We start from the raw sequence: 144,179 nt of genomic DNA, 5'->3' as shown, positions 1-144,179 counted from the left end.
CCATAAATTCGGGTATAATATGTGCTTTCTTATTTTTATTCTTTATTAACTTTATTAGCCTTAAGGCTCACCAGTATAAACAAGTACATTTTGTACATGTACAGTGTATACATATGGCATAAATATTGCAAACAATATGCATAGTAAACAATCGGTGACGTCAGAAGTTTCATCAATACAATAAACTGTTGCTTAATATAAAGAGAAATGTATAATATTTCCTAAGTTACATAACTGTTTTGTGTTTTCACCTGGCAATAATTCTATTAATTTCAATTAGATCAAGTATTAAAAATTTTCAAACAAATAATGACAATCAACCACTTTTAACTTTATTTATATCATTATTAAGACAATGAAATTTTAATACCCAAGCCCACCCATTGTTTGTTTTAAAAAATGGAAGTAGTGATTAACGCCTGTAAAAACATTAATGGATGTGTCAATTATGTCCCAACAGACAATAAAACTTAATTTTTCCTTATTGTCAGTTTTTTTTGTTAATTAGGTAGTTGGTTACAATTTGTAGTTAAAAATAAAGTTACATCTTTTACATAGAGAAAGGACACTTGTCTATAGCTATATTATCAAATTACACATGTTACACTGTAACTGTAACTGTCTTGTCTATAAATTCTTTTAAAAGATGAATAAATTAAGGCTTTTAAAAAATGTCACCAAAATAAGCGGATAAAAAGTTATAAAAAAACTTTGATATAGCAATATACAATGTAATCATTAGTAATCTAAAGTAATCATGATTACAATAAAGAAAAGTAATCTAATGTAATCGATTACATATGAAATAGGGTGTAATTGTAATGTAATCGATTACATTTTATTAGCAAAGTAATTGTAATTTAATCAATTACATTTTAAAGTAATCAACCCCATCCCTGATCAGTAGACCAGTCAGCGGACTCTAAAATACTCTTCATACTAGCCCCATTAAATAAGGCCCATGAAGGTCCAATTGCTCTCGTACTGTGAGCTTTAACTTTAAAATCTGTATTTTCATATGCCATTTTGATGGTATTCACTAACCATCTAGAAATTGTTTGTGATGTAACCGGTTTGAATGGTTTAACCGTTGACAAGAAAAGTTTTCCTTCATCTTTCCTTGTTTCTTCTGTACGTTTCAAATAAATCGCAATGGCTCTTTTAGGATCCAATTTTTTATTGTGTTCAAAGTAAGGCACAAAAATTTTAGTTCCATAATGATTTGGTCTATCTTGTTTTGATAAACCTGGTCTCAAGAAAACAAGTCCTTTCTTCTGAACATTCACAAACCCCTCTCCTATCCTCAATGCTTGTAAGTCTGAGCACCTCCTGTACGTTGTGATTGCTGTAAGAAAAACCACTTTATAAGTTAAGCATTTAATATCAGCTTTCAATAAAGGTTCAAAAGGAGACTTTTGCAACATGTCCAACACTTTTTGTAAATCCCATTCTGGGACTAAATTTACTTTAGGCGGTCTAGAATTGAAAACCCCTCTAAGTAGTCTAATAATATAGGGATGTTGCCCAATTGGAACATTATCTATTGGAGATAGCAATGACGATAACATTGACCTATAACCTGCTATAGTACGGTATTGTAAACCTGAAGTGTACAAATGAGATAAAAAATCTGCACATTCTACTAAAGTAGCTGCATAGGGATCTTTTTCCCGTTCACTACACCAACTATGAAATCTTTTGAATTTACAAGCATAGTCTTGCTGTGTGCCAGATCTCCATGATGCTCTGAGAAGCTTTCTAGTTTCTCTTGAAAATCCCTTATTTCTGAAATTTTTGTGGAGAGCAGCCAGGCTGTTAGCGTGAACACTTCGGGATTTGGATGGTAAATGTTTGTTTTTGGTTGATAAAGAAGATTTTGCCTTATTGGTAGTTTTATTGGACTTGCTACTGATTTTTGAAGAAGCTCTGTGTACCAATGTCTTCTTGGCCACATTGGAGCTATCAGAATTAGTCGACAATTGAATTGACTCATGTGTTTTAGTACTTTTGGAATTAGACATATTGGTGGAAATGCATATGCCCACATTTTTTCCCATGATATCGACAGAGCGTCTACTGCTAGAGCACTGGGATGAGGTATCCAAGCACAAAACACTGGTCTCTTGTGATTGTGTACTGAGGCAAACAAATCTATTGTTGGTTCTCCCCACATTGCAAACACTGATTGAACTATCTGATTGTTCAGTGTCCACTCTGTGGGTTGTATTTTGTTTCGAGACAGATGATCTGCAAGAACGTTTAATTTCCCCGCTATGTGAGCTGCTCTGAATGTCAGATTGTTCTGAATAGCCATTCTCATTAGACACCATGTCTTGTAACAAAGGTGTATGGACTTGGTGCCCCCCTGTTTGTTTACATATTGAACGACTGTTGTGTTGTCGCATTTGAGTAGCACATTTTGATTTTGTAATTGTGGTAGGAAATGTTGTACTGTTCGAATTACAGCTTCCAATTCCAAGAGATTTATGTGTTGTTTCTGTTCTTGAACCGACCAAAAACCTTGAAAAATCTGATTGTTCATGTGACCCCCAAACCCTGTCTTTGAAGCATCTGTTGTTATTGTGAGGGTTGCCGACCACTGGTGTAATGATTTGCCCTTGGTAGTGTTTGCTCTGTCCAACCACCAATTCAAATGATCTTTTAGGTGTTGAGTAAATGGAATTTGATAAGTAAGATCTCTGGTGGATGGTTTCCAGAAATGAAGTAGATGTAATTGGATAGGCCTCATATAAAGGCGTGCATTGGGGATCAATTCTATGCAAGACGCTATCAAACCCAACAACATTAGATAATCTCTTGCTGTATTGTGTCCCTTCATTATGCTTATCACTAACATTTCTAACTTTAAAATTCTTTCCATAGTTGGAGAAACTATCTCCTTCTTGAAATTGAATAATGCCCCTATGTAAGTGATCTCTTGTGATGGGATAAGAGAAGATTTTTGAAGATTTACTATAAATCCCAAATTTATCAGAAGATTGAGTGTTTTCTCTCTGTCTGAAATTAGCATTTTCTCTTGAGCATTCACTAGCAACCAATCGTCCAAATAAGTTGCTAGGCGTATGTTTTGGATTCTCAGATGAGCTGCTACTACAGTAACTATTTTTGTGAACACTCGAGGTGCTTGAGAAGGACCGAAACACAGAGCTACAAATTGGTAACATTTGCCTTGTATGCAAAAACGTAGAAATTTTCTGTGTGTTTTGTGAACTGGAATATGGAGATATGCATCTTTCAGATCGAGAGACAACGCCCAGTCTTGGGGCTTTACTAGATTCAAGACTTTTGTTAAAGTGTCCATTTTGAAATGTTGCTTCCTCAGATACTGGTTGAGAGGTTTCAAGTTTATCACAGGTCTTAAATCGCCTGTTTTCTTGGGAACCAGAAAAAGTGTACTGTAAAAACCTTGATGTATCTCTGCTTGAGGTACAATCTCTATCGCATTTTTTTCTATTAAATCTTCTACCTCTGCTAAAATAATAGGTAGATTCCTCGCATTGACAGAAGTGTGTTTTATACCTGTCAAGTGAGGAGTTTCTTGAAATTCTAATTTCAAACCCTCTTGTAAAGTTTTCAGTACCCATTGATCGTCTGTTATTGATTCCCATTCCTGAATAAAATGTTTTAACCTCCCTCCCACTGGTATCTGAGGCAACAACATTAGATTTTTGGCGTCAGGAACTATACTTTTTCTTCACATTAGAGAAAGAACTTACCCATGGTTTGGTAGCTTGTGTCTGTTTACCAGATGACTTGAACTCCCCAAAGTTCTTCTTTGGTATCTTAAAGTTACTGTCAAATTTAGGCTTTTTTACAAATGTTGACTCTGAAGTAACTGTAGCCGTTGGTTTTCTTTTACCCAACTGTGAACCAAGTGTAACTCTTCTATTATCAGGTAAAACTTCAGCTAATTGTTTATTTCTGTCAGTTTTCTCTTTCATCTTGGTATCAAACTGTGAACCAAATATACCATCTGCTGTTAATGGTAAAGTCACAATTGTATTAGCATAGTCTCTAAGTTCATTTAGACCTGTATCATACATGGTAGCACGACGACGTATCATGTGGTGAAAAGCTCCAGTTCTCGCTGTCTGATCTAAACTTTTGGTTGACAAAGCAAAAATGTCTCTTACATTCTGAATTGCACTATCTAAATTTGGCGAATCAGATGTTAAATTATCCAATAAATTTCCACTTGCTTGTTGCAAATAACAAGTCGTGATCAATCCCATGCGGGCCGCAACTTGACCCTGATAAGCTAACCTTTCAAGTGACTTTAAGTTCTTAGTAAATAAACTTGGGACTCTGCCAAAAGCAGCCTTTGGCCCATATCTTTTCATCAGTAAACTTTCTACTGTATTGTCCATTGTCGGTACATTAAAGTATTCTTGACAACTTGTATCTATTGGGAAACTTAGTCTATAATTTTCCTTATAACTAGTGATTTTGTGAGGAGTCTCTGATCTCCAAGAACCACGTAAAACATCAATTTGGTTTTGTTCTAACACTAAACCCGTTTTCTCAGTCTTTAACGAAGTATAAGCATCTAGACCAAACTTGTCACCTAGTGTATGACTCACAGAATTATCTTGCTTCTCTGTTTCACAAGATTTCTCATTTCTGTTACCTAAATATTTCTGGAACCTGTCATGTTCACCAGATTTAACTAACACTGATCTACTGTCACAAGTATTGACATCTTCATGATCAGAATTTCTAGAATTCTCAGAGCCCTCTGCACTGAATAAAAAACCACTATTTTGACGTTCCGAATCCGAAATTCGAACAGATAGTGTGTCAATATCATCACCGCTATTTTGGTGCTCATTAATAGCACTATTCAACGGGATAAGAGGTCTGCGAGCAGCACTAAATGCCTCGACTGTGACCGTATTTTGATACTCATGTTCTGACCTTGGAACTTCATTTCCGGTGTCAGTACGCTTGTCTTGAAGTAAATCTAATAATTTACCCATTTTATCATTCATAGAATTGACTTGCTTGTCCTGTTGTTCAATTCTTGCTATCATACGACTTTCCAAGTCTGATAAATTGTCTTTCTTGCTACGAGAAGAAGTACGTTTCTTACCTTTCTTCCCGGGAGCGGAAGTGACTTTGTCGGAGGCCATTGAATTATCCTCTAACACAGAAGAAGTGTCTTCCTCGACATAGGCATCCGAGCCTTCACTTCTCATTGTCTTAAACTTATAAAATTAAATAACTTTGAAAATATTTTTTAACGTCTGAACTCTTCGGCGCAAAAAATAAAACTGGGGTACAGGTAGAGTAAAGCATGTAGGTGACGTAGTTCCGGTTGGAAGTATCTCCGTCATCTAGATGTTTTATTTTAATTGCGAAGTCTGGACTGGTAAGGAAAGTAATATCCGTATGTATATTTCTCAGGTGGTAAGTAGAAAATGAATGAAATGAAATTGGTGGCTCTCTGTATTTACAGGATTCCATCGCCATGATAAAGTTTGGCGTGCTGAAAGAGGCTTCGACAACAGCAACCAATCTGAATACAAATGAAATTAAAGGCATGAAGAAATATTTCACATGAAAGTAGATTAGTCTTAAGCTTTTTGGTGCACATGCTTAAATAGTAAACATTAGAAAAAGCTAGGCTTTCATCGGAATTTAAAAACAAAATTAATGTTCTTCCAAAAGTTATATGATAAATTTAAGTAATTATGCAGGTTTCATCGTCTTATAAAATGTGGGATAACTTATACTTCAGTCAAATAAAAAAAAGCATGAATTTGAGGAATTATTTTAAATGTTTAGTAATTTTGAAATTATCTACATGTATTACTTGATATGTTCAGTATTTGTGGGGACAAATGATACTGATAAAAAATAACTTTGTGGGATGTTTAAAACACTTTTAAGAGATTTTTCAGGTTAGTATTAATGTGATATAGACAGGTATTAATCAAAGAAATGATTAGAATTCATTAAATAATGGGATTGGAAGGAGCTTTTTTAATGACCATCACATATACTATTACATTTAACTTTTCATACATAACCATACAATTTGAACTTTGTGACCTGCCCCCACCCATACAAAAATAATTCAAGTTCCATCCAACATCAACCCACTGTTCCCATATATTTTTTTTCTAGAATAGCCTTAAGCAAACAATTATTTCTGAGTTTAAAGTTATTTGAAATTTAAGGGAAAAGGTAATCTCTAGGTCAAAATTTTCTCTAAAATCAAATATACTTTAAACCAACATAACTTTCAGCTATAATTGTCAAATGTATTTTAAGCATTACATAAATAGACCAAATAATCTTGTTTGTAACTATACTCATACACTTTAGTCAATGAAATCTTTTCTAGTCCTTCTCATACATCATTGGTTTACAATTGTAGCTTCGTAATGCCATTCAAGGCAGGATTGATGCAGAAGAAGCCATAAAACAGAGAGAGGAGGAATCTGAAGATAAAGAATTTGACCCTCAGGAATTAGAGGTCGAAATTGCACCTCGACCAAGTGACTATATGTTAAGTCATTCAAATGATGCAGACTTTGAATATCCAGTTGTACAGATCTCACCGCCAGATGAAGACAGTAATGTGTGATCAGATATGTACACATCTCAGCGATAGACAAACACTGCTATGTGTGATAAGATATAATTACTAAGCAATGGGCATTTGTTATGAAATGAAAACTTTTAGGAGTATTGCAATCATAGGAAAGTAACAAGATTAATTGGAAGTGAACTTAGTATTAATAATTCCCTTTAGATTACTTTTTTAGGTAAACAATTTTTGGCAGTTGTAAATATAGGTATTAGTCAGTCATTCTTGTTTATTGTGATTTGATTGGCTAATAATTAGAACCGTTACTGAGTACAATAGTTTGTTATCTTTTCTTCATTGCTTTTTGTACAAGTTGAATACACTGCAAAACTTTTGTCACAACTCTGCCCATTCCACACCTCCATTTATTATACACTGTATGTTGTAGATATAAAATATAAAGACAGGTAGTAGGTGAGTTATCGGGACCAAGAATTTTATCATATAACATTTCAAATTTACTTTTTTCAACACAAATTAGAAATTGTTTTTGACATTCCCAAGATTTTGTATTATACACTTGATCCATTTCATATTAGAAGATAAGCTATATCTCTTATACATTCAGTTAAATAATTGTTTTATTCTTACGAATAACAAAAACAGTATTCTTATTAGTATTAAAAGATCAAAGTAAACAACGATTTCCTTGCAATACTTTTTTTTTCGTGGATCATAATAATACCCCCAGCTCCAAAGGGGTTGGGGAGGAATATTCTGGTTTTCATCTTTCCATCTGTCTGAGTGTTTGTCAAAGTATTTCAGTAAAAGTTTTCCCACAGCAACAAGTATCTTCTTGAAATGATATTGTCTGAATTAAAGTATTCTAATTTTTTACATATCAGATTTAAAAAAAATCTAAATGAGGGTAAGTATTATAACTTTTTTTTTATGAACAATACCATCAATGAGATAAGGGGCCCCACAAAGGACAATTGACGATAAGTACAACAATTTATTCTCATTTTGACAAATTTCTCCTAGTTATTTGTCATTGTCATGTAATACTAGTAGTCATATTTGATCATTCTTTAAATAGGTTTATATTTCTTAAAATGGAATTTCATTTCCTTAAAATTACTGTAATGATGTAATAATTTCATTTTTATTTGGTGATATTATGAAAATTAAAAAGAAATTATCAAAAAGACAAGTTTTAAGATTGTTTTGACTGAAGTATGTTTCATTGAATGAACAAACTACCTGTATAAAAGTGTTAGTATTTTGCCTAAATTTTTCAAAATTTCCACAATTGGACAATTTTGTCTGTTTAATTAAATCAGCAATCCAATCAATTTTCTTATTAGAAATAGACATTGTATATTTTTTTAATGTTGATAGTTAACAGCATGAATGCTAAAAAAAAAATTGGGTTGAATGCGGCCAACAGCTGGAAATATCATCCAGTGTCCTATCAGTACTCTCTCTACGTAACATACAACAGGGACTTGATGGGGGTGTTTACTGAATATAGAATAATAGGGGGAAAATGCAGAATAAAGGGCTTGAAAATAAAGAATAGAGAAAAATAGACCAAAAAGTAAAGATAAGCAGGGGCGGATCCAGCCATTTTAAAAAGGGGGGTTCCCAACCCAGAGTAAAGGGGGGGTTCCAACTACATGCTCCAATTCAAATGCATTGATCGACCAAAAAAAGGGGGGTTCCAACCCCGGGAACCCCCCTCCTGGATCCGCCACTGATAAGAGAATAATGTGGTGTTTAAATATAAAGAAAAGACCCCTCAACCAGACCCTAATACATGTTCAAGTGGTTTTTCTAACTAAACATCATAAGTTCATAATCCATGTAATAGATATTTGTTTTGTTTAGCCTTGAACACAGATCTTTAAATTTTGCATTCAATAAGTTGAGCAATTTAAAAAAATTAGTAGAAATTTTATAAACAGGAATAAGAAGGTCCTTTTACAATAAAGAAATTTTAAATGAAATTAAATTTATAGGTAGTCTATGAAATGAAATTTACCTGTCATAATATTATGTAAGAATTTACTATGAAGTATCTTATCTTTAAATTTGTTGTACATGCTTTTCTTAAGTCAGAGAATTAAGGGGAAATCTGTACTTTAACATTGTAATGATTATTAAAAGCTATGAGATAAATTGATGCTTTGCCTCAAGAAGATAAAATTTTTATATCTAAATCATCCATAATCATTATAAAAGAAATAAAACTCCAGAAGGCAGTGTTGAAGGTCTGAATGCTATGCAATATAAATGTGATATATGTTGTAATTTTATGACATTTTTTATGTTTTTGTGGCTGTTTATGAATATTTGTGTAAATAATGTCTGTTACATTGTTTTATTTAGAATGTAAATATGTACATATGAAAAATGGCAATAAAGTCATTATACGTCTACATTAGTAAAGTGCTAACTCATATCTTATGACCTTTAAAAGGTCAAGTGCCACTTTTCTTTATTTTTTTATCTATATATATGCTTTTTCTTTTAATGAATATATAAGTGCAAGGGACCATCTTATAATACATATTTTTTTCACATTACTTTATACTTGCTATTTTGTTAGGAGATAAAGCAAATAATAATAATACCTGATTTAAAATAAAAATTCTTCTAGCTTAAAATTTTCACTATTTTATTTGAACGAGGTCAGTCTGTGGTAGCTTGTACATTAAAGACTAATTCATTTAATAATATTTTTTTTTTGTATTTTGAAATGTTCCCTAAGACCTATTTTGTTTAGCGTACATTTGTATGTATTATTTCATGTTTCATCAGTTGTATGGTGTGTGTTCATGTCTAAAGTTATGTTTCGTTGAGTTATATCATCACATCTACAAAATTTGTGTTAAGGGAATTGGTATTCACAGGGTTTCTGTTTTTCAGCAAACTGAGAAAAATTGCATATGTGATGGTAAAGGAGGTAAAAAAGTGAAAAATGGGGAAAATTTATATAAAAAAAGCAGGATTAAGGAAATGAACACCTCATGTCACCACCTTATTATACATGTATATTAGCTTATGATCAACAAGCATTGCATATACTCACCAGTGGGGGATCCAGGTGCCAATCAATGCATTTGAATGGGAACATATAGTTGGAACCCCCCTTTATCCTGGGTTGGGAACATGGCTGGTTCCGCCCCTGCTCACACTATAAAAGTATCATTTATTTTACTATTTAGCAATATACCGTACTGCCCTCCATGAATATACATAGTATTAAATTTGTTTGCATTCATATGTGGATTACATTTCATCTTTATCATAATTAAGGTAAGGGCTATATCATTAAAATGGGTCTGGGAGGGTATGTAGGCATTAGTAAATAACCAACATACCCTCTGTGTAATATAGCTTACATGAAAAGGACAACCAATCATAAATGAAACTACCATTCCATGCGTTTGGATATCCCTCTATTATCTTTGGCCTCTCTTTTTCCTACCCTCAACATTCATTTTAATGGAATAGTCACTTCAAAGTCAAATTAATTCACTGCCACTTTTTAATCAATTTTTTATTGGACCTTTCTGTTTTCATTTCATTGGCAAGGAGTTCTGAAAGATAGTTATTAAAATAGACGATGCTGAGTAAATCATTTTATTAAGACAGAAATTCAAGTCATCTTTTTTACTAGACTATTATCCGTAACATTTGCACATTATTCTGCTCATTAAAGTGACATTTGGAATAATTATTGAATCAGGATTAAAAAAAACTACATTCCGTTAGCTTATAGAGTGTAAAACTAATAGATGTTAATAATAGGTAGGTAGTTTTTTTTATAAGAAACACAAAATTTAGGGTGAATTGTGAGGTTTATAAAGTTGATAAAATATATGTGTTATGAATATGCATTGAATGTGCTATGCCTTCTATGATCTGTATTGTTGAGATATTGTACAGTATATTTGTATCATTCTCCCACTCGAGGGGTGGGGCTATATTACATTCACCATGTCTGTACGTCTGTCCTTCCATCCATTTAACAAATACTTCCATCACATTTTTATAAGTACTAATGAACAGAATGACTAGATATTTGATCAGCTGCTTGACTTATTGTAACTTGTACTTGATTTTCAGATCTGTCATACACCTATTTCTTGTTAACGCTCCCTTAAATGTTTCAATGTGTTTATTGAATTTAAAACTGTATGTGTCACACGATTCTTCAGTAAAACTTATAAGAATGATTTTCATATTTCATCAGCATCTTTACAGCAATGTGTGCAAGCTTTACAGATCTGGAAAACATCAACATATTATTTTATCATACTTTGAATTACGAGTGAGATATATAAAAAAGAAGATGTGGTATGATTGCCAATGAGACAATGAGAGTGGGAGTATGGTTAGCACGACAACGATTCTTGTTTTGTGATAATGGTATAATGTTACATTTGTCTTTCACTAATGTTTTAATGTCTACTTGTATATAATATTGATATAATAAACAGATGTCGGCCATTATTGTGTAGAATTAGATGGATGGGTAGTAAATACACAGAATGATATTAATCTCAACGTAGACGTTTGAAAAATGCATAAATTGTTTTGTTTATTTCAGATTTCTACAAAAATTGTATTACAATATTATTGTTTTAATATTTGTGGCACAAAAAAACTGTTTAAATGTATCAATCTACAAAATTTGTATTTGGGTTACTTCCCTTGACCAATAAACCTGTAAAAAGGTATCAATTTTGAATTTGGGTTACTTCCCTTGACCAATAAACCTGTAGAAAGGTATCACATCTACAAAATTTGAATCTGGGTTATTTCCCTTGATGAACATGGTTAGCTAAAAAATGTCTTCTCTTAAAGCTTAAAACAGTCATGAGTATATCCAAAGGAAAAAATCTATCTCAGTTTATGTAATAATAACACAATACTTTTCAGAACATAATTATGTTTTAAGAAATACAATAAAAATTCAATAATACAATTTAAAAATAGATTACTCACTAGACATTGGAAATAAAGGATATTTAATATTCATACTATATTCACTTCTATAGTGCAGGCTATAATACTGTGGCAGAATATTATCCAATATCAATACAAGCAATGGGGCATTTTTTTTTAAGAAAAAAAATAAGTATAAATATTCCTTTCATTATGACAAAGGGAGATAAATTGCAATTGTTTTGTATATATGTGAAAATTGAAGGATTTTTTACATGTGAATGGCATTATTATTGTTGAATGATTTGTGAACAAAGTTATGACATTTTATGAAAATATTATTTATTGATTTTATCAATAAACTCTTCAACATACTAAAATGTAGTTCTTCATGATTAGCATTATCTTGAAGTATAGTTTACTTTAATATACCTTTTGCTACAAAGTGTTTACCTTGTGAACTAGTCCGAGATTACTCTGACATACAACGGCTGTTTTGCTAGACAAGCTGGGGCCCTGCAGCCCCAGCTTGTCTGGCAAAACAGCCGTTGGACGTCAGAGTAATCTCAGACTACTTGTGAACTAAGTCCCTGTAACAGTGCCTTAAAAAGTAGATAACAAATTTTGTGCAGATAAAAGAAATCAGCTGACAATGTATGAATTAGACAAATCCAAAATAATGAGAGAGAGAAAGATATATAGACCAAAAAATAAACAATTGTCACAAGAAAACAACCTAGAGGTTTGACAGGTTCCACATGCAGAGAAGGACTACTTATCAGGAGCACCCTTCAAAGTAAACCCAATTTCTTGGATGTTTTATCAGGGATTTCCCATTCTAATAAATGCTCTCTTTGGAAGATAATGTTTGATAACCTTTTTCAAGCATTATTCAACATTTGTTTTTGTAAAGCAAAAAATTGTTAATAAATAAACTCATCATAGATACCAGGACTAAAGTCAAAATGTTAAAATTAAAATCGCATGGACATCAAACAAATTTAAAAAAAAATAATGTCATATTCTGAACTTCTTACAGATATTTTCCTATGTAAAAAGCAGTGGATTTAACTTGGTTTTAGAGCTAGCTAAACATCTCACTTGTGTTACAGTTGCTCGAAATTCCATTATATTAACAACAATGTGAGCAAAACAAACAAACATAATATGGCAAACATGTCAAAATTGGGATACAACAGTCAATATTGCATTATAATCTTTATCACTGTAAAAAGAATAACTATTTCTACAAAGAGAAAAACCAAAAAAGCCTCAAGACACTGTATAGACAAACTACATAATTAAAAATGAAAGCAAATAGAAAAAAGTCCATAGCACAAAAACACAATGGTAGGATGTTAAAATACTTGAAACTTTTTAAAGGATTCTAGGTATTCCATCTGGAAAAGATGTATTCCGATCTAGTTTTAATTTTTTTATTCCTTTTTTTCTTCAAATATTTGGAATAGGGTGATCAACCGTCTGAATTAAACATTAACAAACATGTCTAATGGTTTATGCGACTTTTGTTATTTAGATTAATGAGTCCAACCTATGATTGTGTTGTTGAAGAGATAAAACACAACAGTAAAAAATTCACTTTCTGCTGATGAATGAAGGCAACAGTAGTATATCGCTGTTGAAAACTCATAAATCCATGGACAAAAAACAAAATCGGGGTAACAAACTAAAACCGAGGGAAACGCATTAAATATAAGAGGAGAACAACGACGCAACACTAAAATGTAACACACACAGAAACGGACCAAGCATCAGACAAAATCCCACGAGAATAACAAATATAACATCAAAACAAAATACATGAATTTGGGATAGACAAGTACCAACGTCTAATCGCAATGTGAATTTACAATAAAAAATAAGAGAAAACAAACGACACAACGTAAAAATGTAACACACACAGAAAAACGAACAATAATATAACAATGGCCATATTCCTGACTTGGTACAGGACATTTTTAAAGGAAAAAATGGTGGGTTGAACCTGGTTTTGTGGCATGCCAAACCTCACACTTTAATGGCAATGTTAAATATAACCTTGAGAATAAAAATGAGGAATGTGTCCCAAGAGACCACAACCTGGCCAAATAGCAGAAAGTAGTCCAAGGCCACCAATGGGTCTTCAACACAGTGAGAAAATTCCACACCTGGTGCTGGCTTCAGCAGGTCCTTCACAAATATTGTATACTAGTTCAGCGAAAAAGGACATCAAACTAAACTACTTAACATATAAATGAACCAAAATTTGAAAATAAAACATAAATGAACCAAAATTTAAAAAAAAACATAAAAGACTGACCTAGGTCAGAGGTTCCTGATGGGACAGGCACAACCAGGTGGAAGGATTATACATGTTTTGTGAGAACTCAACCCTTTCCCTATACCTCTATCCAATGTAAAATGATAAGTGGATATACATGTATCTATGGTAGATACTAGCATTAATGATTGTTTGGCCTAGGCTATTTTTTTCATACACATCAAGGATTTGTGGATTTGTATAACATTCTAGCACAGTGCAATTCCAAAAAACAAACAAAAAACTACATTTTAGTCCAATCTTTCATGAGGCACCAACCTCATCAACCAGGTTGTAGCCATTTTATCTACTAAATCTTTACACCCTGAAATGAAATTACCCATAATTTTCATGTATGCACAAATGAACTTTTAGGTTGTTGGCATGACACGGGTTATGTTCTTCTCATATATTTTATGATAGTATGATACTAAACCCCTAACGGGAGGGATTGTACCTGATATTCATATGATGAAGACATAATCTTTCAATCAGTTTAATTGAGGTCTGGAGCTGGCATGTCAGTTAACTGCTAGTAGTCTGTTGTTATTTATGTATTATTGTCATTTTATTTATTTTCTTTTGTTACATCTTTTGACATCAGACTCGGACTTCTCTTGGACTGAATTTTAATGTGTGTATTGTTATTCTTTTACTTTTCTACATTGGCTAGAGGTATAGGGGGAGGGTTGAGATCTCATAAACATGTTTAACCCCGCCGCAATTTTGCGCCTGTCCCAAGTCAGGAGCCTCTGGCCTTTGTTAGTCTTGTATGATTTTAAATTTTAGTTTCTTGTGTATAATTCGGAGTTTAGTATGACGTCAATTATCACTGTACTATGCATATTTTAGGGGCCAGCTGAAGGACACCTACGGGTGCGGGAATTCTCGCTACATTGAAGACCCATTGGTTGCCTTCGGCTGTTGTTTGCTCTATGGTCGGGTGGTTGTCGCTTTGACATATTCACCATTTCCTTTCTCAATTTTATTTTAGGTTATATTTTTATTAAAGCAGTTCATTCAAGCATATTTCATCAATGGTTTAGTCAATTTGCTGGTTAACAGTTATTAGGAAAGAGTGTGAGAAAGGATCAAGAAGACTTTTTTTTTTAAAACAGACAAACAATAAAACACATACAAATAAAGATCTACAAGTACTATCATGTATTCTTTCTATACAAATTATTTTTAAACATTTCAAATTTTAACCTGAACAAACCGGTTAATAGTGTGTGTTTATTCCACGTTATAATAGATTTTTAAAAAAAGAAGGTTATGCATACTTTTTGCAAGGAAAAATGAACCAAATTATAATCAAATTAGTTACTTATTCTTTAATGTTAAAAATTTACATTTTCAATGCCTTTATGTGGAAAATATAAAATAAAAAATTTAAGAAAAATACATAAGATGATGTTCTTTGAAAATCATTTTCATATCAACAGCAGTTCTCATTCTGATTTTGAAATAGAATATGTGTAAACAACGAAAATTCTCCTTCGTTGAACAACAGAATAAAAAACGTCAGAAAGATTATGGAAATGAATATTACCCTAAGTCACCTTACAACTATTTATCTTATAAGTGTCATATCCCTTACATGTTAATTATGGCAGAGACTGTCATAATAACAATACATAAATTACAGCCTACATGAAACTAAACATTATTTGATTAAAATATGAAATTTCAATTTAAACCTAGGACATGATATATTGACTTAGTTTAAATCCTATTAGAGTAAGTATATATATTATTCCTAGTTTAAATGAAGTTGTTATGTAAATTAGGGGATAGCATTACTGTTAAACACTTGACCCATTTCATCCACTGAAATAATGCTTATTTTTCTATTTTGTCCACTCTTGGGTAAAATTCTCTGAAATAATGCTTATTTTTCTATTTTGTCCACTTTTGGGTAAAATTCTCTGAAATTATGCTTATTTTTCTGTCTTGGGTAAAATTCTCTGCTGAAATAAACGAAAAGAAGGAAACAAATAAATGAAAATCCCCTTCCATCCAAGGTACATTGCACTTCTCTCAAGGCATTCAGATTGAGGAACGTAGTCTGTAGCTTGTGATTTAGATTTGTGGCAAACAGATCTTTCTGAGGGCAATCCAACTTCAAAGAAAGAAGCTAGGTGCCTCAATTCTTATTTACTATAGAGTGCAACAACAAGGCAATGCAGATCTGCTATATCAGGTGTGTGTTCCCTGGAAATGGCATATATGTCTCGGCCTAAGTTTTTCAAGTGACGCTGTAAAGTTTCTAATTAATCTATTATTAGCAGTCGACAAAAGAAACCTTTTGCAGAATGACTTTACCAATAGCTCTTTTCTTTTTTTTTAAATATAGTAAAATCGGCCAAAGGTGTCCACATGTTACAAGACGGACTTCAACTCATTGAAATTGTCTCCTTTGTTTTCGAGCAGGGCATCACAGCTGCTACAATTTAAAAAATATTGGTGCGCAAACATATATATAAACAGTGAAACCTGGCTAAAAAGAATCCTGCATAAACCGAAAACCTGTATAAACCAAACATGCTCTTAAGCACCGTCATATCAAATTGTATGCGTTGTGAACCTGATAAAACCGAATATTGGCCAAAACCGATCAAAATCGTAAGTCCCGAAGAGGTTCGGTTTTAACAGGTTTCACAGTAATACGTAAGTCTAAGATTAAACTCAGACGAACAAACTCAACTGTTATACTTGTAATTAACTCCTAGAGACAACGTACCTCACCTGGTACCTGAAATTTTTCTATCTGCAATATTGTAAGCAAGAGAAGATATAAATTAAATTGGCTCGGAAAGGATTTGTAGCACTTGTGATAACCCTTAACTAAACCTATAACATAAGTAAGTCATGAAGCACGGTCATATTGAGAACAAATATGTCAGTTGTAAAAATTGATGCTAGCACTGATGCATGATCCTTTCTATCATTAATTTACAGATGGAAAGTTTTTAATTTCTATTTTTCGGGAAACGACATTCAAAATCCAAAGTTAAGTGACATCTTAACCTTGAGAATTCACTGATTTTGTCGGTGAAATCAAGAACTTGCAAATCAGATGGATGTGCACTGGAGTGCGTATTTCCGTTAGGGACAGTGAGGAATATTCAGGACAGAATGTCCAGATAAAAATGTATCATGAAAATGAGTGTACTGACTTAGAAGGGGTCGCTGGTATTATCAGATAAAACGTTGAATTTTTGAAATACTACTAGGCTTTTCTAACTCAGGAATAAATTACCTTAGCTGTATTTGTCAGAACTTTTACGAATTTTGGTCATCAATGCTCTTCAACTTAATTCGTACTTTATTTGGCATTTTTACCTTTTTGGGATTCAAGCGTCACTGGTGAGCCTTTTGTAGACAAAACGCCCGTCAGGCGTAAATACAAAATGTATATATGATAAGTTTATTTACATTGCTTAAGTAAAACAATTAGTTATCAAAGGTACCAGGCTTACAATTCAATACGCCAGACGCGTTTCGTTTTCATAAGACTCATCAGTGACGCTCAGATCAAAATAGTTATAAAGCCAAACAAGTACAAATTGGAGAGCATTGAGGTCCCAAAAATCAAAAAAAGTTGAGCCAAATACGGCTAAGGCAATACATGCCTGGGATAAGAAAATCCATAGTATTTTGACAAAACTATAAGACCAAGCCTCCCAAGCTATTTTCCGGAATTTTCGGAAAGTAAGGATTGTCCACATTCCTGCGTGAAAGACCAATCTATGTTTGTTTCATTGTCGTTTGTTTTTTGTTGCACTTCGGTGATTCTATTGCTTCGTTGTATTCCTCTTATTGTTGATTTTTATGCCCCACCTACGATAGTATAGGGGCATTATGTTTTCGGGTCTGTGCGTTCGCTCGTTCGTCCTTCCGTCCGTCTGTCCTTCTGTCCGTTCGTCCCGCTTCAGATTACATTTTTTGGTCACGGTAGTTTTTGATGAACAAATGGTGAAGTTGAAGTCCAATCAACTTGAAACTCAGTTCATATGTGCCCTATGATATGATCTTTCTAATTTTAATGCTAAATTAGTGTTTGAACCCAGTTTCACGATTCACTGAACATAGAAAATGATAGTTCAAATTTCAGGTTAAATATTTTGGTCCGAAGGTAGTTTTTGATGAAGTTGAAGTCCAATCAACTTGAAACTTAGTATACATGTTCCCTGTGATATGATCTTTCTAATTTAAATGCCAAATTAGAGATTTACTCCAATTTCACGGTCCACCAAATACAGTAAATGGTAGTGCGAGTGGGGCATCCGTGTACTATGGACACATTCTTGTTTTCCGTCGGTTTTAGTTTGTAACCCGGATATGTTTTTCTCTCATTCGATTTATGACTTTCGAACAGCGGTATACTACTGTTGCCTTTATTAGACATAGTAGACATTAGACCGGGAGTGTGAGGTGGTCATCTTCTTCGCCCTCGCATCATCATTACCCTGATGGGCGTCAAGTTGGTTACCTATTCCCTATTCCCTATTCGTTACCTATTCCCTATTCCCTATTCGTTGCCTATTCGTTACCTATTCCCTATTCCCTATTCGTTACCTATTCGTTACCTATTCCCTATTCCCTATTCGTTACCTATTCGTTACCTATTCCCTATTCCCTATTCGTTGCCTATTCGTTACCTATTCCCGGGGCGTATTCCCTATTCGTTACCTATTCGTTACCTATTCCCTATTCCCTATTCGTTACCTATTCGTTACTTATTTGATTTTTAATATCCTTCCCCCTTTTTAATTATGACATGGAATAGTTTAATATGGCTGCCGTTACCATGGAAACGGCACAATTGTGAAAAAAATGAGCTTTTGGTTTTTGGTGAACTGTTTGGATATGCTTCAACTCAGAATCATCATATTTTAAAACAATGTAGGTGCCCACTATATACAGGTGTTGGATGATTTTGACGATCATTGGAACTACTATGTTGCCATGGAAACTACACCAAAATTTTCAAAATTCTCAAAATGCTCAAAACTTCATGAAACTTCACAGTAATGATGAGCAACATTGGAGTTGGAATTTCCAAAATAGGTCTTGTTACCATGGAAACAATGCAAAAAGGTCAAAAATTTCAAAAATAAGAATTTTCCGCAAACTGGATGAAACTTTACAGGAATGGTAACTGGCATAGGCAGAGTTGGATTTTGAAGTTAGAATTTTCAAAATGGCCGCCGTAACCATGGAAACAGCAAAAATATCAAAAATTCAAAATGTTCAAACTTAATGAAACTTTGCAAAAATGTTACTAGACATCTGTAGATGCTCTCTTTGACTTTGGAATTGTCAAAATGGCTGTCGCTCACCTGGTAATAGGGGGAAGGGGTGCCTTCCGTTATTGCTAGCAATTACAAATCTAGTTGTTAATAGTCTTACATATGGTAATAGTTCTGAATTGGTTGAGGTAAAATGATCTTTTTATGACCTATTTATATGTGTTTGTGCTCAACCGATCCTTTTATTTCATGTTCGATACGCATTTGTTCCTTACTTGTTTTTTATACGTTCTACCTTTTAACTGCTTTATGTCCGTATGTTTGAAGATGGATCTTGGTTCGACGGGATGAAATCACCGTGTTAGCGCTTGCGTAAAAACGAAGATGTGGTATGATTACCAATGAGACAACACTCCACATTAGACCAAAATGACACAGAAATTATCAACTATAGTTCACTGTACGGCCTTCAACAATGAGCATAGCCCAAACCGTGTAGTCACCTATAAAAGGCCGAGACATGACAACCTCATGCAATTCAAACAACAAAACTGACGGCCGTATTTCATATACAAAAAAATAAACGGAAATATGTAACACAAAAACAAACGATAACTACTTAATTTCAGGCTCTTGTCTAGGGACAGGCACATACTTACATAATGTGGTAGAGTTAAACATGTAAGCAGGGTGTACATCGTTTCGGAGCATGCTATTACCTTGTTTAATTCGTTCCATCACTCGCTTATAATTCGCTTATAATACGTGTATCTTACGTTGCACCTTTTAAAACATGATTTTCAATTGTTTTGTTGTCTCTGGTGGAAGATTTGGGCTCTTAGAGGTGATATAACTCTATAAGTGCATTTGTATCCGTTCCAGCGGTCGGATAATACCCTGTTAAATATTCGTTACTAATTCGCTTTTAAAAAGTTTGTTGTACGTTGCACCTTTTAGAAAAGGATTTCCAATTGTGTTCATATCTCTGGTGGTAATAATGTGTTCTTATAGATGAAATACCCCTATAAGCGCATATGTACTCGTTCCAGCGATCGGTTAATACCCTGTTACCTATTCGTTACCTATTCGTTACCTATTCACTTATAGTACGTTTGTTGTACGTTGCACCTTTTAGAAAAGGATTTTCAATTAAATTCATATCTCTGATGGTAACAATGTGTTCTTAGAGATGAAATGACCCCATTAGAGCGCATGTACCCGTTCCAGCGCTCGGTAAATAACCTGTTACCTATTCGTTACTTATTCGCTTTTAATGCGCGGGGTATACGGTGCACCTTGAAATAAATCGTTTTTTAATTGTGTTCAGGCCTCTGGTGGTAAGAATGTGTTCTAAGAGATGAAATTACCCTATTAGCGCGCATGTACCCGTTCCAGCGCTCGGTTAATACCCTGTTACCTATTCGTTACCTATTCGCTTATAATACATTTTTTATACGTTTCACCTGTTAGAAAAGGATTTTCAATTATGTCCAGGTCTTAGACGGTAACAATGTGTTCTTAGAGATGAAATGACCCCATTAGAGCGCATGTACCCGTTCCAGCGCTCGGTAAATAACCTGTTACCTATTCGTTACCTATTCGCTTTTAATGCGCGGGATATACGGTGCACCTTGAAATAAATCGTTTTTTAATTGTGTTCAGGTCTCTGGTGGTAAGAATTTGTTCTTAGAGATGAAATTACCCCATTAGCGCGCATGTACCCGTTCCAGCGCTCGGTTAATACCCTGTTACCTATTCGTTACCTATTCGCTTATAATACATTTTTTTATACGTTTCACCTGTTAGAAAAGGATTTTCAATTATGTCCATGTCTCAGGTGGTAACAATGTGTTCTTAGAGATGAAATGACCCCATTAGAGCGCATGTACCCGTTCCAGCGCTCGGTAAATAACCTGTTACCTATTCGTTACCTATTCGCTTTTAATGCGCGGGGTATACGCTGCACCTTGAAATAAATCGTGTTTTAATTGTGTTCATGTCTGGTGGTAACAATGTGTTCTTAGAGATGAAATGACCCCATTAGAGCGCATGTACCCGTTCCAGCGCTCGGTAAATAACCTGTTACCTATTCGTTACCTATTCGCTTTTAATGCGCGGGGTATACGCTGCACCTTGAAATAAATCGTGTTTTAATTGTGTTCATGTCTGGTGGTAACAATGTGTTCTTAGAGATGAAATGACCCCATTAGAGCGCATGTACCCGTTCCAGCGCTCGGTAAATAACCTGTTACCTATTCGTTACTTATTCGCTTTTAATGCGCGGGGTATACGGTGCACCTTGAAATAAATCGGTTTTTAATTGTGTTCAGGTCTCTGGTGGTAAGAATGTGTTCTTAGAGATGAAATTACCCTATTAGCGCGCATGTATCCGTTCCAGCGCTCGGTTAATACCCTGTTACCTATTCGTTACCTATTCACTTATAATACGTTTGTTGTACGTTGCACCTTTTAGAAAAGGATTTTTAATTCAGTTCATATCTCTGGTGGTAATAATGTGTTCTTTTAGATGAAATACCACTATTAGCGCGTATGTACTCGTTCCAGCGCTCAGTTAATACCCTGCTACTTATTCGTTCCTTATTTGCTTTTAATGCTCGAGGTATACGTTGCACCTTGAAATAAATCGTTTTTTTAATTGTGTTCATGTCCCTGGTGGTAACAATGTGTTCTTAGAGATGAAATGACCCTATTAGAGCGCATGAACCCGTTCTAGCGCTCGCTTAATACCCTGTTACCTATTCGTTACCTATTCACTTATAATACGTTTGTTGTATGTTGCACCTTTTAGAAAAGGATTTTTAATTGTCTCCATGTCTTTTGTGGTAACAATGTGTTCTTAGAGATGAAATTACCCTATTAGCGCGCATGTACCCGTTCAAGCGCTCGGTTAATACCCTGTTACCTATTCGTTACCTATTCACTTATAATACGTTTGTTGTACGTTGCACCTTTCAAAAAAGGATTTTCTATGGTGTCCGTGTCTCTGGTGGTAACAATGTGTTCTTAGAGATGAAATGACCCTATAAGCGCATGTACCCGTTCCAGCGCTCGATAAATACCCTGTTACCTATTCGTTACCTATTCACTTATAATACGTTTGTTATACGTTGCACCTTTTAGAAAAGGATTTTTAATTCAGTTCATATCTCTGGTGGTAATAATGTGTTCTTTTAGATGAAATACCCCTATTAGCGCGTATGTACTCGTTCCAGCGCTCAGTTAATACCCTGCTACTTATTCGTTCCTTATTTGCTTTTAATGCACGAGGTATACGTTGCACCTTGAAATAAATCGTTTTTTTAATTGTGTTCAGGTTTCTGGTGGTAACAATGTGTTCTTAGAGATGAAATGACCCTATTAGAGCGCATGAACCCGTTCCAGCGCTCGTTTAATACCCTGTTACCTATTCGTTACCTATTCACTTATGATACGTTTGTTGTATGTTGCACCTTTTAGAAAAGGATTTTTAATTGTCTCCATGTCTTTTGTGGTAACAATGTGTTCTAAGAGATGAAATTACCCTATTAGCGCGCATGTAACGGTTCCAGCGCTCGGTAAATACCCTGTTACCTATTCGTTACCTATTCACTTATAATACGTTTGTTGTACGTTGCACCTTTCAGAAAAGGATTTTCAATGGTGTCCGTGTCTCTGGTGGTAACAATGTGTTCTTAGAGATGAAATGACGCTATTAGCGCGCATGTACCCGTTCCAGCGCTCGATAAATACCATGTTACCTATTCGTTACCTATTCACTTATAATACGTTTGTTGTACGTTGCACCTTTTAGAAAAGGATTTTTAATTCAGTTCATATCTCTGGTGGTATTAATGTGTTCTTTTAGATGAAATACCCCTATAAGCGCGTATGTACCCGTTCCACCGCTCAGTTAATACCCTGCTTCTTATTCGTTCCTTATTTGCTTTTAATGCACGAGGTATACGTTGCACCTTGAAATAAATCGTTTTTTAATTGTGTTCATGTCTCTGGTGGAACGGGTAAATGAGCTCTAATAGGGTAATTTCATCTCTAAGAACACATTGTTACCACCTGAGACATGGACATAATTGAAAATCCTTTTCTAACAGGTGAAACGTATAAAAAAATGTATTATATGCGAATAGGTAACGAATAGGTAACAGGTTATTTACCGAGCACTGGAACGGGTACATGCGCTCTAATGGGGTCATTTCATCTCTAAGAACACATTGTTACCACCTGAGACATGGACATAATTGAAAATCCTTTTCTAACAGGTGAAACGTATAAAAAAATGTATTATAAGCGAATAGGTAACGAATAGGTAACGAATAGGTAACAGGGTATTAACCGAGCGCTGGAACGGGTACATGCGCGCTAATAGGGTCATTTCATCTCTAAGAACACATTGTTACCACCAGACATGAACACAATTAAAAAACAATTTATTTCAAGGTGCACCGTATACCCCGCGCATTAAATGCGAATAGGTAACGAATAGGTAACAGGTTATTTACCGAGCGCTGGAACGGGTACATGCGCTCTAATGGGGTCATTTCATCTCTAAGAACACATTGTTACCACCTGAGACATGAACACAATTAAAACACGATTTATTTCAAGTTGCAGCGTATACCCTGCGCATTAAAAGCGAATAGGTAACGAATAGGTAACGAATGGGTAACAGGGTATTAACCGAGCGCTGGAACGGGTACATGCGCGCTAATAGGGTCATTTCATCTCTAAGAACACATTCTTACCACCAGAGACCTGAACACAATTAAAAAACGATTTATTTCAAGGTGCACCGTATACCCCGCTCATTAAAAGCGAATAGGTAACGAATAGGTTATTTACCGAGCGCTGGAACCGGTACATGCGCTCTAATGGGGTCATTTCATCTCTAAGAACACATTGTTACCACCAGACATGAACACAATTAAAACATGATTTATTTCAAGTTGCAGCGTATACCCCGCGCATTAAAAGCGAATAGGTAACGAATAGGTAACAGGTTATTTACCGAGCGCAGGAACGGGTACATGCGCTCTAATGGGGTCATTTCATCTCTAAGAACACATTGTTACCGTCTGAGACCTAGACATAATTGAAAATCCTTTTCTAACAGGTGAAACGTATAAAAAAATGTATTATAAGCGAATAGGTAACGAATAGGTAACGAATAGGTAACAGGGTATTAACCGAGCGCTGGAACGGGTACATGCGCGCTAATAGGGTAATTTCATCTCTAAGAACACATTCTTACCACCAGAGACCTAAACACAATTAAAAAACGATTTATTTCAAGGTGCACCGTATACCCCGCGCATTAAAAGCGAATAAGTAACAAATAGGTAACAGGTTATTTACCGAGCGCTGGAACGGGTACATGCGCTCTAATGGGGTCATTTCATCTCTAAGAACACATTGTTACCACCAGACATGAACACAATTAAAACACGATTTATTTCAAGGTGCAGCGTATACCCCGCGCATTAAAAGCGAATAGGTAACAGGTTATTTACCGAGCGCTGGAACGAGTACATGCGCTCTAATGGGGTCATTTCATCTCTAAGAACACATTGTTACCACCTGAGACATGGACATAATTGAAAATCCTTTTCTAACAGGTGAAACGTATAAAAAATGTATTATAAGCGAATAGGTAACGAATAGGTAACGAATAGGTAACAGGGTATTAACCGAGCGCTGGAACGGGTACATGCGCGCTTATAGGGTCATTTCATCTCTAAGAACACATTCTTACCACCAGAGACCTGAACACAATTAAAAAACGATTTATTTCAAGGTGCACCGTATACCCCGCGCATTAAATGCGAATAGGTAACGAATAGGTAACAGGTTATTTACCGAGCGCTGGAACGGGTACATGCGCTCTAATGGGGTCATTTCATCTCTAAGAACACATTGTTACCACCTGAGACATGAACACAATTAAAACACGATTTATTTCAAGTTGCAGCGTATACCCTGCGCATTAAAAGCGAATAGGTAACGAATAGGTAACAAGATTATTTACCGAGCACTGGAACGGGTACATGAGCGCTAATAGGGTAATTTCATCTCTAAGAACACATTGTTACCACCTGAGACATGAACACAATTAAAACACGATTTATTTCAAGTTGCAGCGTATACCCCGCGCATTAAAAGCGAATAGGTAACGAATAGGTAACGAATGGGTAACAGGGTATTAACCGAGCGCTGGAACGGGTACATGCGCGCTAATAGGGTCATTTCATCTCTAAGAACACATTCTTACCACCAGAGACCTGAACACAATTAAAAAACGATTTATTTCAAGGTGCATCGTATACCCCGCTCATTAAAAGCGAATAGGTAACGAATAGGGAACAGGTTATTTACCGAGCGCTGGAACGGGTACATGCGCTCTAATGGGGTCATTTCATCTCTAAGAACACATTGTTACCGTCTGAGACCTGGACATAATTGAAAATCCTTTTCTAACAGGTGAAACGTATAAAAAAATGTATTATAAGCGAATAGGTAACGAATAGGTAACGAATAGGTAACAGGGTATTAACCGAGCGCTGGAACGGGTACATGCGCGCTAATAGGGTAATTCCATCTCTAAGAACACATTCTTACCACCAGAGACCTGAACACAATTAAAAAACGATTTATTTCAAGGTGCACCGTATACCCCGCGCATTAAAAGCGAATAAGTAACGAATAGGTAACAGGTTATTTACCGAGCGCTGGAACGGGTACATGCGCTCTAATGGGGTTATTTCATCTCTAAGAACACATTGTTACCATCAGAGATATGAATTTAATTGAAAATCCTTTTCTAAAAGGTGCAACGTACAACAAACGTACTATAAGTGAATAGGTAACGAATAGGTAACGAATAGGTAACAGGGTATTAACCGATCGCTGGAACGAGTACATATGCGCTTATAGGGGTATTTCATCTATAAGAACACATTATTACCACCAGAGATATGAACACAATTGGAAATCCTTTTCTAAAAGGTGCAACGTACAACAAACTTTTTAAAAGCGAATTAGTAACGAATATTTAACAGGGTATTATCCGACCGCTGGAACGGATACAAATGCACTTATAGAGTTATATCACCTCTAAGAGCCCAAATCTTCCACCAGAGACAACAAAACAATTGAAAATCATGTTTTAAAAGGTGCAACGTTAAGATACACGTATTATAAGCGAATTATAAGCGAGTGATGGAACGAATTAAACAAGGTAATAGCATGCTCCGAAACGATGTACACCCTGCTTTCATGTTTAACTCTACCACATTATGTAAGTATGTGCCTGTCCCTAGACAAGAGCCTGAAATTAAGTAGTTATCGTTTGTTTTTGTGTTACATATTTCCGTTTATTTTTTTGTATATGAAATACGGCCGTCAGTTTTGTTGTTTGAATTGTATGAGGTTGTCATGTCTCGGCCTTTTATAGGTGACTACACGGTTTGGGCTATGCTCATTGTTGAAGGCCGTACAGTGAACTATAGTTGATAATTTCTGTGTCATTTTGGTCTAATGTGGAGTGTTGTCTCATTGGTAATCATACCACATCTTCGTTTTTACGCAAGCGCTAACACGGTGATTTCATCCCGTCGAACCAAGATCCATCTTCAAACATACGGACATAAAGCAGTTAAAAGGTAGAACGTATAAAAAACAAGTAAGGAACAAATGCGTATCGAACATGAAGTAAAAGGATCGGTTGAGCACAAACACATATAAATAGGTCATAAAAAGATCATTTTACCTCAACCAATTCAGAACTATTACCATATGTAAGACTATTAACAACTAGATTTGTAATTGCTAGCAATAACGGAAGGCACCCCTTCCCCCTATTACCAGGTGAGCGACAGCCATTTTGACAATTCCAAAGTCAAAGAGAGCATCTACAGATGTCTAGTAACATTTTTGCAAAGTTTCATTAAGTTTGAACATTTTGAATTTTTGATATTTTTGCTGTTTCCATGGTTACGGCGGCCATTTTGAAAATTCTAACTTCAAAATCCAACTCTGCCTATGCCAGTTACCATTCCTGTAAAGTTTCATCCAGTTTGCGGAAAATTCTTATTTTTGAAATTTTTGACCTTTTTGCATTGTTTCCATGGTAACAAGACCTATTTTGGAAATTCCAACTCCAATGTTGCTCATCATTACTGTGAAGTTTCATGAAGTTTTGAGCATTTTGAGAATTTTGAAAATTTTGGTGTAGTTTCCATGGCAACATAGTAGTTCCAATGATCGCCAAAATCATCCAACACCTGTATATAGTGGGCACCTACATTGTTTTAAAATATGATGATTCTGAGTTGAAGCATATCCAAACAGTTCACCAAAAACCAAAAGCTCATTTTTTTCACAATTGTGCCGTTTCCATGGTAACGGCAGCCATATTAAACTTTTCCATGCCATAATTAAAAGGGGGGAAGGATATTAAAAATCAAATAAGTAACGAATAGGTAACGAATAGGGAATAGGGAATAGGTAACGAATAGGTAACGAATAGGGAATAGGGAATAGGTAACGAATAGGCAACGAATAGGGAATAGGGAATAGGTAACGAATAGGGAATAGGGAATAGGTAACCAACTTGACGCCCATGGCCTTTACTCTGGGCTGAGACTACTATAGTAGTGTGTTGTAGTAGTTTCAGCTCTGCTTCCCCCTTTTTAAAATGGCTGGATCCGCCACTGCTTCACATTGTATTCAAAATGAATTATTGCCGTTCATTATAAATAGATTTCTAATTAACTGGGCATTTAAAAAGTCGGAATGCGAGTACATATGTTCAAACTCTTTTAGATCATTTTTTAGTAGCAATAAACAAAAGAACTATGTCAATTGGACATGCTTTGATACTATTTATGCACTTGAATTTTTACTTGATAACATTTTTGTTCGCTTTGGAGATTCTGTATATCGTCAAGTTATTGGAATTCCAATGGGGACTAACTGTGCACCACTTATTGCGGACCTGTTTTTGTATTGTTATGAGTTACAATTTATGACTAAAATTAGCAAAGACCCATCAAAACAACATTTGATACAAAAATTTAACAATACTTTTAGATATTTGGATGATATATTGGCTCTAAATAATGACGACTTCAGTATGTATACTAAAGAAATTTATCCTGTAGAACTTACTTTAAATAAAGCTAATGATAACAATGACCACTGCCCTTTCCTCGATCTTGATATCTATATCATAAACGGGAAGCTTAATACAAAAATTTATGATAAAAGAGATGATTTTTCATTTCCTATTGTTAATTATCCATTTTTAGATGGTGACGTTCCCTTGTCACCATCTTATGGTGTTTATATATCTCAACTTGTACGATTCGCTCGTGTATGTAACAATGTATTAGATTTTAGCGAGAGAAATTTATGTATTACTGAAAAATTATTACACCAGGGTTTTCGATATCACAAACTGGTCAAAACATTTACTAAATTTTATCACCGGTATAAGGAAATAATTCGTAAATATAACTCAACATGCAGACATCTTATACGTTCAGGTATTTCACATCCAAAATTTTATGGAAATATTCTTTATAAAGCACAAAAATGTCAGTATTCTCCTCAGAAACTAACAAAACCTTTAAATAGACTTTTTAAAAGGGGATATAGTTACGATACTGTTGTCAGGTCATTAAAGATTGCATATTTTGGCTTTAACATTGATTCACTGATAGGGTCTTTGCATCGGAACTAAACACATTTATTTCTAAAAAAAAACAGTTGTTGGCATGACACGGGTTATGTTCTTCTCATATATTTTATGATAGTATGATACTAAACCCCTAACGGGAGGGATTGTACCTGATATTCATATGATGAAGACATAATCTTTCAATCAGTTTAATTGAGGTCTGGAGCTGGCATGTCAGTTAACTGCTAGTAGTCTGTTGTTATTTATGTATTATTGTCATTTTATTTATTTTCTTTTGTTACATCTTTTGACATCAGACTCGGACTTCTCTTGAACTGAATTTTAATGTGCGTATTGTTATTCTTTTACTTTTCTACATTGGCTAGAGGTATAGGGGGAGGGTTGAGATCTCATAAACATGTTTAACCCCGCCGCAATTTTGCGCCTGTCCCAAGTCAGGAGCCTCTGGCCTTTGTTAGTCTTGTATGATTTTAAATTTTAGTTTCTTGTGTATAATTCGGAGTTTAGTATGACGTCCATTATCACTGTACATACTATTATGCATATTTTAGGGGCCAGCTGAAGGACACCTACGGGTGCGGGAATTCTCGCTACATTGAAGACCCATTGGTTGCCTTCGTCTGTTGTTTGCTCTATGGTCGGGTGGTTGTCGCTTTGACATATTCACCATTTCCTTTCTCAATTTTATTCTATCAAAAATAAGGCTCAAACAACTTTTTATATTATTTATATTAACAATAACAACGTACACACATGTTGGCGTATGAACATACAACGTCAGAGTGGGCATGCGCCATAAAAATTGACAACATTGGAAGTAAAAGGAATATTTATAACCAATCAGAAGACAGTAAATACACCAAATTTATTTATTAGAAGCAGAGACGTCTCTGTTAGAAAATAAAACCTATATCAGTTATTAATATTAAAAAGTGACCATTTTTTAATAATTAAAAATATTTATTAATATTAAATATTCGATTTATTATAACATCAAAAAATAATATTTAATATTAGAACATAATTTTAGAAAATAATATTTAATATTAGAACATAATTTTAGAAAATAATATTTAATATTAGAACATAATTTTAGAAAATAATATTTAATATTAATAAATGATTTATGAGTATTAATAAATAGGGAATAAATTCCACAATGACTTGCCATAAAATATCTAACAATGAAATATTTTCCTATGAAAAAAAATCTTACAATTTCGTCTCGAACATTTTTTGGGACGGATGATATTTTATCCGATTAGAATTTTGCTTTACTAATCCGCCTGTAATGATTTACAAAATATTCTGTCAGTCACTTATATCACTTATTAGTCTGAGATTAGTATAATTTTTTTTTCTCCAATTGAATCTTTGAACAGTGACTTGAATATTGTACCAGGGTACAGGATCATATATAACTCGTTGCTTGCTGAAGTCTCAGGCTGAGCTAGTCGAAGTAAGGCATCAAAGAAAAAAAATTATAATAGCCTTTTAAGACGTCATAATTATTTGGACTAAGGCTGAGCCAGAAGACAGTGAAGTAAACTATATTGGAAAAATATTGTATTAAAACTCAAACTTAAAGACGTCTTGCACTGTCGGCCCGGGGTGGGTGTTTTCTTTGTGATGTGATCAGTGGCGGATCCAGATTTTTTCCTAAAAAAAGGGGGGGCGCTGACTGACATAAGGGGGGCCCCGCTTCAGTCATGCTTCCATGATTCCCTATATAAATAATCAATCAAACTTTGTCCGGCCAAGAAAGGGGGTCGGTCCCCCAAGGCCCCCCTGGATCCGCCTATGGTGATAATGTTGTGCTACGTTTCATTATTAAAATCAACAACATAGAAAGTCAGAATACCAACAATCTCGGTGATTTTAATTTTATATAAGACCGTTAACTTTCGCTTTTACGATTTTAGACCGCTTGCATCAATGAACTTTAGTCAAGGGAGAAAACTGTGTGAACTAACGTGGAACGCATGCGTAGCAGGGCCTTTTAATATTTCACCGGAACACAGGCAACACGTGAGTTCGGATGTTTCAGCAAAAGAATATAATTCAACCCTTAAAAAAGTCTATAAAAACAAACACACATGAATATTAAACAAGCTCACAAATCAAATATCTTGAAAAAAAATTGAAAAGTGTAAATTGTACGGTCGAAGTCATTAAATGTGACATGCGGCTGTCGGACCGAGTTTGTCATCCATCTTTGTTTTGTGGAAACCTCGAAACAACACATTAGAAGTATCCAGTTGTGCAATACTTGTATTTTTAACTATCTCTTAATTTGTTCTGGTATTTGAATGTGCAAATTTTCTCTTAAAATTACTTAAAAGAATATGCTCGGTGCCCCAAAGTTAGTCATTTTAAAAGTAGTTCAACTACTCAAAACGTTCCCCCTTTTTTTTTTACTTATAAAATAATAATTACTACCTTAGGAAATGTCTCAATCCCGACTCAAAATGTTATAGAGTTGGTTGTCAACTTCAGTGTTCCAATATTTGGTTATACAATGTAGTTTTGTGTAACCATGATGCTAAAACGTTGAGATGCTCTTTCACATTTGGCCCCGTTCTCTCCGAGTACTTCAGCTTCCTCCACCATAATAACAGACTTCCCGGTGTCATACACGCTCCCTTGGGCGGTGTTGGGTGGGGATTGTTCTGGTGGTGGGATAATATTGTAAAGGACACATCTCCATTAATCCTTAGGGAGTGTACATGGATCCGCTGTACCCTTGCAGTCAATCAAGGGGTGCGTCTTAATTGGCGGAATCTCAGTACATACATACATACATGGCACTAATCCAAATAATTATGACGTCTGGCAAATCTATTTTAATTTTTTTCTGGGACACCTTCCTATGATGTCAGAAGGCTGAGGCCAATTATTACGTCTGGAGTTTGAGAGCAAGTTTTGAAGGCAACTTTGAGACCTAATTTTGAATTGAATTTTTTATCGCCAGTGAGAAATTTTTACGTAGTTTCAAGTCCTACCTTTTTTGTGCTTATTGTAAAATATTTCCAGAATATCCAAAACGAGATAAAATATGATAAGATTCCATTATATTATTTTCTTTCAAAATAATTTCCCTTAAATATCAAAGAAACATTGGTGAATATAAAATATTAAAACTGGTAAAATTTTACAAACCTGAATTTCCCGATAATGCAGAAATTCTGGTCCATTAAATTTTACCGATTTTAATATATTAATGACATTACTAGGCATCAGAAATTATTCTGAAACTTTTGAAATTATATAACACATAATAAGTGAAGAAAATGTATATAAAAAGATGTGTTTTTGTTTCAGGTTCACAATGGCAGATGCAGATGTAGATGATGATTTTACCACAGGTGATGCTGGGTCTTCTGAAACATACCCACAACAGTGTTCTGCTCTAAGGAAAAATGGACATGTTTGTATTAAAAACCGTCCATGCAAAATTGTGGAAATGTCAACTTCCAAGACAGGAAAACACGGTCATGCTAAGGTACATATCTCGCATGTGCAAATGTATATAATTTAAAAAATTGGCTGATACTTTTATCATGTTTACATTAATGACTTCATAAGACATTCTGTTATACTTATCTTTTACTTTGCCATCACTTTATAAACTGCTTCAGGACACTTAACTTTTACAGTTGTACATTTGCATGTATTTGTGTAAACGCATGTTATAAACAATTGTAAAGTCTACCTACTTACAAGTTGTTGTTAGATCTTGATGGTAATAGACTAACAATGACATTTTTTGCAGAGAAAATTATATTAATTTGGTTAATTGTTTTCAGGTTCATATGGTTGGAATAGATATTTTCACTGGTAAAAAATATGAAGATATATGTCCATCTACACACAACATGAATGTTCCTAATGTTATCAGAAAAGATTTTACGGTAATATATTTCTTAAAGATGGTTGCAACTTAAAATTTTTCGGATTGCAGACCATTTTAATCTAGCTTAGAAGTTATAACCATATACATGCAGCAATTTAAACAAAATTTGATATCTCGAGTCAGTTGTGGGTATTACCAATGTTATTTCAACTGATTGGGCGGAGCGTATGTTTTAATTTGCATTAGGACAGTCTATTTGAAGATGTGTGTGATAAGGATGATTGCCGTTATTATTGTTGATTTCTAATCATCCTTTTGACGTAACTCTGTGCTTATGCATCCCATCATACTTTGAACGACAAAATGATTTTATGATGTGACTCTGTACCTATGTATCTTGTCATACTTTGAATGACAAAATTATTTTATGATGTGAATCTGTACCTATGTATCTTGTCATACTTTGAATGACAAAATTTTTTTATTCATTAATATTACTTTTACTGTTAACCAACTTTTTTTGTGATATACATTTTACGTGACTCTGTACTTATGTATCACGTCATACTTTAAACCACACTATTATTTTATATTTATTATTATTACTTTAACTGCTAAGTCAGTGTTTGTTATATCTATTTTGCGTGACTGTATTTATGCATCCCGTCATACTTTAAACGACAAAATTATTTCATGTCTACCTGTGCGAATTTCAAACGCGCAATTTTACACCAGTACCCATACCCTCCTTCCTTGATGGGTGCATTTTACATAGACAAATATAATGGTATAATATAATCAAAATGAGGATGTTAATTTGATGTATGCCTTTTTGTGCTTCTTCGTTACATTTGTTGTTTTTATAGTGATTAAGATGATAACACAATGTTGACTGCTGTACCCCTATTTTTGACATTTTTACCTATTATGTCTGTTTGTTTTGTTCACGCATCGGTGACTATATAATGGAATTTGATGCGACTGTCATACAAGTTTGAGGTTTAGCTAGCTATAAAACCAGGTTCAATCCACCATTTTCTACATTTGAAAATGCCTGTACCAAGTCAGGAATATGACAGTTCTTGTCCATTCATTTTTGATGCGTTTTGTTATTTGATTTTGCCATGTGATTATGGACTTTCCGAATTGATTTTCCTCTGAGTTCAGTATTTTTGTGATTTTACTTTTCACCTATCAGTGTCATCAAAGGAATTTACAAAAGAATGACTGGACACTTCATTGATGAGTTTATATTCTAAAACGCCCATCTATAGATGGACTGGTTTATTATGAGCGAACCGGTTAAACCCCGCCCAGTCAAGTGAAATAAATTGAGTAATAATACTATTGGATACAAGTTTATGTACTGGTACATTCGGTACATTTAAATAATAATGGGGGTACAGTTGTCTCCCGATGTCCAGATAGTTTTAACTTTAGAAAATAAAAGAAAATCTTGAGGGTAGCAACTATAAATTAGGGTATGTAACAAGTATTTTAATTCAGCCTTATTTGCTGTCATCTGTGGCAATCCTTACTCTCTAATTGAATTGTATCTTACAGACAGAGCAAGTTTTACCACTTCTGTGGATTCATTATTATACACATGGGATATAGTTCAAATTTCATTTTGAAAAATACAAATTTTCTTTAGACATGTGTGGAGACTTCCTTCAAAACCACAAAATGAAATATTCACGAAAAAAACAAATTTTCTCAGTTGAATCATTTGTAGCAAAAAACAAAAATGAAAGAAGCCTTATTATCGGCAATTGATGTTGAAATTTTAATTCCATATGACTTGGTCTGTATACGTAGTGCACTTCATTATTTTAAAATATCTAAGTAAATGAATTTTCTTTTATTTTAGCTACTTGACATTAACGATGGTTTTCTATCTCTTATGGATGACAATGGTGAAACCCGTGAGGATGTAAAAGTACCAGAAAATGATTTAGGAAAAGAAATTAAAGATAGATTTGAAAAGGATGAGCAACTTCTAGTAAGTGAAAAATATTTTAAATAAGTTTATAAATTTGTCTTTTTAGTGACAATGTATATTCAATATACTATATTGATCAATCAAATGGTCTTATCACATAGGTGATTATCCAAGAGTCATTTCTCTCTAGTAAACCAGGTTTCCACTGGCATCACTATTTCCCACACTGCTACTATCATTTCAAATTGTTTGCCAGGACCTATTTTGTACAAATTCATGTCTAAATAAGTGGATGTATGCAATATAAGGTCACTGTCAACTATCAACATTGAGAAAACCATATTGCTGTCAACCATAGATAGTGTTTTATCTAGAGCTTAATATGGGCATCATATTTTTTGTTAACAAAGAAATAACAAAAGGACACTTTGTGCATCGACAATACCAAATAAGGCTCATAAATATTAAGTTTTACTCATTGAAAAAGATAATGATACATAAATTTTACAAGTTAAGCTGGTTCATAATATTATGATATGAGTATGATATTCCCAGAGTTGAGCAACTTTGATAAATAAATTAAAACAATGCATCTACATGGAATTATACACATTAATCAAGTTGATCTAACCGAAAGTATGTTAGTGCGTGTTGAATGCAAACTTTTTCAATATTCTTCCGTCAGCTGTGTCATTTGTGCATCTGTAGTCATTAATCATAATGTAAGAACTGAGATATGGAGATTTCATTTCTCCATGCAAAATTGCTTAAGATAAAAACGCTTATTAAAGGCATGGTTTGACAAAGTGTGAAGCAATTCAAACTTGAATACCGAAGACCTTATGTATGCTCAAAGCAAAAATGATAGAAAACAACCAACATGTACCGCTGAATTTCTGACTTCAGAAAGCTCACAAAGAATGCTGTGGGATTAAACATAGTTGTGAGAGCTTGACCCTTTAATGGGTTTTACTGTTAATGCAGTGAACATGTAGAATGGAACACAATATTAACACTGTATTTATAGAACAATACAGTGTACATGTAGAATGGAACACAATATTAACACTGTATTTATAGAACAATACAATCTAAACATTATTTGATAACCCTGCATACCATCTGGTATCCACTTAAGGGAAACAATACCACCACAAAACAGGTGTTGGTTCAGCAGTTCTTTATTTGTATTATAGAAACACAATCTTAACAAATATTTTCATTTTGTTCTTTATTTTTCAGATTACAGTTATTAAAGCTATGGGAGAAGAACTAGCTATTGCTATTAAAACTCAGACAAAGTAGTGCACAGATAACCTTAAGACATATAAAGGCTTGATATTTTGATGTGACAACAAACATTATTTAAACCTTATGACATATGTCCTGATTTGTTACCCAGATTCCTGAAATATCAAGCCTTTAAACATTTATAGTGCTATTAAAAATGCAAAAAACAACTTTTATTTGAATTCTACTGCTTTGCTCAAAAGCAATGTACTTCTATTTCACATAATTTGCTGAAGAGCATTTTCCTTCACTTTTTTGTACAAACAATTTCAAGGGGGAAATGAACTTGTGATCTTTTGACTTATATTTTATGAATATTAATTTATCCATATAGATAACTGTCAGAACAAATTGTGTGAAGTATTTGAAGAACTTGTTTTATATTGACAGCATGGAAAAATTTGGTGCAGGGACTGGATGGGTGGGTGCTGATATTAAAAAAAAAAGAAGGAAGAAAAACTATTTAAAGAAATATTTAGATTGATTTATAGACCTAAATTTCCATTTTTATTATTAATTTAGCTGGTGTGTATTACTGGCAATATAATCCTAATTTTTTCTGAAATTATGTGATGAAGAAATCTGTAATTTCATTCAATTAATTTGAATGATAGACCTGCTAGATCATGTACCAGACATTTATGATCAATGACATTATAATGATTAAAGCAAAGCTTAAAAACTAGTGCATGTATATTTGCAATGTTTTAAGCGAAAGACAAGTTGTGAAAATCTACAACAATCTGCATTAAACAACTTTAACAAGATTTAAAGATAGGTAGAGAGAGAAGCATCTGAAAATATGCCTGTGTCAGCATTCTGACCAATTCAGAATGAGAACGGGTATTTTAACAAGAAGTGCGTTAACAGATCTATAGGGAGAGGAATATGTGGCAGGGATATGTATCTAATAAAATTGTAGAATTTCAGCACTAAATTTTATTTAATAAAAGTTTCTATGGTTGTTGATTAATCTTGATCTTTAAAAAAAAGTAAAGCTGTTCAAACTTTTAATCTGGCTTTCATTGTTATTATTTAATTTGTTATACCCCACGCAACGAAGTTGCGGAGGGTATAATGTTTTTGACCCGTCCGTCCGTCAGTCCGTCCGTCCGTCAGTCCGTCCGTCCGTCCGTCAGTCCGTCAGTCCTGTTTCTTGTCATCGCAACTCCTCTCAAACCACACAACAGAATTTCACGAAACCTTTTCAGATAATAAGGACATACTATGTAGTTGTGCATATCGACGGGAAATTGCGATTCAATTTTTTTTCTAGGAGTTACGCCCCTTTGAACTTATTTACTTTAATGTACTACTGCAACAGTTTGTCATCGCAACTCCTTTCAAACCACACAACAGAATTTCACGAAACCTTTTCAGATAATAAGGACATACTATGTAGTTGTGCATATCGACGGGAAATTGCAATTCAATTTTTTTTCTAGGAGTTACGCCCCTTTGAACTTATTTACTTTAATGTACTACTGCAACAGTTTGTCATCGCAACTCCTCTCAAACCACACAACAGAATTTCACAAAACCTTTTCAGGTAATAAGGACATACTATGTAGTTGTGCATATCGACGGGAAATTGCGATTCAATTTTTTTTCTAGGAGTTACGCCCCTTTGAACTTATTTACTTAATGTACTACTGCAACAGTTTGTCATCGCAACTCCTCTCAAACCACACAACAGAATTTCACGAAATCTTTTTATATGAAAAGGACATATTATGTAGTTGTGCATATCGACGGGAAATTACGATTCAATTTTATTTCTAGGAGTTACGCCCCTTTGAACTTATTTGCTTCAATGTATTACTGCAACAGTTTGTCATCGCAACTCCTCTGAAACTACACAACAGAATTTCATGAAACCTTTTCAGATAATAAGGACATACTATGTAGTTGTGCATATCGACGGGAAATTACGATTCAATTTTATTTCTAGGAGTTACGCCCCTTTGAACTTATTTGCTTCAATGTACTTCTGCAACAGTTTGTCATCTCAACTCCTCTGAAAACACACAACAGAATTTCATGAAATTTTGTAGATAATAAGGACATACTATGTAGATGTGTATATTGACAGGAAATTATTATTCAATATTTTTTCTTATACTTATTTAATTTCTCCAATGACAATGTGGGGACGTGGGGTATGTGAGCGTGCTCACTAAGGTTCTTTAATTGAACCTTTTTTTATGAGATAAATTGTTGGATTGAATCTATGAATGCTACTGAGGAAAAAGATGAAAAATTGCTAGTTTACAAAATTTGATATGAAGGATTTCTGGATTGTTTGATATTCTGGTAACCAAAAAAGTACCAATTAATATGAGAAATTAGTTTGAAATGTTGAAGGGCTGTTCAAACACTGATTTTGGTAAGGGAGATAGGAAGCACTCAAATTGAGTTGGTATTTGAAATAATGCAGAGTTGTAAATAACAAAATAAATAGTTTGGGTCAGAAAAAATGCTGCTCACATGTTTAATTAAGACGGAAAAAAACAACACAAATATTACAGTATTGTGTAACCATTAATTTTCTTCAAATACAAAATAGGATTGTTCATTAATACTTGAAAGAAAAGACATGGGACTGTTCCAAAATGAAACCGATAACTAGTTTTAGATTATCCCATAAAAATACATATGACTTATTATCACAAAGATCAAAGGAAAATAAAGACCATCCATATTTAAGTAATTTCATTGCCTACAAAATTATCACCTAAATAATAATCAATAGTATGTGCAGACTGTATTTAAAGCTATGGGTTGCAATTTAAGATAAATAGTCTAAACCTTCCTATAAGCATGGTGAATTTACAAAAAAAACAAAAACAAGTTGTCCAATCCATTCTTGATCTACTTGGAACATGAAAACAGAAATTAGTTGACCTCAGTCCTGCGAGATGAGCATCTATACTATTAAACGAGAAGACCTCATTTTGGGTGTCGCTTCTCTTCCTTCCACAATAAATCAATCATCATGCCTCTGTGTCTTATAGGTAACATGCATAGTCGCATTTGTCATCCATTCTTATGATTATTCAGATTGAGTTATTTTGGGAGAAAAACGACAAAAAAGGAGTTCGGATATGATTCCGTCATCGGACTGACTTTTAGTCATAGATAAGACTTCCGGTTTTAAAGATGCACAAATACAACCAATCGTATGAAAGATGACAAAAATGAAGAATAAATAAGCCAATCAGAGCGTTCTCCATATCATGGTGTTTAGATCGCAAGAACCACAACTATTATACCTCCTTATAGAGGACAATTATTTTTCGCGTTTATCTACATGTAAACTACGATGAAACTATTATACCTCCTTATAGAGGACAATTATTTTTCGCGTTTATCTACATGTAAACTACGATGAAACTACTTTAATATATAGAGACAAGCTGTATATGCCCGCGATTTCGCGGGTGTGTTCTAGTGGTAATTAAAATAGCATACATTGGTTTGCAAAGTAGTGATCACACTTGGTCTTTTGCGTCACATTAATTAAAGTTCTGCAAGTGAAAGTGAAGAAATTTCGAATGTATTGTATAAATGAACAATCATGAAGTTTTGCACTTGCTGAAATTTGGTCTGAAGGATTTTACGGATTCCTATGCAAAAACATAGCCTTGTTCTGCTTCAGTATTTAATCTGATGGTTAATACACAACTACTTGGAAACAGCTCCACACCATTCAACCTAATTGGTACAGGATGTAAATTTATTCCGTATATTTTTTTAGATCTTGTTACCAAATGATACATAAAAAAAATTTGTAACTGATACACTAAAACACCAGGCAGCAATACACAGCATTCTCTCTTAAAACAATTAAACTGCATGAACATACCAGGTAGTTAGACGTAGAATTGTCTATAAGAAATACACCACAAAATAATTGTACTCTGACCATATGTATGCAGGTAACTTGCGTTGCAAAGTTTTTGTCAATCGTGTCCTTCGTCTTGGACTTCATTTTCATGGAATCAGTGATCAAGGTTAAAGTTGAACGATTAGGTCCGATAGAAAGGATGTTTGAACCAGCCAGGAAAATAATCAATAACATTTCTACTAGACGTGACACGAGACCACTATGCATGGCAGTTTTTACAATAGAAAATGCAGACAAAATGTACATATTAAATGTAACTTCTATATATTGTGGTATGCAGATGATGATTTAATCTGCATTTAAAAGCTATCCTGTCAATTGCTTATTGAATAAAAAGAACGTCATACAGAGACATAACCTCAACAATTGTGTTGTGTAAAATTTATTGATCCACCTGTACCCTTTGTGGCATAACAGCAGTGACAACATAGTTGTACTAAATGTAAATATGTCCATGTGTCCTGAAAAGGAGAGCACTGTATGGGCAAGTAAACGTTTTCAAATATGGGTATAGTTCCCAATTTTGGTGATCTCTCCAAAGATCAAGTCATGTATTCTTTGCCTTGTTATAAAGAGTTCAAGGAACTTTTTTGAAGGCTTCCAGTGCGAATCTTTTGTCTGTTAATCTAAATGGAAGTGCAAATTACAATATATTTGATTTTGACCTATGTTCCCTGCTCATTTCAGTTTTATTGTCTTACATGTCCCTTCTAGCCTTCACTGTTTCATCTTTTTCATTTAATTTTTCCAAACTCTCAGTCATCTCGTCGAGTCATGTAGGCGTTGTCAACACCGTTCCGGTCTAACAAATTTGCAGACTCCAAAATAGTGATTTTTGCTGCTCATCTCATAAGCACGTGTTCTCTAGTCTCAGGAGCTGAGACTACTACTACAAAGGTTGGGGTTGAATTTGGGGATAATTGCTCTAAGGGGGATTCAAAATGTTTGGGGAGGGGTAGGGGGCACATTTTTTTTTTCAAAATTTTCAAATTCAGATCTTGACATTTGTTTTGTGTCAGAAACCTATATTATGTCAAAAATTATATCACAATCCAAATTCAGACTGTATCAAGCTTGAATATTGTGTCCAAATTTGCCCCAACTGTTTAGGGTTCGACCTCTACGGTCGTATCAGGCTGTGCTCAGCGAAGCATTTTATTTTGTTTTGATGCAAATTCTGTTCGACTAGTTTTAATTGCCGTTGCAAACATGTCAATACAAATTGAAATAGAAACACGTACAAAGGAAAAGAAAACCTAGTTAATGTGAAAAATCTAGCCGGTAGAAGGGACTGGATAACAGAGGGGACAGGGTGCCCGCCCCTTTCTCAGTAGTGGTTGGAAACTAGAGGCTCTCGAGAGCCTTTGTGCCTCACCTTGGTCTATGTGCATATTAACAATGGACACAGATAAATTCATGACAAAATGGTGTTTTGGTGATGGTGATGTGTTTGTAGATCTTTCTTTACTGAACATTCTTGTTGCTACAATTATCTATAATGAACTTGGCCTAGTAATTACAGTGGAAAATATTTCCTAAAAATTATAAAAATTAACAAAAATTAATGAAAATTGTTAACAATTGACTATGAAGGGCAATAACTCCTTAAGGGGTCAATGGACAATTTTGGTCATATTGACTTATTTGTAGATCTTATTTTGCTGAACATTATTGCTGTTTACACTTCATCTCTATCTATAAAGATATTCAAGATAATAACCAAAATCTGCAAAATTTCCTTAAAATTACTAATTCGAGGGCAGCAACCCAACAACAGGTTGTCCGATTTGTCTGATAAACAATTTTACCCCATGTCAGATTTGCTCTAAATGCTTTGGTTTCAGAGATATAAGCCAAAATCTACATTTCACATCTTTGTTCTATTTTTAGCCATGGCGGCCATCTTGGTTGGTTGGCCGGGTCACACCACACATTTTTTTTAAACTAGATACCCCAAAGATGATTGTGGCCAAGTTTGGATTAATTTGGCTCAGTAGATTCAGAGGAGAAGATTTTTGTAATAGATTGCTAAGATTTACGAAAAATGGTTAAAAATTGACTATAAAGGGCAAAAAAAACCTCCTTAATGGGTCAATTGACCATTTCGGTCATGTTGACTTATTTGTAAATCTTACTTTGCTGAACATTATTGCTGTTTACAGTTTATCTCTATCTATAATAATATTCAAGATAATAACCAAAAACAGCAAAATTTCCTTAAAGTTACCAATTCAGGGGCAGCAACCCAACAATGGGTTGTCCGATTCATCTGAAAATTTCAGGGCAGATACATTTTGACCTGATAAACAATTTTACCCCATGTCAGATTTACTCTAAATGCTTTGGTTTTTGAGTTATAAGCCAAAAACTGCATTTTACCCCTATGTTCTATTTTTAGCCATGGCAGCCATCTTGGTTGGTTGGCGGGGTCACGCCACATATTTTTTAAAACTAGATACCCCAATGATGATTTTGGCCAAGTTTAGTTAAATTTGGCCCAGTAGTTTCAGAGGAGAAGATTTTTGTAAAAGTTAACGAAGACGGACGACGCCGGACGTCAAGTGATGGGAAAAGCTCACTTGGCCCTTCGGGCCAGGTGAGCTAAAAATTGTTTGATTATGAAGGGAAACATGGAGGCATGACTAGAGCGGCCCCTCTAATGCATTCAGTGCCCCCTCCCCCTTTATGAACATTTCTGGATCCGCCACTGATTATAAGAGGTACCCAAAGGGGGCACGGTAATTGTTTTGCATATCTATCTTTAATATCGGCGTTTCCTCTTCATCGAAACATACGCAACTTTATTCCATTTTATAAAACCTAGACAATGGTGATAAGTAATTGTATTTGTTTTATTTTTATTTTCTAATATGTGATTATAAAAAAATGACCTCATTATCAAATATAATTTATTTACAACTGGTTGTGCAATACTTACTATATATATTGATGCAACTTGAATATTGACGCCATATTACTGATTTCCAATATCTAAAGTGTGAACAGTTTGTGGTAATTCCGGGGAAGACAGGAAAAGGACAAAAAATGAAAAACAAAAATAAAGGATCAAGGTAAGAAGAGTATAAAATAATCAGAGGGAATGTTTTTTTATACGGGGAAAGATCGGATGCATATTTTGCTTAACATTTTAAGAATTTAATGAATTATTAAAATTGCATTCTGAAAAGTTTCCAATTTTTTTTTTATTTATTTATCTTTTTCATAACCTAATATTTACTGTATGCATCCCTCCAATGCATTTTTAAAATAAATGAAAATTGTAAAAAAGAAAAAGGGGGGTGAATTGTACATAAAAAAATAAATTCAAATCGTCTCGAAAATATATGTCAAGATTAACTAAATAAGCCACTTTGTGTATGTATAAAACTAAATTCAATCCGTTTTATTTTGGAACCTTTCTCTATCATCCACTGATTGCACAACATACATACGGGCACTCGTTGAAAATTAATCGATAACTGGTATGGTGATTAAAATATTTACATATTTTCATGTATAGCTATATATAGACAAACATAATAATCTTTCAGTATTCCTTGTCATACCCAAACTTGTTTGCGTTGAATAATTTCTATAGAAATAAGAATAGAGAAAAAGGGGATCCATAAAATGAGGACAAGTAAGAAGAAAAAAGGGGGTTTCCCAATCACCCGCGACTCCAACAATATAATCCGTATCGCATTCAATGTGAGATGTATCCATCTATTTTTCTCCTTGCTCTTTATATAAAAATTTTAAAATAAATGGACGTTTCTTCGATAGGTATATTAAGTATATCCGGACCAGAATGATCAATGTCTTGTTTTAAATATATCTGTTTTCTTGCATACCGCATTTGGTTTTCGAGTTCATCCAGCACAAACTTTTACTTAAACATTTACGTTAAAGCATATCTGTAGAGTATACAACAAAGAAGATTGCTTTAAATGCTACAACTTTTTAAAAGAATCTTCACTCATTACGTGAACACCTTAGATCACAAACATTTAATAATGTTTTATTTTAATCGGTAATGAATAGCAAGTTGTGATACTAGTAGTCACAACATAAATATGCGGCAAAATATAATTTTAAGGGACCGTTTTGGGTATGGGACAAGAAAGCTTAAGAGTAAAAGAGAAATTTTACTTGAAAAATACCTAGATCTACAGGTTTTTTTTTTTCGTCCGAGCTTTCAGATTTGCTTAAAATGCATCTGCTACGATTTAAAGTTTGAGTTCTGTGATTTTAGAGCTCACAAGGAAGCAGCAGCAACCATTGTTATCAATGATGAGGAGGAATTTGAACATGGAGATGCTGGAGCATCTAGTACTTACCCAGAGCAATGTTCCAGTCTGAGGAAGGGAGGCCATGTTCTACTAAAACATCGTCCTTGTAAGATAGTAGAGATGTCTACATCAGCACCAGGAAAGCATGGACACGCAAAGGTATGGTCATACTTCCCTCCATAAACACAGGCACATGTTTTATCGCAGAGAAATATGAACGTCTTTATAGCAAATATATGAACAAGATTTTTGCTCGAATTTCCATAAGGATTGTCAAGCTAAGAGCAGCAAATAACGTCATAAAGAATCCATTTAGAAAAAAATATACATGTACATAAGTGTAAATTTATCAGTGAAGAACAGAGTATGTCTCATAACTTGTAATTTACATGTGGTGCTGCACTAGCAAATTTGGCTAATGTGTATAACTGATTAGTAATATCCTGGCACTGTAAATTCGTATGTGTAGTAGACAATGAGTTGATTTGACAATACAACTAAACTATGCAGAGAACCACTTCCGTTCTTTTTACAAGTGGTTACCTTTTGATTACTTATAGAGTCAACTCTTCTCTATTTGTCATGTTTACAGGTTCACCTCATTGGATTGGATCTCTTCACTGGAAAGAAGTACGAAGACATTTGTCCAGCACACCATAACATGGATGTTCCTAATGTCAAACGTCTGGAATATCAGGTGGGGACAATATCTTTAAATACCAATTATCATGAATATAAGTAGGGAACATGAACTTGTTTTCAGTAATTGTACTCTCAGATCGGTGCTTTGTGTCAATAGAAGTTTTGTTATAATTGTTCTTATACGGCGTTCGTAAAATGTTTTCACGATGTCAGACGTCTTCGTCAGAAAACATTTGGTTTCCAGACAATAACTCAAGTATGTCAGTATAAGTGTACGGATCTCTTAGAAATTGTATTACAAGGTTACATACCACACACATAAGGTTAAAGATAGATATATGGTGTTATTGCACTTACCTTTTAAGAATTTTGGACCACAAATTGGCCAAAAGAAAACATTTTTCTAGATTCCAGTCCATAGCATGAGTTTTGTACGAAGTTGTACCACAAGAGTCCATACCACAAAAGGAAGGTTTGACTATATGATTGAATTTCGTTTAGGAATTAGGGGCCCCAATCAATACAAACTTACAGATACGACTACCTATGTTGTGTCAAATATTCAATCACAATCCAAATTCAGTGCTGTATCAAGCTTAGATATATAGTGTACATAATTGCCGCAACTGTCAGAGGTTCGATCTCTGCGTCGTATCAAGCGGCGGCACCCTGCGGAGCATTTTATCTTATTATATATATATATATAATAGTACACTCAAAAGGCCATTTATCATGCTTATTTGTATAAATACCTTTCTATTAATCTTAATCAATGCTTAATGATAAATGGCACAGTTGTAGATCTAGACTTCTGTCCTATATGTTCAACTTCTGGTCTCTGGTGGAGCGTTGTCTCATCGACACTCGTACCAAATCTTCCTTATCGTACAGCTGGTTCGAACTTTCTAAAATCATGCATAACGATGCTTATAAATTCAATGTTATTTTATTTTATATATTTAGATTGTTAATGTTAGCCGTGATGGATATTTGACTATCATGGACGACAAAGGTCAACTTCGCAGTGACATCAAGATCGAGGAGGATGATGACCTTGGAAAAGAGATTAAGGTCAAATTTGAAAAAGACGAAGACTTCATGGTACGTTATAGCACTTGTATATATTTATGTTTAAGATATTTTTCGTTTTCGTACATGTTTCCCATAATTAGGTCCTAGTTATATATATGTGTCATGACTATACCCCACTCTAAATGCGGGGATTATTTGCAGTCCTCTTGTTCGTTCAGTTGTTCGTTCGTCTTCTCGTATATATACAAGTAAAATGTTCATCACAATTTCTCTAATGAACTACTTAAAAGAATGACTGCACATTTGTCCAGCAGGTTTACCGTGATGAGTTATACGTATCGGGGCACATTTTCGGACTTGTTTTAAAATTACCACAGGAGTTTGAATAAAGTAGTATAGATCGATATACCAAACTCGACTATGAGCTGTGATAGTCAAGTTTGGCACATTGTGATTGTCGAGTAAGGCATATTTATACACCTTTATTGCTAAGATTTCAAACTCCTGTGCAATTGTGCAACTTACTTCCTGTTTGCCGATACTTTGAATTTTCAATATTTTGAATGATTTTGAGCGAACACTGCACACTTTTCTCAGACACTACTTTTAAAATAGACGAAACAACTCAAACAATTGAATTTTCACAAACAGTAAAATTTGGAAATGATGCCCTGCACATAACATCATATAACTCACTTCTAGCGCACATACCTTACTACAGGCACTTGTCTCAGTAAAAAAAGTTTTGTTTCTTTTGAGGCAGTTAAAATTGATTTTCACAAACGACAGCTAACAATTTTAAGCACTCGAATACTGTCAAAAGAATCATGTTACGATCTTTTCATTGTCAAGTTATGTACAATTTAGGTAAGGAAACGGACCGGCCATTTATTTTTTCAGTGGAAAAAAGGGGGGAGAGATTTTAACTATGAATAACTTGGCCTGGTAAGAACTGAAAAAAATCTTTGAACAAAACGAGATGTGAATGAATATTCTGCAGCACAAAATCTAGTTAACAAATGTGAATAAAAGTGAACAAAAATAACCATGCGTAGCAACAAATGAAAATAATTTGTGTATGATTACCCCTACTGCTAGTATACGTACCCCCATGTAATTTGATTCTACATACTTGACCTGAAATTAAAAAGATAACACATATTCTCATCTTTGTTTTGTTTTTATTTTCAGGTCTCCGTCATCAGTGCTATGGATGAGGAGAAGGTCATAGCAATGAAGGCTATTAAACAACCTTGACATTTTTATCTTTATTATACTCATCACTAATTCTATCCCAATAGGATCATACAAATTCCTAACGAGGATCACAACCGGATCACATATATAATTAACTCTTCGGCGAGGAGTTTTTGTGAAGGAAACATGGGGAAGTAACAACAAGTGGAGAGAGAGAAAAAAAGTTTCTTATTCTTTTATCTAATCACACATTCTATCTTCTAATTTAAATAAAATTATTACACTCATCATTTTTTTTACTTCTTTAATAGCATATTCTTGGTTAAAGATGAAAGATAGTAAGTGTCGAGTCTGGCATGTAATTCATTGTCATTACTAGTACTTTCTATTTGTTAGTGATCATATCTTTTCTTCCATCTCCTCTTGCCAAGAGTTACGATCCAGTCCCCGCCTTAGGAGATCCCGTCCCCGCCTTAGGAGAGGACTAGATCGTAACACTTGGCTGTCGAGAGGACAAGATCAAAACACATGGCTATCGAGAGGAATAGATCGTAACACATGGCTATCTCAGGAGGACAAGATCTTAACCATTAGCTAGCAAAGATACTTTACTTCAAATACGACTTGGATGAATAGCACCAATTGTGATCGAAATAATTTGTTGTGAAGCTTTAAAGGTACATTAGTTACGAGTCTAAAAGAAAAGAAAAATCTGATTTGTTCCGGTTCAATCACTAATGAAAGTGAAATAGTGACAAAATAATTTGCTTTTAACAGCCAGTTTAGTTCAATTTAATCAAAATAAGCTAATAAACATCGCTGAAGATTTATTCACTTGCAAGTGAACAATTTGACCTCATTGGATCCATATTCACGTGACCTTCAATAATCTTCACTACTAGTAGCTATAGAAATTGGTAACGCATACATGTATAAGTCGTCATCAGCAATTAAAGAAAAGAATGTCAACATTCAAAGTGAAACAAAGGTGAATAAACTCATCATAGATACCAGGACTAAATTTTGTATATACGCCAGACGCGCGTTTCGTCTACAAAAGACTCATCAGTGACGCTCGAATCCAAAAAAGTTAAAAAGGCCAAATAAAGTACGAAGTTGAAGAGCATTAAGGACCAAAATTATAATCTGTATTTACCCCAATAACAAATGGACCAAACAAGGGCATCAGAACACATCCTTAAATCAGTAGCTTGAATTACATATAACATCAAAATGGATTGAAAAGCTATTAAATAAGTTCAACCCTCATGAAGACACCGGCCCAGATAACATCAATGACCGCTTTACTCAAAGAAATGCAGACAGCACATATCGCATCAATATTCTTTACCTTATTTCCCGAAATCTTACATCACAACGACTGGAAAAACGCTAGAGTTGCATCGGCATACAAAAAGGGGGACAAACATAAACCGGTCAACTATAGACCAATCTCATTAACTTTGTATTTGCTGCAAGTTATTGGAGCACATAGTTACGTCACACATCATGAAACATCTTGAATCAAATAATATCTTGTACGAACTTCGTCACTCGATCTTGCGAAACACATCTTCTCTCCTTCAACCATGAACTTCAAACCACAAACAATTCAAACACACAAACAGATCTTATAATAATGTACTTTGCAAAAGCCTTTGACAAAGTTCGACATCGTCACTTACTCTATATATTAAATCATTTTGGCATTAATGGAAACACATTAAACTGGATCTCTGCATTTCTCTCCGACCGTACTCAGACAGTTGTTATGGAGGTAAGATTATCAAGCACAGTTCCAGTCACCTTTGGGGTTATTAGTTCAAGTCCTATTCTTGGTCTATATCAGTGACTTTACAGACTACCTTATTCATAGCAAACTAAGATTATTCAGTGATGATGACAGTATCATATACATGTCAGTTAATTTCCAGGATGACTGCTTCAAACTGGAAGCTGATCTTGATGCAGCAGCAAAATGGGAAGTTGACTGGCTTATGGCCTTCCACCCAAACAAGTGTACTGTTCTCTCTGTCACAACTAAACGTCAACCTTTGCAACATAACTACATTCTTCACAATCATATTTTAGAAACTGTTACATCTGCTAAGTGAAAATAGTGAATACTTTTCTTTGATTTATGACTCCCGCACTTCAGAATCTATCTCTAAGATAGAGATGGTCAAAAGGAGATCTAGATAGAGCTGCTCAGTATGCCTGCAACAGGTATCATAACACAGCAGTGTATTAAACATGATCATTACACTAGCCACAACTTGCACAACGCAGATTACCGATACACGCCTGGTTAAAAGATCACACGTCATCTTGTTGCTACCGGGTATACCATCTAGCACAGTCAGTTCTCATTCCATCAGATTCAAGAACCAGAAAACATCATTCACATACCTTCAGACATATTTATACATCTAAAGGTCGTACAGATTTTCATTTTTCCCGTACACAATAACGCAATGGAATCTCCTACCAACTATAGTTATAGTTTTTTTTTGCTGATGATTGCCTGCTATACAGAAATATAAAAACACAACAAGACCACACAATGTTACAACAAGATCTGGTTAGCCTAGAAAAATGGGCCAAAGACTGGGGTATGCGCTTCAATGCAAAGAAATGTTACATCCTGAGCATTAACTACAGATATCGGACGATCTGAAATGGACCACCCACATTTCAAATGTAACTTAGAAAGCAAATAATGAAATTCTACACTAGGCTTTCTTAGACGCAACCTAAGATTCTGCCCGAAAGACTGCAAGAAAACAGCATACATTTCATTAGTGAGATCTACGATGGAATATGGGGCAATTGTATGGGACCCTTATACATCAAACAACATCAACCAATTAGAAAGAATCCAAAGAAGAGCAACCCGATTCATCACAGGGGACTATAAATCAAGAGAAGAAGGATTGGTGACCAAAATGCTAACAGTGCTGGAATTTGAAAACCTACAGTTCAGAAGAACAAGCCAAAGACTGGTATTTCTGTACAAAGTGGTTGAGGGTTTGGTCCCAGCTATCAAACCTGACGAATTTTTGGTAAAAAGCAAAACCAAAAGGATAATCAAACCGACACGCTTTGTAGACTTTGAGAGCACAAACATAGTTAACAACTCAGTAAAAAAACAACTCAAAGGCAATTGAAACTATAAACTGTAAAACTAAACAATTTAAGAACTCATTCTTGACCTCATTCTTTGTCAAGACTGTGATTCATTGGAACCAACTGGAAGAAGCAATAGTGCATGTGCGCCAAGTCAGTTGAGAGCTTCAAAACAGCTCTCCAACGCCGTCAATAGGCGCTCTCTCTCCCGTCGAGTAAAAGTCAGTATTGGTACCTTCGACGTTACGATACAGATACAGTTGTCAATTCAAAGACAGTCGACTCTTTCAGAGAACTGCTTACATGTGCGGTTCTCTTCACTTTAATTTTATCATATTATTTGGGTGATGGGTCAACCGACCCTTTACGGATTACCCATGTAAATGTAGTAAGTAGATGTACATTTAAATGGTGTCAAATCCTGTACCAAGGAATTGTTTATTAAAATATACAATTCCTTGCATGTACATAGTTTTAACTTCACTACGTTGTCGTCTAAGAATTCTAGTCAAATCGGCACCTGGTTAAATCGGCACTTGGTCAAATCGGCAACCAGTATAGTCAAATCGGCACCTAGTCAAATTGGCACCTGGTTAAATCGGCACTTGATGTAGTCAATTCGGCACCCATGTTAAATTTGTTTAATATATGATGTGTACAAAATATAACTTTGTACAATTTATGATTTGTACAGGGTTTTTGTACAAGTTATAAGTTTTTTGACACACATTTTCTTACACCAGGTGATACAAGTTTATCTTTAAAAATGTTCTAGTTCAATCTTTAAATTCAAATTTATATACTTTAACCTAACATTTCGTGCTATTATCCTTGTCCTCACAATGGAAATGAGGATACCTGAATAGTTTACATTCGAATTTTAATTTCTCCTGATACCACATATATCCATAAAAAGTCTTTTTGTGGTCTAATCATGTTTGTGTATTAATTCTCGCTATTAGATTATATCATATAGTTGTGAAAATATGACAGAAATATGCGAAACAAAAGCTGGTGTTACATTGTGTTTTCACTATGTACTTGATTAAAGTTATTTATTAATTGAAAAGAAAATTTATCAAAACCATGAAAACATCAGTCACATAATGTTGAGAAAACTTTAAATGATCAACTTTTGTATTTTTACAGCTTGATGCTTTTTAACAAAATAAATCATGATCGAATTTATACATTTTTAGAAATATCTATATATATTTGGGACTATTATGCTAGTATACTTAAATTACTAACTTAGCATAATAGTGCCAGTCCCATATATTATATCAAATATTATTGGATGCCGAATTGACTTTAAATAGGTGCCGATTTGACTAGATGCCGATTTAACCAGGTGCCGATTTGACTTTTTCTATGGGTGCCGATTTGACCAGGTGCCGATTTGACTTGTATTTTTACAGCTTCATGCTTTTTAACAAAATAAATCATGATCGAATTAATACATTTTTAGAAATATCTATATATATTTGGTACTATTATGCTAGTATACTTAAATTACTAACTTAGCATAATAGTCCCAGTCCCATATATTATATCAAATATTATTGGATGCCGAATTGACTTTAAATAGGTGCCGATTTGACTAGATGCCGATTTAACCAGGTGCCGATTTGACTTTTTCTATGGGTGCCGATTTGACGCTTTCGGGTCGATCCGGCCCCACGTCGATCCGGCCCAAGTCGATCCGTCCCACGTCGATCCGGCCCCACGTCGATCCGGCCCATATGTAAAGTCGATCCGGCCCCAATAAAAAATATATTTATAGGGAACAGAAATAAAGATATATAAATGATGTAATTAATAAATATTTATGATTTTTATTATAATGTAATAGTTGTAGACTACGGTAAAAAAGAAAAATCTTCAGATGAGTATTAAACAACTAGATTGATTATGTTTTTATTACAAGTTTTCAAGATTATCGGGTATAATTATAATTAAAACAATTCAAACATCAACATTAATCAGCAGTCATTAGCAATTTCTTTCAATTGACTTTGATTCTAACAAGTCTTTCATCTTGTGTAATAACAAATAGTTACATACACAACGGTACAAGCCGATCCCCAAGCTGATACATACAAACTTTGTTTTTCTTTTAAGTTCTTAAAATTTCTCAAATTGAGAAATTTTGTTTGATTTGCCGAATCCTATCTATAAAAGAGAAGACAGAATGCTTTTATTTCTAATATCACAATGGCGTTTCCTTGTGTGGTTTGTCTCCAACATGTTAGACCTCGACAGCATGCACTTCAGTGTGAGGGATGTTCACAGTTCCACTGGGGTCAGGCAGTGATGCGGAAAGTCGCCAACCTTGGATTAAAGACAGCCTACTCTGCAGACAAAGCCGTCAACGTCTTCATCAAGAAAGTGTTAGCCTTACCATACCTGCCAGCAGGACACATCATCCCAGCTTACAGACAGCTAACAGTACCACCAACGGCGTCACCTCTTCTTCACCAACTCATGGCCTACATCAACAGAGCGTGGTTACAGTGTTCCGTTTGGAGTGTGGCCCAATGGTCAGTGTACCAACTGTCCATCCGGACCAATAATGATGTAGAAGGTATTTATTTTTTTTATATATTATTTACAAAACAGTAGAGTTGGTATTTTTGCCAATGAGACAAACATTCAACTGAAGTAAATGAAGAACAGGAAGTAAGCAATTATTGAACTGACAGTCTGATAAACACATGATAAATACTTCTATAAAAAAAATATACGAAACTGTTATTAAATATTGTCATCTGCTATATTGATTCTTCTCTGTTATATGTACTAAACATTTGCTTTTATTTTTGAACAGGTTGGCATCGCAGATTCAACGGTAAAGCTAACGGGAAAAAACTACACTTCTACAAGATTGTTCCCGCACTCATCAAAGAAGCCAAGACGGTTTCCAGACAAGTTCGCCTTGTAGATGAGCAGAGTCTTGCCCGTTGGCAGCGCACAAAGTACCAACGTTCCCAGGGACGCCTCTCTACGCTATGGGAGCAACTAACAGCCGGTACCATTACCACCTCCTTCTTCCTTCGTGCCGTCGGCCACATGTATGACATCCCTGTGCCAGACCCAGAACCAGAAGAAGACACTGACAGTGACTGATTACTTTAACATTTGTTTGAACTGTATGATGTGTATTATGTGACTACAATGTATATGTTTTATATAACATTTACTTATTATTCTTGATGAGCATATAATATACATGTATTGTGTATAATGATCTAGGGCATTTGTTTTTTGATGAGCAAATAATATATATGTGTAGAATGATATAGTGCTTTGGTTTTTTGATGAGCAAATATTATATGAGCGTATGAAAGTTGCTGTATAACATGTTATTGTAGTGCTGCAAGTGTGACCCCTTTAAGTAAGTGACAGTAAATGATTTAAAAGTTATATATATTTATGTGAGTGTCAGAGATAGTGTGTTTGTTAGTATGTATGAAGTTATTGTTATGTTTTAGTAGTGCTGATATTATATTTTAGAGAGTGAAAACGTGCATTCAGTGTCATTGTTTTGTTATTTTCTTGCAATAAAGAATAATGGATACTCATATAACTTGTTTTTTTTTCTACACACATTCAAACGGGAAAACCAACGGTCTAATTGACAATATTCAATATTACAAAAATAAAAACCAAGTGCTATAGAAGTCTATGATGTTACCTGAAAAAAATACAATGAATTATTATTATATAAACCAACCTATATCAAACTAGAAAGACCTTGTTGATTACGTAACTTTAATTAATCAGGATTTGATTTAATTAAGTGATTACAAGTGGCATTGCCTTAGTTCACAATCATCAGACAATTGTTGAATAAACAAACCAATTATAGACTAATGATTTGATTAACCATCAAGTCATTATGATGAGTTAATTTTTATAGGTTCCAGTAAATATGTATTTAGATATTCTGTGTATGAACTAAACAAAATGAAATCGCCAAGACATTCAAAGTTAAAGTTATCATTGAAAATAACTTCATATTTTAAAATATGTTGAAAGTGCTATACAACCAACGACACATTAACTCTCATTTTCGTATCGATTTAAAATAGTTCTTTAACTGGTACTTCAATACTTCACTTACCTTTTGTCACTCATCATCGGACACTTTTTAAAAATTCCATTTATACTGTTGAAATGTGTCACAAATTCCTCCAAAATCAATACAGTTTATTCATATTTTATTATGGGGCCGGATCGACTTGGGGCCGGATCGACGTGGGACGGATCGACTTGGGCCGGATCGACTTGGGGCCGGATTGACTTGGGGCCGGATCGGTTTGGGGCCGGAACGACCGGATACCGATTTGACCAGGTGCCGATTTGACTTGTACCCGTCGTCTAGCTGTTCTCTGCACAGTTTTTTTTGTACATAACTTAATATTCTTCTTATAATTACTTATAAACAGAAAAACATCATACTAGTTTTAAATAAATAGGCCACGCATGCATCAGTTAATAATCATCTTTTTTTCAGATGGAAGACTTGAAAACGTAAAGAAAGGAAATGAATGAAATTTAGCGGGAAATATTGATTACCTCCCATGAAAGTGGTATTTTGTGAGAAGGACATTTTGGCCACCAGACGAAAAGTTGGCACAGGAAATAAAACGAAAGTGAAAGAAGCGTGTTTTTACAAGTTTACCGGCATAAATGGTTGTTTTGATAACAACATTTATAATTGGGTTATGCTAAACAGGTAAATATACAACATCAATAACCAAATACCTATGCAATTACAAATCTGTAACCCAGATGTGCATTTAGCTGCAGCATAAGAGTTTGAAATGTCAACAATCTAAACGGTTATTTTAAAATTACAAAAAGGCATATACCTAAAGTAAAAGTATGAAAAATCATCTGTTCACTTTCAACCTCAATTAGCTTAGGTATTACTTGTCATTGAAGGCTGTGTAATCACATCTTTGCTCATGCCAGTCATGGACACTGACAGTTGTCTGATTGGCAAAGTCCATGGAGCATACTCATGACTGTACCACAGTCAACATATCTATCATATCTAGCTACTTCAAATAATTATGATGTCTTGATAGGTAGGAAGGCATCATTGCCAAAAAAAAAGCCTTTCCAAACTACACATCCATTGACATCTAGCTAGACAATTCAGGTAAATCTAACATTCTTATTTGAGGGGGGATAGGACATGTAGGAGGGGTCCTGATCCCGAAATCCCGGGCTTCAAAAAACAAAATCCAGAGGTCCCGATTTTAAATAAATTTAAATTCCGACATCCTGAAATTTGAAAAAAGAATCCCCGGATCCCAAAACGGTCAATTCCGAAATCCTGACCTTAAATACACCTGATCCTGGAGTCCCAATAAAGATTCGATCCCTCCCCCCCTCTTATTTAGATTGTGGATACCATACAAAATTATTTAATTAATCTAGAATAACACACTTAAACTAATGTCACGTTACCCAAATTCCACCTATTCAACATAAACTGCTGAGAAATTCAAGTTTTTTTTGAGACTAAATAATTTGTATTGGGGTTACTTCACATAATACAGGTCTTACAAAATAAGTGCATATATTCAAATATAAACTAAACATTCACAATTTATATCAACAGATGAAGTTTTCAGTGGAAAAGAAAAATGTTCGAAAATGCCGCCAATAGCCCATCCAATGTTCACAAAAAGTCATCTTTTAAAAATGAACCAAAATAATATGTCATGTTTTACAAACATCCATTTAAAAAAAAAAAGAGTAGTGAGCTTGTACTAATGTCAAATTGTTCCAAAAATTTGAAGAAATAAAACCAAACATCTGTTATTTGATTTTTAATGATGTGTATTTAAGCATGGATGCAATTAGGGTACTCCTCATTACGGAATCATGGATAGTTTAGAGGTCAATTCAAACCAATTTTTCTATGACTCAATATGGATTTAAAATCAAATTGGTGTACCTGTATAATAAAGAAGGATACAGCTACAAAATAAAAACAGAATGGTAATTTTTGTCTTGATCATAAAAAAAGTAGGTGAAAAAACTGTAAAAATAGGTGCAATTTGGGTACTGTCAAGTTACACATAAAAGGAGGTATTATTTTTTATAGCTTAAATTTTAAAACGAAAGATAAGAGGATATTTCTTAGTTCAAATATCCCTTTGATATCTGCACCATCTCCTTTTTAGACTAATGTATGCCTTGATGTACTTTTTACTGACTTATGTCACTCTAAGTTTTGATACATAATGAAACATAATTTGTGCTGCCTGTTAAATTTGTATTGCTTAAGTGTAAGGAAAGACCAACAAGGTCAAAATTCTATGTTAGCAATTTGTCAATTTGTAACTTGAAACTGTGTAATTTCAAAATGCTAAATTCGTAAATCATGTAAATTTTCAATTTGTTACTTGTAACAGACATACTTTTGATAATGTCTGGAGTACATTTAAACCCAATGGAATCAAAAGCACACACATATTATATAACCTAGGTGATTGAGTGGTCTAGGGCGTAGGGTATAGTGAAAGGCGATTTGGTGCCACCATATTTCAGGAGCACAAGTTCAAATCCTTAGCGAGGGAAGAACAATAAAATTGCGAAAGCAAATTTACAGATCTAACATTGTTGGGCTGATGTTTAGAGGAATACGTCATGTATGTATCCTGATTTAGACTTATTTCTCGCAATTTGTTTAGCTGATTATATATTGTACCAGAGACATATAATAACAATGTATTATCAAGGACGTATGTTAGTTATACATCCTTGGTATTATATGTCTCTGATTCTACTAATAAATTTCAGTACAACTTTTTATTATGTCAATTTGAATTATCTCCCTTATACCATTGCCCTATTAATAATAAAAGTGTGGGTACAGGGGAATACTTTGTTTATGATGAATTTTTTTTTCTCCAAATTATATTTGTGACCTCAATTACACCATGTACATAGAACATGGAAATGTGACTGCGTTCATTCATTTGTTCATCCGTCAGTCCTTTTGTCAGTCTGTTCAACCGTCTGTCCCACTTCAGATTAAAGTTTTTGGTCAAGGTATTTTTGATGAAGTTGAAGTTCAATCAACTTGAAACTTGGTATACATGTTCCCTATGATATGATATTTTTTTCTGTTTTATGTGGATATTCTTTATTTATTTTTAAAATAGAAAATAATCATTCAATTGGAAAATTTATCAAATTTCACAGAAATTACACCAATTTGGAAACATTTTCTCAGATGTACGGTATATAAGATTTAACATTATGGGTTGTTGTGCAAATTTTTTAAGGCATGGCCGACAAAAGGCTAAGAGTGGTGACAATATGTACAGAAGATTTGTTAATTTGAGTACTTTAAAACATGCTAAAATCTCTATATAAAATATATGATTTGACCATTTACAGACATGAAACATACAATAGACACTATATAGACAAGATCAAATTAAAGCTACTTAACCATGTTAAATATCTGACATTATTTAAAGTTCATATCGTAAAATCTTGTTTGCTATCACATGACAATTAAACAGCAGAGGTGTTGATAATCTTTTCTTTATTGCTTTTCTGTAGATTTGTACCATGATTTTATCTTCTATGCTAAGACCTATATTTCAATATTAAACCTTATTTTAGATCAAATAAGTACAGTGGAACTTGCCTAATCAGACACACTTGGGGACCAGAAAAAATTGTCGGATTAAGCAGGGTGTCGGAATACTGAGGGTTTTCTGCAAGGATAGGCCTATTATAGGACCATGAAAATTTGTCAGTTTAAGCAAGACGTTTGAATACTCAGGGTGTCGGATTAGGCAGGTTGCACTGTACATGTACTTGTAGAGTAAGCCTTAAGTTTTGTAAACTTGGAGTTTTGAGTTTACTTCATGTATATACTCTCATTGTCATAACTTATGCACACACAAGAGTTGCTAGTCTTAGGCAAGAAAATCTATATGCAAGGTACATGATTGTAAATGTAGATTTAAGAATTTGGTTAAAAAAATAATTCAAGACTGTTTATCCTTGAGGTAGATCAGACTATTAAAAAGCATCATCTAAGTTGCAAATTTATTTTATTGTACTTCATTCTTTGTTGACTGTTTTGGTATTACTTAATTAATCTTTTCTAAGGGCCATTTCAACTTCTTCAAAACCTGTCGCATGTGATTCTGTGTTTATCTGTTTCTTTATTTGTTAGTTCTTTTTAATTCTAACCAGAGTTTGTCTCATTAGAAAAAGATGAGATTCTTAAATACTGACGTGCTCTAATCATAAAATGGGTATTCCATTCTTGCACTGCAAGAAATTTACATAAATAAAAGTGTCAAATAAGTATCAAAGTTTTAACTATATATTTGTAAAAGGTAATTTTATTCCACTTTTCAGACTTGACCCTTAATGGTTGAATGAAATTTAATGTCAGTGGGTTGTAATTACATGCAGCCATACACTATCATCTGATTGAGATTATTTAGTAATATATAGCACTAGCATCTTAGTTGGTTCTGTCAGTGTAAGTAGACTGCTCTGAATTAGCCCAGTGTGTAGTCTAGTTCCATCAAAATTCCATTGAATGGTTCAGTACTCCTTTCAGTGTGTTCAGATCCCTTTCAGCTTGTTCTGTCCCCCTTTCAGTATTCAGTTCTCTTTTTAGTGTTTTCATTTCTCCTGTCAGTGTTTATATTTCTCCTGTTAAGCATGTGAAGTGTGTTCAGTTATCTTGTGAGTGTGTTCCTAATTTCTAAAATAGCAGACAATGAAGTAAACAGTTTGAAACAATTGAGTCAATGAATGTATGTTTTTATACCCCATTTATGGGCATTAAGTTTTCTGGTCTGTCCATCCGTCTGTCCGTTCGTTTGTCTGAGTTTGTCTGTTCGTCCATTCGTCTGTTTGTCTATTCATCCGTCTGTTTGTCCGTCTGTCCCGCTTCAGGTTAAAGGTTTTGGTCGAGGTAGTTTTTGATGAAGTTGAAGTCCAATCAATTTGAAACTTAGTACACATGTTCCTTTTGATTTGATCTTTCTTATTTTAATGCCAAATTGGAGATTTCCCCCTTTTTCTTTGTCCACTGAACATAGAAAATGATAGTGCAGATGGGGCATCCGTGTACTGGGGGCATCTGTGTACTGGTGACACATTCGTGTTTGCTGTAAATCCGTTTTGATGACCTTAATTGTATAGTTGGAAATGTTATTTGGTATGGACTTGCCTCCGTTTTTTTTTAGTGCATAAAGCATAATTCTACATACAAAATTGTCTCAACCGGGACTTGAACCCAGGACGTCTGTGTTACAAGTCTGTGCGTTGAAAAACTGAGCGAAAGAAGTTCTTCCTTAGCTTGAATACTTATGGCTGACTAAGTATCTACCATATTTTCTAAGGGAAGCAATTCTGTCACACTTCCACCACATCATGAGTCATCATACCATTATGACTCTCTCAACACATATCTTAGCTAGAATTCCTCTCTAACCACCGTAGGTTTTTTAGTTTGGTGCCAGATTAACTGGAGAGCATGAATTTCATTACAAAATTGTTTGTCTCCACCAGGACTCAAATGCGAGACCTAGATGTGTTACAAGGCAGCGTGTAAACCGACTGAGCTCAAAAAGAATGGATTAAATGCATTAATGGCAGAAATGAAGTTGAATAAAATAAAAATTCCATGAAAAAACTTTTATCAAATGTAATCAAGTAAAAGTTAAAGAAAGAACAGCAAAAAAATATAGTTTGATTTACATTTGAGGGACTTTTAGTTGAAATAGCGTTAGGGTTTATATCACATCCTCATCTAGCTACGGAATCGTAACTCTTATGATCATATAATATGCTATGACTATTTGGGAACTATGAGTGCTCATGATGTTAGAGTCAAGCTCAACTTGTTCAAACCACATGTCATATATCAAAATGTTCACAACTTCACATTTTCTTAAACGTGAATAATGAACATATTCATAAATCAATGATGAAGCTCTTTAAGGAATTAAAATGAATTTAAGCTGTTTAATTTATCCAGTTATATCATCTATTACAACATTAATTCTTTAATGAGAAAAATAAGCTTGTTTTAATCAGATTAGGTCAGTTTCTTTTATGTTTTATAGAAAGAAATTAATTATATTATATTTTTTACAATTGCTGAATTCATAATGTATTAAGGAATACTAAACTATTTAACATTGAAGTAGCAGTTAATCTGTGGCAAACAATAGTATATAACTGTCCTTAGGCCAAATAAAAAAGTATGTGTGGTTCCAGTTACATCTGAAAAAAAGTTAGGGTAGGTAGGTAGGGATTTTTTTTTATTTTATGTTTTTTTTTACATTGAGTCTATGGGAGCAACATTCTGACTTTAACAGTGCTTAATGAAAAATGACAATAAAATCTTTAGGGTAGGCTATTTTTAAGCCGAAAAAGTAGGGACGGTAGGGTTACTGGAACCACACATATATTTTTATTTGGCCTTATTAAGAGTATTCAAGTACTGGTAGGTATTGAAAAATTGATTGGTTGTTTGTTGCTTAATGTGTAGTAGTGGCAAATATTTAAGAACAATTTAAAAAAATTAAAATCTTACAAATTAATGGAAGGTTTATTCTTCCATGTTTAAGTTAAGATGGTTAACAATTTCTCTTGTGTCAAAAAAGAAAAAAACAAAATGAAACAACTAGTGCTTTCCTTTTATGGGTTCAACTGATTGATACCAAAGAGTAATTCCAATTATCTGAAAGGTCATCTGTGACAAGGTCACAAGTGACTAGTGAAGGCAGATATTTTAGGGGTTCATCCTAGATAATGGAGAGCCCTTGTTTTTTATGTCGTCTCCGTTATATTACGTAAATTGTCTCAACCCAATTTTATGAAACTTATCAGAGTTTCGACATCTTAACCCCAAAAACTACTTTGGTCAGGATTAATGAATAGTTTTAAAGAGGTATTTATTAAAGCTTAATAATTAATATACCTAGTATGAGGTAATAATGCCATGATTAATGCAGTAATTTTTTTTTTAAACTTAAAACATCTTCAGATTACTCTAAAAGTACTTTTTTTTAAATTCAATTTCAAAGTCAAAAAAAATAATTACACAACACCTACAAAGGGCTGAATCAAAAATTTTGATTGACCAAAATATTACAAAACATTTTGATGTTGTCTTGTGTCTGATCCTATTTGTTATATATATGTAATATAAATAAGTTTGAAAACATATTACAAAATTGTGTTTTATTATTACTAGGGGTATATAGGAAAACTATGAGATAAAGTCTATGGCTTGTATAATGATCAAAAAAATATTTTATTTTAATTGAAGTGCCCATGATGAGAAAAGTTATCTATTACAATTTTTTTTAATAATTAGGAGAAACAAATAATTTGGACAATCATACCTATATTTATAATGTATATAATTACCTTATTTTCTGATCTTAAGCAGCCAACCAGAGAGTAACATGTATATACTTTCTCTAACCTAAAAAGGCCTGCCAGATTTTGTGAAATTATATATAATATATGTATGAAAATCAAAGTCTTGTTTGTTTGGGGACATCCATTTGTATTTAAATTCACAGACTATGTCACATGTGAAGTTCTATAACCCAAGCTTGTGGGTGCATCACTTTTTACATGTTAACGCAAAGTCCTTGCAATAACTTTTTGAGTTATTCCCCATGAACATATAATAATTATGTAAAATGGCCTCATTAGGGCTCTCATGGGTACAATTCTTGCCAGATTTTTATAAAACTTATATTTTAGGTTAATATCAACAATATCTCAAACAAGATGTATAAAGGTGGACGATGGTTTTTTCTTAAGAGAGTTATGCCCCTTGGAAATATAAAATATTTGTGACATTGGAACGAGTAGTTCTTTTCTTTTATTTATGTTCAAATATTGCCATTCTATTTACAACATTTCCATCAAACTATCAAAGTAACAAAAAGGCGAGACATATCTCTGTGTCAACACATTTATTTTAAAAAATCATACAGCATTTATTTACATGTTGAATTCCTTTCTATGAGTTGTGTATTGACAATTTGAATGGTAGGTTTTAATTTGAAACCTATTTGATATTTGTTTAAAGTGTTGAAAAGAAAAACATAGAGATACTGTCTTCAAATGTATTAAGTTGTATTGATAATCACTCCAATTTCACATATTAAAATTTTGTATTTGAATTACAGGAGAGTAATTTATTTTTTTGCTATTGTTGACTTGAAGTAAATAGTATGGTAGGTTTAATGGTAAGTTTTATACCTATGAATATTTTATATAGCTTTGAACTTGGCTACCTTGAATATTAGAAAACGTACATTGAATATCAGCTGGATAGGGTACAAGTTGGAGACAATCACATTGATAATGAAGCAGTAAATTTCTATTGCTTTTGATTTTCAAATATTCAAGTTGGACTCGAGCATTAATGAAGAGACATTAATTGTTGAAACATGAATCTGTTGCAGTAAAATTGGTACTATTAATGTTATTGAAGTATTTGTTATTATTTCATGCATTTCAAGAGTAAACTGAAATCTTCTTTTTAAAATGTGCTTACATTGTAGTGCATACTGCATACCATATATGGCTATATGGAACAAAATTAAAATAGATTGACCATATGCTCTTTGTCTTAATTTTGGTCTTGTGAAATGGAAAATGGGAAACTCCCACTATTTTTGAAGCAGAAAATTATTAAAAGTTGCAAATATTATAGACAAAACTGTTCAGATCCTTATAGAATATTTTGTTTGACAGTAAAGATTCCATGGTTTATATGAACTAATCATTTCAAAAGAAAAGTTCACTAAACTATAGGGATTGTTAATGTCTATTGACTTGACAGATTAGCAAAGATTTGAAAATTTATCAACTTGTTTGTAAAAGGCAAGTGATCAAAGTAAGGTTATCATTGACTAGTCTACTAGGGGGTGTACAGCTTTTGTTTATCAGATTAATCTTCATTTAGACATGTAAACTGGCAGCTAAAATCATAAGGTTGATTCTGTTTAATTTTATTTGTAAAATTCTTCAAATTGAACAAGTGTTTTATGAAAATGTGCATGATTTGTTTTGATGTTGAACTGTTACAGTGGCAGATCCAGAAATTTTCATAAAAGGCCCACTGACTCTATAAGATTGGGCTGCTCCAGTTATGCTTCAGTGATTCCCCCCCTGAGCCCCTCTAAATCTACCTCTGTGTTACACCACTGTCCCATGTTAGTGGTAGGGTTTGGTGCCAGGAAACCATTTTTAACCCCGCCACATTCTGGATGTTCATGTAATATTATGTGGTTATCATTTGTTGCTGTACATCATATTTTTTTTATTCCCCCCACTGTAGCGGAGGGGGCATTAAGTTGTACCCTTGTCTGTCTACATACGTCTGTCTGTCAGTACGTACGTCTCAGAATTGGTTTCTGTTCTCTAACTTAAGTTTGCCTCAACCAAATGTTATGAAACATTTACACAATGCTTATTACCACAAAACTCAAAGTTCAAATTTGGGTAGCTTGCCTTTTACAGTTCTTGAGTTATGCCCTTTTATTGTAGAGCCTGCAACTTTTGTTGCAGAAAGCTCGACATAGGGATAGTGATCCGGCGGCGGCTGCGGTGTTAGCTCACTTCTTAAAAGCTTTATATTTCAGAAGGTGGAAGACCTGGATGCTTCATACTTTGTATATAGATGCTTCATGTCATGAAGTTTCCGTCAGTCACATGTCCAATGTCCTTGACCTCATTTTCATGGTTCAGTGACCACTTGAAAAAAAAGTTCAAATTTTTTGTAATGTTGAATTCTCTCTTATTTTAAGTAATAGGATAACTATATTTGGTATGTGCGTACCTTGCAAGGTCCTCATGTCTGTCAGACAGTTTTCACTTGACCTCGACCTCATTTCATGGATCAGTGATCAAGGTTAAGTTTTGGTGGTCAAGTCCATATCTCAGATACTATAAGCAATAGGGCTAGTATATTCGGTGTATGGAAGGACTGTAAGGTGTACATGTCCAACTGGCAGGTGTCATCTGACCTTGACCTCATTTTCATGGTTCAGTGGTTATAGTTAAATTTTTGTGTTTTGGTCTGTTTTTCTCATACTATATCATATGCAATAGGTCTACTATATTTGTTGTATGGAATGATGGTAAGGTGTTCATGTCTAGCGGGCAGATGTCATCTGACCTTGACCTCATTTTCATGGTTCAGTGGTCAAAGTTAAGTTTTTGAGTTTTGGTCTTTTTATCTAATACTGTATGCCATAGGTCAACTATATTTGGTGTATGGAAATATTTTATGATCTTTATATCAGTCGCGCAGGTTTTATTTGACGGTGACCTCATTTTCACAGTTCATTGCACAGTTAAGTTTTTGTGTTTTGGTCTATTTTTCTTATACTATAAGTAATGGGTCAACTATATATGTTGTATAGAAGCATTGTCAGCTGTACATGTCTGCCTGGCATGGTTCATCTGACCTTGACCTCATTTTCAAGGTTCATTGGTCTTTGTTTAGTTATCTTGGTTAATGTTAAGTTTATGAGACAGTTGTAATAAAACTAAGCTTTATACTTAGGACTATCAACATAATATCAATGATTAGTATAGAAGGCGAGACATTTCAGCGTGTGCACTCTTGTAACATTATTGTTTATTGCTTTGAACATAGATCAGGTTATAAGCTATAAAACTAAAAGGACATGTAAAAATGTAAAACAAATCAAGGCTTGATATACAAAGCAATAAATAAAAATCAAATATGGTAGTTATCAACCAATCTTTGGGGAGATTTTGTGTTAGGATCTTGTCCAAACAAAAATGATAATACATTGAATTTGAAAATATATATATTTATTGGGTTATCTGCTAGACTATATGGTCTATAGTCCTTTTATTAGGAAGTAGTTCAAGATACCTTTACCCTTCTACATTACTGATTGGTAACACCTGAAAAAAGGAATTTTCTAAAGGTATTCATAAATATATTGTGAAGTTTCTTTTACAACTTTAAAATGTAACAGTCCACAAAGAAGAGAATGAAAATGCTGTGTCCACACTTAAAAGTGCATTTTCTAAGCTCACAGTTTTCATCTTTTAAATTATTCTAAAGTTTACATTATAAGACAACACCTTTTTGTCAAAAGCATTCCTCTTTATTTCGTCAGGCTTCTTTAAATGTATTTTAAAATATATCTTTTAAAAACTATAAAAAATGATTAAAATATGTATATTCATTTGCATGGTGCTATTTAAATGCATAATATTTCAATTAATGAGGATGACACCTCACATACAAATCAAAACCCTTGTGATGGTAAATGGAGGCAAATATCCATTTGTATCCTAGCAAAAATGTCATGTGTAAAGAATTTTGTAAGTTTGAATGAGTACAAAAGAAATTTAAACATTGACATTTCCAAACGATATTACATTTGTATTGCTATCATTCAAGTTAAAGGGTGTGAGATTTAGTGCATTATAACACCCAGTGTGGAAATGTTCACATTAACGTTTTATTTCTTTCCTCTGTAATTAAACTGAAAGACTTTTTAATGTTCTTATGAGTTCTAATGAATGGTACATGGGAAACGTTTTAGATATTTTGTTGGTATTTTTTTAGTATAAAAGACTGAGTGGATACTTTTTTATGGTACTTTCGAATTAACTAAAAGGTTATAAAAAAACGTTTTATGAGTATGTTTGTTTTTTTTTAAGAAGAAAAAAAGTTTCTTTGTATATAGATTGCGGGAGGGTTGAGTGCTCATAAACATATCTACCCCTGTGGCATTATTTATGTGTATGACCCAAGCTAGTGGCTGCCCTTGGTTGCTGTCGGCCATAATTATTTTTTGTTTTTTTTTCAACATAAATCAGACTGATAGCTTTCTCTAACAAGTTGTTTCTTTCATCCTTGGGCCTTTTATAATCATCTACATGTATATGATATGGGCTATACAGTAAATAGTAGATCTTCACATCCTTTTCCTATGGTGTTTGTTGAATAGTTATCTGGTTATTAATCATACAAACTCTCTTTATTTTATATATCTATTGCAGAATTGTCATTATTGGCAATAACCATAGATAACTGGTAATATAGACAAGTCTAATATATTTAACAAATTGTTCAAACGTAACAAAATGGCACTCGAAAACATCAAATTTCACAAATGTTTCAAGCTTTAAATGGCTTTCTTTGATACTTATTATCATAAAAACATTAGTAAAGTGAATAAATTATTTCAAATGATTTTTATTTCAATTAAACATTGAAGATGGATCAATTTAAAAAATCAATTTCTCTTAATTACAAGTTGACAATATTTTGTCATTTAAATAATCATTATGTGAATCGGTTCATAGAATCCCATTGAAACAAAATGGAGCATGTATATTAAAATTGATAGTAGTAGAGTTAATGTTTCAATGTTAAAGTATCAACAATATTGTGTAGAAGAAAATCAAATTTGTTATTCTGTAAATTTTACATGGTGCAATTGACTTACTATATGACCCTCTTGTGCTGCTTATGATGTGAGTTATAGGAAACCCTCTTTTTTAAATCATCTGGATCTGCCACTGGTTTGTTCATAGTTTTGTTTTCAACCAAAATGTTCTAATTGTTTAAGGAGTTTTAAAAAAGTAAGCATAATTATCAATAGCTTATGGCTATTTTGTTCTATCCATTTAGAAAACAGTTTATTAGACAACTTCCTGTTGAGGTCAAATGGAGCAATACAAAGGTCATCAACAATCAGCTGAGGGGAGGAAAAAGTTTAGAAAGAGGACATTTCAAAATTTTGATAGTTTAGAAGCAATTTTTAAAAGGCAAATTAAGTTCATTGAAAATGTTTTGTTCTATGTGTTTTGATGGTTTAAACATGTCTCTATTAAAAATTTTATGCACAATAGATTGCTTGAGGTGATAGTTTCAACTTGTTTGAAAAGATGTGTAATTTAAGAACTTATTAGATATAAATAAATAAGGATAAGGTGAATTGCAGATCCATTATAATTGACAGGGTTCAAACTTTTGCAACCCCTCTGTCAAATTGTAAAAATTGATAAAATAAGACTTGAAAAGTTTTGCTTCTAGATAACACAGTATGACCTATTATGGGTGTTTTAACTTCCAAAATTTTTTATACAATAAGTAAAACTAACATTTTGTTTTCGTGTAAAATATCATTTTCTTTCAAATGATTAATATTATACAATTATGGCCCGTTGAAAAGGTGAATATCCAAAATTGTCAACACGAGAAGGTTATTTCACTGAGGGCGCAGCCCGAAGTGAAATAACTTTTAAGGGTTGACAATTTTGGATATTCATCGATTCTAAGGGGCCACAATTGTTTTATTATACCGAACTAACAGTGGAAAGGCCTTTCGAACACTTTCTATATATTTTTTACATAACAAAACCAAAGACAAGCTGACGCTTGAAAATACATTTGTGTTCTAGAATTTCTAGAATGTACAACAAAGGTAGAATCTTTTTGTAAAATATTGATGGCCCTGAAAAGGACCGTTACTCTATAAGAGCTATCATCAGCTGCTGGCACTCTATTCATGTCCAATGCCTTAATATTTCCTCGTCTCTCGGTGAGCTTCCAGTGTAACGTGAACGCTGCCATTTTGTTTATTTACGTCTATGACATCATTTTCATGGGAGATAACTGAAGTACAAATCAACAAACTCAAAAGGTTATTCGCCGGTGAATAATAGGGTTATTCACTGCTGGTGGAAATTTTTTAGGGTTATTCATCCTTCCTTGCAATTGAAAGAAAAACAACTGAATTATTCCATGTCACGTGATAACGTTTCACCCAATAGAATTGTTTAAAATATATGAAAGGTATAATAATATATGTTGTTTACTGGTCTATGCTCTAATGTAATGAGAATGAAAGTTATTGATAATAAATGATTCTGTGAATTGAATCTTTTTCTTTGTCTTTGTAATAAAATTATGTTCAGGTCATTGTTATTTATTGTTCTGTTGATTTTCTGCATTTGACTTTCATTGAAGAATTTTGTCGCTTGGGAAACACTGTATATTAGGTCCGAGACCACAATTGTCGTCCCTTGATTTTCGTTGTTCACGAATATAGTCCCTAGTGTTGACAGTGGGTTACTTGCCATTAATTTTTATACCCCTTCCAAATTTATTTCTCCATGTTTAATGCCTCAATTTGCAAGTAGGGGGGGGTGAAATTACACTGTAAAAAAAATTGGGTCCAGAATTTTAAAGAAAAGTAGTGATTTGGTCCAGCTGAAAAAGGATAAAAATTAGCACTTCAGAAGCTGTCAAAAGATTTCAAGACGCCCTAAACATAGAATTGTCCATATTTTGAGTTAGAGCCGATGAAGTTTTCTATAATTTTGATATAATTTGTCCCAAAAGTAGTACAACACACTGTAAAAATTTCTTTGAGAAAGCGCAGGTGGGATTTTTTCTATTTTCATTTATGTTCTAAAAGAAATGCACTACAAAATAATTGTGTTCTCGGACATATATTTCAACACTTAAATTGATGAATAACTAAATTATACAACCATCTTCTATGCTGAGTCTGTGGAACAATAAAAATACCAGTAGTTCTAGGTCAATATTTTTTAAAAGTAAAAAAAAAATAAGAGGAATAGTTATTCTGTCCTCACATGCCAGAGCTCTCTAACAAGCTGGAATTGATTGTTCATAGACATCCAAGTTTCAGTTTACCACTCACTTTGTTCTTTTTGATGACTTCCTATATTTTACTTAATAACATATTAAATGCTACCCTAAGCAGTGAATATAGACCTAGTTTATGGGACAAATTGAAGTGTAAATCTATATTTTATTATGTATCACCCCATAAAATCGAGGGAGTAATATTATTATGTGAAATGCAATATAGACTCAATATTGAAGAGATTTAAAGGTCTTAGCAGGTTTATAATTCAAACAAGGTGGGGTTATACCTATAAATTTTATATATATATATCTGATATGAAATTTTATCATTGTGAACTGAATGTATATTGCTTTTCAATGATAGCAACCTGAAGATTTCTCTCTTTTTTTTGAAGAGCATTTTGGTTGTTTAGTTACATTTTTGAATAAAAATATATCTAAAGTACAAATGTATATAGTTAAGTGGGAAATGTCAATGTTCATATATGATACAGTTATTTTTTTAAGCATTTACACTTTTGTACTCAAATCTCTCAAAAATCTAGAAGGTAATGAAAAAAAAAAAACCAGAACAAAAGATGAGATTGCAGTACCTAATTATAGCTAGTATGTGATTGTATCAACAATACCATTCTCTTTGCTAAACTTCCTAAAATGCTGAAAGTGGTGTTAAATACCACCAATCAATCAATCAATTAATTCTACAAATATCATTCAGAATACACAGGGGCAGATCCAGCCATTTAGAAAAGGGGTGGTCCCAACCCAGGATAAAGAGGGGGAGGGGTTTCAACTATATGCTCCCATTCAAATGCATCGATCGTCCAAAAAAATTGGGGGATTCCAACCCTCGGAACACCCCCCTGGATCCGCCAATGATACAGGCTCTCATTTCACTTAGTGTGAAAAGGGGGGAGTAGGCTAGCTTAAGTTATATGATGTCAATGAACTAGGAAATAAAGTCCAAAGTCCATAACAGTTTATGATTTCAAACATCAAGTAAACAAATCCATCATTGATGCTTTATTTGGACAATTCTTGTCTTGGATATAGCCCCTTCCAGTATATTAAAAGTACAACATCTATTTACAATGTGATTTAACGGAGACACTTACAAGTCAACCTCAATGAACTGTTTGTTCAAAAGACACTAAGGATGTTACATAACACACTATCTACTTTAAACGTCCAGCTAATCCACTTGTGTAGTGACCACACTTCTCTCGTACCAAAATTTAATAAGCTTAATTTAGATAAATCTTTAGTATCTATAGCAAGAAAAGATTGGAAAAGTTGTTTAAAGATCCTAATTATCGCAGCTCTTTAAGATTTGAATTAAAAGACGACTTAGTTATCATGTTAAGAGATTATAACGGAAATTTAAAATTGGTTTTGGATATTAAGTATGATTGTCAACACTGATTTCAGATATCTTGACTTGAATAGAATCAATATAGAGGACATTACGAAATTGTTTAAGTTTATAGTCAGCAATTTTAAACCACAACTCCAAACATTGCTTAGTTTTTACTCTACACAAGACTTATAACTTTATAGCATGATAAATATTAAGTACAACAGTTTGTGGTGACTGAAACCATTTTTTATTTTAGATTGTTTACATAATGAAAAATATGCTATAAAATGAGTAATTTGTGTTCCATGGATCCATGAACATACATAGGTGTCTTTTTTTTGTCCAGAGATCCTTAGTGTGGAATTCCTTTTTAGAAAAGGGTTTTAAAATTTGTTGTTCATCAAAATGTGGTACATCACATTCAATGACAACCCTACCCCTTTTTTTTATGGAAATGTATACAATGTTCTAAGCTATGAAGTTTAAATCTAGTGTAATACTATTTCACCTCATCTTCTTCAAACGGTTTGAACTTTTATATCTTCATAATTTATCTCAGAAAAAACTTTCAATCCTTATTGTTAATTATTGAATTTAAGCTGTACATTGTCCATGGTTTCTTAGTGAAAAAACAATTGGCAATCGTTTGGTAGTTTTATAACTATTTAAACTGAATTGACAATGGATTACATCAATATTCATGACACAAAGATATATATTAAATTTCAAATTTCATTTGCAATAAGATAAGATAAATAACTTATATAATAAAACAAATTGAATGCATTGGTCTGAAATTAAATATATTTAGTGTTGTGAGTACTTTCTTGATGTTATCACGGTATAATCAAATGATTGTCATTGAATTAATATTGTCTCTCATTTGTCCTGTTCATATATCTGTCACAAAAAAATGCTTGAATACTAGTATATTATAATTTAATAGTACAAGAATCATGCAAATAAAGAAATCAAGGCCTACAAGCTCATCATTAGTATACCAAAAGAAAAAAGAAGAGAACTTAGATTATTTTAGGAGTAAAAAACAATGCACACAGAAAAGTCGCTAAAATTGTAACCCTTAAAAATCTGGTCGCACGCTAAATCCCCCATGGAGATTTTCAAAAGTTGACAGGTCTGATATAACCCTCAAATATTGAATATGAGACTAAATTGGAACTAAAATATACTATTGTTTTTCTTCAGATATACCAAAATGATCACCAACAAGAATACTAGAACAGCATTGAACACAAACTACCAGGTATGTTTATTTAGAGTTAGTAATTGTTTCTGGTAGAAAATGTTCAAAACAAATACAGTCATACACAAAAAAAGTAATTTTGTAGTTAAATATATCCAAAATCATTCCATACCCTGATGTTATTCTTTAAAAGGCAAGCAACACAACATTATTTTGGTTAATATTATCTTGAAAATTGAAAGTTCAAATAGATATAAGAAGATGTAGTATGAGTGCCAATGAGATAATTCTCAATACAAGTCACAATTTGTAAAAGTAAACCATTATTGGTCAAGGTATGGCCTTCAACGCAGAGCCTTGGCTTACACTGAACAGCTGTAAAGGGCCCCAAAAATGACTAGTGTAAAAACCATTCAAACAGGAAACCTAACAGTCTAATCTATATAAAAAAAGAGAAACAAGAAACACTTATGAACCACATCAACAAACAACAACCACTAAACAACAGGCTCCTGACTGGTTTAAACGTTTAAACAATTTAAAGCTTTCTTTGTTTGTTACAAATTAAAAAGTTTTAACAAAAATTCTGGAAAGTGTGCAAAAGTAACAAATTTATCAAGAAGCCATTATTTAACAGATGTATTGATGGGCCACATAAAATAGTAGATGTGGTATGATTGCCAATTAGACAACTATTTACAATAGTAAAAGTTATGTGGATGTAAGCAATTATGGTCACCTTACAGCCTTCATCAATGAGTAAAACCCATACATATCATGACAAAATTTTAACCAAAGGAAAAAAGCTATATCCTGATTTATGGCGTACAATAAATTAAAAAAAAAACACAGCTTCAAAACTGTATGAAAGCACTAACCTTACTGAAGGAACTAAGGTTCTTATTTTGATAAAAAATGAAACAAAAGCTGCATAAATTTTTTTTTAAATGTTTCACTTTTTTTTTCGACCCATTATATTGGTAGTTCTTAAAAACTAATTAAAACTCTGTATACGGCCCTTTTGGCCTTTTTTATGCCCCACCTACAATAGTAGAGGGGCATTATGTTTTCTGGTCTGTGCGTCCGTTTGTCCGTCCGTTCATCCGTCCGTCTGTCCCGCTTCAGGTTAAAGTTTTTGGTCGAGGTAGTTTTTGATGAAGATGAAGTCCAATCGACTTCAAACTTGGTACACATGTTCCCTATGATATGATCTTTGTAATTGTAATGCCAAATTAGAGATTTTACCCCAATTTCACGGTCCACTGAACATAGAAAATGATAGTGCGAGTGGGGCATTCGTGTACTGAGGACACATTCTTGTTTATTAGTAGATCCACACAGGCAATTAACAGAGACATGGCATTATATCAACTCAAACCTTTATAGTGGTATGAAATACGTAACACAATATTCATGGACATTACTTGGTGTTTTATTGTATTTTAGTGGTCAGACTGTTTATAAATCTATCTGGACAATTCTATAGCTTTTGACCAACTGAGTTAAATGTTAAAGTAGCTAAGTCATTATATGATAAAAAACGACAATGCCAATATTTTTTGAAACTCTATGATGGTTTAAATAGATTGTTAATGCTACAGTCGTTTTAAATTTCAATTAGTATATTAATTTACCATTAAATCTTTTATGCAAATGATATGTAGAATTTGACATCGGTTGCCGACATACGGTAGGTTATCTGTTAGATGAGTGACAAAATTATCGCGCCTGTTGAAAAGTACTATTTAAATTTGGTGAGCCATGGTTTGATATGATTTTTGATCTAACAGTAAAATATTTCACAGGTCTAGTCATGTCAGTATGTAAGGCATTAGTACTATTTTTCGATATTTAAACGGATGAAAAGATTAATCAACATATCTACATTGAAAGCAAATTGGCTATATGTGATTTTTTCAATTTCGGGGATTAGCTAATCTTTCGGATTTAATATTTTACCTTGAGGAATTAGTAATTATGATTAATTTATTAGACCCTGGAATACACATAATTATTTAGAAAATATTTTCTTTAGGATTTATATTCAGGTGGAGTTAAATACAAGATTTGATTTCTGACGAAGAGACATTTTTTGTTTTATACGGCTAAGTAAAATCTTTAATAATAAATTCATGGATTTATAGGTACACAGAAGTCCTTCTAATAAGAGAAAGTTTGATGGAAATTCGGCAGATTTAGTTTGGATTTTATAATCACCGGGCTTTTGACAGGTAAGTGGAAATTCAAAGACGCTTTTATACGTTATTTAAAAATTTAAACTGACAATAATAGAAGTATGTATACCAAGTGACTTTGTTGTTTAATATGCGATAAGATTTAAAGAAATTTTCACTTAAAAGAAAAACACTGTTTTGTTCAAAATTTGAAAAGAGAATAAAAACAGTAAAAGTGTATGTGTTTAAAGTTTTCACAGATGGGTAAACAGTTTGTTTTGTCGGACAAACTATGGAATTGTTCTAGCACAGGACGCTGAGTGTCATTTACATAGACTTGTATTGTTCTAAAGTTATTGACTAATGTTCGTGAATGGAGAACACACGATTATTTACATAGGTAAAAATCAATGTTTCATTGAAAGTTATTTTATTCACATATATTGACTTTTAAAACTTTTCATAATTGATAAGTTATTGAAATAGTGTAATCAAATTCAATTATGATGGAATGCACATGTATTAACTGGAATGTACAATAAATTGGTAAGTGACATAATTGTTACGATTTTCAAATGACATATTCACATATATAGATATAAGAAAATGTGGTATGAACGCCAACGAGACAATTCTATCCAAGTCACAATATGCAAAAACAAACCATTATAGATCAAAGTGCTGTGTTCAACACATAGCCTTGGCTCACACCTTAGTTTTAAGCTTTATAAGTTACATTATATACTGTAAGCTACATTGTTTTCATTAGTAGAAAAATTACGTTTACATTAGAAATTATATGTATTTCCCTGTATCAGTTGTTTTGATTCTGAAAAAGTTAAGAGTGGGTTGAATCTATTGTTACTGGTTGTCAGTCAGTTCATATCAAAGAGCACATGCAAAATTACTTCAAGGTGTCCATATAGTAGGTGACCTATAGCAAGTCAAAATTTCTGCCTCTATCCAACAAACCCTATCTCACCTTTATATTGATTGACTAATTTGCCGGCCTTCTTACCAACTTTGTTGTTATATTTGTTTTGTACTGAAAAGGCATAAAATATTTGCCACTGGACAATAGGTCACTCAATCAATGTTAGTATTTGAGAAAAAAACTTAATCCATTTTTTTTTGGGGGGGAGGGGGGGGGGGGCAGATGTATTTTCTGTTAGATAAAGCTGTATTTTATTTATTATACATGGTGGCTGACTTGTGATATAAGGGAACTACATAGCAGAATGTAAAACGTAATTAAAAAAAATAAAGAAAAGAGATTGCCTGCATAAGTTTAGACATGGTTGAGGCTTAGAACTTAACATATATTGTTCACATTGCCAGATGAAATTGAGAGATAAAAGATTTTGTAAATTGAATCAATAGTTAATTAAACAGTAAGCTTTTTTTCACCTTTCCGTGTAAGCCCAAACAATATAACATGCAACACTGTAACAAAAGTTTAGGATTCTTAATGGTAATATTTCAGATCAATAACTAGAAGATTAAAATTAAAGGTATGTAATTCTAATCCTCGTATATTACTTTTTATACTTGTCGGTTAGGAACCGTGGCAGGTATAAGATTTGGAGTATTTGATTATGATAAGGACAAAGAGTACACAAAGTCTCAAAAGGCGTTTAAAACAAAATTGGCATTCTTAACAGAACTTTTGACACATTTGTTTCAAGTGCTGATTTGTGCAATTTAAAGTCATAGTGAGCGTAAAATATATTTGTGCTTAGAGAAATTCAAGTTGAATTATTATAGGCCCAAGAATGAGATAATAAAAATTTGGATTTCTTTTCTTTGTTTCTAATTTTTATATATTGAATGGTACAGTCAGATCTATGGACAAATTCAGAAATAGTGTTGCATCTTGGAAAGGAATTGTTCTTCAAAATTGCTGATGTGATAATACATCTTTTTTTTAGTTGAATTAGTTTATGTTTGTGATATCTTTGCCTTTTTTTTATAGTTATATTGAACTTTTGAGAAGGACAGTATACATATTTGTTTTTGTACATTCTGTATTGAGGTAAAGCTTGAAAAGACCTTGTCATGCAGAATTTCATTTTTCATCATTTTATTTTTGAAATTTAATTTTTTATGAGCTTTTATTGTGAAAATCATCACCAATAACTATAGTTCTAATGTAGTGAAAATACATCATAGACATTGTTGGAAAAGACACTGCTTAAACACAAGAAAGCTTTATAAAGTGTGAATCTTGATAAATAGGATTTCATATTAAGACATTGATTATTTTTTTGTTTTTTGCAGGATACTATGGTGCTAATAAGAAGAGAATTCCTTTATGTCATGAAAATAAGAAAAGAACATGATAACAGTCAGCAGAAAAATGTAGATTAAATCAAAGATAAGAAAATGTATAAGGAAGAGAAAAGATACCCGTTCCCTGATTTAAAGAAACGTCTTGATGGAGGGAAAACCTACATATCACACAGGAAGGACAGGGATCCAGTCAGTAAATTAAGTCATGGAATACGTCGTCTTGAAAATAGAATATATCGTTACGATGTAGAACAAAGGAGATTAATGGATGAAGAATTTGAAAATCAAGACTTTGTGCGGAAAAAATTACAATTCACGGATGATGAAGATGAAACAGGGTTGGATTTTACTGATAAAATTGCAGCTTTGAGGTCAATTTTAAAACGACCTCAAGGTCAAAATGATTACCAAAATGATGAAATAAATGGTGATGCCGATTTTGTTAGTCCAAGATTACTTGGTGTAGATGCTAAGAATAGTAAGAAGAAGAGAAACCTACAAGAAAGACAAGAAGAGGGAAATGTAACGAAGAAACAAGTTGATGAAGAATTAGCTAAAATGTCTTATCAAAATTATGAAGCTATGCAACATTTAGAAAAATACTCCGGACTGTTAACAAGTGTTGGTAATAAAATAAATAGGAAGAAAGATCCATCACCCAAAACAAAACTAGTGCAAGATAACATGGAATTTGTTTTGAATGGGAAAGACAATCAGAAATTAACCTCAAACGGATTAGATTCAAAATTTAAGGATTTAGACCAAGTGCCTGAACGTGATAAAGCAACTACTTGTATATATATTCATAATTATGAATCCTCTCCAAAGTGCCAAAATTGCCATAGTAATTTATTATGTAGGAATTGCCCTGATCATAGCAGATGCCATAACTGTATTCAAAATAGTTCCTATTCAAGTCGGCAAGGAAATTTGACTTGTCCAAAATGTTATGCTCCTTTACTTGAAAATGGTGCTTCTTTTGATAACCCTTTGAGTTCTAGTCAAAGGAGTTCAAAGTTCATTCAAAGTAATGTGCCTCATTTTGATCCTTTATGGGACGGAACAAGTTATGACGGTGAAAATCATAGGGGCAAGCATTTAAGTAAAGAGAAAAAGAGAAGTGACAGAAAAAATGATAAGGATTCTAGTCATGTGATTCAGAGCAATCTGAAGCAAAGGACATCTAGAAAAAGTAGTGAAAAATCACATAAATCAAAACACACTTTTGATAATGATTTAAAACAATGTGATCCAGGTGCTATGACACTTGATGATTTAAGGGAACCCCCTAAATCTGAAAAGCAGAGATACAATCAGAGAGAGAAATCAAAGACAAGATATTCATCTGTGGAAAGAAAAACTAAATCTAAAGCTAGGAAAAAATTAGAGGATGAATTTGAAAGTTCTGATTCTTCTCTAAAAGAAAATTTTCCTAATGGTAAAAAAATCAAAAGCGATGATTCTTCTAGTCATAAATCAAAGTTTTCTGATTCTCAAGAAAAAAGATTAAAATCAAAAGTTGAGGAATTATTTGGACTTCCTACTGGCGTGATTGACTTAAAAATTCCCAAGCATTTACAAAATAGTGGCCATGGAATATCTGAGGAAATTCAAAGGGAGAAAACCCAACATCTAGGACAGATGCCAAATGGATTACTTCCCCTTTCAGATAATGATGGCAGGTAAGTGTATATTAAAAGTATTTCCAGATTGTATATGAAAGAGGGTCGCAGTGGGGGTACCTTCGTCATGTTCATGACCACAATCAGTAAAAGTTCTTGCCAAATAAAGTCAATGGAAATTATGGTGCATGACTATCATGACTATAAAATGTACTTTCTTTTAGAGACAAAAAAAAAATCAACTGATTTTCTCGAAATCACATTCCATTTTTTTTCGAAAATAATGGTAACGATAATTATTTTAGACCTCTGGCGATTGAAGATAAGACAATTTTGACGAATCATGGTAAAACTTTAACCAATCTGATGCTAATGGTGGCCTAAAATTACTGTTTGATGCCAGAAAGGGCATTGATTATCTTATGATAGGTTGCTGATTGAAGAGACAACTAGAAATTTCTTTCAAATGTTTTATTCTGTATTGTCAACCTAATTATTGAGCCAAAGTAGGTTTCCAAGTAGTATAATACCATCTACATCTAGGAGACATTAAAAATGTTAATAAAAGCACTCCAGGGTTAATAATCATTTGTTAATTCCAACTCAATATCAAAAGCTCCCAAATTGTTATAAAACTATTTGAAATCTATTTATTTTCAGGCTGTGTTGGAGACCCATTGGGCCTTCAGCTGGTTTCTGCTCTACGGTTGGGTTTATATTGACTATTTAACACATTCCCCATTTCCATTTTCAATTTTATTGAACAAAAATGTGACCAGGAATTCCCTGTGTCTAATTTACATGATAGATAAAAAATATAAACTTTAACAACAAAAACGTATACTTTATTACGATATTTTCTACTTCTCTTATGTAATGATCATGTAATTTTGATGAAAAAAAAATAAAGGAGTTATTCATGGGATAACCTATTTAGTGTCAATATATTATGATAAATATTTGGTTATACACGTACATATTTAGCTTTCTGATTAGACAGTATATGTGGTACATGTATTTTAAAAATAGTAAAGCAAACAAACTTTCAGTGGTTTAAATCGTGGAAAATTTAAACATAGTTAATATCTATATAGGGAAAACTTGACAATGACCTTGGGAGACGTTTAAAATATTGTGTATTTGCATTATAAGCATGATTAGTAATAAAAGAAAGTTATCAAATGTACATTTTTCACCTATTCCTTATAAAGGTATTTTAGGAATTCAATGTGTCAACAAAACTTTTAAGAAAGCATCTGATTTATGTTTAACTTATGTGCTCAGCAATTAAATCATTAGAATTTTGAAGCCTTAGGAATGACAGGCGCAGTACTATATGGTTATTAGCATTATGTGCAGGTTACCTCAGAATAAGACCCCAACAGATTCAAGTCTGTCTTGTCATTTTCAAAAAGAACTGGGAGAACTCAACTGACCAACACATCTAGTTGCCAATACTATTAACAATCCTATTCTTGGTCTGTTTATTATAATCTGTGTGGAAGAAATTTCAATTGCTTTTAACTTCTCGAATATAGTTTTCTTATATTGATGATTATAAAGAGAAATATTATTGACATATATGTGCGAATAATTACATCAATGAGGTGGGGGGCCTTGGTGGCCTAGTAGTTTCTACTGTAATCACTAGCCAGTCAACACTGAGGTTGTGTATTCGAACCCTGCTCGTGCGGATGCACTCAACTCCAATCTTAATTGACTATCAAAGGTCAGTGATTTTCTCTGGGCACTCCTGCTTCCTCCACCAATAAAATCTGGCTGCCATGAAATAGCCACTAGGTGGTGCTTAAAAGTGGTGTACAAAACAAAACAAAAAAATATATCAACGAGGCGGACCCTCCATCTGAAAATCAAAAGGTCAACATACAGTTTCCAATAATGAACACTTGTGTCTATGCAATGTTTCAAGCCTTGAACTGTCAATAACTTAAGTTTGGGTCTAATTTAAACAGAAACTTTCACTGATCTGCATTCAACACCAAAGTCTCAAAATGACAAAATAAAGAAAAAACATTGAGATGTGACACAAAACAATTATTAACAAGCTTCTTGATGTAATATTCTTCTTGTTTAAAGATTGAATAGAAGGAATATTCTGTAGTAGCTTCCTATTGACTTTTACAAGAATCACAAGGGTTAATTGATCTTTCTTTGTTTTCTTAGATTCACCATAATACTTGAACTTATTTAAATTCATTTGATACCAATTTGCGAGAATAACAAATTTGAAATATTCAAAGAAGTACCAATTTCTATAGGTTGCATGAAGACTTTGGCACAACCACAAAATCAATTATCCATACAGATACAATTTTTCTTAAATCTACTAATATTGGTACCCTAAAAAATGAATGAATCCACAGTTTTGCTCATAAAATCCTGTAAGAAATAACTGAAAATATGAAAAATCTGTTGTCTAAATTATGATAGTTGTTTGAATTAATTGACTATTTTATATTTGTGTATAATTTGTTTCAATTTTATTACAGGCTGTCAGATGGTATTAGTATTGATGGTTCCAATAAGTCATCTGGTTCCCAGTCGTCAACTATCCTGGCCGTAGAATTGCTACGGAAACTGTACAATGTAGATACAAAAACCAGGGAAGAGCTTATATTGAAGGTAAAAAAACCAGAGAGTAACAAATATTCAATACAAGTTCAACTGTTTTTCTATCCCCTGCATGTTGTATTGATAGGCTTATGCTTTTCATCCATTATTTACACATCAATACTCTGCTACCGATTGACATGACCATTTTTGTACAACAACATTAACATCTTTTGACTGCAAGTCCTCTTGGACCACTTTGTAAAAATCTCTCATACTGGGTAGGATTGTTATCATGCCAAAAATATATATAATGGGAAATAATGTCAGTTTCATATTACTATGGATTCAGTTATTTTCGTGGGTACCAATTTTCGTGGATATTTAATTTCGTGCTTTTGCCAATGTCTACATACAAGCATTTCATTGAACATTTAAATTCGTGGTCAACCTGTACCAACGAAATCCACGAAAATTGGTATTCAACGAATATTAATGAATCCACTGTATTTTGAATTACTTCATAAATATGTTAAGTTAGGCCCTTAATATGCACTCACAGATGACATTATCTAAGCTTGCATGTTTATAAAAAAGAAGATGTGGTATGATTGCCAATGAGACAGCTCTTCACAAGTGACCAAATGACACAAAAAATAACAGCTATAGGTCACTGTACAGCCTTCAACAATGAGCAAAGCCCATACCTCATACTCAGCTATAAAAGGCCCTGAAATGAAAACAGTCGAAGAATTCTTATAAAAACTATATTGAACAGCCCAACAAAATGACATCAGTAAAACAAGAGCTCACTTGTTTGCCAATATTTGTCTTATAAATCTGAAACTAATTTGGTGTTGCCCACCCAATGAGTGCAAGTTGATTTATTTTGTCATTTACATATTATAAAGTCTGACAGATTTATCTTTATTTTTTGCAGGCAAAATGTTTTAGAAGATGGTTGGAGAATGTAAGAAGTTCTGCATTGAAGGGTCATGGGGTCAGCTTGGAGAATGTAAATTCTACTGAGCATGCTCAGTTGATAGAGACAGCAAACTATGGTGTTTGTTTACAGAGGTAATGTTATAGATCATTTAGACAACAGATCAAGATTGGGTCACACAAATTTTTTTATTAGCTAAACAAATTTGAATATTAAAATGATTGTAAATTCAGAAATGTATGCCTGCGTTTATTATTGTGAATCACTGATTACTGTTAAAATGCATTTTCTAATTAATGTGATTACAAAAAGTTTGTAACTGAAAATGCAAGTTTTCAGTATTGCGAACCTGACAGTCACAATATTCAGCTTAATAAAAGCATCTCAACAATTCCCGAAATTTACTGTAACAAGGAAAACTGAAATCTGGTTTAAATGGATTATAACTAGCCACAAACACTAATGATCTACCTAAAAAATGAAATGATTTGGTGGACAAAATTGTTTTGGATTTTTAACAAAATTGTTTTGAAACATTTTAAGTAATTATGTAACAAAAATTATATGAATTATTATGTAACAAAAGTTTTTATGAATATGTAACAAAAAATATGATTAAGCCATTTAACATATTATAATTTATCTACCAAAAGTATTATATGCTATTATGTCACAAAGTCATGATAAGGCAAACATGTAATATAAATAATTTGAATTGTGAATGGAGAAAAATCGTCAGAGACAACAACCCTGGACATAAGAGCATGAAAGACCACTAAAAAAAATATTCTGAGTAAACCTTACCAATAAAATGGTGTAGATTGGCGGTCGCAAAAGTTTCAAGCTTTTGTTGAATACCTGCCTCTTTGGGCATAATATTTTGAAAACAATCAACAAAGTTTGAAAATCAGATAAACTATATAACTTTTGATGTCTTTTCTTTGAGCATATCTAAAAATTGTATCTATTTTTTTGAATATTCGACAAGAGGCAAGCAGCTTATTACCATACTTACTCACAAAAATTTGGCTTTCCTAAAGACTATGCCATTTTGTTTGAGATAAAACTATGAAAATAGTTGCTAATGCAAAAATTACATATCTGTCATCCATGTAAATAAATAACCACACAGGTTAAAATTCTGAGGTCTTTTCACATGATTCAAGGGGAAACCATAACATTCAGATTAAAAATGATATTTTTGGATGCTAATGCAACAACAAACTATACATTATTAGAAAATGATTATAAGGACTTATTCTGAATAGACCTGATAATGAAATTTTACATGAGGCTTTGATGGCAATACGTTCATTGACAAACACACGAGAAAGCAACAGCCTCATGCCCCATGGCTATTGAAACAGATGCGACAAAAACTGGCAAGAGACAGTTATTTAGAACTTGACTCTGTCATGATACAAATTTTGCTTCATAAATGTATGAAAAAAGCTGCTGTAACAATAATTTTCTTCAGTCAATTCATAAAAATATACTTAAACAACATATACTGGTATTTATATCTTTTTGAAATTTTACCGCTACAAATAAAAAAAAGGAGATGTCAGGTAAAGGTTAATGAGACAGGAATAAACATTATTGAGAAAAGTGCTCTGATTACAATAAATAAATCAGTTCTTGTATGCAATGTAAATTAAACAAATCATATTGACTTTTACAGGGCAGAAATTTTCAACAGAGAGCATCTATTAAAACGGATGCTTAAAAAATGGAGACGGAGATGGATTTCCCATGCTGGAGAAAGAGCTGCTTATACTCTCCACAAACAACATACTCTAAGGAAAGGAATGAATGCCTTTAAATGGGCAATAAGTAGATCTAGAATACAGATTGAGATTTTACAATCCAGGGCTAGAGGTGCTCTCATCAATGCAACATTTATTAAGGTGAGCTTGATTAGAATGGAGGATGCTTCTGAAAGGGAACTTTGGGAAAAATAACCTTATTGGAGAAATATATGGACTTGTCGCTTGTACATTTATCCAAAATCAATCATTTGGATACGTTTGATTATGTACAAAATTGGATATCTAATTCATTAATGTCCTTATTGAAGAAATATATGGACTTGTCGCTTGTACATTTATCCAAAATCAATCATTTGGATATGTTTGATTATGTACAAAATTGGATATCTAATTCATTAATGTCTATTTTTCCAAGAAGAATAAGGTTTTCAGTGAGGAAGTTAAGATTTTTTCATACTTGTTTAAAGATGCACAAGTTTCCATTATTCAGAAAATTTATGAAAAGCTAGCAGGACTTAAAGTCCCAGAGGTTGATATTAAGCCATGAAGCTATAATTTTTTTTTAAATGATTATTTCTCTAGTTTAAAGCACCACCCCACGAATACCATTTTAAATACATGAAATATAGTTTCCCCCTTTATTTTATTGAATAAATATGTATAATTTCAGTGGAAGACAAGAGCTGAAGCTAATATAAAGATGAGACTGGAGATGTCATTTGCAAGATGGCGTGTATTTACGTCAGAATCACAAAAGTAAGTCTAAGTTCACATTCTTTAAATATTCACAATCTTTTGTATTTTATTATGTTACCTTTAATGGTCTAATATAACTTTGTAATAATTATCGACATTTGAATATTTTATAACATGAAAGTATTGCAGTGATGATTTGATTTTAATTTTCTTTATATGTTACTAAAAATTAAAAATCAATTTTAACCATCAATATTGCTTAAATTATATACAAACTACTAATAGTCTTCATAAAGATATATATTTTTCATGCTTGACCTAACATTTTAGCTTCCTTTCTCATGAACATAAGAGATCTTTGTAGAAAAGGATAGAAAGGGGTTTCATCCCAAATCCTAGAAAAATAAATGCTGAATCCAAATTTCCTGGCCTTGAGGAAGATCCTAACTAGATCAATTTTATTCTGACCTTTTGACATTGCTGAAATAATTTGAAAAGTGTCACTCAAAACTTAATTTAATTGGACCTTGTGTGGTTTATCTAAATATTTGTTAATAAATTAATGGATCCAACATATTTTACTTTATTTTAATGCTTTCTTGGTAAAACATTATTTAGTCAGTCATAAAATTAGATGCATATAATTATTTTCCAGTAGGTTTAAAATTCACAAGTATGTAATTATACCTAATCTAAAAGATTTAAAATTAGGTTCCATTTGATCTGAAATAATTTACAGACTTTTAAAATACTCATTAAAATGGTTTAAGTTTACATACAGTAAATATACACCTCTTCAAATAGTCAATATGAAAAAATACATATCTGATTTTGTTGGTTAGTCTATTATTATAAGTTTAAAAATGACATTTTAGTTAACTTTTTCTCTTGCAGTTTTGAGAAACAATAAATTTTGTAATTATCCCCAAGAAGAAGATATGATACTAACAACTAAATGTCTCTTGAAATTAAAAAAAATTTAGTAAAATTCTTTAATTCTTTCTTTTTTCTTAAAATGCAAGTTCATTCCAAGACTTTTTAAAAGATTTTTTTTCAGGAAAGGAATATTGATTTAACAAACCATCTATCTATATTGATAGAATAAGACAGTTCTTTAAATAATTTTTGGGCTGAGACATTTCTTTTCAAAATTATTTATATTATGTATCTTCATCAATTTTGTTTTTCCTGTGATGAAAGACTCAGAATGAATGCCATGGATTAGAATCTGACAGGGCCAGAAACTATTTCACATGTATAAAGTTCTATATTTTAGGAGTAAGAAGATCAGGATGCTTCATACCTTATATACAGTTGACTTAAGTTACAAAGTTCCAGGCTGTCATTTGTCTGTTGTCCTTGACCTTTTTTTGGCAGTTGCATGTCTGTCAGACAGGGCTTTTCTGAATTTGACCTCATTGTCATGGATCATTGATAATGTTAAGTTATGTGATACATGGAGGAAAACCTTTTTTAGCTCACCTGGCCTAAAAGGCCATGTGAGCTTTTCTCATCACTTGGCGTCCGTCGTCGTCGACGTCGTCGTCGTCGTCGTCGTCGTCGTCGTCTGTCGTCGTTAACAATTTTTCAAACATCTTCTCCTCTGAAACTACTGAATGGATTTGAATGAAACTTAATATGATTGTTCCTTAGTATATCTTGCACAAAATGTGCGCTTCGATTTTTGATCCGTCAAAAAACATGGCCGCCGTTACTTAAAATAGAACATAGGGGTCAAATGCAGTTTTTGGCTTATATCTCAAAAACGAAAGCATTTAGAGCAAATCTGACAAGGGGTAAACATGTTCATTAGGTCAAGATCTATCAGCCCTGAAATTTTCAGATGAATCAAACAAACCATTGTTGGGTTGCTGCCACTTAATTGGTAATTTTAAGGAAATTTTGCAGTTTTTGGTCATTATCTTGAATATTATTATAGATAAAGATAAACTGTAAACAGCAAAAAAGATCAGCAAAGTAAGATCTACAAATAAGTTAATATGACCAAAATTGTCAATTGACCCCTTAAGGGGTTATTGTCCTTTAATGACAATTTTTCACAATTTGTTCATCATATTTGCTAACTTTAAAAAATCTTCTCCTCTGAAACTACTGAATGGATTTGGTTAAAACTTAGCATGATTGTTCCTTAGATTATCCTGCACAATGTGTGTGCTTTGATTTTTGATCCGTCAAAAAACATGGCCGCCGTTACTTAAAATAGAACATAGGGGTCAAATGCAGTTTTTGGCTTATATCTCAAAAACGAAAGCATGAAGAGCAAATCTGACATGGAGTAAAAATGTTCATTAGGTCAATATCTTTCAGCCCTGAAATTTTCAGATGAATCAAACATCCAATTGTTGGGTTGCTGCCACTTAATTGGTAATTTTTTAGGAAATTTTGCAGTTTTTGGTCATTATCTTGAATATTATTATAGATAAAAATAAACTGTAAACAGCAAAAATGATCAGCAAAGTAAGATCTACAAATAAGTCAATTTGACCAAAATTGTCAATTGACCTCTTTAGGAGTTATTGCCCTTTAAAGCCTTTTTTCACAATTTGTTCATCATGTTGACTTACTTTAAAAAATCTTCTCTTTTGAAACTGCTGTATCAATTTCAGCCAAACTTAGGCTAAATGAGTTTCAGAGTTTCAGAGTATCTAGTATAAATTTTATATTTCATTTCCTTGTATGTCAAGAAACATAGCTCCTATGGCTAAAATAGAACATAGGAGAAAATGATTTTTTTTTTGCTTTTGAAGAAAATAGGACGATTCAAAGAACATTTAAATAAATTGAAAAGCCAAAATAATCATTGATGAGAGATTAAACCAAAAAAATTCAGGTGAGCGATTCAGGCTCTTGAGAGCCTCTTGTCTTTTAGACTTTCATTATAAAATCAACCCTAATAAGTAAAGCAGGCAAGACATTTTAGTATGTGCACTCTTGTTTCTTTCCAAGCTCCTTCTTTCTTTTAAAATAAGTAATTCTATGTGTATCATTATGTAACAATTTTAGAAAGGACCTTAAATTTAGCGTGGAGCTTTCATTGTAAGTATATCCTTGTTGGCAACCCTGGGTAAAATGGAAAAACCAATTGGGAAATGGAAATTATTGTTTTATTTAACACTGTGTGCTTTATTGTTTAATACACTTAATATTATAAGGTAGGATGCATGTTTTTATCTTATATTAAAATAAGAAGATGTGGTATGATTGCCAGTGAGACAACTATCTACCAGAGACAAAATGAAATAGAAGTTAACAATTATGTATAATAGTTAATTAATTGAAACCAAAGCAAAAAAAACAAACTAAACATTTTTAATGATATGACCTGACAAAAAGGTATGAATTAAAACAAAGATTCAACTACACAAATGTAGTTAAATACTAGATAATTGTAAGGATACTCAACTGAATTGCTTTAAGTATATTAGCATAAATCTATGATTTCTATAAATTTCAAACTTAAGCAATAAATGATTCTTTATATATGGTATTATGATGGCAAGATCTGTTTATCTACTATTGCTGACGTGCTGAAGCATAAAATTTCTGCATTTTTCAAATTAATAATTTTGAAAAGGAAAATATTTCTCCTAAAATTACAAGTTGGAATCTTGACAAAGGAGACCTACTTATACACAATTTAATGGTTAAAAAGGTTTTTGAATATGAAATCACCAGGGGTATTTTATAAATTTAAATCCATCATTGTATACATGAAAAGGTAAACTTATATATGATATGGATAATTTGTTTATCATAAACCTAACTAAAAAGTATTCAGTATAATTTCCTGTCTTATATCAAAATGTACTGAAACATATTTTGTTAAAGTACTTTCGACATTCCAGAAAATAGATTTTGGACGGATAGGTTCATATATATTTCTATTTACAAATGTAAAAAATCACATGAAATAGGATTGCAATAGGAATGTTAGAAAACTTAATTTCAGATTAAGATTCCATCAGCTATCTTTTCAGGCTCATTTCATGAGGTGTCTGAATTTCTTTATAGATAAAAACATACACAAAGCATACATTTGATTAGATATATCCAAATTTTATTAATATAAAATATGATTTTCAAGTCTTGACTTTATATCTGTGACCGTGACTTGTAAACATTATATAGCTCAGAGATATACTTGTATTAAAATAATATTAAATGCAACACCAGCTGATTGTTTCTACTAATTTCTTCAGAGTGAAAAGACTAAGAAATGCATTGGACAAAAAGTTACTACATCAGTCATTGTACCAATGGAGTTGTAGATTCCAGATGAGACTGAAAGAAAATGCAGCAGATCATTACTTCAGGTTTGTTATGATTAATTTGAATTATAGAAGAGTATAGGTAAAGATTGAGGTTGCAGCATCCCATCAACACAAGATCCTTAAAATAGACTTTGAGAGATCACGGCTTAAGGTCATAAAACTTTGTAGTACTATTATTGTACTCAGACTCAAGTATTAACCAATCAAAATACTGAATTTGGTGTTTTGAACACAAATTGCATAATCTGAGTACTTAGTAAAGATTTATGACTGCAGGACCTGAGACCAAACACCAATATCATGAAAGACTAAAATTGACTTGGAGTATGTAGGTTAAACAACTGGCAAGAAGTTGTTGCAAAGAAGCATCATACTGTATTTTTGCTTATTTTCTCTATTAGAGAAAAAAAACAAGAGCCATCATATAAGCTGATGAAAGCAACAATATAGATGTTAAGGTACCCAACACCTTCCATAAAATTAATTGGCTTGTTTAATTTTTATAAAATTTTGACAAAGTATTTACTTTCGCCCTTTGACAAAAATATAGAAATTTCAAAAAATTTGAACCAACCATTTTATCAGAAAAAATACACTGATTATATAGCAGTTTGACAAACACTAATTTTGATCATTGAGAAGCTTAATATTCCCTTAACAACACAACGTAATTAAAACTTTTAGCTGATTTTACAGAGTTATCTCCCTGTAGTGTTAGGTACCACCTTAAGTTAATGTTGATAGGCAATTTAAATCAACCAAGAAATGTTTTGAGCATTGAACTCACAAAAAATAACAGCCCTGGAACCATTAATGTTTAGAAAATTTAGTTTTACTTCAAATTATTTGTTGCTTATCATGTTTAAATACTTTGTGAATACTATTTTTTACCAACTCCTGTTCAAACATAAACTGCCTTATCTATCAAAAATAAGTGTACATGTATAATCAAAAACATTTTTATGCCCCATTTATGGGCATTATGTTTTCTGGTCTGTGCGTCCCTCTGTCTATCTGTTCATCTGTTCGTTTGTTCGCCTGTTTGTCTGTCTGCCGGTCCTGCTTCATGTTAAAGTTTTTGGTCAAGGTAGTTTTTGATTGAGTTGAAGTCCAATCAGCTTGAAACTTAGTACACATGTTACTTATGATATGATCTTTTTAATATTAATGCCAAATTAGAGATAATCTCCTATTTTCACGGTACACTGAACATAGAAAATGATAGTATGGATGGAGCATCCATGGGGACACATTCTTGTTTCTTCAGAAGTAATGCTCTTTTGCATGCATGAAATGTGCAATTCCAGTATGAAGCATTTCATGCAATTTAAAGACGGTTGAAACATTATCCTTATTCTCCTAGAAAAAGCCCATCATAAATGAAAACTTTTGGTTGGATATTAATGTTTAAAAAGCTATTTTAAAATGGTACTTTTATTTCAGGTCCTGTTTGTTACATCAAGCAGTAGAATATTGGAAACAGTTTACAACATTGTCTAAAGAGAAGAAATCTAAAATGGAGATTGCTATGTATGTATTATGTAAACATACCCTAGACTATCACATTTTGTCTATCCTTACAATATTATATCTGAAATTAAACTGTGGTTTCCCAGATATTAAATTTTACATTTCCAGCATTTGTATTTGGAGACTCTTAGGTCCTTATTTTATTCTGATGATTTAGTTAAATTGACAAAACCTTTTTTTTTGCCTTTTTGGGAAAAATTCAAAGAGAGAAGAAAATTTGGGTAAGGTTCATTCTGCAAAAAATGTTGCTCATGTTTATATCTTTCAAGCAAGAAAACGTTGAAATAAACATCAAAGAATTTGAGAATTCTTTACTTCTGTAGATAATAATTTGAATTTAATGTATATGATCTTTTCCAGGAAACATTTTGTGTAAGTTTTTAGGCATGTGAATGTTATACTGATCATAACAGTACTACCATGGAAATCTATTATACTCTGTCTTTATCTTGCTCAATTATTTTACAGTCGAATCATCATTTAAAAAAAGTGAAAGGATGTACAATAATACTTTGCTCATGAAAAATGTGAATTTATATAAAGTTGTCTCCCTTTTTTTTGTAGGAGGTAAGGCTCTCTTGTCAGTTATTTTGGTTGATTTTTCATTCATCGTTATTTGTTTATTTAAAATGTTTTAAAAGTAATCCAATAATTTTTGACATGGTAGCCAATATTTATATTTCTTTACAAGAAAAGTAGATTTAGTATATCATGCAACATTTTAGGAGCCATTGGGGAGTGGGTCCCAGCTAATTTCAAACCCTGGGCACTATGCTTCTTCAATGCAGCTCATATACCTTTTTGATGGTATTTGAAATAAATTTTATGCTTATCAGGGAAGAAATTTTGTATCCTCCGAGGTAGCATGGTATACATGTATCTTTCTTATTCTAACTTGGTAAAGTTTTGCATCACAGTCAATTTCTTAATAATCTATGGTAAAATATTCATGGTCTTATCACCAGAAATCATCTTGTGTTGTACAGCAATATTTACATTTCTTTGACCTACATTTGATGCTTGAGTGACTCAATGATATCACAACACTACAGTCTTCTTGCATGGTACAATGGTGTTAAACAATTTCAAGGTCACTCCAAGTTTTTTTAAAACAAAAAAATCTGTTAAAAAAGGTGTTTGTCCAAATCTTATCTTAGTTTTCAGGTCTTTAATGATTTTAAACTTACTTTGATATCAGGGTTTGAAGTTAAAATCCACACCTTAATATGTTGTAGCCAATATATATAGAAATTTTAGTAGCCCACACCAAATTTTTAGGGATCATTGGCTAATTTCAAATCCTGGAGATCTTTTTCCTCCTGAAGTGAGGATTACTTGCATTAAAATCGTTTTGTTATTATGAAACCCCCTAAAATCCTTGGAAGTGGGAAATGCATGGTTAGAGGTATGGACTGTTTATGAAAGGCATACCATCTTGTGTAATGTTTTTAATGAATGACATCCCTCTTTGTGTAATGTTTCTATAGCATACTTAGAATGAGTTAGAAAACTTAAGGTTATGGAGTCAGTTTCACAAAAAAATTACAACTAAGCTTGATCGTAAGTAATCTGAATTGTTCATGACTTGCGATCAATCTTAATCCTAATTTTTTTTTGTGAAATCAACTCCAGTTTATATCATTAAATTGTTAACAGTTTTGCATGGCAGTTTGTTATGAGAAATTTGTTTTGTTGTAGTTATTCATGGATATGGAGTTTTCTTAGAAATATATTATGGTAGGGGTTGCAATGAAGATGTGGAATATTGTGTTTTGGGGTGGTTTTTGATTTAAGAAAAGGTTATGGGATTGTTATTAATGATATACATGTTGCAATTTTAACAGCAATACCTGAATTAATATATGCATATATGAGTGGTTTGCCTAATATGATTTTATATTTTCTCAGTTTAAGCTTAATCAAAATAGAAGAAAAATTTAAAATTCTTTTATTATATAAATTCATGTATCTTTAAAAATGCTTTTCTCTTTACTACCATGTACATGATGTATTTCAATTTTAAAATTAATATTATGAATATATTTATATCTGTATGTAAATGCATACTCAAGACATATATATGTAACTTTTGGTAGTTAATGTCATTGAACAATTATTTTCTTATATTATTCTGTTTACAACAAAATTTGATTTAAAAATATGACTGTTAAATTAAAAGTACAAATATATATAGGAAGAATGCTTCTAGTCCCAAATAAAATTGTAAGAATTTAAAGATTCGACTAAGAAGTTTATAAAGACTTGGTATTTATTTTTTCTTGTTAAATTATTCTTAATCATCTAAATTCCATCATAATTAGCATTTTGATATAAGCTGCTTTGTTCTTAGTTTTTGTTAGGTGATCATAGAGTGAAACAGGAACAAAATTTAGGAGTGCTTTCATTTGCTTATAATTCAGAGAAATTCTATAAGCAATTGGCATTTAGAATGTTTCTATCATGTTTCTATCATCCTTAAGGATTTGAATTATTTCTGTTTCTTAGAGATTTTGAACGGAAATCTTATCTTTGTCTTTTATCTCCTTACTGTTTGTTGTTATTGCATATCTAATTTCTTGAATTGCAGGCTTTTGTTTTGAATACATACATTCAAAAGGGACAATACAGTTTTTTTGAAGAAATTTATGATGATTTTAAACCCCTGGATATTAATTTTTGCTAATAGAATTTTATACCTCCTTTTCTCTTTAAGTATATTAGTCTTGCTCCTTCTACACAGCCTCCACCCCAAAAAAATAACAAACAATCCCTAACAAAGTGAACACTTAATTTTTTTCAAAGCATTACACATTAGCTAGTTACTCAAGGAACCATGTACACATGACAATTTACACAGAATTAATATGTGTATCCCTAATATTTAATCCTGAGCAATTAAGAAGAATTACACTTATCCACATCAGTTTCCTTTTCATTGAAAAAAGATACAAATTAATTTTTACTAAGTAAGCAGTGTTTAAATATAAATGTTTTTATTTGTTTGTATAGGAAGCAGCATAACAAAAAACTGGTAAAGCAGACATTTAAAACAGTTACTGTTGTATACCACAAACACAGGGTGGCCAGAGAACATCATAGGTAATGCATATAACTGATTACACACATAGGGTGCACCATAATAGGGTTCTATCACTACCACTACGTTTCATCTCTGGTGAATTATTGCATTGGTGCCACCAGCTGCCATTGAAATCCTAAGGAATATTACGTTTTCATCTTTTTCACAGATATATCTTTGAAAATTTTAAATGAATATGAAAGGAATGATGTATGTAAAGTCCTCAACAAGGGAACATATGTAGTTCTGATTTAATGAAAAACTTGGATGCAATTTTTTGGTTCTGAAAAATAATGGCACAGCAATTTGAATATTTAGAAAATTGATGAAAACCAACCCATTTGGACCTCACTTTTAAAAAAATATCTTCTGTAGTCTTGAGAAATTAAGGAAAAAATTCCAGTTGAATGATGCAGGCTTTGGTAAGCCTCTTTATCACTAGAAAAATATATATCACATACAGATTAATATTGATTGTGAATCATTTAACTTCCTCAATTGGTAATAAAAATAATTAACCATTTTTAAATACTTCTATTATTTGATTAAAGGACTGGAACATTACACCAGGTGTTGACAGCGTGGCTACATGTGACACAGATTCTGAAGCAGGAAAGACATAGAGATATGTTGGTCAGTATAGAGCACTGGACCATAACGACTCTACAGAACTCCTTTACACAGTGGAGAGAGCACCTGCTAACACAGAGAGCTCAAAAAGCTTCACACAAAAAACTTGTTAGGTAAGAGGGTTAAAAGGTATTCCAGAATATCAGAAAGAAACTTATGGAATAGAATAGAAAACCTTATTTTGATTCGGCTTGGCATTAAACATACAAACATAAGCTCTGGTGAGCTTTTTACTGAATATAAAAACTTCTACAAAACAAATAAAGCATAGTATCATGCACATATAAATTCAAGCAGCAGTCAAATTTTCAGATTTCTAACAATCTAATATAAAATATTAATAAAAATTACTGGTAATTTCAATGTTTTTTATTACTATGAAAATTTGACAACTAAAAGTCTAATCAGCCATTGTAGGTTATACTGCAATGTCCATGACTTATTCATGAGTACTTTTTTCTAGTAAGATTTTTTTCTAAAATGAGTCGCTCATGCATTATCTAATTATTTATGATTTTCTATATATTCTTAATCCTGTTAATTAAGATTTATTATTGTGTTTCTCAGAAATGCTTGGAAAATATGGAAGATACAATGGGAGACAAATGTCCATGAGAGGATTGAAATTGAGGGTAAAATTCGTCATGACGTTCTACAGGAAACATTTGAGACGTGGAAGGATAACGTGGCTAGACTGAAGAGAAGACGACATGGTGCTGAGGTGTTTATACAGAGGGCGCTAGTCAGACAGGTTATTGAGGCTTGGCATGAGCATACTAGTCATCGTAAAATGATCAGGTAGTGCTTATAAATCATATTTTATTATTATTTCCATAGAATGAAATATTGAAATGTTAAGGTGGTACCCAACACTTTCACAAAAATTAATTTGGCTCGTTTAATTTTCATAAATTTTGTCAAAGTATTTACTTTAAGACTTTAATAAAAATATGAAAATTAAATTTTTTTTGAACCAACCGTTGGTCACAAAAATTACACTGGTTATATAGCAATTTGACAAACACCAATTTTAATCATTGAGAAGCTTAATATTCCGTTTACAACACAACGTAATAAAAACGTTTAGCTGACTTTACAGAGTTATCTCCCTGTGAATATGAGAATAAGTAGATGTGGTATTATTTTCAATGAGTTAATTATTAGATTGAGGTTCCATGTAAGAAACATAGGTCACAGTACAGCCTTCAGTAATGTGCAAAACACATAACATATAGTCAGCTATAAAATACTCAACATCACAAATATAAATTATTCAAAAGTTGAAAACCAAAAACATGGTTTATAAAAAAATCATCAACAAAAAACAAATATTGATAGAAAGCAATCAAAGTCAACAACTGAATTACAGACTCCTGGCTGAAGACAGGCACATTAAAAAATCTATAAAAAATTATAAAGTACTGTACCAAATTTCATCATATCTAAATATCTTCTCTGCAACATTCTACTTTAACAGAAAATCTTTTACTTTTGTGTATTGATTCAATTTTTATGCTCGAATTCTTCGATGAATAAGGTCAACTTATCAACAAATATTAAAAATTATAAATTTCATCAAGATCAAGGAAGGAGAGAAAGAGGTAAAAATCTGATTTAAAACTTGAATTTTAAAGATTTTAATTGTCTATCATTTGATTTAAAACCTGTCTTTCTATTAATCACTTAGATTTTTTAACAGCACTATTTTTGTTTAATTTCCTGCCAAATCTACCATCATGATTTTTTATTTTTAATCTGATGCAGTTTTGTGTTTTTTTTTAATTCCACGTTTATTTCAGCTGCATCCATTCTTAGCACATGACTTGATTTGTTTGATGCACATTTACATTTGATTTATTTTTTGTAAGCTCCTGTTTTTCAATACAAATGGCAATGTGAGCTATAAGAATGAAGTTTCCATTTGAAGACGTCAAATGTTTAGTATGAGTTTGGAGTTATTTTGTCAGAATTGTCTTTTTTAATCATTTTTTTTTTATATAGTTTTTAGAAGTTGTCTAAACAACTTTGGGAGCTAGGTTGAATGTATCAACTATCATTGTCAGTATCTACCTTGAAACATTTAGAGTTATTGTTCCTGGAAAAACCTTTTTTGGCCCGAGAACACAGTTATTTCGTAGTGCATTTCTTTTAGACAATAAATTTAAATTAAACAAATTGCACCTGCTCTTTCTCAAAAAGATTTTTACAGTGTAGTGTACTATCAGTGAGACAAATAATATCAAAATTATTGAAACTTCTACTAGCTCTAACTCAAAATATTGACAATTCTGTGTTAAGGGGGTGTAAAATTCAGTTTGACAGCTTCAGACATGATAAAATTTGACTTTTTTGAACTGCACCCAATTTTTTTTTAACATGTAATTACATCCCCCTACTTAATATTTCATGCATTTAATATCAAGAAATAAATTGGGAAAGTGTACCAAGTAAAACATGCAAGTTATACACTGTTTAAACTAGGGACTATATTTGTAGACAACAAAAACCAAAGGACGATAACTGTGTCCTTGGACCATTTGTCGATTCACATTATGTGGTCCAGAGACAGCAAATTCTACAAGTTAATTTCAATGTGTGTCTACACTTTAAAATAGTTAATTGAGTCAAAGTGGTTAAAAAAAAAAATAGAAACAAATTATGAATCATCAAAATCAAATCTTGGAAACAATTTTCTTTATAAACCAATTAATTGATGCTATGTCTCTTGTATTTTTATATATTTATAAAATATATTTTGATTACCCATATACCATACTTTTTGTTTGATGATATACTACATGTATCTGTTTGGTATATGAGCTTTGTTAGATAGCAATATCAACTTCCTTTTAAAAATATAAAAATGCATTGAATTCCAATATTCAGTTTTTCGTAACAACAGAATAGTAACTTGTCAATGTTTCCAAACAGAAAATCAAAACTAGGAATGAGCTAGAATAATGGTAAAAAAAATAATGAAAACAGGATATGTTTGTTACTGTAATATTTTAAACATTTCTATTGCGGGAAGTAAGTATTTTTTTTTAAATTTTGCTTTTGAATAATCAATTGTAACAAAATGACATATATTAGAACAGTAGGAATAAAGTATTTAATGGGATAAAAAATCAAAGAAAACAGCAAACCCAAAAATCAAAAATATAAAACATTTAGAGGTTAACATATAGTCATCAGCTATACATAAGATTTACTCTAACAAAGCTCATATGTTTGTATATATGATATCAGGTTTACATTTATATATAAAAATTGTAATATGCATATAGCAAGATTTTGATTTTGATATTTTATACCACCAGGGCGTTCAAGAGAGTATTTGTACACAGAATGAATGAGGCTGTCCAAGTTAAATACCTGTCAATTTGGAAGAAAAGATTTGAAGATAAACTGGACTTACACAGAGCTAAAAGTTTCTGGTCCAATACTTGTGCTAGGTAAATATTTCTTTTTTTGGTGAAGCAATGTTCCAAGAATGAATTCCAAATGCTCTCAAATTTTCAGGGTCAACTAAAAGAAATTTAGGTTGGGATGTACAAATGCACAAAGCAATTTCTCTTTTACATCGTTGACTGTAAATTTTTCAGACAAGTATCCTAAATTTTTGCATGGGCAACTAACCTGTTTGAGTTAGCCAGTTAAGTTATGGGAATGTTGGAAAATGGAGAAGTTTTCCCCGTTGGATTGTATATTATAAAAGATAATCATACGGCTTTAACTAAAAACTACTTGCGGGTGAGGTGATCACTTGATGACTTATCATTTTTGAATTACATTAAAGTCCATACTTCAAAAGATCAAATTAAAGTTAAGAAAATCAAGGTTTGAGTCTAGTATAAACATTTTAAGATACTCCATAGAACAGTGACATATTATTCTTTTCATAGCACACATGAAATTGTGATCACAGATCATTACAAGTTATCTTAGAAAGTATATATGGATATAAGAATAGTTTATATTTATATATAGAAAATGTTGAGGATGAAAAGACAAGCCATTCTTAATGCTAATGAAAAAAAAACCCGGAAAACACTTATGTTATAATTTTGTACAAGTAGTAGAGTTTGAAAATTATATGAACTAAAATATTTACCACTGTAGCATTGTCATAAATGTTTCATCATTATTTATATAGGAAGGCAGCTGTGGTGTGGAGAACTGTTTGCCATCACAGGTTGTTAGATAGATTACTGATTACAACAGAACCTCATAGACAACTTTGTCTTCAGAAAGGTAGGTATTTAATGAAAGACAGCAATAGGACAGCAACCTATAAATAAAAACATGTTTTTTATTTGGCAAGGTTGATTGATTCTGCAGTAATAAAAGATGTAGCAGAATATTGGTTTTTTTATATCTCTGTGACTCATTTCACAAAAAATCTTACGATTAGAAATGATCGCAAGTTATACTGAAATTTTCATGACTTACAACTTACAGATTTTTTCCTTTAAAAACCAGCTCTTTAAAGTTTGAAAACAGTAAATGGTATTTATCACAAATTTGGGAAAATTTTGAATACATCTACGGTAAGCTAAATAATAAAATTGAGAAAGGAAATGGGGAATGTGTCAGAGCGACAACAACCCGACCATAGAGCAGACAACAGCCAAAGGCCACCAATGGGTCTTCAATGTAGCGAGAATTCCCGCACCAGTAGGTGTCCTTCAGCTGGCCCCTAAAATATGTATACTAGTACAGTGATAATGGACGTCATACTAAACTCCGAATTATACACAAGAAACTAAAATTAAAAATCATACAAGACTAACAAAGGCCAGAGGCTCCTGACTTGGGACAGGCGCAAAATTGTGGCAGGGTTAAACATGTTTTTATCTCATTTATTTATGCATTTATCTCATTTATTTACTGAAATATAACTCATTGAATTCTTTCAAAATAGGTGAATATTTATATAGGAAGCACATAAAATCAGTGCAAAACATGCTGAAATTTATCCTAAAGTTATTAAATCTCCAACTTTTTTTTTTTTAAATTAATATGTTTTTGATACATGATAAATAAATTTGTATTATAATGATGTAAATTAATAAAAAGTCACAGCGAAATGTAATTTTTGACATTTTACACTAAGTTACAGAGTGGTAAATAAACCAAAAAATATTTGGTGACCATATAATTATTTTATATCTTTCAAATAAAAATTTATGTCTCAACAATATATAGTTTTTTTTTGTAAGAAAATCGTTGGTTATTCTTTACAAATCTGACACATGCTTCAATTTTGTACAAATGCTCACATTATTTTTCATTTCAGTCATGTTTGATAGATGGAAGGAAGCAAAGAGAAAGATAGATGAAGAGAAACATAAAGCAGACGTAACGAGAGCCATCTTGGAAACATCGCTGCTGAAACAACATTTCATCAAATGGAAAGAGGCAGCAGAACAGAGGTTAAAGATCAGACCTATGTTAATAAGACGAGAAGGTTCTCTATTATCTGAGTAAGTTCTCATAGTAAAATTGTTTATTAAGAAAAATAGAGCTAAAATACATCAATTATAAATTGTGCTCTTATTCTTTCATAAATAAAATAGAAAGTGGAAATGGGGAATGTGTCAAAGAGACAGCAACCTGACCAAAGACCAGACAACAACCCAAGGCCACCAATAGGTCTTCAATGCAGCGAGAAACTCAAGCAGCTGGAGGCATGCTTCAGCTGGCCTTTAAACAAAAATGTATACAAGTTCACTATACTTAACTCCTAATTATACACAAGAAACTAAAATTAAAAATCATACAAAATTAACAAAGGTTAGAGGCTCCTGACTTGGGACAGGCGCAAAAATGACTTCAATTAAAACAACCTTTTGATGGGCTAATTATAAAATTTAATCATTTTTTAATTGTTTACAGAACATTTCTTTCATGGCATGGTTTGGTGCAGCATAAGTCTGAATGTAGAAAGAACAAAATACTGTGTGACAGGAAGAAACTGAGAGCTGCTTTTGGTGACTGGAGGTAAGTAAAGGCCTAATTTGTAGCAGCTAGGTAAAATTTAGAAGTTTGGGCATGGTTTTATTATTTATTTGATATTTCTTTGCATTTGATGATTGCCAATCTGTCACTGCTCTAGTTTGTGTATTTTTTCCCAAAAAAAGTAATAAATACGAAATTTGATTTTTTTATCATAAAAAAAAAATTGGAAAGTAAAACTAAAATATTTCAAAAGATCAGTTATGAGAGTATATTTTTGTTTGCATTTGTCAAGATTGAAAACAACTTTGTATCAAATTTTTCATGGAAACATCATAAGTTAGATCTTTTTGTTATTATATGCTCTTAAACCTTGATGTTCTAAGAAAGAAAAAAAAACATTTCTATAATTGTTCTTGTAGAAAACAATATTTGATCCATCAATTGGAGGTCAAGATCAAAGCCAAAACATCAACTAATCAGTTGAGGCGTTGTATAATTGGTTGGTCTGCTGTAATCAAAAGGAAGCATTCTGCTGTTAAATTCCACAATCAACAGATGGTAAAACAACTGTTCTTCTGCTGGAGAGGAAAAGCTTTTGATCAAATAAAGGATAAATATGAAACTAAAGAAACCAAGGTAACTTTTAATAGGTCCATTGGGCCGGGTGTATTAATATTTATCATATATTGTATATTTATAATCTGTACATATTTACACATGTCACTATAATAAATAATTTACTTACTTATAATTATGGAGGGTCCAGAGTCCAAATGAGTTTCAGGCTGTAGGTCACATTCAGTGATAGCATTTAGAAAAAAATTGTCAGGATTCTTGATGACAGGTTCCAGGTCCTGAAGTCATAAATCTTTCGAGCACGATTTTCGTACTCAGATTCAGAAATCAACCAATCAAATTACTGGATTTTTTGTTTGGAGCACAAATTTTGTACTCCGAGTACTGCCTAAAGTTTTTTCACCGAGAGCAGAGAAGTTTTGTCTTGTGGTTTAACTCATATTTTAGAGCTGGACATTTAGGTTTCATTTAAAACTTCACCAAAGAGAAACAAAAGAATCTGAAATGTAACATAAGTAAATCAATATCTTCAATGTTACAACATCATGCAGTGTTGTTTGTGATGCAATAGCTTGAATTCTCAAATTAGGGATGTTACAAAACTTTGCTCCAGGTGAAAGGAATCGGGTTTTAATCCAGAAAGCTTTTTAAGTAAAACAATGCTTCAGTGTATTTTTAACTTCTAGAAGTTCTGCTAAGTTTCCTTTTCAAATTGGTGTTTAAGTCAGAAAAAATTATACTTTGTACAGTCACTTTACTTTCTATCTGAGATCCTTTTTAATAAAAAATTCACTTCATATTTTCTTGTTTATTTACAGGAACTAAATATGTATTTGATGAGAGAATACTTTAAATTGTGGCATAGAAATGTACATCAACAAATACCAGAAAGAGAGGAGGCAATACAGCTGATGGAACAGCAGAGGGCAAACTTCAAGGTCAAGTCATCTTTCCAATCATGGAGGAGACTATTCAGAGCAACAATTGTGGCAAGGTAGAAATACATTTCATAATATCCAATGCTATAATCTAAATAAAAAAACATAGTAAGAAGATATATGAAGATGTGGTTTGAGTGCCAATGAGACAACTTTCCATTCAAGTCACAATTTGTAATAGTAAACCAATATAGGTCAAAGTACGGCCTTCAACACAGAGCTTTGGCTCACACTAAACAGCTAGTTATAAAGGGGCCTCAAAAATTACTAGTGTAAAACCATTCAAGCGGGAAAGTTCAGAACATTGTTGGTCAAGAGTCTGTAAGTTATTGAGGGTTTCAATTTGATAGTGTTTTGAAGAAAAATAAATCTTCAACTATTTTAATTTTTTCAAGTTAAAAATTTGGAATTGTCAGTGATTGATATGAGAAAAAAAATCATTTTAATGATAATATTTGTATTGTTTCTTCTTCAGAGAAAACCAGAAGTTGTTGGTTAGAAGACAATTACAGAAGATTCTCACAGAATGGCATGATATGACAGACTTCAGTGTTAAAGATGCTATACAGAAGTTTGCTGTACAGCTAGGATTACAGTCCCCAGATGGTACCCCTGAAGGATCTGGTAAGTTAACCTTTAAGTTCTAGTAAGTTCTTCCAAAATGGTATACCTAAATCTGGTCATTTTGCTTTGTCTACAGTCCCTAGATGACCCTCCTGATGGAACAGTGAAGTTTGCTGTACAACTGGTCTACAGCTCCTTGATGGTTCTGGTGAAAGTTAGTTACAAGTCTTGTTTGGCAGTCCTCATTTCATTAGCATACATACTGAGCAATATCTCCCAGTACACCTTTCCTTGTATTATATTGTTGAAATTCATGTCCTTTTAAAGATTTTTTTAAAGAATGGACAAGTTCTTTTTGATATTGCAGGCATGGATAATTTATGTAATTAACCTTACTGTAAATTCAGAAGTTGTTGCATGCATTCCTATCATTTTAGACTAAAATGCAATTTTAATTTTTGCAATATTGAGAAAAATTATGGTTAATTCATATAAAAAATTTCAAAATGGGAGTTTAAATTATTGCTTTATAACCCTGTCACATTTTTCGCAATAATAAAAACATTGCAATAATTTCTGAATTTATAGTAATCTTGTATATAAATTATTTCTCATTATAGTTGCAATAGTTGACCAGTTACAGAACTTGACAGATTTTGATCATACAGACCCTCTCTGGAGCTCATTTACATCACCAGCTCTTGGTACACCAAGGAGTAGGAGGTAAATATTTATATGTATTTACAACTAGATATTATTTACACCTCAAACCTTGGAATTTTAATAGTTATCTTAATAATATCCTTGAAAATGTTTTTTTACTCCCTGGTCTAGTAGTTTTTCTAATGAAACCTTTTTTTTACAAGGAATTTATTTTTATCTTTTTGCTTTCAGAAAATACCAAACTAAATTGTTTAACCTCTTTACATTTGCTTTTCCTTTCCATATTAATAAAATAAATGTGTATTAAATCAAATGTTTCCATTATTCAACTAATACTTTGAATACAACAATATAATACATTGTGTATTTGAATAAACAACGACAATGATTAACCTAAAAGATCTCATATTTCAATGGACACCTTATGTTAGACTTTGAAATTCTAACAAGATAAGTACTTTTTCCGATGTAATTTATTGAATTTGAATTTGATTTGAACAGTTTATATATAAGAGGGTAAGATAAGGATTTGCAGTGTTATATTTGGGACTTATACATAACCGATAAGTCTCAGGTTATATGTATCTACATTTGTCCATTTTCTAGTGATTTTGGTATCTAGTAACCTTTATGTTCTGGATTGAGGATTCAAAACTGACATGTTATTTGCAATTTGCGTACTTCTAAAAACACTTATTTTGTTGTTAGAAAATTTGACTAGGAAATGGACAGATTGTGAATTCTTTAAAAATTTTAATTTTCAGTATTTTTCATTCACTGGAAAAGTTTGAATTTCACTTTTGATCAAACAAATGTTTATGTATTAATAAAAGAACTTCCATGTGTTACCTTAACAAATTTAGTGTCCATAATTACATTTATGTTGTTTGAAATAACTAATAATTTACATAAACCTGAATAATTCAGTCCCTCCTTGTAATCGATTTCTCTTCCTGGAAGTCTTAACACACAAAAAACTATTTATCAATCTGGATTTTGATTGGTTCACTTTGAGAGAAGTGACAAATCAGCAGTTAGCTCTATTATATCAAGAGTTTAAATCCAAGCTGATTCCGATTGATTGATGGATGGATGATTTTTCATTGTCAATGCATTTAGGTATTAATGTAGCCATCAGAGACCAGCAAAATATAGCGAAATATAATGACTGGATTATTCAGGTTACAATTTACAGTTCTAAATTTTGAAAAATAACATCAGATACTAAGCATGATATACATTAGTATTAATTTCAGGGAGGTATCTCCAGAAGTTCTGTGCCAGAATTTATGCTTTTTTTTTAAATTTTCTTTTGTCGTTCAGAAGTTACTGTCCTTAATCTTATTTGAAAATGGCACTTATGTTGTTTATATGCACAGAAGTTACTGTCCTTAATCTTATTTGAAAATGGCACTTATGTTGTTTATATGCAAAAACTTAAGAAACATCAAAATTTAACACTTAGTTTATGATGATAAAGGAGAGTATCATATCACACCACTTCCTCTCTTATTTATTTTAACAATGATTACTTTCACAACGCAGAAAACTCAGTTTGCTATCAACTTGACAGCTTATTACTTGTTGGTTAACAGGTGGTTAAATACAATTTTTATTCTTGAGTTCTTTATACATGCACATGAAAAAAATTGAAAAGAAAATATTAAGGAATTACATTACATATGTCTTCTCACACAAACATTTTCAAAAGTTAACTTATAATAGCAAGTCCAAAGATTTTTGTCTAGACTGTCTTGATGTCTATGTTGCAATATAATGTTCAATTCATGATTTCAGCAATAAGACTTAAAAAGAAAGGTTTTCCAAGTATGATTTACCAATCTGTTTTTTTTACAGAATGAGTTCCAGTCGAATAGCAGTGGACTATGACCCAGATCATAAACCCTCCATGGCTGACACATCTTTCTTGGACAACAGATTTGCTATAGAACATGCTGTCAGAACACAGAGGATGAGGGTAGGTATCTGTATGTATGGGGCCCCATACAATGGTTGTAAAGCCCTAGATTTAAACTGAGAATTTGATCACTACATATTTAACACAAAGCAAGCATTTGAGACATTTTCATCCAAGTAAATGAAAGTTGGTGCTTTTATTTCATCATGTACCTAATTATTAGGCATTTCTTTTCCTGAAATTAAGTTTTTTTCTTACATAGGTATACATAGATATTAGAAGATGTGGTATTATTGTCAATGAGACAACTCTCAATCCTAGTTACAACTTGTAAAAGAAAACATTTATAGGTGAAAGTACGGTCTTCAACACAGAGCGTTAGCTCACACCCAACAGCAAATTATAAAGGGCCCCAATAAACCATGTAAGTTGGAACTGGGATTTAGATTCAGGTATGTGCTGCTGTCTGTAAGTTAATCAGTTAAAGCTATTCATTAGTTTAAACAATATTTTGTTATTAATTAGATCCATCTTAAACAATATAAATTCATATTGTGAGAAATAGGTTTCATAAACATTATCAAATATATTTTAATTTTAAAATTAATTAAAATCTGTCTCTTTGTGTAATTCAAATGTTAGATGTAAGAGGTGAGGATAAGGTTGGACATCATTAAAACAATTCTCAATTAATAATTACAGGAAGTTGTGACAATGTTTATCAAAAGATTGAGATTCTGGCCTCTCAGTAATGTATTTGACCAGTGGAAAGAGTTTACAGCACGCCAGCGTGAGATGAAGGCTGCTACTAAACAGGTTAAGGAACTACATGTACAACTTCAGCAGAAAATGGTATTTAGAATATGGAGAGAAACTTACGAGGGAAGTTCTAAAGCTAAAGTACAAAGTGTAAGTCTTCATGAAAACACTGCATCAAAATAGAGTGGTGTATTTTTTATTATAAAAAATCCGTATAAAAATAAGGAGATGTTGTTTGAGCCAATGAGATTTGAAAGAATGAAAACAACTATAGAGCACTGTAGTCTTCAACATAAATAATGTGATCTAGAATCCCATAGTAAAGAAATGAAAGTTATGATAATCAATTTTTTTTTCAGTTGAATTGTCTTTGATCTAATTTTGTCTTTTGATAATCTATTATTTTACCATGACATTATTTTTTTTTACTTAAACTCTTGCATTACATTATACATTGTATCTTCTTAAAAATTCCATAGAGATGTAACTAGCTTCATTTTTCCTAGTCAATTTGAAACAAAAGATTGGACAATGTAGTAAAAGCTTTCCTAAAAAAAAGTTTATGCAAAAATATATCTTTCATTGTTTTTTTTTAATTTTTCACAGAATTCCTCATTGCAAAGGAGAGTATTTGATGCTTGGTATGACTTTAAATGTCACAGTAAATACAAGAAGAAGTTATCTGCCCTTGCTCTACATCATAACTCGATGAAGATCTACAGACAAATATTTCCTATGTGGTTTGAAAAGGTAAATGTTCATGTCATAAATTGCTGTTTTGAAATCTCAATCAATTTCCTTGGATATTATATGGCTATGCCCCTGTATAATTGGTTCAGTCGAATTCAGAAAAAATGAAGATCACTTTTTCATCAGAACTCTTTGTGAATATCTGGCAAGTTTTAAGTTGAATGTGGCGTTTTGTAAAATTTCATGGAATAATCTCCTCAAGAAATTTGAAGTGTTGATAAATGATTCTTGAACAATTTACAAGTGATTGAATATGCAAAGATAACAACAAAAAATTGAATGGATATTTAAAAAGTTCACCTTGAGCTATAAAAACAACAGCTGTCCAATTACATTTCTTTTCATAACCCACCTTCCCCAACTTCCACTTAAAAAAAAAAAAGAAATGAAAAAATTGTAGAAATTTTATTTGCTTTTGAAATGATTATTAATTTGTCTAATCATTTATTTATTCAGGCAAAAGAGAAAAGACATACAGAGAGGATAGTCCATCTGTGGTCAACAACAACTTCAGAGGAACAAGCTCTACTTCCAGTGGAGAGTTCTGTTAAAGGGAGAATACAAAATAAAACTCTTAAGAAATGCTTTGCTATATGGAGCTTGAAGTACCAACGAATTACAAAACTGAAAAATGCATATCATAGGATTGTTTTAGAGAGGTTAGGAAATATGTCAATCAGTGTAGGCAAACACATAATAACCTCACTCATGGGTTGATGTCGTAATGCAATGACCCTGTCTATCCTTTTATTTGTCCTCTACTCTGTAACTTTTGATACCTATTAGTCATCTAAGTCAGCTTATTCACAAATAGTCTGTTTTGATTTTTGTCAGGAATTTAAAATTGTTTGGTTATCCATGTTAATGTTTAGCAAATCTGAAAATTACTAACTACCTGTTATTCAATACTTTGAATTTTCATTGTTACCACTGTGTGTCTCTTTCTTGAGCTATTATTAATCAACTTTATTGACTTTATTCATAAAATGTAAATAATTGAATTGATGATAATTACAGTAGTCTTATATTTTTCAAGATGTCTACATATATGGTTTGATTGGTCAAGTCTGAAGAAAGAACAAAGAGAGAAATGTAATGAGTTTAATACAAGAAGATTACAAACACAGGTAAGTGACAATAAATATCTTTATCTTTATCGCTATTTTGTGAAATTTTCCTTTGATATGAAAATTATCCCTATAAACTAAGGGCGCATGTGCTTTTGTCAATGTGAATTTCAATGTTGTCATAGGCAAAATAGCAATAAACAGATTATCCTTGGTCATTTCAACTCAATCGTTTTTCTCACTTTTGCCTTACCTGCTCAAATGAGAAAATAAATCTCGTTGAGATGACCAACTATGATCTATAAATTTATCCATCAGTTGTTAAAACTGTTGTACTGAATTTTACACATGATTTGTTAGCTTGAAAATAGCATTTTATTTTTAGTTGAAATGAAATGGTTTATAGTTTCATATTATTAATGCATTGAAGAAAAATAACTGATAAATCTATAAGTTCCAGAATTACTAAAGTGGCTGATGTTTCTTTTACAGATGTTTAGAACCTGGTGTGTGAGACAGAAACAGATGACCTCTGTGAACAGGAAGCACCAAGAATCCTGGGAAATATATCAGTCAGAAATTCTTCAAGTCTGGCACCAATGGGCTAAAGGTAGAAACAATTATTGGCTTATTGTAGAGTCCTTACCTAGAAAAAAAAAGTGATGTTCCTAGATTTGTGGTTAAAAGCAGTACATTGTAATTCATGAATTGGTTGCCTCAACTTCAAAGTCTTAAACTTTTTAAATCTACAAATTTGGAATATCTTCATCTGTAGAAAATTGGATGTTCATTGTCAAACTGACTAACTTCATGGAACAAAAAATGTAAATTGGTTCACAGTTAATATACATCAAATTTTGTAATATTGAGATACATGAATTAAGTTTAATTATTTAAGCTGTACAATGTTAGTTTTAATTTAAGGCATATTTTTTTCTCCAGCTAACAAGAAAAGAAGAGTATTAGCTCAGATAGTGACCCACATCAGACAGAGGAATACATTGTGTAGAAACTTTGTGGTATGGAGAGAACAGACACAAAAACTACAACTAGCCTCTAAACTGTATAATCTCAAATTAGTTCAAAAGTAAGTTAATTTCTCATTAGTCAATTAATGTTGAAGTTTAAGAATCTAACTTTAAATGGGTTTGAGAGCATATATTTTTCCTCAGATTCAGCAGTTAATATTGCTTATAAGACAGAGATTTTTGTTTAATGGAGAGAAACAAATCATGAGTCAACACCTGTATAACTCTTATATCTATACTACTAAAGTAAGAGACTGATTTCATTGAGTCGCAACTCCTCTGAAACCATTCAAAGTCAGAAATATTTTTGATATGAAGTATAAATGTAGTGTTTTGTGTTTTCTTAATTTGGCTGTTTAACCCATTATTCCACAGAAAACGTCAATTTTGTAGAAAATAACCCAATTTGGAGATTTTATAGATCCGCGTCTTGTATGCTTTCACACCTACTCAGTCAATGTACTGACCATGATTTGAAAACTCTTTGTTTCAAAACTTGCCTAATTGAACCGCAATTATACATGCATCTTCTTATAGTTTCTATGATTGGAAAGTTTCAATAATACTGTCTGAAATAATAAGATTGGTTAAAACTTTCAGGCAAATGAAAAACTAAACCATTGATGTGCTGAAACAATAGGCTTGAAATAGAGAATTAAGAAATAACTTGTTGATATAATGCATTGTATTTTTTTTTTCTTTCCAGAGTTGTCATTTGCTGGCATGATGTCGCACATACAAAGAAACAGTTAAAACAAAAAGTTCTTAACTTCCAAGTCAAGTCATATACCAAACTGGTAAGTAAATACAAGACTTATATAGAAAAGGGGCTGAGTCAGGATTTGAGTTAATGGACACGACCCTGATCGTGAATCTGCCCCTGCAGATAGCTAATGAAAGGAAATTGTTAATGGTATGTCAGCCAATGAAAGGTACCATGAGCTACATCTACTGCTGAATACTTCTGATGTATTAATTAGATCAAGTCTTATGGATATTATCACTTATTGCTTTATCCAGATGTCTCTTTTATCATTTTGTTATAGAATTTATCTGTTACTTTCTGTCAACATACAAGTTTATATGAGCTGACTGTTATTTATACCAAGGCTTCCAAAAAACATTTGAGCCAGCTGGACATTTTATATCTGATCCTGATTTTAATCCCTTAAGACTAAGTCACAAAAGGCAGTTATGGTAATCAGATGGCCATTCCAATGATAATGACATTAGATTAAAAAACGATTTTAAACTTTACTTTGTTTTGGATGTTTGGATGTAAACTGTTGAATTGGCAGTGCATCATTCAAAGTGTGCACATCAGTATGCTCATATCTGCCATAGACTCTTTATTTGTGCAAAATGACATGTCAAAAACTTCATTTTCGTTTTTAAAATCATGTTTTTCTAAAACCGGATGTTGACTTGACAATGGTAAAACATGGACCGTAAACGGATACGTAAAATCATGACTGAGTGAAGAAGCTTTTTCCACGTTATTTCTTAAACAAAATGCTTGAAATGAATGTTTAGATACAGGTATCAATGATAATTTTACCATTTTGAAGAAATAAAGGATGCATAATTAAATTTCCCACCTTTGCACATGCGCACACGTGTTCTAGTTCATTCGACGTAGTTCTGACGATTTTTCATTTGATCCTTTTAAAATTTTTTATCAAATCATGTAGATAAACTAATTTCTTATAATTTTAATCTTTTGGACTAAATCAATGAGCTACAAACCGCTGAAATGTAAGAAAATAATTGTGAATAGATCGATCAATTTATACCATGTCAGGTACTGAACATAGTTTACCTGTCACCTTAACAGGTAGATATCACCTGTCCAACAACTAATTAGCCTTTATTAAAATAAGAAAGTATTGAAGTAGGGGTTGTTTTGATAGTAATTAATCATCATGTCACTTTTATGACCGGAAATGTGTAGATGTTAAAGGCAAAAGGTTGGGTTAAAAAGATCGTGACTTATGTTAAAATGACCGAAAAAGCCTTGAAAACTAAAATGTATATGACCGTTTCATGCTTTGCCCAGCCTGACTTTTACCGGACATTAATCAAATGTCCGGAATATATGACCGTTTTGGAAGCCCTGATTTATACATACATTTTTATAAAATAATTTTGAATAATAAGCAAACCATAAAAAATCAATTTATTAACTTATTTCCAAATATATTTTCTGAATATTCTAGTGCTTGTCATTTTCAGTACTGTAAATCATTGTAAATCATAAAGATGGCGCCGCAGTGACCTAGTGGTCTAAGTAGTTACTTCTGTAATCACTAGCCAATCAACACTTAGTTGTGAGTTTGATCCTCGCTCATGTGGGTGAAACTTGACTCCAATCTTAATTTACTAGGGTTGTCAGTTTCCGTATCAAAGGTAGTGGTTTTCTCGGGGCATTCCAGCTTCCTACGCCAATAAAATCGGGCCACCACGAAATATCTCAAAAGTGGCCTTTAAAAGTGGAATTAAAAGACCAACAATCAATCAATCATTGTTATAAATACAATATCATCCCAAATCATCTTTTCCATTCCAAATTCTACTGTCATCAATTTAAATTACAGGTAATAAGGATGTTTAAAACATGGCATGGTGCTTACGTGGACAGATTACAGGAGTATGAGGAACATGAACAGTATGTACAGCGTGTAGCTCTACAGATGGCAAGAACGTGGAGATATAAAGCTCAAAAGGCTAGAGGGCAAAGGTTACTTCAGTATCACCAACAACTAGAGGTAAGTCTTTTATATGTTCTTGATGATGTTCCTAGACAGTGATATGTATCTAGAACCTCTGAATAGTATAAATACTGAATAATGTTCAAATCGGAGGCCTTGGTGGCTGAGTGGTCCAATTACTGTATCACTACCCTGTCAACACTGGGGCCATGAGTTCAAATCCTGCTCATGGATGGTTCATTTTGCTTCAATCTTAATTGACTAGGATTGTCAGTTTTCCTGCATATGGCTCCCCATCTTTCTCCACCAATAAAAACTAACTGCCATGAAATGGGGCAGTAGTGCTGAAAGTGGGGTTAAGTACCAATTAAGCAATCACTGTTCAATTTAAAATACTTGCCATACATTCTATAGATAATACTGTGGATTAATTAATATTCGTTGGATACCAATTTTTGTGTATTTCGTGGATAAAGGGGAACCAAGAATTTATAAGTTCAACAAATTACCAATTTCCCAAAGGAATAAATGCAGACTTTGCCAAAATCACGAAATTAAAAGTTTTCCTCAATCCACATAAATTGATTCCCACAAAAATAAATGAGGCCACAGTAATGACTAAATCCAGAAATTATTGCGTGCATTTATTATTGTGATTTTTTCATTTTAAACTTAAATGCAATTTTAATTTTCACGATTTTTAGAAAAGTCATGCTTAATTCAGTTAAAATATTCAGAATGCGAGTTTGAATTATTGCGTTTACAACTCTGTCGCATTATTCGCAATAATAAAAACCTTGCAATAATTTCTGAATTTACAGTAATTAGGAATTTCAGTTATTGATTTTAGGAATCCATATGAGTTTTGGTGTTACAGAATATTCATTGTTTCCTTTGTTTGATTATTGATATTTAAGAAATATTCTTAGTTTGCATTTGCTTCCTTTGATGGAAGACAATTTTTATTAGAGACATTGATGAACATAAGCTTACAATAAGTTACAAATTATCACAAATTATCACAAACTAAATTGTTATAAATTATTATTTATGTTTTTCAGATGAAGAAATACTTTGAAAGATGGCGCTACAACTATGAAAGAAATCTAGAGAGAGAACATCAGTTGAAGAAACTAGTCGATCGTAAAAATTGGCAGTTGATGGGAGCATACATGGATAGTTGGAAGACTTCACTCCTGGCTAAACAGGCTATCAGACTATATAACATGAAGCTAACAGGAACAGTTTTGCATTACTGGCACACATTTACACAGAGTAAGGAACTTTACAAATTCTGGTTTTTAAGGGTATAATTGCTAAATTTTGGAGTGCCAGCACTGGCAAGGTTACCTCAGTTTAAGAAGTTGGCTAACTTAATGCATTGATTTATTGCATTTGAAATTAGTATTCTACAGAGATAAATAAATTCCATATATGATTTTTGTAGTGGCTTTCATTTCAATTATGTTTTTTCACATAATAAGTTCCTACTATTGGTTTCGAAATGTAAGATGAAGAGATGTGAAAATGCCATTTTGTTATTTCAATTTATAAGATCATGATTCTAAGCCCTTACTTAACTACAAACAAGCTTTCTAAAATAAAATACCAGCCTGATATTTTGTGAATCCTAATGAGACAAAAGTTTGAACGAGATATTTTTTTCAGAATCCAAGAGAAGATTGGAGGTGTGTGCTGCCTACAAAGAAGCCTTATCACAGAGACATGTAAAATCATACTTTGTGTATTGGGTCAACATGCATAGAGCACAGAAATCAGTCGAAGGACACTTCCATCTCAAACTACAAATTCAGTAAGTCAATACAAACAAAATTATATTTAAGATGTGGATTCATAATAAAAATAATTAATTATTTGGGGAATATGGGTGAACCAGAAATTCAAAAATTCAAGGAGTTGAGTTTTTTCAAAACATAAAAAGAATATACTTGTATGCAGACTTTGCCAAAAAACGAAAAATCTTCATGAATACAATTTTTCCTATATTCCGGAAAATTTGTACTCACTAAAATATAAGAATAAACAGTATTGTTTATTTCAAACACAAAGGTTCACAAATGTATATTCATATCAGAAAAGGATCTGTTTAAACAGGATACAATATTGAAATATTTACAGTATTAGTTATAGCTATGAATTAAGATATATCACATTATCGCTATTTTATGAAATTTTCCTTTGATCTTGCTGACTGATAATTTCATTTCTCAGCAGAGTCGAGTGATATGAAAAATTATTGCCAAAAAATGTGGCATTGTCAATTACATTGACATGAAATTGACAATGTCTTCTTAGGTAAAATAGCGATAAACACATTATTATTGGACATCTCAACATTAACTATAAGTACTACACTTTGAAGATTCCCTGAAGAATTTAAATTCCTTGAAGATTCCTTGAAGAATCTTATCATTTTTGGCTATGACTAAATATAGTATTTTTTTGCTTGTTTCCAGAGTGCTAAGATCCTGGCGTGATTATACAAGGAGACAACTTCATTTGAAGAGACTTGGAGCGATAATGACATGCAAGGTCAATAAACGGATGGTCAGTGATGTGTGGATGTCAATGAAATGTCAGTTTGATTATTACAACTCACTGACTGAAACAGCAGAAAAGGTATGTTAACAATGGGTAAAAAGAGTGACCATATTAAATTATCAGATCAATGTTTCTACATGTAGTGATATAATTCTATCCAATTTTAATCTCTCTTATAAAACATTATGCATGTGAATAGTGTTATTGTCAATCTTGGCTGTTTTGTCTTTGCACATATTTTTTGAAGGATTTTTTTTCTGGCTGATATGTCCTGTGAATTTGTAATACTATCTCACATTTGCACTAAAATGAAGCATTCTAACAAAAACAGATAAAAGATATTATACCAAGAGGACAATCAAAACCATAATGGGATAAAAAACATACAACACCATGAAGAAAAGGATAAAGATAAGAAAAAAATAGTCCAGAAAACACTACACAGAAAAAAATAGATTGAGTAACACTAATCCTGGGCCTGCCAACAATGTTGAAAATCAGTCGTAAATATAGAAGAGTAGGCAGTACTTGCTCATTGTTAAAAATACCAAACTTTTCATACCACTATGCTATAATATTTCATTCAATTATTTCATGTTCAGATAGCAGAACAAAAAGACATAGAATGTGTACACAGTGCCCTACATGTATGGAGGGAGAGATTAAACCGGGTCATAGCTAGGCGATGCTATCATCTATTGTTAGCTCGTAGAGGTGTTAGGAAATGGAGACAATTTGTGACCAGAAAAAAGATGGAAAGGAAAATAGATGAAGAGAAAATGGACAGAGCTGTTAATCATCACAACAGAAAGATATGGTATGTAGTGAAGAGGTCAATTACTCAAATTCAAAAATTTTCATTTATAAAAGAAAAATTTGTTATTCCACTGATAATTTTACTTTGGATTCATTTGTGGTCTTAAGTATCAATTCTAATGTATCATTCTGTGCCAGCGTCTTTTCCAACTGCTAATCTAAAGACCAGTATTCAAAACTTTGCAAATACTTACTAGTCCAAATAAAGTTTTACTACTCTGGGGAATCAGACTAGTGGCCAATGGATCAGACTGATAGCCACCTACAATACCATGATTCATATTAAATATTCCTTTGGACTTTCTTTTAAAGTTCTCAGTTGCTTAAAACCTATTAAAAATTGCATTAAATTCTGTATTTTTAGTTCGATAGCCATGGAAGCCTGGTTGGATGAAATGAAAGTTGTACATCATATACAGTACCGTAAAAAGAAACTTCTACAGAAATTTGGGTCTCTTTGGAAGTACAGAGTCGATTTGATATACACAGCCAAATGTGTGGTAAGTAATTTATAAAGAGTAGTCTTTGATAAAGAAATTTTTTAACGTGAGGGATCAAGGTAAAAAAAACTTTAGGCAAACACTGTAATTATTTGTTAAAATAAAGAAAACAATCTTGGCAGCAACTTCTAAATCTGTATGCAAAAAAACCCATATTTTTAATAACATCAATGTCAGGATCACCAATACCAGAGAGGGTATATATGCTATGATTCAGAAAGATGTTTTTTTATTCTTTTTTATAATAAGGAGATGTGGTATCCTTGCAGGCAGTATGTTGTGAACTGAATGTATTTCAAATAAAACCAATACATATTTCTATTGTTTGTGTTGCCTTTTGGTAATTTTTGATGTCCCAGCTAGACACATTATGTTTTTCAGTCTGTTCGTCAGTCTGTCCAGCTTCAGGTTAAAGTTTTTGGTCAAGGTAGTTTCTGATGAAGTTGAAGTCCAATCAACTTGAAACTTAACACACATGTTCTCTATTATATGGTCTTTCTGATTTTAAAGCCAAATTAGAGTTTTGTCCCAAGGTCCACTGAACATAAAAAAGTATAGTGTGAGTGGGGCATCTGTGCATTGGGGACTTATTCTTGATTTATTTGTCTCATATAGCAATCTTGTATGAGTGCACTGTGCTATATTCTAAAAAAGTTTTATTCCATTGTAGGAAAGTGAGAATTTGATGAAGTCAGCATGGAGAAGATGGCGAGTGGAGTATGCTAAAACAATGCCTTTGACAAAAATAGATAATTTTGAGACCAAACATTTAAAATCCACAGTAAGTCCATTGGTTTTTTAATCATGGTTAGGCCAAACAAAAAAGTATGTGTGTTTACTGTCACATGCTGAAAAAAATAGGGTGGGAAGGTAGGGATTTTTTTTTTATTTTTTTTATTTGAGTCTATGGGAGCACCACTGTGCCTTTAACAGTGCTTTATCAAAAATGGCCAAAACATATTAAGTAGGTAGGGGTACAGTGAACACACACACTTTTTACATTTGGCCTTAAAAATATGTTTTCTTCGTCTTTCAAATGCTTTCTCTCCACAATTTTAAGATGACCTCAATATATTCTGATTTTATTTATTAAAACTGTAGAGTGATTCTGAAGTTTTTGGTGCTGATGGGGATCTCTTCCATTATGCTATTTCATACCTAAAAATGTAAAATTACAATTCTCATTGATGATTCATTTATGTTTCATATATTTGAGAAACAGAAATCCTGATTGGGTTCATTTTTTATCTCATGGAGCTTAATATTTAACTCATTTAAGATTCACAGGATCTTTAGTGCGGTGACTGAAGGCAGATTTTTTTTTAATTTAATCTCCCCACCGAACACACACCTACATAATATATCATTGGAAAGAGGAAATCGTGTACTATAATAATATGCCTGTCGTCAGGACTTATTATGGTCAAATTTCTTTTAAATTGAGGTAAAAGGTTATATGTAAAAATTTGTAAAAAAATGGGAGGGTTTCAATTTTGACATTTGTTGCTATTTCAAACTCTACCTAAATACAAACGATACTGTTTTGGCTTAAGTAATGTTTGTTATTATACATAAACCTTAATCAATGAGATTTTTTTATCAAAAAAAATCCTAAAACGACGTTTTATAAACAAAACTTCAAAAATCAAGTTTTCAACCTATTAAATGTTTAGAGCACCTTAACCTTATGAAAAATATCAATTTCAGGTAAAAATCAAGTGTCATGCAAGACAATACTTTAAAATTATTTTTTAAACTATCATAGTAGGTGAGGTATCAAACCAAAGCCATATAACACTACAGTAAAATATGACCTGAAAATGAATTTGCGGATACTTTAGGTTTTTTTTATAGACTACTCGTTGCTTTTGGTTTTTTTTCTCACAATTATTACTGCTACCATAGTGTTACCTTTTGTTGTGTATTTAACTCTATCTATTACATTATAGGTTTTGTTGTCTCATTGGCACTCACACCACATCTGCCTTTATCTATTTGTAACTATATCCCCCCTTTTTTCCCTTGCAACGTACCACAAACTACAAAAGTATTCCATATATAAAAAAAAAGAAGATGTGATATGATTGCAAATGAGACCACTCTCCAAATGAGACCATATGAGACATAAAATAATTATAGGTCCCGTACGGGCTTCAACAATGAGTAAAATTCATACTGCATAGTCTTCAATTTCCGAAATGAATAATGTAAAACAAACAAACAATCTAACGGCCTGATTAATGTACAAAATAAATAAGAAAGAAACAAATATAGTATATAAAGACAAACGACAAACACTGCATTACCGTCTCGTGACTTGAAACAGACACATACAGATAGTGGTGGGGTTTAACTTTTTTAAGGGCACGCCAACACTCCCCTAACCTCGGGACTGGAACCGTGTGTACCAGTGCAACAAGCTTTATACCAAATTAACCGTTATCTCCATCATCTTCATTTTCATCAACCGTCACAAGACATGTTTTGATATTTCTACACATTTCACTCATGACCACAGGTCTGCACATGAAAGGTTCTGCTCAAAGCAAACACGTTATTTTGAGTTTTTCTTTACAAGTACAAATAAGGTATTGTAGGAAGTCCGAAGACATTTGTTCCTAATAATACCAGCTTCAAACCATCCCTATCAATTCATCCAAGATTTAACAGAGATCTAAAAGGGGGTTTAGGAAGGTGTGATGACATCCATATGCTTGTCTGCAAAGATGCTGGGGAAACATTATACGAGACGTACACACTATCTTGAATTCGCTCAATTTCATGGTTGTCAACACATTAGATAGCGTCGCATTTTACTTTAAGAAGCATTAAATCCATTGGAATTCAATGTTTTAAGAAGGTGTTTTGAACTAAACTCATGGTACATTTGTAAAGCCAATCCTAAATGAAAAGGAGTACAACAAAAACGTTTGCCTTAACAATTGCTTAGCATTTCCACAATTTCTCTGGTGCCATTTCCTGAGAATAGTCTTGGCTGTATGCATTTTCATTGAGTAACCATAGAATGAATTGCAATAAATACGAAGGCATTGACTGAATTAAGAAGGAAGAGACAATTCATCCGAAGTTGGGTAGTCTTCTTTAGAGTTTTGATGTCTTTTCTAAGTACACTTGCAGCGGAATGAAATATATGTCCGTTATTTGTGTCTATTACAGTTGACATTGAGGTTTTGAGGTCAGTTTTCAATTGAATAGAAGCTTATATGGCATCTTAAATAGTTATTTTTCTACTAAATATTATGTTATATTTGCCTTGAACTTGTTGAAGTTGTTTGACATCTGAATTTCTATAGAAATAAATGAGTTTAGACTGCATTTTACATGTAGAATATCTTAAATTAGAATCAGCGGGAAGAAATGATCTATATTTATCAAGTAACGATGTCATGAGGAATGACCATTAAATCGTTGTCAATAGCCAAAATAAAATTAGTAAAGGCAGTATCGTGTTCTGAGATATCTGCTTCCACGGGTTTGGATTTTTTTTTCTCGTTTTTAGCAAATAATTTGAAATGCAACCAAAATGACAGAGTTCTTGAAGTTTAAAAGATGGACGGGAAACTATTTCAACTTTAACTTTATCTGACACGGATAAAACATTTTTAATACGCTCATCTGATTCAAACTTGAGTATTTTTTTATCTCTCTAAAATGTTTTGTTGCAACAAAATATACGTCAAGCGCTCCAGTTCAACGACTGCATTCTAGAACGTGTACAAATACCCGAAACTGAGTGACAACAGTCAGATCGTCATTAAATATCAGACTAGAAGCTTTCTCGCTCTAAAAGGGGGAACAGATATGTTTATTTGTGTAAGTTTTGTAGCATGAACGATGATAAACTGCCTGCACAGAGTTCTTCAAATTAACAGGTATCGCATGAAACATATTGATGTTCACCTCATCCAATCTTTTATGCAATGCAGATACAAAAATCGACTTCCCTAAACTGGTAAATTGACTCAAAATTTCAATCGAGTTTTTTTTTGGCATATTATGCAGTGTATAAAATTTTACGACTTTTGTCTTTTCTTTGGACTTAATGGAGCAAGTTGCAAAGGACTTGACATATCACGGAATATTTACTGAAACTATCCGTCAATTATCTTGATTTTACAATAAGACTTTTCTGACAAAGTATATTTGATGTTTTATAACGAAAAAACATAGAATATAAACATATACAAACAAAGTATGTGGCATATATCAGTGCACTTTAATTGAAAATATGTGTATATAATAGCGAAAAAGGTAGTAATTTCATATATCATTTGAGAGCAAATTATTGACTAATACACAAAATGTGACGGAAGGCAAGTGATTGAGTTCCGTGTTGAAATTGAAGATTTTTACTCCATTCTTTTTCCATCGATTTCTTAAGGTTTTTTTCATATTTTGGTTTCTAAATTTTTATCACTTATTAGTTTTATCAAATACTATATGCTTAAAATATTATGGGATAATTTTTATTTCTACTATGAAGAAGGAACTAAAGTTTGAGTCTGAATTTACAATTAAAATTACCTCAATTTTAAATAGTCTAAACTGCGTAAATTTTATATATTAGAAGAAAATAAAATACTGAATAGAATATTTTGACATAAAAAAAATAGCTTCAGGAAAAACTATTTCAATTAAATGTAAGCACACATACACATTTTTTCATTTCGAAAAAGGGGGGTTGAAACTCTCCAATATACTACCAGTCATTAAAACGACTTTTTAGAAAAAAGTGACCGTACGAAATTCTGACGACAGGGCAAAAACTAAAGAAGACATATTTGTCTTTAAGTTAAGACCATTTTTAGCCGTGTGTTATTTGGGGAGATTAAACTCGCGATCTAGACGACTTTTTACACTTCTGTCACCGCACTACTTGTCAAGGGTTATTTAATGCAACATATTTGTATTTTATGCATGTTTTTGTGTCTAAATCCTAATATTCCTTGTGTTTCATTATAGCATAACTAATCGAAAAATTCAAATAGAGAAAAATATTCAACGAGTGATCGAACAACACATTAATTCACCAATGGGAGTAGCGCATGAGTTAATTATTAGTGTTGTTCGGTCACGAGTTGAATATTTTTCGATATTTGAATTCTTTAATTAGTTATTCTTTTTATTACATTGGCAAATGGCTTTTTTTAAAGTAATTAATGTAGAACATGTAAGGAACTATATCTTTTTTCTATGCATTCACAATTTGTTTTGATCCGCCCTAATCGAAGTTTTGACAACGCCTATTATTGTATGACGTCAGAGAGTGAAATAACCACGTTTATTTCACATGTGAAATTTTCGGATTTTATTTAACTCAGAAATCAATGTTATTCATTGCAACCAATGAAATAATTTAGATTATAAAAAATATTATTCTGATTTTCATATCTTCAAAAATTAACCAAAATCATTTGATTTTTTTTTTAACCTTTATTCAGCTTTTAATTATTTAAATTTTTAGGTGTTTTATGCATGGAAGGACTGGTATTTGAGAAAAAAGAGGTCTAAGATTGCAATGAAAAGAAGTCCATCCCTAAATCATTTGCAGATGTCTAGGAGCTCATCATCAGAATCATTCTCAGCAAGACCATCACAGATTCCAATGCCTGTATTCAGAGACAATCACCAGGGAAATAGTTAATACACTGAGGTCCCGCATGAATCACCAGGGAAATAGTTAATACACTGCTGGGCGACATTAATCACCAGGGAAATAGTTAATACATTGCTGGGCGACATTAATCACTGAGGAAATAGTTAATACACTGAGGGCCGGCATTAATCACCAGGAAAATAGTTAAAACATTGCTGGGCGACATTAATCACCAGGGAAATAGTTAATACACTGCTGGGCGACATTAATCACCAGGGAAATAGTTAATACACTGCTGGGCGACATTAATCACCAGGGAAATAGTTAATATACTACTGGCTGGCTTGTACATTCAATCTGCTCATAAATCTGTTCATTTAACATAAAGTCTACGAGATGACTGGAACTAATAGTATAAGATTGAAATAATAAATGCATTTCTGGCTGGCTTGTATTTTCAATTATCTCATAAATATGTTCACATAATGTAAAGTTCAAGAGACAACTTGACTCGTAGGTTTGACAAAATTACTAGAACTATTAGTATAAGTTGAAAATCTAGTTATGTTTCTTGAGCAGACATTTCAACTTAATAGAAAACATAGACAGTTTGTTCGAACACTATTTACTAGATAGGTATTTCTAAAAGATGATAAATTTCAATTCCTGGAATTTATTTTGTAATTTAATTGAATTAATTAAAATGCAAACCAAACTATTGGTTAAAAAGACTTAAACTGACATTTTAGTGTGGTAAATGATCTCCCCAATTTCATATATGTGAGGTTTAATTCATTGTGAATTTGATTAATGGAAAGAAGAGTGGATAAGAAAAGAACAGAAAATATCTGGCTCAGTGAAAGGTCAAGGTTCTACTGATTGATATAGATATGTTTTTTACAAAATGAGTGAGGGAAAATATGATATTGAAAATTAACATATGAGCAACCTAGCATGGACTCTCTTGACCAGTTTTAGTGTGAATTTGTTTATGGTTCTACATGATTCATGTAAGAAAAAACTTAGAATACAATAGTATTATTTAGTATTACTGTTTTTAAAATTGTTATCCAAAATGCCAGTTTTATCTGGATTAAATTTTATAATGACAAGCACTCTTCCATATAAAACAAGCTAAACTTCTAAGGAAGGCATGAAAAACCTCTTATAGATGATGGGTGAAAATTTTTAGCTGAATTTTATTGTAAAAAATAGTCTTTTACCAATAAAAGTGGATACTTTAAAAAGATTTTGTGTATACATTCCTTAGGTGTGAATTATTGTGAATGGAGTACATTGTAGTACCAATATGTGATATTAAGTGCTAAGTAGTACAAACCACAACTTAAAGTTGTTAACATAGTGTGCCAAAATAAGTTTGGACAAAGTTGTCTCCCCTTGTCTGTGATATATTTTTAATACTTGCTCATAGCTGCTAAATATAAATTTAGAATTATAAATGTATAAAGAAATTTTGTTATGTTATTTGTAAATTTTTGATAATTTATTTTATTTATTATGTTAGATATTATTTTATTTATTAATTGAGTTTGTGATAGTCATATGCCATATATTATTATTTCATGCATTATTCAGGTTTTTATGGAGAACAATTTGTGATTGCTATAAGGAAATGTCTCTGAAAGGAGCTTATAAAGATAGTTTTAGTTTTCAGCATCAATCAAAATGTCTTTGACTGAAATCAACATATCAAATGGAATGCATTATGATAAAAATCATTTTTTTATTTGTTTTCTAAATTGAATTTGTGAAGTTTTATGACCTGCACTTATTTCAAAGTTTGATATGATTTTGAATTGTTTGCAATGCACTAGAAATGTGAAATAGTTTGAAATTTATAGCTTTTTAAGATTTCAAATGTTTAGGTTTTACTAAATGCACATTGGTATTTGATTGGTCAATATGAATACAATGTAATATTGTATGCAGGTTTACAGTGTGATAAACTGCTGACAATACATAATACTTGTATGCAAGTTGGTGCTTTTGAGATACTTATTGAAGAGAAAATAAAATTTAAAATTTAATAGTCTTTTTTCTGTTTGTTTTTTTCACAAAATGCCTGTGCCAAGTCAGGAATATGACAGTTGTTATCCATTCGTTTGATGTGTTTGAGCTTTTGATTTTGACAATTGATTAGGGACTTTCTGTTTTGTATTTCCTGAGAGTTAAGTGTTTTTGTGATTTCACTTTTTTTTGTAACCTTATTTAAACAAATTCAGTTTTCTAGGATTGATTAATTGTTACTTTCTTAAAGTCTTGAACATGTGAATTAACATTTGAAAGTAAATGTAGTTAAGTGCTGAAAGGATACAGCTTTTCTTCTTGTTCAACAAACACCAATTGAATTGGTATTCTTTTGATTCTAATCAAATATTATAAAAGATTAATTGATAAGGATGCTCTTTGACATAATGTATCAAACTTAAGAGTTATTGTAAGTTAGCCCATGAGACAACTATTCACCAGAAATCAAATGACATGTACGTAAAACTCTGTAAATAGTTATCAAAGGTACCAGGATTATAAGTTGATACTCCAGACGAGCGTTTTGTCTACATAGTATTCATCAGTGATGCACAGATCAAAATAGTTATAAAGCCAAACAAGTACATCATTGAAGAGCTTTGAAGACCCAAAATTACAAAAACTTGTGCCAAATATAAATCATGAACTAATTTCATTTATAAGGAAAATTCATATTATTATATGGTCAAATGGACTTTTCTAGATTCGACAGCAAAAACCCTTAGTTAAAAGTACACAGCCATGTCGGTGCTTTGTGAAGACGAGGATACGATTTTTGCAACTTAGAGACCAATTAAGAGTTTCGTGGTTGTCCTTTTGTAAGTCTAAAATTATACCCCCACCCTTATTTCCAGTGGCAATCCAAATATCCTGGCCTTTGTTCAGGTCGACATAACTTGCATGATCTACCATTTGTATTAATTGCCATTTATTACTTGTAAAAAGTGCAAACTGATTGTTACAAAAAAATAAGAATTCTGCAGAGTATGATGGTTTGGAATGAGTCTAAGTGAGACATGAAAAACAATTTGTGTTAATTTAAATCTTTTTCAATTTTTCTTTCCGATATATATATATATAAAAAGATTTCACACATTTATTCATCAGCTTAAGCAAACATTTAGGCCGGATAATTGGGTAATAATTTACTGTGGAATATAGCTGATAAAGGAAAAAGTTGATATAACGAATACTAATTTCATTTTTACCAATTCTAACATCAAACAATTTATCTGTGCACTAATGGGGTCACCATACAACAAGAAAAATACACAAAGTTGTCCACAAAAACAAAGAGGGTGAACACTTTTGGAAATACTTTTTTACAACAATAAAATGTAAATAGTTTTTGTAAACTTTTTTCACGGCTTGTCCAATGTTCTGACAGCCTTTTACCCAGGGTAATTTAAGTTTTAAAACTAATGCATGACCCCTTTGCTTTCTATGTTAAATTAATTAATAACAATCATTCATTGTAATTTTGTGTAAGGTTTTTGTAAATAAAGTCAGTCATTTCAAATACCTTAGCATTTGTTTTGTGCCAAATAAATCAACATACAAAAAAATGGAAAGTTCACAATTGGGAAGCTGAAATCATCTCATTAGTTGTAAAGTTTTGTTTTCTTCCGACCCTTATTGTCCATTTCTAAATATAAGTCAAGATATGAGGTAGACTGATCCGTATCTGTTGTATCCGTTATCTCTAGTTCGTTGAGATAAATGCGTTCAACATTGTAACCAAGGAAGCTATTAAACCAAGAATTCCAAATGGTGAAGTTGAAATCATCCCTTCATAAATTTTACGGACGCCATCACGAGTTGGTTGACCGTTATGGAATAACCGTTTCTTAGATTATATCGGATATGTTCCTTACGTCGTAACTACAATCCCCTTCCCTTCCATAAATGTGACCTACCGAATTAGACTATTTACCGGATTTTTTATAACTTGAGCAACACGACGGGTGCCACATGTGGAGCATAATCTAATTACTCTTCCGGGGCACCTGAGATCACCCCTAGTTTTTGGTGGGGTTCGTGTTGTTAATTATTTAGTTTTTTTTATGTTGTGTCATGTGTACTATTGTTTGACTGTTTGTCTTTTTCATTTTTAGCCATGGCCAGTTTATTTTCTATTTATGAACTTGACTGTCCCTCTGGTATCTTTCGTCCCTCTTTTACAGTAAATACACTCTAACTATCTTTCCTCTTGCAATAGTATTAACACATTCTTACTCTCAGTAACAATTATATTGCATGTCACCCCAAGCATACCGGCTACTAGACTGGTAACACCACCCGAAGCGTCCGAAATCAGTTTAATCAACCCAGTGTTTTTACAAAATCGAAGCAAAGATAACAGACTTTTGGAAGTCATGAGATTTTTCTCTGAGTTCAGTATTTTTGTGATTTTACGTACTTTTTGGTACCTTAATTTGTCTCTTTCTAAATGATTTACGAGATTTGGACATCGGTAAACTATTGCTGTCATTATTTATCATTTACTACGCCAGACAAAGGTCTTGTCTACACAAGACGCAGCAGTGGCTTCATAATTAAAACATTCGAAAACGGAATGAGTTACCAACTTGAAAACAAATTTTAAACTACTGTTATATCATACAAATGCCAGCTATGTATGGAGACATATATACATTTGTGTTTCAAATGTTTTTTATTTAATGACCAACAACGCACAGAAAATGACCATAACAAGGATATCAACCTCCATAGCAGGAGTGCTGACTACTGAGTTCCTGTTACTCTCCGTAAAAAAACAACCATCCGTGTCAGCAAAGGATTGTTCCTTAGTTTTTACATCAATCTTTTCTGTCACTTCGCAGTATAAGCTGTCTCGGAAAGACATCCGTATAGTATTTGCTTATCATCTGAGCTTTACAAAACATGACGTCAAATGATGCATGCAATGTAATGAAAGCGTGATATCTAGATATAACAGAGCAAATACGTATTTGTGACGTTACTACTTTTTCACATTCTATATCAAAAGAGTTGTTAGCATGCTTCTTTCCGATTTACCTGTTTACTAAATTTAGAAAAAAATAAGCTGTAGAGTATCGACAACTGTATGACTGGCGTATTTAACAAATAACATGATCATTGGATGAGTTAGGCTATTCTTCGAGATCCCTTTTGGTAAATAGCTCCATTCAATGTACATCATTAATGTAGGACTTTAGCATTCCAGATGGCGGCAAATCAAGTTAATCACTTCAGACGAACCAAATGGATTAAAAAGTAAAATCAGAAAAATACTGAACTTCGAGGAAAATTCAAAAGGAAAGTCCCTTATCAAATGTCAAAATCAAAAGCTCAAAAACATCAAACGAATGGATAACAACCGTCGTTTCCCCGACTTAGTACAGGCATTTTTGTTTTACGTAGAAAGTATTTCTTATGTATTTAGTGTGTTATTCAATTTACAACCTTTTGAAATAATGTGATAAATAAGAAATATCATAAATCTTATAATTTAAGCTCCCCATAATATATGGTATAATGGGCGTATTTTGCTAGTCTAAAGCTAATGTACTATAGATAAATGTTTTTGTATATAGCAAACTTTTTTGTTGTTGCCATAACGAAATTAGCTGTTGTTTACATAGCCCTTCCATTTAAAACTGCCAAAATATTATAAATATTTATCCCTTTAAACTTATTTATATTCCAAATTATGGTTAACCAAATAAAACCATTTGCTATGCCAAAACGATGTAATAATTTTAACGGTCTTAATTACGCAATACGTACTATATATAATACAATTTTAACGTGAATTATTAAGGTTCAAGGCAAACGGACAAAAATATCCATGTGTACACACCTTTAAACATGTGAGGCAAAATAATGGGAAACAACATAGTCACCCCATATACAAATTTATAGGGAATTTCCAAACTAGATTGAACCAGAAAAAGATCGAGAAGTTTCGATGTCAGATAAGATTTGTTAGATTTGCAAGCAAAAGGAAGATCTGCGCGAAAAAAGTGACTAGAATAAAAAAAATTCTGGAAGAATTAAAGAATGAAACAAGATGAAGGTAAATATTCAAACTCATTCATTCCGATTGAAAGAATCTGTAAATGCAATAACGAACTTTAATGTCATATTAAAAGGTGACTCATTCAAGACATGTGATTCAGGTGTGGTTAAAACTTTAACCTTTTAGGTATTTTGTTTTTTAATTATTATTTCATATTATTTACTTCAATGAATTTTACATTTTTTTTTTATTGATTTTTTCCCCCATTCAATCTTTAAAACTATAGCGTGATGATTTTGAAAATGAAATTGTTGTACATATATATCGTAAGTTTAACTTATATATATGTACAACAATTTCATTTTATAGTGGAAATCCAAGATCTATATATAGTAAGTTTAACTTATATATAGATCTTGGATTTCCACTATATTATTAATAGACTTTACTCAATGTTTTTAGTCATTTACTTTGCTACTGTATGCGATATACAGAAATGAATGTTAAACATGACAAGTATAAGATTTGTAAGTTGGTCTCCGGTAACCCTTTTTCTTTTCTACTAAAGAACAGAAAAATGAGAAAACTGATCCCAAATACGTTATTTATTTGAATTATATATTAATTCATTAGGATCGAAGGCATACATTCGTTGCTCCAAAGTGTTTCGTCTTATTAGATTCCAATGACTAAATATCATTCTGCATTTTGGCCAAACAAGTTGTTTAGATTAATTTTGTTATATTTTCCGACTCCTTTTTCAAAAATGCTGGAATTCTTTCAATCGAACTCTTAACATTATACTTAAATCGACAGCAAATATATTGGGTATGGAAGATTGAAAACGAAATGTAGATATTAATTGAGCGACCTAGTAGATTGTTATATTTTAACTTACATAAGCAACTTAAAAATGTATTAATTTATTAGAGTTAATATGACAAATCCGTTTTTAATAAAAAAAAAAAAATCCCGCCTTTTATACGTTTGATTTGTACGATATCATTTTATTCCATCTACTGTGAGAAGTCTCATTCCATCTATCCTAGTCTATAAATTAAATGTTATATACCTCGGAATTTTCTTCATTGAGTCTATTACCCACAACATACAGAGTTTATGCCAACAAACAGTCTGACAAGATTACCGGATTTGCCTCGTGTTTCCGTGAAGTGACACTTTTTACTAGATATGAAAACATATTCATCAAAGATACCAGTACACTAGGCATGCGTTTCGTTTATTTAAAAAATCACAAGTTGTTCTCCTATCAAAGTTATAAATGACGGAGTTGATGAGCACTGAAAAACAAAAAGTTGCAAAAAATGTTTGTCAAAACTTCATAACAAACATAATAGCTGACCGAATAAAGTACTACTGATTAAATAAATGTATTCATGATATAACAACAGTGAATTTTTGAAATTACTGTTTTGTTGTCTATCTCTTTTAGAATCAGAATATATCTCGCATGTTCCTCCTCTTGTGCATATTACCAGTGTTAGGCCTGGCAATGAACACGGATAAACAATGTCCAAAGAATTACATTGTGCGGTCATCCTGGAAGAACAAAACTGAACAAGATCATTATTGCTGTAAGAAGTTAGAGAAAAACTGTACAGCAGGTAGTTAACTCTTATTTCCGTAAATTTCATTAAAAGTTTTTTTTTATTCTATCTCAAGCTGTCAACGGACATGTTTTTCAATTGTTTTGGTTTAGCATTAATTGCCACATACATATTAATTTTTCAGAGATATTTGTTGTTATTAGTTGGCAGTGATAAATTATACGGCAATTTGCAATTTCAGACGAGTTGTCTTTTACTTGACATTCTTAAGCTTAGTATCTTCGGGACAAGATATTAGACGATTTAGTTAGGTTGAATAAGTTTTATTCTATACTTTCTTTTTGTAACTTTGTATTGTCGTGAATAATAACATAACTATTTTTTATCATCATATTTTTCAATTCTTGATAATATGTCTTTTGTGTTTAAGGATACTACGTGGAAAAATGCACCAGTGATTTTGGTGAAGATAAATGTATGAAGTGTATAGGTTCTACATGGTTAGCGGATGAGACCAATTCTGATAGTGTTCACCCTTGCACTAAGTACGATTCCTGTCCGATCGGTAAGTTTATACACACTTTCATTTATCATGATGATAAAGTTAAGCCCACTAATTTGTGTCTTTCTTGTTTCCTTCTGTAAGAACGATAATACTGGAGAAATGCACATATCAACCATAATTATTCGAAACCTTATACCCAAACATTTGACAATAAAAAATTAAATTCTTTAAAAAACATAGTCATTCTAATTTGGTATATTCACGGAAGTCTCTCCAATCAATAGAGATTTGATAAAGCTGTTATTGACCATTCATATTCGGGAACGTCTTTTGACATGAATTAATTGAATTTAAAAGGGTTGTTATAGACATGTGTGCGAATTTGCTAGAAGTCTTTTAGATAATTGTGACTTGGAAAAGCATCTGAGAAACCCTAATTCGGTAAGCATTATGCCCATTCTGCATTAAATTCCAAAAGGTTGTGATTCCAATTCAATTATAACTATTGAACAGCGATATACTACTGTTTCCTTTATTATCAACCTCCTTAAAGGCTTTTGAACCACAACTTGTAAAAAAATATATTTAAGTAAACATCTTAGATTGCTCCAGATTATACCAGTGCATGAACCTTGTTTCGTAAAAAGTTAAAAACGACAATTGCTGATAGTTTAAGTATCATTTTCTATTTTAACAAATGAACTATAAGCCAATGAGAAAACATTTGATTTGTTCTTTCAAAACTACAATTTAATTTTTGGCATTGTAAAGCATAGCATTCGATGATGAAGATCAAACCATTTTCTTGCCCCCCCCCCCTTTTTTTCTTTTTTTTTCTTTACCTCAATATTGAGTCTATTGATTTGATACTATTTAACTTTTGTAGAGTCTAAGAGAGTTGACTATTTGCCAAGATCTGGTTGTAGAGCTCCATGCATATGCGACACAGACAGAAACTACTTCGGATACAATGGCTGTAATTGTCAATTGTTTGAAGGTACATGTCCAACAGGAACTAGATTGACACTAAATGGTTCATGTGTAGATTCAAGGTAAGAAAACTTTGTGATCAGTTTTTTGTTGTTTGTTGGTGTGTAACCAATGAACACTTTATGAACTTAGAATAAAGATTAAACCTTCAATTTGTTTAAAAACATATTTATATGTTACCGAACATATCTTAAAATATGTTTTCTACACTACAAGTCAGCACTACGATATCAAAACTAGTCTTTTGTAGGACGTTGTCTCATTGGCAACCTTACAAAATTTATTTATTACGAATTAAATTGGCAGCCAAACGAACTGTGCAGCGAATATCTGTACCAGTTTTGTCAAATACTGATAACAAAGCTGTCGTATTTGTTTACCAATGGTAAAGATTATTTGAAAGGGATGTTTCAATAATTTAATTTTGGATGTAACGCGTCTTCTGGTTGGCTGACGTTATTTTGTTATCAGACCATAGACATAATTTAGTCATGTGACCGTGACGTCATCAACGTTTTTTCAAGGTTTTCAACGGTTCAAAATGGAATTTAGAATTAAATTATAAGAAATGACTGTAATATTTTTTCTGTCTATTCGAAATAACATAAAAAATGTGGTGCACACTGTTAAATAACCCGCTACGCGCGTTATTCAGTGTGCACCAAATTTTTTATGTTATTTCTTCATAGACAGAAAAAATATTACAGTCATTCCTTAATTATATGAATGATTATTAGTAGTATCATTATAAATACTTTTCTTTCAAGGGATGCACACCAATTCAACAATCTAAAACCACTTAAAGACGCAGTTGTGATACCATTTTCAAGACAAACAAACGATACAGGTAATTTTAACTTACATTTCTATCCTATAAGTTTAATAGTTAAAATAAATGTCATTGGCGTACCATTCATAAAGTAATAGTTACCTGCAGAAAAAATGCAAATAATTTGGAATGTTTGGAAATAAGGTATCTGTTTAAACCAATTTCTCTTGACTTTCAGCAAATCGTTTAGAAAACATACTGAAAATAACAAAATCACCATCAAAATCCACAAGGGTACGAAAATCTTGAATATCAGTAACTCTAGTCCCGTTATCATTTTTAGTTTGCTCTCATTGTTTATAATAGCAAAACCAGCCACCTTTAAAAAAAGGTTTCTCAATGCTTTCTACAGTTCTACTACAGTTGAGCAACATACTTTCGTCTTCATATACATACCATGCGGCTAAAGGTTAAACAAATTGCAAGCATGTTTAGGAAACAAACAAAACTTTACCAATTTTTTTTTCGATAATTTCAGGACATAAAGCAAAAAGTCATCCTGAAGAAAATGAATGGAAAATTGGGAGGTATGTAATTATATCTATATGACTGCTTCATAAAATTAGTTAATAACATAACAATTAATATATTATATACATGATATAATATAAAATTTGAGAACAAAATATAAAGATAGAATTCAGAGATCTGAGTGTTTTTTTATTTGTTAACTTAATGCTCATACATAAAGTCTTATGTAATTTCGAAAACAACTTTGAAGAATTTTATTAAAGTTACAATGAAGTTAAGCATCATTTATTTTAAGAAGCATATGCTATTTGTAGAGAACTATATGTCTTTCTGCAGGAAACAATTGTGAAAACATGAGATTTAGAGTACTTCTTTTTCATTTTATCAATTTGGAATACATTGTTCTAATGCACCACCTATGATGAAGGGAGAGGTTTTATTATTTTAATTTTTCTCTCATAGATGGGTTATAACGGTGGTAGCTGTGGTTAGCTTAGTTGTAATAATCTGTGCATGCAAAAAATAAGATGTGTTGGGAAAATGTAGAAAAGGTATTTATAATTCATATATCAATAATCCATTTTTACTTAAAAAGTTAAATAGCAAAAATACCGAACTCCAATGAAAATACAAAATGATAAGTCTCTTATCAAGTGGCAAATTCTTAAGCTGTTAAATAGTTTTTCATATTTCCCTATATTCTACGATTTTGAATTATTATACTTCTGACACCTGTTAATTTTCACTTTACTTTGTTTCGGCTTTTTTTATTTTTATATATTCGGTAAATAGTTATCAAAGGTACAAGGATTATAATTTAGTACGCCAGACGCGCGTTTTGTCTACATAAGACTCATCAGTGACGCTCATATCAAATTTTTTATAAAGCCAAGCAAGTACATAGTTGAAGAGCATTCTGGATCCAAAATTCCAAAAAGTTGTGGTAAAAAAGGATTCGTAGCAATTTATATTAAAAGTTTATCAAAATAAATAATTCAACGATGAATTTCTATGGCCCCGTAACAAAGTTGTCGGTGCCATATAGTTTTACCGTAATTCTGTTATCCTGAAATTCCGTAATTTCATAATTCCGAAATTCCGTCATTCCGTCATTCCGCAACATACTATTATACAGGTGTTTTTTCTAAACGCTTTCAGATATTGGCCTGATTTTTGATATGTGAGTTAACCATGATGAGTTACAGATCAAGTTTAAGTTTCGTTCCACTCCGCTAATTTTTACCGAAATTACGGGCTTTGGACTTTGATAAATTGTTGAAACTCACACTTATACGGACTTTTTCTCTAAACGCTTTCAGATATTGGGATAATTTTTGGCATGTGAGTTAACCAAGATGAGTGACAGATCAAGTTTAAGTTTTGTTCTGCTTGGCTAATTTTTTGCCGAAATTACGGGCTATGGACTTTGATAAATTGTTGAAAATCACAGTTAAACGGACTTTTTTTTCTAAACGCTTTCAGATATTGGGGCTGATTTTTGGTATGTGAGTTACAGATGATGAGTTACAGATCAAGTTTAAGTATTGTTTCACTCGGATAATTTTTGCCGTAATTTTGGGCTTTGGACTTTTATAAATTTTTGAAAAATCGCATTTATACGGACTTGTTTTCAAATACTTTCAGATATTGGGCTGATTTTTTGTATGTGAACTAACTATGAAGAGTTGCAGATCTAGTCTAAATTTCGTTTAGCTCCGCTAATTTTTGTCAAAATTGAGGGTTAACAACTTTGAAAATTGTTGAAAATCACAGTTATACAGACTTTTTTTTTATACGCCTCTAGATTTTCAGCTGATTTTTGAAATGTGAGACTACCATCATGTTTGTGTATAATTCACATTTGTAAATGAAATTGCAGATTTTTCAACATTTTGAGACGGGACCATTCGTGTCGCTTTGATACATCTAGTTTTAACTTAATAAATAATCTTTTCCAAAAGTGTATGTTTTTCTTACTTTATTGTAGACAAAGGACAAGATACTTCCTTAGATACAACTAAAGGAAACAACAAACCCTTGCTGTCTGACTCGGCAGACTCTGGAATATCTATTGGAGTTCAATCTTACTCATCAGAGTTACCAGATGTGAAGATAAATGTTGAGCAGGCAGAATGTCTATATACGACAAAAGCTCAAGATCACAAATCCTCATTTGAATGCGAAAGGAATGTGGCGCATATAAAACCATTTGAATATGAACTTGGTATGTTGGTAATGATACTAATGATTTTAGGCTTTTAACTTATACTGAAAATGTTATTACAAAACAATATAAACTATTTATGTGTAAACTGATATATTTGCGTGGTACAAATACAAACGTTAAATTATTATGTTATTGTGAAACAACTTAATCAAGCCAATATATTTACACAACAACAAGATGTATATAAGAAAGGTCAACGTAATTAGCATATCAGATTTTTGTTCATAGTATAAGAAAAGCTTATTTTTTTTAGTATCACACTGATTATTACAAAAATACTCGTAAAAATAAATCATCCTATCCAAATTCTTCACTTTCCCAGAAATGTACAATTCTGTTGGTTTTCTTGATAAAGTTATTCTAAGGGAAAAAATGTATGTGCACCCATGTTTCGAATATGCTCCATTCTGATTATCTCCATTCGCTTGTTAATGTCTGTCTGGACCATGGTTATTTGTATATTGGGTATCGGTGGTTGTGTTTTTTTTTCAATTTTTCTGTCAATATTTTTGTTTAGATATATCAGTTACCCTTTACGTGAAGTTAAACAAAATAATAACCATCGCTTTACCACCTATACAATATCAACTTAAAATTCAAAATTGCTATAATTTAAATTAAGGGATCGAATAACTTACCATTCAACATTATATGAAAAAAAGCAAATTGTTTGTTCATATTCTTACATTCTTGTATTCACAGAATCAGATTCAAACAAGGCTAATATTGAAATGTCATTGCCGACACAAGCCGGTACACCACTCGTTCAAGAACTTTTATATATCACACCCGATCATCTTCTACAACACGAAGTGCCTTTATCATCATCTACAGATCAAGAAAAGATGTTCACACCGTCCTCAACTCATAATATAGTTCAACAAAGACCTTTAGAAGAAGAAAATATACAATATCACGGGAATATGTATTCAGAATTTGTAAATGTTCAACATGACTTTGGTTCTACTCTAAGTAACTTAGATAGCAGTTGATTGTATAACAGATTAGATACTCATTATCATTTAAGAACTAAATTGATAATTGTACATATATGAAAATAAAATCATCTGAATAATTAGAAATGAGAAAATATGTACTAGGTTTTCATAAACTATATTAAACTTGTGCGTACTGTATGAATTAAATCACTTCAATTCTATTGCATTTCATTTCAATATATATTTAAACTTTTTTAATCATGTCTTTATTGTAAAGCCTTGTATGAATGAAATGCATATGATTTTTTTTTTAAAGGAACTATTACACACATATAAAAAAGAAGATGTGGTATGATTGCCAATGAGACAACTATCCACAAAAGACCAAAATGACACAGAAATTAACAACTACAGGTCACCATACGGCCTTCAACAATGAGCAAAGCCCATACCGCATAGTCGGCTATAAAAGGCTCCGATAAGACAATGTAAAACAATTCAAACGAGAAAACTAACGGCCTTATTTATGTAAAAAAATGCATTCATTTAGAAAATATGATGAAGTTACATTCCAACATAGTTTTAGGCATTTCATAAAGACGTACCACTGAGAGGAGCGAACTTTAAAAATGTTCCAATAGCTGCATGTTCTATAATGAAAAAGGAATATGAATTTATAGTCGAGAATTTCTCAGATAGTATTTTGCATCAATATTGTCTCAGATTCCAAAGAAAATTGACAGCAATGAAATGTCATATTATGGATAAGAATAAATGACGATTTTATGAATGTTTACAGTAAAGTAAGGCATACTCTATTTTATATTTTCATAAATATTGATTGTTGCTGAAGGTGTCTTGTGTTACACATAAAATTATTCATTTCGATATGTGTTTATTATTTTGTGAATGGAAATAAAGTCAAGGTTTATAATAGAAATAAATAAAATTTATCTTTTTAAAGATGTTATGTTGTTATTTAATAATTTGTCATTAAAAACAGTGGTTTTACAAGGTTGACAGCGGTTTTTTTTTCTCGAGGGATATTAATGGGAACATTCTGAGCCAAAAAGTAAAACTTAGGCATTGTCTTTAGTCATTTGATGTCAATTTACTGTTCTTCAAACTATCGATTTTTGATTGGTCTGCATGACAGAGTGACATTCCAAAAATTGTCTCCCGCTCAGCCATTGGATATAGTAAATTGTTTATCTCGTATTATACAATCATAAGCTGGCATTTATACGTGAAGTATAATAATAATATCAATGAACCTTTAGTTCCATGGCAAAGCAAAAACCATTTGCATTAGTGATTCCGTACACAACGTATCAGCAATAAATTCAAAACCACTTAAATCGTAATATGATACATGTGTAAATAAACTCATCATAGATACCAGGATCAAAATTTTATATTTACGCCTGACGCGCGTTTCGTCTTAAAAAGACTCGTCAGTGACTGTCGAATAAAAAAATGTTTAAAACGCCAAATAGAGTACAAACTTAAAGAGCATTGAGGACCAAAAATTCTAAAAATGAAGTCAACTGTCATATCAAATATCGTTAAATTGCATATTTGTTCCGAAAAGATGTTGACCTGAGAGTTCCGTCACATGTGAACCGTAATCTATTAATAAATGAAAATATCATTTTTCTGGTGTCATCTCTTTTTAATTATCCTAAAGACTGATACCAGTTGTTATTTTGCTGTGTATACGATAATGTATAATATTTTTTATTCTTTAGAATATACACATGTACAGCCCAAGTATTCAAGTACAGTACTAGTATTGGTAATACATGTCTGAACTGTATTATACCGATTGTATAATATTCCATATTTTGATCTTTTGACTGAATGTGGCTTCACATGGCGAATGATAAATGCAAAGCAAGAGATGCTTTTCCTGTCAACGCTCCCGTTCTCGCACTATTCATTTTAGTTTGTGCGATTCAATCAGTTTTGGTTATTAACATGATTTGTCTTATTAATTTATGTATGGAATTTGAACATCGGTAAACTACCATTGCCTTAAAGGGAAACTTCGCAAAAAAATCAAAAATTGATATTATGTTCATTCTGTATAAAAATGCTCAAATTCATAGATATTAAAGTTTTATTCCGCTAGATAAGTGATCACCATCGATTTTAAATTTAGAGTATCAATTCTCTGCTATCCGCCATTTTGTCTTCTTTCCCGATTAATGAAATGATATGTCTATAAACCACAAAGAAACAAAACTACAGTAACCGATGTAGTCGTAATTGCGTGTCGATATCTTGTCAATCGTACGTACGGTTGTTTTATCCGACTAACTAACTTGATACGGAAAATATTCTTTAAATTACCATGGTCTGTTGATTTTAAACTTGATATTGGAATTAGGTGAAAAGTCAAAGTTGAAATCATAAATAAGTGTTCCGTGAAAATTGTTTTCGAAAATCTAATTTGTTCATAATTCTTTAAAGTAATAAACTGTTTTCAAATATATTTTGATCTTCCCTCTTCTGATCACCAGCAGGGCTAAAGGTATTACTTCCAAAGGTATTGTGAGGGGTGTGAGGTGACACGTCCAGGTATTCAAGCGATTTCCTGTCGGGCTTGCAAGTTCACGCATCGTTTCACTTCTGCAGGTATTGATCAGTGTACACGGCTGATAACTTTTAACTTTCCATTTTGAACCATCAGATGTATAATATACAACTCTGTCTTACTTGTCATAACCAAACTCATACGCTTGTTTATAAATAACATTTCTGGTGTAAAGAATATTATTCATAAAAATAGAAATAATACCCAAAAAATAAGATTTGATGAAATTAAAATCTATTTAAATATCTTTTCCACGGGTGAATTTGGGAAAATGTCATATATACTCATTGTCAAAAGTAAAGGACAGATTGGAACATACCAGAAATATTGATTTAAAAAAATGTACGCACTTGCCGACGATTCGTTTATACGACTGGATAGAAAGTTACGGAACTATAGCGCAATTTAAAATATATACATGTATACATTGAACATAAGAAAAAAAACATATATTTTGAATAAATAGGGGTAAAAGTGTTGTAAATAGACTAGTTCATGTATGCCAACAGTATGTAATCATCGAATGTCGATAGACTATTGACTACAAGAAGAAGAAGAAAACCAATTTGATCTAATAACAGGTCGATGTATAACTTTTGCTTTGGTTCATTGAAGTTGTGGACATAGTAAATCACAGATTTATATTTCAATAAGATTGTTCTGGAACAAAGGAAGGAATTCGTCATCACAATTGTTATATATGCCACTGGACGAACACTAATTATCCCGAAGGGATGTGAATATTTTGCTGGGAAACTTTTGAGTATCAAAGTTTCAAATTAATTTCGGGATTTTTTTTTTCTTTCTTGGTATTCAGTAACAGAAAAAAGAATAAATTACTTGTCCGCTAAATAGGGATATTCTTGTCAGATGAAAGACTTTTAGTTATATTTAAAAAATAGGGAAATATGACATTAAATTGGTTCGGTCTTTTTTTTAAACATCGTTAAAAAGATGTGTGTCTAAGGTGAACGCCACTAGAACCCTGTAATACTAGTACGAGAGTATAGCATGTAAACATTCCTTCTCAATAATATGGTTGTATTGGAAATCTTTTCATACAAATTGACAACTCATTGTCCGATATGCATGTAATATTTGTCACATGACGCCCATAGTTCTTTCTACCATCATCATCTTATTCTTTGATATTGCTGTCAACATCGATGGTTCACACCCAAACAAAATGGGAGTAATGGACATTCAGAGCTTCTCCGTGTTATCCACTTGTGAAATATATAGACGAAATTTCTGTATTGAAATGAATATACATCTCACAAACAGGATTTTCAAATAACGATTTTGAGTAATCACCTTACAAACCAATATAAACGTATGGCAAGATATAACCATGAAGGAATTTAGTTTTTGTCAGACACAAGAACTCATCACTATCATAAACGTATACGTATATATGCATACAATTTCAAATATCAAGAACAAGCGGTCGATGTCGATAGTCCGTTTTCTAACTGTTCGAGTTAGACATGTCACTTGTTCATTCTTGAAAGCCTTCATATTCCCCGTCTAACGATGGGAACTGTTTCTGATTGTGTTGACTATAAATGCTTGTATGGTAATTCTGTCGTTTATCTGTACAAGCGGTTGCATTTCCTCTCCTTTCCCAACAAACAAACGAACGAAACGCTACTAGTCTGGAGCTCATCCTCAATGGCTCTTATACGTCAGGAAACTTACATGTATACTAATAATGATTGTTTCAAGAACAACGATGTATGGACGAACTCTTCTAAATTCGTCAATATCAGTTATGCAGGACTAAAATATAACTTTTATTACAACTACTGTATTACTTATTTGGATTAATGACGGCTATCATGTTCAACATTGCACAAATATTATCATAGAATAAAAAAAAAAATCCTCAAAAATCCTTAAAAAAATAATGCCTTACCTTAGATAATTGGTATTTTTTCACAAAAAGTTCGTGTAAATGATTGTCAAATTATTTAATTATGTAAGAATAAAATGTTAAAAAGAAACTAAAAATAAATCTTGTATGTTGTATTTTTTTGTCAATTAAAAACTTTAAAATTGCAATAGTTTTATTAGCATTTAAACACAGCCAGATTTGAATACAAGTTAAGAAATTCCGGTAAAGTCAATGATATCAAACAGATGTACAATGGTATATCAAATTGGGTAATATTGCATTTAGTTTTTATTAAAGATTAAAACTACTATTTTTTGGGTCCGTAGAAATACCGCAAAGGACCTCCTTAGTGCACTAAGAACAAAAATGTGCACTAAGGACCTGATGGAATGATACAACGGCCACAAAGGACATGGCATATAGAAATATACTTTGAAAAACTTCATAATTTCAAATTTCATAATCATAACTTTTGTAATTAGAAAGTTATTTAATGTTTTATCGACACGCGCCTCAATCAGTTGATTGTCACCTGTGTAATCGATAGAAATTCATGTTCACTCAACCTTGACCCGTTTATAATCCACTTATAAACTGATTAAACATGTATACGGTATTTGGTGTTCTGTGTTTGTTGTTACTGTCGTGTTTATTTTGTATTTCTGTCTGTTTTATTTTTCACTTCTATGTAATGGCGTATTTTCTACTTTTATTAATTGATTTTTCATTTTAATTTTTTTTTGCTTGTTTTTAAAGTTGATTTTTTGTTGATATCTAGTAAATTTATATACACGGATATTTAAAAAAAGTTAAAACATGTATATTTTTGTTAACAAAAACTACGATTTTTTATTTATTTATTTATTTATTTATTTATTTATTTATTTATTTATTTATTTATTTATTTATTTATTTATTTATTTATTTATTCATTTATTTAATGAATGAACGACAAGAAGTTGTTTCATTACATGAGAAGATGTGATATGGTTGCCATTCCAAGAGAAAGTTAGCCTTTTATAGCTGACTATGCGGTATGGGCTTTGCTCATTGTGGAAGGACATACGGTGACCTAATATATGAAAGAATAGTTTCTTTCAACACATAGTACCAAGTATTGTTTTGTTAAGATAAGATGAATAAAAACTTTTTGTGATTATCAAAATACGTTTTATAATTACATTTTTAATGTAGATATATTTTTCATTATTGTACGTTAGCGTACATCTGTCAACGCTTTTACACCCCAATACATGAATTTCATTTGAAACGTTTCATATTGCTCATGTAGGAGGATTTATATATAAAGTTGACTATATACGGTATGGGTATTTCTCATTGTTGAAAGCCGCATTGTTGCATGCCTATAATTGCTTACATGTACTTCGTTTTAACTTTGTGGTCTCATTTGCAATCATACATTTCCTTATTCTAAGAAAGTTAACAAAATGTAACTAATGAATTACAAACCTTATGAATTGGGCCGTTAGTTTTCTCAATTAAATTATTTCTTAAAGTATATATGACCTATTCATTTCTTACATGTACTTTATTTAATTTTTAGCGGATACGATTCTATTATAGTACTTTGTATTTGATGCTGAAAATATTTAAAAGCATATAAATATAAGCGAAGTAAAACAACCGTTATGTATATGAACATTATATGTATTTTATATATTATTTCAAATACAAGCAGACATACCATTTGTGACACCAATTTAATTTATTTCTAAATCTTAAAATCATATATCACCACAGTTGTCCAGTTCTCTAGTGTCTCTTATTATAATGACAGAACGGGCTGTGGAGTTATATGATTATCGGCGATATGAATTTCATATATAAATTTTGAAATATTCTAATTATCTTGTCAACTCTTGTCAACTCCATATTTCCATAAATTTACAATGAAAAACAAAATGTATCGAAAACATGACAGTTTTTTTATTACTTTTTTTAAGGCAATTTTGATGGAATTGACAAGTACTTTTATCAATAAATAAATAAGCTGAAGGCGAGTTCAAGATAATTGTCTTGAAGCAACAAAATCTTTCCAAGAAGGGTCCCTTATACTCAATTCTTGTAATACTCCTGTATGAGCGTTAAGATCCGTACAATGGGAAAGCCGTCAGCACCTGACCGTCGGGTGTTAACCCCGTCATGCCATGCCTACTTGCAAAGATACAAGCAAACCCGTCCTTCATTTAGTACTTGTATAATTGTACCCTGAAGAGTCGGTTTGATAGTACCCTTCCCGTGGATCTAGCATAACTCCGCTCAAGGCAGGGTATGGCGAATTGAGTTTATAAATATATAAAGCGTGTGTATGTTCTTGAAAAGATTTTGTTCGCCACCAGCTTATCAAAGTGCACAATCCGTGCAAAATTTTTACTTATAGTATTGTTAATAATGGTGTCACAATCGTCTGATTAAAAATGAATTGCTCCCGTAAATTTTGTTTTATTAAAATACATTTTGGAAGATAACGTTTTTTTGTATTCTTGAAATATACATTTTACACGTGCAATAGCTATTCAACTAATATTAATATAAAAAAGAAGATGTGGTATGATTGCCATATATTTTTTTACAGTATTTTTTAAATGCATTAGTGTTATATTTATAACATTAAATTTTCTAATCATACAAAATATTTTACCTTTGGTATTTAAATGCATTAGTATTATATTTATAGCATTAAATTTTATAATCATACAAAATACGCATATAGAGGAGAATAACAATTAATTCATAATCTTGCTGTACTATACAACGAATTTTATATATTGAACCAAAAGTTAACTTGAAAATGAACTTCAACAACATTGTGAATATATTGGTTTCTCAAATGTCTATTACATTGTAAAAGAAAATGGTCTTCATCTTCAAATGATCAAATAAAGATGAATTGTAAAAAAAGGCATTGACATCAGTAATAAAAGTATTTTTCATAGTACACAGTTATGATTATTCTCTTTTTGAAAAATAAAAAAAAAACGGTATGTTATTTCATAAAATAGTATTTACCTCTTGAAGTCTTTCTATTACACGTTTGTAATCGGGTTTTGAAGAACCCCACGGACGCCACATTTTTTATTCTCAGATATCTTTCAAGGTATAATAATAGATGTAAACTCTTGTGTTGTAAATAAGAAATGAAATCTCAGAAGCATTTTTTTTTCTCAATTTGTATCTCAAAATTGGCTTCTTTAAAAAAAAACCAAAAGAGGTTTATTTAACAATTTCCTTTAAAACAAAATAAAACAAAGGCAAAGTAAACACAAAATTCAATTTTTAATTTTTCTTTCATCATTTGAAATTATACCACGCCAGAGACACCGTTAGGTTTATTCAAAAACTACCATTAACTAATCAATTAGTAACGATCAAAAGATAATTGTTTATTCGATAAGGTTGATTGGACATGATGATTGGGAACTTGCAATACGCCGTTGGTCACGTGTCGAATGGCACGCGCTGATTAAAGATCATTGAAAAGTCATTTAACTTCAAAACTACAAAAGCTATTAATACCAAACTTTAAAATTATGAGTTATATACTTATATCTTCTTATATCCATGTTCTTTGTGGTCCTAGCGTATTGTTTTAGTGTCCTTAGTGCAAAAACTTTCTCCTTAGTGCACTAAGAAGTCCTTTGCGGTATTTCTACGCACCGCTATTTTTTACTTAATATTTGAATCTTTACGCCAATTGCCGATAAGAAAGTAATCAAAAATTGTTTCCTTTTATTTTTATACATTTTCGGAATTACGAATCTGAATTTAATTTTCAATTAATTTACACAATTTTTTATTGAATCTTTATTCTCGTCGTGTATTAAATCTTAGTGTATTAACATCGTGACATCATAATCTTTCTAATCCTTTCTGTTTATCCTTTCCAAATAACAACATTTATACCTGTGTACGCTTGAACTCACACCTGCGGCTAAATAGCTACAAGGTAAACGAATTGACCTCAAGCCGAGAAATATACAGTGACCTTTACAAAATAATATACACACTCTGCTCACACATTAGTTGCATTGAAATGATTATCAAAACAATAACGGTAAATAGAACTGAAATATTTTCAGTTCAATATCAGTAAAAATGTTCAATAAATATTATATGAATAAAATCTCAACAATAATTAATTAAATTTATTCAAAAACATTTACTAGAGATAATTTTAGGAGTTTAATTCAATCAATACAAAACGGTAAATGCATATTCATTTTCGTTCATTCTTATATTGTGGTTAATAACTACGACCATTCGTCAGCTGTGCGCTTTTAATTACGTATATTGTCGATAAGCTATAAGAGTTAAACAGATTTTATTTTTTCCCAGAATTCAATAAATCGGGCTAATACGTCACGACCCACTCGAGAATTCAACCAAAAAAGTTACAAATACTTGATTTTCTCCGTTATTAGAAGGAATATAAATTTAAAACTTTGCAAATGTGTTTTTTATGTTAAGATGAACATAATTAGATGATAAGTTAAAAATCGCGGAATTTCCCTTTAATCTAGTAAGCGCTATACTTGAGGAAGTAGAAATTTAAAAGATAGAAATTTATTCATAATCTCTTAACGAATGTTTTCAAAATCACGGGAAGGCAAGCATTAGTTGTTATCAAAGGTACTAGGATTTTAATTTAGTACGCCAGACGCGCGTTTCGTCTACATAAGACTTATCAGTGACGCTCATATCAAAATAGTTATAAAATCCAAACAAGTACAAAGTAAGAGAGCATTGAGGATCCAAAATTCCCCAAAAATTGTGCCAAATACGGCTAAGGTAATCTATGCCTGGGATAAGAAAATCCTTATTTTTTCGAAAAAATTGAAAGTTTTATTAACTGAAAATTTATAAAAATGACCACATAATTTATATTCATGTCAACACCGAAGTGCTGACTACTGGGCTGGTGATACCCTCGGGGACGAAACATCCACTGTAGACCATGGCATATGTAACAGAACCAAACACATCATTCGAAAGAACGTTTATAACGTTTATAATGACATTAATACTTATGTCATACACTTTTTGTGAGATTTGGTGTGATAAAAGTTAAGAATATACACGGCAAACGATGAAATTAAGAAAACACATATGCACTGGCCACATAGAAACACTGCGTCTTTAAACCATACAAAAATCACACCTATAATGTCAAGTCGGGTGTCAATTTCAAATGTATCAATCCCATTATATCATGTTAGATAAACTAATTCACCAGCTTTGTTCCTCGTTTACTTGAGCTTATGAATTCTGTCTAACATATCTTATGTAACATATCAAGGTTCTCACAATTTAGAATGAAATCTAATTCGACAAAGACGCACTCATTCTGCTATCCACCAAGAATATGTACATAATGACTTTTAGAGTTACTATATTGCATTACATTAAATAAAGAACATTTGTAAATAGAACACTTATCAATGAAAAACTGGTAAAATGTATGAATGGGCGTTTTTTTCCAGTCAAAGTGACTGTAATCAAAGTTGACCCTAATGCTAATTATGTCAATTTCATGCAATTTGTATTAAACATGAACATTTCGCGAAATATCAATGCACCTATAGCAAATAAAAGAGGTTAAACTGGTTCAAAACTTATTTCTTACATATGTAAACAAAAACAATAAAAACAAGGTTTACAAATCGAAAAAAAGTTCACAACTTCATTATTTATTTTAACAACCATAATATCTGGTAATGTTTGACGATAGTCTTTAACTATTACATTATATTCAGATAACTAAACCAAGACTGATCTTATGTTTCAATACCACGCATAGGCGGATCAAGGGGGCCCTGTGGGGCCCGGCCCCCCTTTCATGGGAAATTTTCATTCCCCTTAGGAAATTTCCCCCCCCCTTAGGAAATTTTCTGGATCCGCCACTGGCACGTCGTATATTTAGTTCAGATGGTACATGTCGGTACATTCCATTGACCAGGAAGGCATATATTAAAGATCTATTAAATGTAATGCAAAACATAAGCAAGTTAGATATTGACCTGTATCTATATTTAATATTTTCGCGGAAATGTTCTAAAAATAGGAGAGGGAAAAGCCTTATTTATTAATGAAAATGACCTATTTATAGACTCGCCGCCATCATAGTAGACACCTTATTGAACTGAAGAAAATGGTTTGTTTTAGTGACAATAAGAAGATTAACTTCCAAAATTGTAGGTCATTATGCAGCTTAAAGATGAAGGTATGTATCTTTATCTTTTTTTTACTGAAATAATTATTGATATTGATGTTTATATGATTTTACCTGCTTCAATCGATTTTGCAACGATGTATACTGTATAAAATAGATCGAACAATAATGGCGTATTTTGCCCATATATATAGAGAAAATAGCTAACGAAAGTGTTCCGAAATACCCTTTACAATGTCATGGGAATATATGTTAGGATTCAATAAAAAATATTTTCCTTTGTAATGATCTTAGTGTCAAAATTAAGATAGACTGGAATTCTAATTCAATTAGAACCATGTGCATCATTTTAAAAGAATGAATGAATGAACGAACGAACGAACGAACGAACGAATGAATGAATGAATGAACGAACGAACGAACGAATGAACGAATGAATGAATGAATGAATGAATGAATGATTGACCGAACGAACGAACGAACGAACGAACGAACGAATGAACGAACGAACGAACGAACGAATGAATGAATGAATGAATGAATGAACGAATGAATG

General features: G+C 32.2%; 8 protein-coding genes across 12 annotated transcripts in view; 7 read left to right on the top strand and 1 right to left on the bottom strand.

Annotated features, from left to right (window-relative positions):
* LOC139500813 (chloride channel protein 2-like) overlaps positions 1–11,889 on the top strand; it is a gene marked incomplete in the record, with an annotated part of 75,661 nt that extends 63,772 nt beyond the window's left edge. Inside the window, 1 exon segment of the mRNA XM_071289682.1 lies at positions 6,401–11,889. Within this exon segment, the coding sequence (XP_071145783.1) occupies positions 6,401–6,610 (210 nt within the window).
* On the bottom strand, positions 906–5,449 carry LOC139500814 (uncharacterized). The gene is made up of 2 exons (XM_071289683.1): positions 3,738–5,449; positions 906–1,345 (listed from the first exon to the last, which is right to left on the bottom strand). The coding sequence occupies exons 1-2, from the start codon at positions 5,214–5,216 to the stop codon at positions 1,304–1,306; spliced, it is 1,521 nt and encodes a 506-aa protein (XP_071145784.1). The 5' UTR covers positions 5,217–5,449; the 3' UTR covers positions 906–1,303.
* An 18,809-nt stretch (positions 11,890–30,698) lies between the features above and the next one.
* On the top strand, positions 30,699–36,895 carry LOC139501315 (eukaryotic translation initiation factor 5A-1-like). Of its 4 annotated transcripts, none has more exons than XM_071290347.1 (5): positions 30,699–30,824; positions 32,118–32,298; positions 32,603–32,707; positions 34,520–34,651; positions 35,834–36,895. In XM_071290347.1, exons 2-5 carry the CDS (start codon positions 32,125–32,127, stop codon positions 35,894–35,896), a joined length of 474 nt encoding a protein of 157 aa, XP_071146448.1. In that variant the 5' UTR covers positions 30,699–30,824; positions 32,118–32,124; the 3' UTR covers positions 35,897–36,895. The 4 variants fall into 4 exon arrangements, with proteins under 4 accessions (XP_071146448.1, XP_071146451.1, XP_071146449.1 ...); XM_071290350.1 differs by lacking the exon at positions 30,699–30,824 and adding an exon at positions 30,979–31,046; XM_071290348.1 differs by lacking the exon at positions 30,699–30,824 and adding an exon at positions 30,981–31,067.
* Positions 36,896–42,722: 5,827 nt separating this feature from the next.
* On the top strand, positions 42,723–47,236 carry LOC139500873 (eukaryotic translation initiation factor 5A-1-like). The gene is made up of 5 exons (XM_071289768.1): positions 42,723–42,859; positions 44,041–44,236; positions 44,670–44,774; positions 45,683–45,820; positions 46,943–47,236. The coding sequence occupies exons 1-5, from the start codon at positions 42,834–42,836 to the stop codon at positions 47,006–47,008; spliced, it is 531 nt and encodes a 176-aa protein (XP_071145869.1). The 5' UTR covers positions 42,723–42,833; the 3' UTR covers positions 47,009–47,236.
* Positions 47,237–52,288: 5,052 nt separating this feature from the next.
* LOC139500379 (uncharacterized) lies at positions 52,289–54,411 on the top strand. The gene is made up of 2 exons (XM_071289122.1): positions 52,289–52,658; positions 52,902–54,411. Exons 1-2 carry the CDS (start codon positions 52,289–52,291, stop codon positions 53,198–53,200), a joined length of 669 nt encoding a protein of 222 aa, XP_071145223.1. The 3' UTR covers positions 53,201–54,411.
* A 215-nt stretch (positions 54,412–54,626) lies between these two features.
* On the top strand, positions 54,627–120,098 carry LOC139499879 (uncharacterized). 2 transcript variants are annotated; one of them, XM_071288453.1, is made up of 39 exons: positions 54,627–54,812; positions 71,344–71,401; positions 73,486–73,572; positions 75,793–77,486; positions 79,937–80,069; positions 80,938–81,074; positions 82,622–82,847; positions 83,380–83,465; positions 86,430–86,462; positions 87,626–87,739; positions 89,141–89,227; positions 92,237–92,326; positions 92,858–93,049; positions 93,504–93,734; positions 94,517–94,537; positions 96,257–96,391; positions 97,093–97,190; positions 98,236–98,422; positions 98,835–98,939; positions 99,317–99,533; positions 100,292–100,467; positions 100,887–101,035; positions 101,596–101,698; positions 103,496–103,616; positions 104,259–104,465; positions 104,922–105,065; positions 105,522–105,724; positions 106,102–106,192; positions 106,625–106,742; positions 107,075–107,219; positions 107,867–107,957; positions 109,755–109,925; positions 110,930–111,143; positions 111,537–111,681; positions 112,346–112,508; positions 113,033–113,247; positions 113,611–113,746; positions 114,417–114,527; positions 119,232–120,098. In XM_071288453.1, exons 4-39 carry the CDS (start codon positions 75,898–75,900, stop codon positions 119,409–119,411), a joined length of 6,564 nt encoding a protein of 2,187 aa, XP_071144554.1. In that variant the 5' UTR covers positions 54,627–54,812; positions 71,344–71,401; positions 73,486–73,572; positions 75,793–75,897; the 3' UTR covers positions 119,412–120,098. The 2 variants fall into 2 exon arrangements, with proteins under 2 accessions (XP_071144554.1, XP_071144555.1); XM_071288454.1 differs by lacking the exons at positions 54,627–54,812; positions 71,344–71,401; positions 73,486–73,572; positions 86,430–86,462; positions 94,517–94,537 and adding an exon at positions 73,692–74,061.
* A 5,133-nt stretch (positions 120,099–125,231) lies between these two features.
* LOC139499876 (uncharacterized) lies at positions 125,232–133,906 on the top strand. Its single transcript, XM_071288452.1, has 9 exons — positions 125,232–125,472; positions 126,869–127,040; positions 127,414–127,548; positions 128,375–128,540; positions 129,246–129,325; positions 129,786–129,834; positions 130,241–130,329; positions 131,766–132,002; positions 132,708–133,906. The coding sequence occupies exons 1-7, from the start codon at positions 125,467–125,469 to the stop codon at positions 130,302–130,304; spliced, it is 672 nt and encodes a 223-aa protein (XP_071144553.1). The 5' UTR covers positions 125,232–125,466; the 3' UTR covers positions 130,305–130,329; positions 131,766–132,002; positions 132,708–133,906.
* Positions 133,907–143,567: 9,661 nt separating this feature from the next.
* LOC139499874 (uncharacterized) overlaps positions 143,568–144,179 on the top strand; it is a 15,465-nt gene continuing 14,853 nt past the window's right edge. Inside the window, exon 1 of the mRNA XM_071288450.1 lies at positions 143,568–143,674. Within this exon, the coding sequence (XP_071144551.1) occupies positions 143,603–143,674 (72 nt within the window). The 5' untranslated portion in view covers positions 143,568–143,602. The remainder of the gene's footprint in view (positions 143,675–144,179) is intronic.

This window comes from Mytilus edulis, chromosome 13 (assembly GCF_963676685.1).
Source record: "Mytilus edulis chromosome 13, xbMytEdul2.2, whole genome shotgun sequence".
Lineage (NCBI taxonomy): Eukaryota > Metazoa > Mollusca > Bivalvia > Mytilida > Mytilidae > Mytilus > Mytilus edulis.
The sequence above is the reverse complement of the archived record's forward strand: the minus strand, read 5'-3'. Positions and strand labels throughout refer to the sequence as shown.

Coding starts and splice junctions, on each gene's coding strand:
- LOC139500814 (XM_071289683.1), bottom strand. CDS start 5,216: ATGAGAAGTGAAGGCTCGGATGCCTATGTCGAGGAAGACACTTCTTCT. Junction 1,346..3,737: donor CACAAGCTACCAAACCATGG/GTAAGTTCTTTC, acceptor TTTTTCTTACAG/CAATCACAACGTACAGGAGG.
- LOC139501315 (XM_071290347.1), top strand. CDS start 32,125: ATGGCAGATGCAGATGTAGATGATGATTTTACCACAGGTGATGCTGGG. Junction 32,299..32,602: donor GAAAACACGGTCATGCTAAG/GTACATATCTCG, acceptor AATTGTTTTCAG/GTTCATATGGTTGGAATAGA. Junction 32,708..34,519: donor TTATCAGAAAAGATTTTACG/GTAATATATTTC, acceptor CTTTTATTTTAG/CTACTTGACATTAACGATGG.
- LOC139500873 (XM_071289768.1), top strand. CDS start 42,834: ATGAAAAACAAAAATAAAGGATCAAG. Junction 42,860..44,040: donor AACAAAAATAAAGGATCAAG/GTAAGAAGAGTA, acceptor CTGTGATTTTAG/AGCTCACAAGGAAGCAGCAG. Junction 44,237..44,669: donor GAAAGCATGGACACGCAAAG/GTATGGTCATAC, acceptor TCATGTTTACAG/GTTCACCTCATTGGATTGGA.
- LOC139500379 (XM_071289122.1), top strand. CDS start 52,289: ATGGCGTTTCCTTGTGTGGTTTGTCTCCAACATGTTAGACCTCGACAG. Junction 52,659..52,901: donor GACCAATAATGATGTAGAAG/GTATTTATTTTT, acceptor ATTTTTGAACAG/GTTGGCATCGCAGATTCAAC.
- LOC139499879 (XM_071288453.1), top strand. CDS start 75,898: ATGTATAAGGAAGAGAAAAGATACCCGTTCCCTGATTTAAAGAAACGT. Junction 81,075..82,621: donor TATGGTGTTTGTTTACAGAG/GTAATGTTATAG, acceptor TGACTTTTACAG/GGCAGAAATTTTCAACAGAG. Junction 94,538..96,256: donor TCAAGGAAGGAGAGAAAGAG/GTAAAAATCTGA, acceptor TTATACCACCAG/GGCGTTCAAGAGAGTATTTG.
- LOC139499876 (XM_071288452.1), top strand. Junction 128,541..129,245: donor GGTTCATGTGTAGATTCAAG/GTAAGAAAACTT, acceptor TTTTCTTTCAAG/GGATGCACACCAATTCAACA. Junction 129,835..130,240: donor AATGAATGGAAAATTGGGAG/GTATGTAATTAT, acceptor TTTCTCTCATAG/ATGGGTTATAACGGTGGTAG.